At 48.1% G+C, this 144,179-nt stretch overlaps 1 protein-coding gene across 3 annotated transcripts; it reads left to right on the top strand.

The window, feature by feature from the left end:
• The first annotated feature begins 41,073 nt into the window (after positions 1–41,073).
• Positions 41,074–118,305, top strand: ddr2l (discoidin domain receptor family, member 2, like). 3 transcript variants are annotated; one of them, XM_078550417.1, is made up of 17 exons: positions 41,074–41,198; positions 66,597–66,732; positions 68,685–68,787; positions 80,957–81,185; positions 84,294–84,441; positions 84,570–84,675; positions 85,141–85,327; positions 95,915–96,170; positions 96,956–97,162; positions 97,839–97,996; positions 101,994–102,192; positions 107,369–107,613; positions 109,069–109,193; positions 110,030–110,227; positions 111,378–111,612; positions 115,631–115,780; positions 117,079–118,305. In XM_078550417.1, exons 2-17 carry the CDS (start codon positions 66,669–66,671, stop codon positions 117,217–117,219), a joined length of 2,751 nt encoding a protein of 916 aa, XP_078406543.1. In that variant the 5' UTR covers positions 41,074–41,198; positions 66,597–66,668; the 3' UTR covers positions 117,220–118,305. The 3 variants fall into 3 exon arrangements, with proteins under 3 accessions (XP_078406543.1, XP_078406544.1, XP_078406542.1); XM_078550418.1 differs by lacking the exon at positions 41,074–41,198 and adding an exon at positions 62,970–62,993; XM_078550416.1 differs by lacking the exon at positions 41,074–41,198 and adding an exon at positions 65,957–66,466.
• The last annotated feature ends 25,874 nt before the right edge of the window (positions 118,306–144,179 follow it).

Below are 144,179 nucleotides of genomic sequence, written 5' to 3'. Positions count from 1 at the left end.
CCCTTCCTTTCACCTTCCCATTTTCTATCCTTCTCTGATTTAAAAGGGTGACAAAAAAGGTTTAGATCTATGAACTAACTCATAATCATCAGCTATCTCTGCTGCTTGTCTTACCATTTCAACCCTCTGTTCCTCCACATGAGTTCTCTCTATTGAAGGAATTGAATCTTTAAACTCTTCCAAAAGAATTACTTCCCTAAGAGCTGCATATGTTGTCTCTATATTTAATGCCCATATCTATCAGTCAAAATTACTTTGTTTTACTCTTTCAATCTCAATATAAGTTTGCCCAGACTGTTTTCTCATATTCCTAAATTTCTGCCTTTATGCCTCAGGAACCAACTCACATGCACTCAAAATAGCCTTTTTTACCACATCATAGTTCACCGACATTTCTTCTGAAAGTGAAGCATAAACCTCATGTGCTCTACCCACCAGTCGGATTGTAACAACAATGCCCAGTTTTCAAGTGGCCATTTCATCTGTTTAGCTATCTTCTCAAATGACATAAAGAATGCTTCAACATTTCCTTCCCCAAACTTTGGAAGAGCTTGTACAAATTTAAACATTTCCCCACTGGGTTATGATTTGGAAATAAGTCCTTCCTCATCTCCTGGTGCCTCTTTTTAACTGTCTGCATTTTAAGTTGGAGTTCTCTGCCTCTCTCTTTTTCCCTTTCCTGCCTGTCTAGCCTTGCCATTTCTAATTCCCTTTGAAATGTTGTCTCTCTTTCCTTTTCTTTTTCGGCTACCCCTAGCTCAAGATTTTTCATTTGCAAATGAACTTGAACCCATTCCAATGACCCACCCCTTGGAGAACTCAGTTTCTCAGGTGCTCCTTCCAATTTCAAATGCTGTGCTGTACCATCAATTATATCTGATTTCCTTACCCCTGCAGGTAACCCTAATTGTGACTCATCTGCCAATTCCATTAACTTAGCCTCATTTGCCTTTTGTAAACCAGCCAATGTTATAACTTAAAGCCCCAGACAAGTGTTAGCAACTGCCAAAGCCATATTGCAGTCTCAACATTTAAAAAAAACCCCACACTAAGTCCTGAATTCAAGGAGCTTCTTATTCTCGTAACCTTAAGATTCACCAACTCCAAACCGATCCAGTAATTTAAAATAAATCCCAGACGAGCCCCCAATTTTGTTGTGGCACAGCAGGTGGTAAATGCTGCATTGCTCGAATCCCAGAGGAAAACTTGAAACAACTGCCACATCTATTTTACAATTTATATTTATTTCGAGATGGGTGCCTTGAATTCAGTAGTAATAAGACCACTGAGTCTTATAGTTTTCTTACAAAACTAAATCAAATCTTTATTAATCAAAAATGGTTTTAAGCACATACATAGGTTTACAAATTATACTATGATAACTCCTAGCTCCCCTTGTTAATCTAATTTCCTGTTACACCACGTTAAAGCAACAGTAAAACACATAGGGCAGAATTTTATGGCTGACGTACGGGTGGCGGAGCCCGCATGTCAGTGCTTAAAATGTTGAGCGAGCGTCCCGACATCAGCGTGCGGCATTGCAATATTTAGGTGGGCGGGCACTATGAAGTGCGACGCACGCCCACCATAAAGGCCTTGTTAAGGCCTTTAACTCAGCAATTGAAGCTGATTTTGAGGAGTCCGTGCGATCTTTGCCTCAGTGCACAGGCCCAACGGGCAGGCGGGTAACTGATTTTTTTAACAAACCTCATCCACGGGTGGGATATGTGGCCTCAGAGGGGTTGTTCATGTTTTTTCTGAAGTATTTAATGCAGAAAGTGTTTTAAACTTGCCTTGTGATTGTTAGCAGTTCAGATCGATTTCCAATAGCTTTTTCTGTACTTTGAAGCTTCAGCTCACCAGTCTGCAGACAGTAATCTTTATCGGGCCTGCAGCTTTCCGAAGGCCTCCATTTAGCCTGGGTATAGGTTATGACATCTCCACTGGAGGCAGCTCCCCTGAGGAGGAAGGGAGGGATAGAATAAGGAGGAGGCCAGGAGTGGACAATCAGCCTCCAGGGGAACCACCTTTGGGAGGCCAGGTGCAGGCACAAGGGGCACAGGGCCAAGAGGTTGTCCAAGGTGGAAGGGGCCACAGAAGACGCCACTATCCTGCTGCCAGGGTATACAGGCGGCGAAGCAGCTACCTCAATATGACTGAGGTGCAGTGCCGAAGGAGGCTCCGTCTGTCAAGGGAGACAGTCAACTATATCTGTGAGACGATTAGTCCTGAGATCTCCCCTAACTGTGTGGGTGGACACCCCATGCCAGTGGCTCTGAAGCTCACAGTTGCCCTCCACTTCTATGCATCTGGCTCCTTCCAGGGCTCAGTGGGTGATCTTTGCGGTGTCTCCCAATCAGCTGTCCACACTTGTGTCAAGCAGGTTACAGACGCTCTGTTCAGATGGGCATTGACCTTCACCCACTTCCACTGTAACCAGACAAGTCAGACACAGCGAGCCAGAGGCTTTGCAGCCATTGCTGGCTTCCCCCGCGTCCAGGGTGCTATAGACTGCAGACATGTGGCCATCAAGGCGCCAGCAGGTGAGCCTGGTGCCTTCATCAACAGGAAGGGCTTCCAGTCCATGAACGTGCAGATAGTGTGCTGGGTGACAAGGGCTATCCCCTCAGAAGGTGGCTCATGACGCCTCTCCGCCATCCAAGAACAGAAGCTGAGGAGCTCTACAGTAGGAGCCACGCCTCCACAAGGGCTATGGTGGAGAGAGCCATTGGTCTTCTCAAGATGCGCTTCCAATGCCTGGACCGCTCAGGGGGCGCACTCCAGTACCCCCCAGATCGTGTCTCTGTGATAGTGGTAGCATGCTGCACTCTGAACAATCTTATGCTGGAAAGGGGGGATGCAGTTGACGATGAAGACCTTGACGTAGTGGATGAGGCTGCACATGTTGAATCCAGCAGTGGCTCAGAGGATGAGGGAGCACAGGGCAATGATGAGAGGCAGCACGCCGACCCGCTATTACACCAAGGAGGCAGGGGCATCCGGGACACTTTAATCCAAAGAACCTTCAGCTAGCTCTACACACGTGGATCAGCAGGACCAGCATTGCCTGGCGCATCCATACATGGCACATAGGTGCTCCATCTTCCACCTCATCAGCTGCAACTAAGGGCTTAGTACATCAATGTCCACTCAAACACTCATGATATGTCTGTGAGACATATAAATGCACCACAAAGGAAACACCCTCAGCCATGGTCAGAAAAGTGGACTTTACTCCCATCAAAATAAAACACAAATGTCGCTCAGACATACATAATTCTATTTTCCCTAATCTAGGGCCAACACAAAATCACCAGTGACAAACCCATTAAGTGCCTAATGTGCCTTATGCTTACGTTTGTGGGTGCTACGTCTTGGTGCCGCCCCATCGCTCGGAGTGGCTTGTGAGACAGCCTGCTGACTCTGCTGTCCTGTTGGCGTCAATGACCTTGGCGGCCGTCCTCTGGCCCATGGAGCCTGTGATGGCTCCGCCTGGGAGGGAGTGGCCGGTTCCAGAACTGGCACCTCCCCGGTTGTCGCAGCCTCAATGGATGCAACGGTCACTGGCAGAGGGGCGGAGGAGCTGCTGCCCTCATCTGGAGTGCCCTTAGAGGAGCTCGCAGTGACGACAGGCAGCTGCTGCGCCGACATGAGGTCACATTGGACCTCCCTGCTCACCGCAGATGGATGGGCACTGAGCTGGGACACTTGGTGCCCAGAACATCTCCCACATTGTGAATGACCAGCTGTGGCCATTGGCGCTGTGAGGGCTTGCAGGTCAGAGCGTAACCCAATCAGATGATTCTCAATCCGATTGAAGCCCCTCCCCATGAGAGTCACCAATCTCTCAATGGAGGAAGCCTGAAGCTCTGTCCTGAGGTTCATGCCTTCACTGACACTCTATCTGGATTCCTCCACCACAGAGACCAACTGAAGCACACCCTCATGCAACCCTGCCAGATGCTCCCATACACCCTGCCGCTTGTCCCACAGTTGCTACATGACTGACATCTCCAGAGGCACATCATCACTGCCAGACTCAGCATGTGCCTGGTCCCCTGCAGTCCTCTTGCTGTTGGCGCCATCGGCACTCTCTGTCTGTGCCATCTCCTCCAGCGATTGTGAAGTGCCCTCTCCACTGTGCCCCGGGACACTAGCCGACGTTATTGTCGCCACCGAAGTGTTTGTCACTGCGCTGGTGCCTGGCTGGCTGAAAGGATGTGATGCAAGTTGTAAGTCTTGGCCTTCAGATGTGGAGGGAGAGCTCTGGACGTGTTGGGGGCGGCCGTGCAGTGGTGATGCTGAAATTAACAACAAGGATAGTGCATCAGTTAGCATTCAGTCAGTAACATCATTCATCCCTTTCCCCCCCAGGCTCATAAGTCGGTCACCCTTCAAGAACCTAAGGAGACGAACTTTGGTGGGCTGGTAAATAGTCAAGAGGAGGCCCAAACATTACACGCGCATACAGACAGGCTGGTCAGATGGCCTGAGGAATGCTACATGGAATGTTATGTGGATAACTGTTCGCTTAAGCACTTGGGTAAGACAAGCAAGGTACGGGAATACATGAGTAATGGTAGGACCGTGGGAAGTCACGACGATTACAGGGACCTTGCTGGGTAGACCCGTTAAGGTAGCAGAACAGGAACATAAGGCGTTTAACAAGGTCAAAGCCAGACTTGCCTTTATTAGCCGAGGAATAGAATGTAGGAAAAGGGAGGTCATGTTGCAAGTGCAGAAAATGCTGTCGAGGCCCCATCTATACTTCTGCGCTCAGTTGTGACCTGCGCTTCATGGGAGGGATGGCATTGGAGTGGGGAGAGTGCAGAGGTTCCTGACATGGATGCATGCTGGCCTGGAAAGTTGGAATGATGAGGGAACATTGCATACACTTGCGACATTTGCCGTGGAGCACAGGAGATTGACAGGTCACATTATTGACCTTCATACCGTTATGAGGGGTATAGAACGGGTGGATAGAAGGCAACATTTCCCCTTGGCGCATGGATGACTAACGTGGTGGCATTTATTTAAGTTGAGTGCCATGAGGTTGACAGGTGAGGTGCTGAGGACCTTTTGGACAGAGTAATTTGGGACGCACTAGCTGAAAGGGTGGTGGAGGTACTAACCCTCCTAAGATGCAATAAGTCTTTGGATGTGCAGCAGCGATGCCATGGCATGTTAGGCCATGGGGATAGTGGTCACAAATGGGATAAGGTGACTTTGGAAGGTGCTGGAGATGCGCATCCTCAAGGGGCCGAGGGACCTTTGTGTATGACCCACACGTCTGACTGTATCAGTATGTGAATGAGCAGTGTTGCTGCATTAACGATTGCAGCAACCATCAGTGCTTTGGATGGTGGGGAGACAGAGTGGATGGGACTGTGGCCCTCAAATACCTGGCCGCTGCACCCCAGGGTCGCCGACACCTGTCGACCTCGCCGCCTGCCTCCTCCCCAGCTCCATGGCCTGCTCCTCATACGTGGTAAGGCGCTGCAGCACAGCGTGCTCACCACCAGTCCGCTGCCACTCCCGCATATTGCTCTCAGTTTTTGCCTGCAGAACATAGAAGAGCATTTATTGGGGCTGATCGCTCATATACTCTGCACGCGCACGCTGCACCCCAACCACAGTGGCCCAACTGAGGCCTCCAGCGGCTCCTGTCCACACTACTGGTGATCAGTCACCAGAAGATAATACGTCTGGTCCCAACCCCCTCTCCCAACGGACACCTTGGACACATTCGGCGTCCATCATTTTGAATAACACACGGGTCTTAGCGCCCATGGCAAGGAGGCGCAACTAGGTGCGGCAACGAGGCAGCAGATGGCTCTTGGCCACGATACCTTGAGGCTCCCCTTCCACCATCTCATCACCATCAATAAGACATGTGTTGCAGTTCTGAGTATGTTTCTAGCTGCCTCCCCTGCAGGTTGCCCCCAGACTACTCAAATGCGACAAACACCTACATATGCTGCATGGTTAACCCAACTTCTCCTCAACCACTAAGGCTGATGTCAGCATGGTCACTATCTGTTTTCCCACCCAACGTGCGCCAAATGCCCAATGCAGTAACGACACTAAGACGTGGGGGGGCCCTCAAAGGCTAAGGCTACCAAATGGCCAAGGCTGACATGGTACTCATTCTTCCAGAGCGCAGCAAAACATTGAAGCGCTTGCGGCACTGGGTTCCTGTGCACCACACAGCATCATGAGAGCTAACAACCTCCGCCACCTCCTGCCACGCCTGCTTGGTAACGTTGGGGGACCCTTCTCCTCCCATCCTGGTTGATGGTTGGACACCTCTTGAAGGAGGACAGCAAAGCAGGCATCTGAGAACCCAGGGGCACAGTGGCCCCCCCACTAGCCTATCCTGCAGCCTGCCCCTCTCCTCCTCCTCCTCTGCCCTCAAACCAGCATGTCCTTCTCTATGAGTGGCCATGGTGAACAGCCTAAAGGAGGCTGCCTGGCCACTCTTTATACAGACTGCCGGTTCCCCATTGGAGCCAGCGGTCTGAACACGCCCGCCGCCGATTTAATTTTCTCGATGAACACGGGAGTGGGAACCCCGCTGGGCAGGCCTTAATTGGCCCTCCCACACAAAATGGCGGCGCGGCCTGTTTCGGTGGTGGCGATCGACTGCCCGCCCGCCCGTCAAGCGTAAAGTTCAGCCCATAGATTTTAAAAGACCCCAGGCAAAGTAACACAATACCCTGAACAGTCAAATTCAAAGTGAGTTTCCTTCACTTCAGTTCTTGTAGAGAGCAACTTGAGGCTGGAGGCTTTTCACACTTGTTAGATCTTAGAATGCCTTCTTTTACACATAACCTCATCTCCTTTGTACAGGGCCAGCATATTCCGGTCGGCAAGCAGGGGCGGGGCCCGCTTGCCGATGCATAAAATGACGCAGGGTGACGTCGGGCGGCGTCCCAATGTCACCCCGCGTCATTTAGATTGTCAGTTCAGCGGGCACACATCCATGTCGGATGCTCACCCGCCAACCTGTGAACAGCCTATTTAGGCCATTCAAAAACAATTAACCTCATTAGTGGACCTGCCCGTCCAACCTTAAGGTTCGCGGGCAGGTCGGGAGTGCTGGCGGCCGCCTGAAAAAGCATGAAACCTCATCCACGGGCAGGATGAGGTTTCATCGCTGAATCAAAAAATTAGGAGACACTTTTAATTAACGTTATGTCCATGCCCCAACTCATGTGACATTGTCACATGAGGGGACATGGATGGTGATTGAAATTTTCACTGCAGTAACTTTTTTACTGTGGGAACCAGTCTCCCTGAGGCAGCACTTAGTTTCAGGGAGATTGAGCACTCCTTGTACATGCGCGAAGGAGCGCTCTTCCAAATTTAGGAATCTGCCCCGCCCGCACAGGAAGCGTAAAGGGCTTCCCGGCGGACGTCACGCTGGGTAGGCCTTAATTGGCTCGCCCACTAAAAATGGTGGCGCGCCCCCGATTGGGAGCACCAATCGGATGGCCACCCGCCCATGCCTGCCCCCGCACCTCCCCCCAACAGGGGGAAAATTTTTCCCCAGGTTTCTCCCTTTTTAATGTAAATCCCATTGACCCAAAACAAAAACAAAAATACCTGGAAAAACTCAGCAGGTCTGGCAGCATCTGTGGAGAGGGACACAGTTAACGTTTCGAGTCCAAATGACCCTTCAACAGAACAGACAAAATATGTCTTTCCAACTCTACTTTTCGAATAATAAAAATCTTTCATAGTACCAATTTTATCAGTAAGCTTCGGGAAAAATAAACACACTGTTTAGCTTAGCCTCTGCTGGCTAGGTGTAACACCTTACCACCTCTTTGAAATTCACTACTCGGGTTTATTTAAGAACGCAAATTTTCCTTTTGCACCTAAAACTTCAACCACGTTGACTTATTTAGCATTTCAAGCCTAGCTTCTCTTCTGACACATCGAAGCCTTTAGACCAGCTGTCTTCAATTCAATTAAGTCCCACTCACACATACACTCACACATACACACACACACACACACACGCACACGCACACACGCACACACACACATACACACACGTGCACACACGCGCAAACACACACACACGCGCACACACATGCGCGCACACACACACAAACACGCGTGCACCCACACACACACACACACACACACACACATTATTCCTACCTTACAATAAATTCCAATAACATTATGAAAATTATTATGTTTTCCTGACAGGGCTGGAGGGGAAAACTCCACCCACCAACTCTGCTAACAAGCTTGATTTACCAAATGCCAATGGCCTTCGTCTAGCTCTCTTTGAAGTTGGTCTGTGCAGTTCCACGTGGTCTGTTAGAAGCTCCTCAGATATAATGAGGCGTGACATTTTCAAAACTGAGAAGTGAATTCTTTTGTTCTGGTGACTCCCAGACAGAGGGTTTTCCATCTTCATTGTCTGTGTTCAGCAGAAAAGTCCAGTTTAAAAATAAGAAATAGCAATAAGGATAAAGTTTTTTTAAAAATATATACAGTGTTGAGTTCTGTTCCATAACATAATCAATCAGATTGTTTGTAAGACAAGGATACTTTCTGTTGGAGCCAATCTGTTATTTGTACACAAACGCCCGGCTGAATATTCATATTTTGGAGAATCTGCAGTTGTCTAGAACTTCCAAATGGATCGATCCCACCTCCTGCTCACTCCCACTCACTCTCACATTGTCACTCACAATCTCTCACTCACCTATTTAACTCACGCTCTCTCATTCTCAATCACTCTTACCCTTCCTCACTGTGACTCTCACAAACTCTCACTTTCATAACTAATTCTCCCCAGTTTTTGCTGTCATCCTCACTCACATTTATCCACCTCCTGTGTGTGAGAGTCTGATTATGTGCTTTGTTTTATTTATTCTTGGATTGTGAATGTCACTGGCAAGGACAGTATTTTTCACCCCTCCCTCATAGCAGGTGGTGGTGAGCCAGCTGAAAGAAGAAACAAAAGATAGACTTGCATTTTCTAGCACTTTTCATAACCACTGCATGCCTCAAAGTGCTTGATCACCAATGGGGTACTTTTGAAGTGTAGTTATTGTTGTAATGTGGAAACTGATTTGTTCTCAGTGAAACAAAAACAGAAAATGCTGGAAAAACTCAGCAGGCCTGACAGCATCTGTGGAGAGAGAAACAGAAAAACAGAATAACGAATGAGTTCTGAAGAAGAGTCATACGGACTCGAAACGTTAAGTCTGTTTCTTTCTCCACAGATGCTGTGCAGGTCTCTGCTGGACTCCTGGGTTGGGAGCGTTTCACTGTGTTGGTCTCTGCTCAACTCCAGGGCTGGGAGTGTATTATTGTGCTGGTCTCTGCTCAACTCCAGGGCTGGGAGTGTATTATTGTGCTGGTCTCTGCTGGACTTCAGGGCTGGGAGTGTATTATTGTGCTGGTCTCTGCTCAACTCAAGGGCTGGGAGTGTATTATTGTGCTGGTCTCTGCTGGACTTCAGGGATGGGAGTGTATTATTGTACTGGTCTCTGCTGGACTTCAGGGCTGGGAGTGTATTATTGTGCTGGTCTCTGCTGGACTTCAGGGATGGGAGTGTATTATTGTGCTGGTCTCTGCTGGACTTCAGGGATGGGAGTGTATTATTGTACTGGTCTCTGCTGGACTTCAGGGCTGGGAGTGTATTATTGTGCTGGTCTCTGCTGGACTTCAGGGATGGGAGTGTATTATTGTGCTGGTCTCTGCTGGACTTCAGGGATGGGAGTGTATTATTGTGCTGGTCTCTGCTGGACTTCAGGGCTGGGAGTGTATTATTGTGCTGGTCTCTGCTGGACTTCAGGGCTGGGAGTGTATTATTGTGCTGGTCTCTGCTGGACTTCAGGGATGGGAGTGTATTATTGTACTGGTCTCTGCTGGACTTCAGGGCTGGGAGTGTATTATTGTGCTGGTCTCTGCTGGACTTCAGGGATGGGAGTGTATTATTGTGCTGGTCTCTGCTGGACTTCAGGGATGGGAGTGTATTATTGTGCTGGTCTCTGCTGGACTTCAGGGCTGGGAGTGTATTATTGTGCTGGTCTCTGCTGGACTTCAGGGCTGGGAGTGTATTATTGTGCTGGTCTCTGCTGGACTTCAGGGATGGGAGTGTATTATTGTGCTGGTCTCTGCTGGACTTCAGGGCTGGGAGTGTATTATTGTGCTGGTCTCTGCTGGACTTCAGGGATGGGAGTGTATTATTGTGCTGGTCTCTGCTGGACTTCAGGGATGGGAGTGTATTATTGTGCTGGTCTCTGCTGGACTCCAAGGCTGCAAGTGCTTTATTTGTTTCTGCTGGAGAACACAGCTCAGAATTGTATGTTGTTGAAGGACGCGGCTGGGAATGTTACCAAAGAATTCCTGGATGGGTTCCAGCTAGAGAACAATGAGAGACTGATGGGAGCAGGAAGAGTGTGTTCTTGCTGCAGTAAACCATGTAATGTTTGGCGATTTGTTTTTATAGTCAATAAGCTGCTCTCTGTGGACCCTGTGTGTACACTGCCCCAGGACAGAGTGCTTTGGAAGGGGATGCTCTCCTCTGCTCTCAGGCTGCTGGGAGACTAAGATGCAACCTGGCTCAATAACTGCATGGGAATACATTGATGATACAGCATTCAAGCAGGTCATTCAACACAACCAATCTAGAAGGCTATACCTCCATGCAAGAAAATAATCTGAATCACATTTCCTCCTTTGTTCCAATAGTCTTTAGTGCCCTTTTCCTGCAGCCCAGATCTTGGTTTTGGTGAACTGCAGTCTCCACGATAACTGGTGTATGCTACACCCATGAGTGTAATGTGATGAGCTGTGAGTGGGACACAATGGATGAGGTGTTACCTTCATTCAGCCTCCTCGCCTTTGTCCATTGATACATTCTTGCAACTTACTACCAGCCGTAAAACCTTAAGAAATAGGAGCAGGAGTAGGCCCTTCAACCCCTCAAAGCCTGGTCTGCCAGTGACCTTAATTCCACTTGCCCGCCTGCCCCCCACCCCCCAACACATGACCCTCGACTCCCCAGTCAATCAACAATCTGTCTAACTCAGCCTTGAACATACTCAACAACCCAGCCTTCACTGCTCGCTAGGAGAGAGAATTCCAAAGACTAACAACATTCCGAGGGAAGAAATTCCTCAAAAACCAATTGAACCTCAATCTGTCCCTCAGCAGGTTTGGCTGCTGTTTAGTTACTGGGAAACATCAGGTGTGACCCTTGGTGGGTGGAAATTCAGCCTGGGTGGCAAAGCATGAGCTCAAAAACCATTATCATATATCCAGTGAATATTATTTTTTATTTATTCTTTCATGGGACATGGGCATCGCTGGCAAGGCCAACATTTGTTGCCCATCCCTAATTGCCCTTGAATTGAGCGACTTGCTAGGCCATTCCAGAATGCAGTTAAGAGTCAACCACATTGCTGTGGGTCTGGAGTCACATGTAGGCCAGATCGGGTAAGGGCAGCAGGTTTCCTTCCCTAAAGGGCATCAGTGAACTGGATGGGTTTTTACAGCAATCGATGATAGTTTCATGCTCATTATTACTGAGACTAGGGGCAGAATCATCTCAGATTTGCACTGTGTGGTAGCGGGCGGGAAAAACAATGCTTTACCTGCTGGCCACAATGGTGACTTCTCACTCCATATCGTCCCAATCCCGCCCGATTAATTATGCATTCCCAGGACACACGCCGTTTCCATGGCAGGCAGGCACCGATTCGCCCGCCACGCTGTTACCTTGCCACTTCCTCACGCCGGGTGTCACATTTAAAGTACAGCCACACACACACCTCTCAGTTCTTTCAGCCCAGGACTGCTGAAAATAAGACATGGCCCCAAAAGGCAAAAGACTGCAGCCCCCAGGTTTAGTGACACATCCCTCGAGCGCCTTTTGGATGCTGTGGAGGCTCACCGTGATGTCCTCTACCTCCGCTCTGGCCACAGGAGGGACAGCAACATTACCATTCCAGCTTGGTAGGCGATGGCAGTGGTGATCAGTGCCAATGCTGCACAGAAGAGGTTGGCCATCTAATGCAGATAGAGGGTGAATAATCTGCAGCCAGGGTACGGCAGCCATCTCATCACTCTAAATTCACACACTCAAGCCCATCACATATTCACTGACATCTCACTCACTGCCAGCTCAAAGAACATCACCACTCACTCTCTCACACACACACCCTCATATCTCCATCTAGCCTCATCTCCTCTGGAGACTGCCTCCTCAGCCCTCACCATCTTGAAGCCACTTGCAAAGATCAACTTGTGCCCCCCCACACAACCTTGAATACCCCCTTCCCCAGTACAGCCCTCACCCTGCAGCCTCTTCCCTTGCCTGAGGCCACTTCTCCCCCTTCCCCAAGCAAGCCCTAGCCCTGCAGCTGTTGAAAAGCCACCCCCACCTTATGGCTGGTCTGGTAGGTAGTGACCTGCTGTGAGCCCCCCTAAAAGTGATGCAGCCCTCAGGTTTAATGAGGTGTCCCTCGAGTGCCTTTTGGGCGTCGTGCAGGCCCGTCGTTATGTCCTCTACCCCCACTCTGGCCACAGGATGGGCAGCAACATCACTAGTCTGGTTTGGGAGGTGGTGGCAGCGGTGGTCAATGCCAACACCCTGCAAAAGCGGACAGCCACCCAGTGCCGAAAAAGGATGAATGATCTCCCCCGTTCCGCCAGGGTAAGTCACTCTTCTCATCACTCTCAACTCTCACATTCACAAACCCATCACACATCCACAGAGCCCTCACTCGCTCACTGCCAGTTCAAGGGACATCACCATTCACTCTCTCACACTCACCTTCATTGTCCTCAACCCGTTCATGAGACCACTCACCTCCCACATATCATCTGGCCTAGCAGGCATCCTGCTTACACTTTCTCCATCTCTATTCATGCAGGACAAGCTGGCACACAACAACAGGGAGAGGTCACAGTGGAGGAATGCCTGAAATCAAGATCCTCATGGACTTTGAAAACAGAGCCATCCAGCTGGCCAGCGAGGATCTGGACCATTCTTGTGCTGATGTTGAGGTCGGCGGTGATCTACCAAGTGAGGACCCAGCAGTGCAACATCCATCAGACATCCATGCTGTGAGTGATGTGTCCTGTTTCACAGGCTACTGCCATGCACTAATTATCTCCCTTTGCTTCCGCAGGCACATCTGGGAAACAGCCGACAGAGTCCATGACCCAGAGCCTCTTCTCAAGCCCCAAAGAAACCTCTGAAGAGGAATCTGAGGCACCCTCCTTGAAGACCTGTCACAGTGCCCACCCACACCCTACACCAGTGTAGAGACACACACGTCGGTGGGACCTAGCTTTAGAGTAGCCTCAGGATCAGAATCTGGTGAGCACATCACACTTTCTGATCCACAGCAGGCGGCTGCAGGGACTTCCCAGGTCCCCGGCACTCGGAGGACCACTGGAGGCCAGAAATCTGCTGAATCCAAATCAGATGATGAGCTTCTGGATCGGTCATACCTCAGTTGCTGGATCTGCAAAGGCAAGCTCAGGAACATCAGGAAGGGATGTCCGCTGCACTCCTCAGTTTGCAAGGCACGATGGAGGAGTCTGTCCACCTTTAGGCTGAGGTGATAGTGCTGGCATGCCAATGCACCGAGGTCAACACTGGTAGGATGGTGGCTGCCATGGAGACCTTGATCCAGGACATCGGTCCTGCACTGCTGCGCAGGCTGGACCCCATCGCTGACACCGTAGTTGGCCTCCAACAGTGCGTACGCGAGAGGGGTGCGGGGCAGCCCAATCTCACTCCAGCTTCCCCTTCTCCTCAAGGAGTCAGCCAAGGACCCTTGGGCACCCATTGGGAGGAGGATCAGCAGGTGCACACCCCGGGGCCATCCACCTAAGTGACTCCAGGAGAGTCCGGCCCTTCCTGTGACCCCAGCAGCTCCAGCTCCACAGGCTGAGGAGGGTGCCACTGCCACACAGCAGGACCCCAAAAGCAGGCCAGGGCCCTCCAGGCCTTGGTCCTCCAGAGGACGCCTGCCAAGGTCATGACAGACAGGGCTTGGCAGTCAGCAGCCTGCTTCCATCTCCGCTGTGGATGTCCAGGGAGCACCAAGATATAGCGGCAGGGTTAGGAAGGTTAAGAAGATGTGAAGGTGTAGTTGCACAGCCTGGGCATGGGCGCTAATCACTTTTACTTAATGTTCACTATTGTAAATAAACTCCCAACGATGTTTCCCTGTCTATGGTTCCTTGATCTGATGAACAGTGTCTGTGTCACTCAGATGTGAAACCTTGGTTCCTGCACAAGATAGAGGCAGGTATCTCAGTCCAGGGCCTCTTCCCTGTGCAGTGTGTAACCTTCAGACCAAAGTGATGGTCCAGCTTCACACTCACTAGACACAGTAGTGGTGCCTGCACCTCGATGGTGCTTGTCATTGCTGCCAGAATGTCGTGGGCAAGCGTCACAGAGTTCCATCATTCTCTATGGGACCTCAGCACCTTTAAGGTGGGGCTGGCCCCCATCTCTTCAGCATCTGTGACCAGTGATGCTATGCTCCTGAAGGAGTCAGGTGCTGAAGGTTGACAAAGGGTCAGGTGCTTTTAAAGTTTCATGGCTGCAACTCTATGATATGACCCTGACAACAGAGCGCAAGTGAGCTGCCCTCGGCCAGACAGGAGTCAGACATTCTCAGAGGCTGTGTGAAGATCTATGGAGTGTCCTCACTGCATGTCATCATTATCGTCCTGCAATAGAGCGACTTTTAAGATTTCTATTACAGGACCCTTATCACAAAGGGTATGTGCACTGCCATCAGCCAGACTGTGGTCAAACGTTCATAGATGCGATGTGAGGGACTATGGGTCACATCACTGCATGTCGTCATCATCTTCCAAATCTAGCAGCTATGAGGGTCTCCCAAGCGCTGCTGCCTCATGCTGTACATTTCTCAATATCCTCTTTTGAATTTAAACCAGTATGTAAATAGCAATTTAAATTTTCATTATGCCCTAAAGTAGACACAAACTGTGTTGAAGTACCAGGGGCTTGAGAATCTTGGGCCTCATTGAAATAAATGCAAGAAACAAAAAATGGGGAGTTAGTGATGACTCTGTCATCTGTTTCATTACTCTTGCAAAGTCTTTGAATGAAATCCCTACTTGTCACTAAGAGTTTGCTTAAAGAAAAGTTTTACAAATCCCTACTCCATCCTAGCTTCACCCTACACTGCACTTTCCTGTTTAAAATCTAGCAGAAGGTGGTCACACTGTGGGACTAAAATTTATCTGGGGTGAGGATTCCTGTTCACCTATTGTAACTTTGGCAATAAAATATCCATTGAAATCCCAGTGAAACAGCATAAAGGGTTTTTACCATAAAGGGTCTTTATAGAAACCCAATCCTATGACTTAAGTCCTTCTAGAAATGATTTCCCGCTGGATTTTGCTGTCACAATCTTTGTTTGCTGTTGGGAGTTTTTTATTTATTAATTACATTTTCCCACTTAATTTATCTGTTTCTCTCACACCTCAATCAACAACTACACTTTTAAAAAATACTAATTGCACGTTTATTTAGTACAAATATAATGTAACATCATATGGAACCCATGGATAGGCTGTAAATTCACAGTATAAAACACAACTTAAATGACAGCTTATGGGGAAAGGGAAACAATCCAGTTCTTGAGTTAAGGCCATATTGAATTTTTGTACCATGTATCATTTTTCTCTGAAAAATTCAGATCAACAATCCAATTTTTATTTTTCCTGAGCTGATTGACACATCCTGGGGATTGTGTCATTAGCGTAAAAGGGGCAAATGCCATTTATGTTATATTGTGGGTTGGTGCCAGAGAAGTCAGAATGGTAAGGTTGCATTAGCTACAGAGTTGAATTGTTTTGTAAATGTAGTGATTTCTTTGTAGCCACTTTCCTAATATCAGTCGATTGCTTGGTGATTAATTATCCTCAGAGAATCAGCATTGGGCCTCCAACTTCACCACTGCTACAGTCACCCTGCCTGCTGCATGCAGGTGTAATGAATGACAAAAGCTACATTTATACAGCACTTTTCACGATGTCCCAAATTACTTCAGTCAATTAAATACTTTTGAGTTGTAGTCACTGGAATAATGTAGGTAATGTTATCAAATGGTGGAGCAGGCTTAAGAGGCAAAATGGCTTACCCCGCCTCCTAATATGTATGTTTGTGTCATTCTAGACAGATGAGATGAGCTGGGCTAGATGGCCTTTGTCATCCATAATTATCCTGCGAACAGAGGGTGGAATCATGGCTGAAGTTCTATTAATTTTGTTGCTAATGGAAGTTTACCATGTGAGCAGGTTTTGTGGGGTGAAATTGCCAGGATAGGAGTGCATAATAGGCTCATAACGAATCAGTGACCTGTTTTATCCTGCGCAGGATTCTTGAGGGTATTTTCCATTGACTTCATCTTGTTCTTTTGTCTACCTACCTATTATTTCACTCGATCTTGGTGCTTTTATGAGATTTTTGAGGTACTGAAATATCATGAGAAAGTTGAGCTGCATAGTAGATATTGAAAATATAGTGTAATGAGAATCAACAATCAGCAGAGTCTTCAAACTTGATGATTGAGAAAACACAAATGCAGTTGTGAACCATTCAGCCTTAGTCCTATGGCCTCTTTAAAGTTGTGTCGCACAGAGGTGCCTGAGAGGTCCAACGCTTCTCACTGACAGTGAAGACTTAACTTATTCACTGATTCCACTTTGTTGCTCAGGAGTCATTTGATCATTCTACCCTGTGAGATTACTGATAAAATAGAATCCAATTACCTCCCTTCTATGAAATAATTATATTGAATAATATCATGCTCCCAGGCAGGAGAAAGTCTTCTATCTTCTACAGAATGGGAAAGATCTTGTGCAGTTTATCTGTGTTGCAAGTATTGAAGCTTTCCCCCAAATATGAATTTACTGTCACCATGTTCATATGTTAATGAGGCAGTCACCAAAATCAGTGTTATCGTCTGTACTGTGTTATAAATAAGTAATTGGATATTTTCCTGTCAAAGTAACAATATTGCACCATGCTGTTAAAGTAAAGTTTGTACTCTCAGGTTTGTTCAATAGTTATAGTGGGATCATCTATAGGGTGCCACAAACTAACACTGCATTATATTGTTGCTGCTCTTAATATTAATGACCCATTCTGCATATATACTGGACAATATTTGTAACCAAATGCCAGCAATGGGTGTTATTATTTTACAAGGAACTTTCTGTGATTGCTTGGTGAATTGATTGGTGAATCTTGAAAGGGGAGAAAAAACATGCATGATTGAGGGGGATGGCTGGCAGGGGTGGGGTTGGGAGGGGGTGGAATAAGGGTCTAGGAAACAAGAGAAGCCCCAGGGTCCCTGATTTCTCTCCCTGGCCCTGCTGACGATTGCCTGCACCCACTAGAATGATTATATATCTATAATTTGATTTAAAAAATCATTGATCCCTGTGTGCGCCCTGTCAACTTTTTACATGACAAATTTCTATAGCCATGTTTATAATGGTACCAAGGCTGTGGAATTTCACTTAAGCAGGGAAATGAGAAAAGCTGGTGTTGCTCTGATTAGAACAGAGAACATTAAGGGTAGCTTTTACAGAAGTGTTCAAAAACATGATAGGTGAATAATGGGAAAGTATGTCTGGTGGCAGAAAGATCGGTAACTAGACGACACAGATTTAAGGTATAGGCAAAAGAGCCAGAGGGTAGCAGGCTTGTAGACCCAGCAAAACATTGATCTACAATTCTGCTGGTGGACAATTAAAGGATTGGAAAATCGAAGCATACATACTGCTACCTGTTTCTCTTCTCTTTGTGCAAGCATCAAGGCACCAACCACACAGAAGGGATTGGTTAACACAAAGATATGGAGGCTCATTTATTAAGGATTTGAGAAATTGGTTGCAGGATTATAAAGTTGGAGAATGCGTCTGCGTTGGGAGCTGCCTCAGAACAAACCAAGTCTGAATCACATGACACAATGCATTATTCCCCCTCCAGTGATGCATACAGAAAACACAACCATACCCATTTAAAGATGTACCACAACACTGCCTCCAGCAAGCCCCAGGATATGCATGGCTGAAGGTCTGCACAAGCAATCACAGTTTAACATTTTGAGATGGGCATCTCAGTGACTCGTTGTTTGTGCACTTCTGAAAGTAAGAGTTGAAAAGCATCTTCTGTTCCTGCCAGAGGTGTAGCCAGGGTTTAGATTTTTAGAAGAAGGATGATGAATGTAATAGAAAGCGAAAAGTGTATGGGATAGGTGATGGTTTTATGTTTTGAGAAAATTGAAAATTAGGAACTTTCCCTAACAGGTGTAGAACAGATTACAGGTGGACTTGGAAACACCTCTTTTAAAATATGCCGTGAGATTATTAAATCCCAGTTCTAGGAATGAGAGGTAAAGGGGATGCAGATCACTGTACCCCCCACAAGATGTGGGGACTGCCTCTGAGGTGCCTTTTGGTCTCTACACATTTTCTTTTTCTTTTCTTTAGTGTTTTCCCCTTGATGGTTCATGCAAAAACATATTGTAGATCACAGTAAAGCTGCGTTTACATTGGCAAGACAAGAACAAAATACTGTGGACGCTATAAATCTAAAATAAAACAGAAAACTCTGAAAGTACTCAGCAGGCCAGGCAGCATCTATGGAGAGAAAGAAAAGAGTGATACCAGACTCTGATGCCATTGTAAAGAGGGGTGACCAATGACATTTCTCCCCTTAGGCCAAGAGGAGCTGAAAAATAGGTTATGTTTGATTTTGTAATTGTACATGTATCACTATGATGGTATAATTATCAGAATAAAAGTTTCATATCTTTCTGCACCAAAATTTATCTTTATTACGTTATGGCACAGCTGATGGTAAATGCTGAGTTGTTCAAATCCCAAAGGGAAACTTGAAACAAATGCCACAACTTGTTTTGCAATTTGTATACATTTCAAGATGTGTGCCTTGAATTCAGTAGCAAGTTTTATAGGTTTTTACAAAATTAGATTAAACTTAAATTATTAATAAGTGAAATGATTTTAAACACATACATAGATCTACAAATTGCTACTATGATAACTTCTAAATCCCCTAATCAAACTAACTCCCAGTTACACTTTCGTTAAGGCAACAGTAAGACACATAGATTTTAAAAGACCCAGGCAAAGAAACATGTTTCCCCCTGTCGGGTGTGGTGGGGGGGGGAGTTCAGGAGCAGGCGCATGTAGGCGCACCTCCGATCGGCGCCCCCAAATTGGGGGCGTGCTGCCATTTTACATGAGCGGGCCAATTAAGGCCCGCCCAGCATGACGTCCACTAGGAAGCGCTATGCGCTCCCTGAGCGGGCGTGGGGGGGAATTCCCAAAACCGAGAGTGTGTTCTTTCGTGCATGCGTGTGAAAGAGCACACTCGTCTCCCTGAGGCTAAGTGCTGCCTCAGGGAGATTGGCGCCAAATTCAAAAATGTGAAATATAGAAAACTAAAATTTCCCTGACATGTCCCCTCATGTGACACTGTCACATGAGTTGGGACATCTCCATCACTTTTAATTAAGCTTTTATTAAATTTTTAAAAACCTACATGAAACCTTATACCGCCCATGGATGAGGTTTCAGGCTTTTTCTGAAGCCCGCCAGGGCTCCCAGCCTGCCCGCCAACCTTAAGGTTGGATGGGCAGGTCCTTTAACTACTTCAATTAGTTTTTAAATGGCCTCAATTGGCTGTTGACAGGTTGGCGGGTGCACAGCTGATTCGGCTGCGCACCCGGCGACCTGAAAAGTGAAAGGACGCGGGGTGACGTTGGGAGTTCCGCCCAACGTCATCCCGCGTCATTTTACATGTCAGCAAGCGGGCCCTGCACCCCCTGCTCGCCAAACTCAATATCCTGCCCATGATACCCTGAACAAGTCAAATTCAAAGTGAGTTTTATTAACTTCAGTCCTTTGAAGACAGCAGCTTGAGGCATAGATGCTGAAGGCTTTTCGCACTTGTAAGATCTTAAAATGCCTAATCTTACACACAACCTTCACTCCTTTATACGTATTTTCCCCTTTGAATGCAAATACACATAGTTTCACTATGTCTTTTGAACTTTACCTCTCTAATAAAAAATCTATCATAGTATCAATTCCAATAGTAATGGAAAAAATAAATAAAACACTATTTCTTACTAATTCTGCTGGCTATGTATATATTACGTCGGGCGAGCATCCCGATGTCATCGTGCGCTCACGTGACATTTCAGCGGGCAGGCGCGCACTGGAGTTGGCAGTAGCCCACCGACAATTAAAAGGCCTATTAAAGCAATAAAAATGTAATTAAATATTATTTTTTGCTGCCCGTCCAACCTTACAGTTGGCGGGCAGGTGAAAAGGCCAAGCAACCTTTGCATTTTTTAGGAAACCTCATCCACGGGCAGGGTGAGGTTTCCAACAGCAAATAAAAATAAAATTAAAATTTTTAAATTTAATTAGTAACATGTTGCTGCTCATGTGACAACATGAGGGGACATGTTTTATACCATTTTAGAACCCTATTTTTGATGTTTTAAAATGTTCATCTCCCTGAGGCAGCTCTGTGCCTCAGGGAGATTTTCAAATGCACGCTCGCCCTCCTCCCCGCCCTGGGCACATGCAGCGCTGAGAGCTGCTGCTCGCATTTCACGCTGGGTGGGCCTTAATTGGCCTGCCAGCATGAAATCGCAGGCCAGCCCCGATTGCGGTTGGTGGTCGGCTTCCCAACCAACACCCGCCACCACCCCCCGCCCCATCGAGCCCGCCTGGGAAAAATCGTCCCCCTGTATTTTGTGAAATTGCTTCATGTGCATGCCTCTTTAAATGATTCTTCCATCCTAGCCACATACCAAATATAAAACGGGGAGACGATGGCATAGTGGTATGTCATTGGACTAGTAATCCAGAGGCCTTGGCTAATGGTCTGGGGATATGAGTTTTAAATGCCACCATGGCAGCTGGTTCACTGATGTCCTTTAGGGAAGGAAATCTGCTGTCCTTACCTGGTCTGGCCTACACGTGACTCCAGACCCACAGCAATGTGGCTGACCCTTAACTGCCCTCTGCAATGGCCTAGCAAGCCACTCAGTTCAAGGGCAATTAGGGGTGGACAACAAATGCTGGCCTTATCAGCGATGCCCACGTCTCACGGAAGAATATTTTAAAAGAGGCATCTGACACTGCAACCAGACAGTGGGCCAGACAAGCTAAAAATTTAATTGACGGTATAAAACTGAATGAATGACCATCTTTTTCGGCTGGGACTGGCAGAAGGAGAGGTCAATCCAATATCTAGGCCCCAGCTGTTATAGCCAGTCACAATGCCTCAGTCAAAAGACAGGACTGAGTGCATTGGAACAAAAACAGAATTACCTGGAAAAACTCAGCAGGTCTGGCAGCATCAGTGGAGAAGAAAAGAGTTGACGTTTCGAGTCCTCATGACCCTTCAACAGAACTAAGTAAAAATAGGAGAGGGGTGAAATATAAGCCGCTTTAAGGTTGGGGGGGTGGTGGAGAGAAGTTGGGTGGGGGGTGGGGGTGGTTGTAGGGACAAGCAAGCAGTGATAGGAGCAGATAATCAAAAGATGTCACAGATAAAGGAACAAAGAGGTGTTGAAGGTGGTGATATTATCTAAGGGAATGTGCTAATTAAGAATGGATGGCAGGACACTCAAGGTACAGCTCTAGTGGGGGTGGGGTGGAAAGACTGACAGGGCATTACAGGTATAGATTTAAAAATAATGGAAATAAGTGGGAAAAGAAAAATCTATATAAATTATTGGAAAAAACAAAAGGGAGGGGGAAGAAACGGAAAGGGGGTGGGGATGGACGAGGGAGTTCAAGATCTAACGGTGTTGAAATAAATATTTAGTCCGGAAGGCTGTAAAGTGTCTGTCCTTGGCTTGCTGCATTGTTCCAGTGAAGCCCAACGCAAACTGGAGGAACAGCACCTCATCTTCCGACTAGGCACTTTACAGCCTTCTCTCCCCCCACACCTTAAACCAGCTTATATTTCACCCCTCTCCTATTTTTACTTAGTTCTGTTGAAGGGTCATGAGGACTCGAAATGTCAACTCTTTTCTTCTCCGCCGATGCTGCCAGACCTGCTGAGTTTTTCCAGGTAATTCTGTTTTTGTTTTGGATTTCCAGCATCCGCAGTAGTTTTTTGTTTTTATATCTGAGTGCATTGGGGCTGGCTGCTTTTGAATAGAGAGACAATCCTCAACACTTCCCCAGACCTCCCTGCAGTTGTTTACTTGAAGTCTCTGTGTTTGTGCTGTTGTGTTATTGCCTCAGGGCTGTGTGGGATCAACTTACAGCTCAGTGATGACACTGTGTGGCAAAGCTGCCAAACTCACAAGAACAAGAGAGCTCAGCCTGTGGGCAGCTCAAACTGGCAGCCAATCTACACTCGGGGACAGGGCTGCTGTCAATGGTAAAACAAAAACAGAAACAGAAATACCTGGAAAAACTCAGCAGGTCTGGCAGCATCGGCGGAGGAGAGCACAGTTGACGTTTCGAGTCCTCATGACCCTTCAACAGAACTAATTAAAAATAGGAACAAGGCAAAAGAGAGATACGAAAATCCTGACGGAGAGTAGAACAAAACTTCTTCAAGGTAGGCATTTCTTGAAGAGAAGTGGCAGTAAATTAAACACAGAGATAAAAGCAAAAAACTGCGGATGCTTGAAATCCAAAACAAAAACAGAAACAGAAATACTGGCTGTACAGACTGGAAATAGGCAGCGCAACCATCCTGTTCTGTGAGATTGGCAACTTTAGAGGACCTGATGTGGGTATTGATAAGATAGGATGAGTCTGTTTTGGGCAGCTAGTGTAGATGCCTGATCTTAGGGTTTGGTGGGAGAGAGTGGGGCACTAACATCTGGATTTGGGAGAAAATGGGATGCTGATCAAAGGGATTGGCTCCTCCTTTCCTGCTCCTGGACGGTTTAGCACCAGGGTGAAGGCCTGATGGGCACAGGTCAGTCACTGGGGGTGGCAGCTGTTTGAGTGACTGAACTAGAGTTGTTATACCAAACATCCTGGGTTTTGATGTCATTTCTTCCAAACGAATGCATTAAAGCTGCCCAATCACAATGCTAATATGCCAACTAGTTCTTCCCACAGCTCCTACTTGGATTCAATCACAAGCTTGGAAGAAGGAACAATGGCTGACATTTCAAACAGTTCCTGTGATGAGCCTACATGTGGATAGGAATGTAAATTTTGCAAGAACAGGAAGTGCTTGAAGGGGTGTCAGCTCTTCCACCAATCAGGGACTCTCCCTCCAGCTCCACCCCAGGGCCCTTCCAGCTCCACCCTGATCTCCATCTCCAGTTCCACTCCTGATCTCCTCCTCCAGCTCCATCCCTGAGCCCCTTCTCCAGCTCCATCCCTGAGCCCCTCCTCCAGCTCGGCCCCTCTCCTCCTCCAGCTCTGCCATGGAGCACTGAACTCCTCATCCTCCTCCAGCCCCATAACACATTGGGATCAGCATTCCACTCTGAACCAAAATCTGGGATCAGTTTTTCCTATCAGCGTCTCACTCTGTCCCCAATCCTTGGATCAGTGCAGAACTCGGGATCAGCATCCCAATATGTCCCACCAAACAATGGGACCGGTGTCCCACTCTTTTCCAAACCCTCAGTGGGCACCTGTTCCAGAGGGCACAGAGAAAAAGAATTTACTTATTTTATGCTTTTCACAACCTTAGGACATCCCAGAAATTTGATATCCAATGAAGTACTTTTGAAGTGCTGTCATAAAGTCATAGATATTATATTACAGAAGGTGGTCGTTCAGCCTATCGAGTCCATGTTGGGCCTTTGTAGAGCAATCCAGGACACAGCAGCCCTTTTGATTGGCACCCCATTTACCACTTTAAACGCCCACCCTCTCCACCACCGACACAGATTGGCAGCAGTGTGTACCATCCACAAGATGCACTGCAGCAACTCACCAAGGTTCCTTCGATAGTACCTTCCAAATCCGCGACCTCTACCACCTAGAAGGACAAGGGCAGCAGATACATGGGGACACCACCACCTGGAAGTTCCCCTCCAAGCCACTCACCATCCTGACTTGGAAATATATCACCATTCTTTCACTGTTGCTGGGTCAAAACCCTGGAACTCCTTCCCTAACAGCACTATGGATGTACCTACACCACAGGGACTGCAGCAGTTCAAGAAGGCAGCTCACCACCATCTTCTCAAGGGCAATTAGGGATGGGCAATAAATTCTGCCTAGCCAGTGATGCCCACATCCTGTAAATGAATTTTTAAAAATCCAGCCAGTCTCATTTCCCACTCTATTCATATAGACCTGCAAGTTTATTTCCCTCAAATGCCCACCCAATTTTCTTTTGTTGTAATGTAGGAAATGCAGCAGCCAATTTGCACAAAGCAAGATCCCATAAACAGGAGTATGATAAATGACCAGGCAATCTGTCTTTAGTGATGTTGATTATTAGATAAATATTGGCCTGGGCAAAGGGAAGAACTCCCCTGGGCTTCTTCAGGTAGTGCCATAATTGTGCCATGGGATTGTGATTGGACAGGTAGGGCTTGGTTAAAGGCCTCATCCTAAAGATGGTACCTCTGACAGTGCTGCACTCGCTCAGTATGGCACTGGAGTGTTGGCCTTGATTACAGGTTCAATTCTCTGGATTGGGCTTGAACCCACAATCTTCTGACTTAGAGGTGAGATTGCTACCACTGAGATACAGTTGAGACCTCAATGTTGAAATGTGTTGCTTTACAGTTTGATGGGTCAAGTACAAAAGTGTCACACACCCAGCATGAGCTGGTGTCAGTTCACTGTAGAGCCAGATGGGTGGAAATTGGCTGCGGCCTATTTTTGGGTCTGTATCCAGTGGTGTGCTGATAGCACTGGCTGCAAGCAGTAGGCCTGAGGCCTGCCTCATATTGGTCCTCATTCACTGTAGTATTAGTGTGTTCAGAACTGTAAGGGTTAATGTGGGACTGGGGAAACAGTACCACCTACATTATGATATAGAGAGTCACATGAGAGTAGTAGAGCGTAGTGGTGAGTCTGGTAGAAGTTGGCATGAAGGTAGTACCTAGTCAGGACTGTATCCTATATATATGTATATAGTTATGTGTTATTAAAAAACAGTTATTGTTCAACCATACAAGACTCTAAATCTCTTCATGAGGCAACATACAATCTTACAACATGGTGGCAGCAGTTGAAGGGCCTCAAAATCCTTAAGAATGAAGAAGTAAAGAAACTGAAGTCTAACTTGAAAGAAGCGTGCCTAACTTGAAAGGCTCGAATACACAGCTGGAGATCACCTCTGAAGCTCCATTACAGGCATGGAGGCTGAAGGGCAGAAGATCCACTGTTCAGCGTAAAAGGACTTGACCAGAGGTCTGTTGCAAAACTCGATCGAAAGCAGAGTCAAAGAACCTAGCAAAAGGGTGAGCAAACTCCAGAAGAAAAGACTGAAATAAGCTTTAAATTTGGCACAATAATCGGGCAGCACTGGCATACCGGTTGTTTAATGAGCGCAGCTTGATGAATGCTGCAGTCCGGATCCAGAGTTGGTGCCACTGTGCGTGAATGAGAAGAAAAGTTGAATGGAAGTCAGAGCAAGAAAATTGGCTTCAGTTCGATTCTCCAAGCTCAGGAAAGCAACTAGCTGGCCAAAACGATTCATTCAAAATATTTTCTGCAGAATCATTGAATTTAAAATGACTCCACATCCATGACAGGGGCCCACCAAATCCCGGCAAGCACAGGAAGAAAGAAAAAAAATTAAATCTGTACTCCCCTGTGCTGAAAACAGCCATAGATGGTAAATCAACACTGCCAGACCAATTAAAGCAGATGGAAGGGCCAAACAGGAACAAAATTGGGCATTATGGAGAAGATTTTTAAGGTATATGATAGCATCAGGCTTGAATAAGAAAACAGAGGCTGAACAAGTAAATACACTATTATACTCAGAAGGTCCAATAGCCAACAACATAATTGCCAGACAAGGAATAAAATGAATCTTTCAACATCTTTGAAGAGGTCATGAAATCCTTTGACATCCACTTCAACCTAAGAAGCAATAATATTTTGGAGCGTGCAAAATTTAACAAGAGAGTCCAAGTGTCCGTAGACTCTTTCATAAATGAGTTACACAGATTGGCTGAAGGCCGTGAGTATGGTGACCTCAAGTCAGAGTTCATAAGAATGGTGGTGGGAGGGGGCCAATGATACTCTTTCAGATGTACTCCAATCTAAAGCAGATCTGACTTTGGAAACAGCCATTCAAATCATCAGACAAACAGAAGTCCGCCAACAAAACCGATCCATTTTCCGAGGCGAAGTTAAACCGTGATACAGAGCAACCCCAACAGTCCATCTCATAAAGCAACTAAAGGGCAATGGGGACTCCAGGGCAAGGAAAGCAAAAACAAAACAAAACACAAGATGGTGGCAGACCATGTCAGCACTGTGACACCAGAAGATCTCACAGGCATGAGCAGTGTCCAGCAATCACTATCCAGCGCTTTCACTGCAACCACCAGACACACTTTGGAAAGATATGTAAGTCTGAAACCTCGAGGTGTTTGGAGGATCCCCCAAGCAAATCCATGAGATAGATGAGCCACACCAAGAAGAATGCCAACAATTCTTCTTGGGAGAAATCAAGGATCCCAAATTCACATTTTGGAATGCTGATATTTCCGTAAATGGTCACCTCACGAATTTCAAATTAGTCACAGGAGCCAGTGTGACGGTGCTGTTGGATCAGGAACCGTGGCTAAAAGACCCCTGGCTATGCATAGCAGACACACTACTGTATGATCCATGAGGAATCCAGGCATGATTCAAGATCCACTCTGGTGTAGATAATCAAGATTTTGTATGTCATCCACAACCCACCCTTTTCTCTCCTGAGCAGAGATGCCTGTGTTTCCCTCAACCTCCTCAAAACGGCAGAAGGCAACAAAACAACCACTGTAGTCAGCTACACTGAATTGCAGACGCCCAAGAGGTCCATCAGTGCTGATGATCTCGACTGGGACTTCAGATCGGAAATGTTCTCACTCTTGGCAGAGGTGGTTATTCCAGCCCTTGTGCAGACGAAAACATTCTTCAGATAAAAACAAAAAGCTAAAAGCTACTGCGGATGCTGGAAATCCAAAACAAAAACAGAATTACCTGGAAAAACTCAGCAGGTCTGGCAGCATCGGTGGAGAAGAAATCAGTTAACGTTTCGAGTCCTCATGACCCTTCGGCAGAACTGAGTATAGTTAGGAGAAAGGTGAAATATAAGCTGGTCTAAGGTGGGGGGGCGGGGGGAGAGAGAAGTTGAGGGTGGGGTGATTGTGGGGATAAGCAAGCAGTGATAGGAGCAGATAATCAAAAGATGTCACAGACAAAAGGATCAAAGAGGTGTTGAAGGTGGTGATATTATCTAAGAAAAGTGCTAATTAAGAATGGAAGGCAGGATACTCAAGGTACAGCTCTAGTGGGGGTGGGGTGGAAAGACTAACAAAGTTTTAGTTTTAGATTTAAAAATAATGGAAATAGGTGGGAAAAGAAGAATCTATATAAATTATTGAAAAAAAAGGGAGGGGGGAGAAACGGGGTGGGGATGGGGGGAGGGGGAGTTTAAGATCTAAAGTTGTTGAATTCAATATTCAGCCTGGAAGGCTGTAAAGTGCCTAGTCGGAAGATGAGGTGCTGTTCCTCCAGTTTGCGTTGGGCTTCACTGGAACAATGCAGCAAGCCAAGGACAGACATGTGGGCAAGAGAACAGGGTGGAGTGTTAAAATGGCAAGCGACAGGGAGGTTTGGGTCTTTCTTGCGGACAGACCACAGGTATTCTGCAAAGCGGTCGCCCAGTTTGCGTTTGGTCTCTCCAATGTAGAGGAGACCGCATTGGGAGCAACGAATGCAGTAGACTAAGTTAGGGGAAATGCAAGTGAAATGCTGCTTCACTTGAAAGGAGTGTTTGGGCCCTTGGACGGTGAGGAGAGAGGAAGTGAAGGGGCAGGTGTTGCATCTTCTGAGTGGGCATGGGGAGGTGCCATAGGTGGGGGTTGAGGAGTAGGGGGTGATGGAGGAGTGGACCAGGGTGTCCCGGAGGGAACGATCCCTACGGAATGCCGCCAGAAGGGGTGAAGGGAAGATGTGTTTGGTGGTGGCATCATGCTGGAGTTGGCGGAAATGGCGGAGGATGATCCTTTGAATGCGGAGGCTGGTGGGGTGATAAGTGAGGACAAGGGAGACCCTATCATGTTTCTGGGAAGGAGGAGAAGGCGTGAGGGTGGATGCGCGGGATATGGGCCAGACACGGTTGAGGGCCCTGTCAACGACCGTGGGTGGAAAACCTCGGTTAAGGAAGAAGGAGGACATGTCAGAGGAGCTGTTTTTGAAGGTAGCGTCATCAGAACAGATGCGACGGAGGCGAAGGAACTGAGAGAATGGGATGGAGTCCTTACAGGAAGCGGGGTGTGAGGAGCTGTAGTCGAGGTAGCTGTGGGAGTCGGTCGGCTTGTAATGGATATTGGTGGACAGTCTATCATCAGAAATTGAGACAGAGAGGTCAAGGAAGGGAAGAGAAGTGTCAGAGATGGATCATGTGAAAATGATGGAGGGGTGGAGATTGGAAGCAAAATTAATAAATTTTTCCAGGTCCCGACGAGAGCATGAAGCAGCACCGAAGTAATCATCGATGTACTGGAGAAAGAGTTGTGGGAGGGGGCCGGAGTAGGACTGGAACAAGGAATGTTCCACATACCCCATAAAGAGACAGGAATAGCTGGGGCCCATGAGGGTACCCATAGCCACACCTTTTATTTGGAGGAAGTGAGAGGAGTTAAAGGAGAAATTGTTCAGTGTGAGAACAAGTTCAGCCAGACGGAGGAGAGTAGTGGTGGATGGGGATTGTTCGGGCCTCTGTTCAAGGAAGAAGCTAAGGGCCCTCAGACCATCCTGGTGGGGGATGGAGGTGTAGAGGGATTGGACATCCATGGTGAAGAGGAAGCGGTTGGGGCCAGGGAACTGGAAATTGTTGATGTGACGTAAGGTATCAGAGGAATCACGGATGTAGGTGGGAAGGGACTGGACAAGGGGAGAGAGAAGGGAGTCAAGATAATGAGAAATGAGTTCCATGGGGCAGGAACAGGCTGACACGATCGGTCTGCCAGGACAGTTCTGTTTGTGGATTTTGGGTAGGAGGTAGAAGCGGGCCGTCCGAGGTTAGGCGACTATCAAGTTGGAAGCTGTGGGAGGAAGATCTCCAGAGGAGATGAGGTCAGTGACAGTCCTGGAAACAATGGCTTGATGTTCTGTGGTGGGGTCATGGTCCAGGGAGAGGTAGGAGGAAGTGTCTGCGAGTTGACGCTCAGCCTCCGCGAGGTAGAGGTCAATGCGCCAGACAACAACAGTACCACCCTTGTCAGCGGGTTTGATGACAATGTTGGGGTTGGACCTGAGAGAACGGAGTGCAGTGAGTTCAGAGAGAGACAGATTAGAACGGGTGAGAGGAGCAGAGAAATTGAGACGGCTAATGTCACGCCGACAGTTCTCAATGAAAAGATCAAGAGAAGGTAAGAATCCAGAGGGAGGGGTCCAGGTGGAGGGAGAATATTGGAGGTGGGTAAAAGGATCCGTTGAACGGGGAGAGGACTCCTGCCCAAAGAAGTGAGCACGGAGACGAAGACGGCGGAAGAAGAGTTCAGCATCATGCCGAGCCCGAAATTCATTGAGATGAGGGCGTAAGGGTATGAAGCTAAGTCCTTTGCTGAGCACTGAACGTTCAGCATCGGAGAGGGGAAGGTCAGGGGGTATAGTGAATACGCGGCTGGGGCTGGGATTGGAAGATGGGGTGGGGACGGAGGGACAAGCAGGGGTGGAGGGTCCCAGATGGGTGTTGGTGTCGATGAGTTGTTGGAGCATTCTTCTTTGGTCAGACCAGCCAAACCTCCAGATGAGCACCAACTTACTTAAAACAGAAGATACAGCAGAGAAGGAGCAGCAGCAGAACGGCGATCCCGGACTTCAGGGTCAAACAGTTACTGTCACAGAACCAGGAAAAAGAACAGCAATGAAGCTGGAGCTTGAAGTTCACATGCACAATATGAAGCCAATTCTGGAGCAGGAGAGACGCAGTCACCAACTCACCAAGACAAGACTCAGGGAGGCACAAGTGATATGAAGAAACAGAGCGGAGCAATAGAAGCCAAACTGCAGGCTGACGAGGAACGTACAAACGTAAGGGAGGTAAATCTTCAACTTCCAGGAAGATCATGGGGGACTCCATCGAGAAAGAAAACCCCCAAGTCCACTCCATGAACGAACAGAGCGAACATTCCCTCCGGAAGGAGAGGGATAAGCCCCTTGTATCCAACTAAGGAAGACAGATTGTCAATAAAGAAAATTACAACACTAAGGAGCGCAAGAGGCGAACCAGGAGGTGACACTCGAGTATTTGAAACACCAAGTACCACAACTTCGACTACAGCCCAACAAAGTCAGCCCAAAGGAGTTGAGACTGTCACTCCTCCAAACTTGAAAAGAATAAAATCTGGGAGAATGGTAAAGCCTCCAGGCCATCTGAATCTGTAACGTCAGAGGCTTGGGGGAGAAGGGGTAACATGTCAATATTATTGTAAATACATTTAGGTAAAGACTTAGGGGAAGGTATAATATTAGGGTGTTTGGGGCTGTAAGGGTTAATGTGGGACTGGGCAAATAGTACCACCCACATTATAATGTAGAGAGTCACATGGGAATAGTAGAGTGTAGTGGTAGTCTGGTAGAAATCAGCATGAAGATAGCACCTAGTCAGGACTGTATCCTACGTATATGTATATGGAGTATTGTGTATTAATAAACAGCTAATGTTCAACCATACAAGACTCTAGACCTCTTCATGAAATAACATAAAATATTGACATTTCTGTATGAGTCCCGCTGTCACTCCATTTACCGAGACGAATGTCAGATCACTTCCCTCACCTGAAGGTGGATCCCAACATGGGTGTGGGGAGTCGGAGCAACAATGGGAAAGGGGCAATTGCTAGTGCAATTATGGGGGCTAGGGGCACTCCTGCTCCCCCTGTGTTGGCAGCAACCTTTCTGGATTTTACTCTGATAGCATGAACTAGTTGTGTGGTTGGCAACCATAAGGCCCACCCGATCCTGAACAGAGTAGGCTCAGCTCTTGGGCCAAACAACTTCAGCAAGGGACCTAATACCAGTGCTGTCTCAAAGACAGGCCCACCAAATGTAGCAGTGACCCAAATGGTCAAAGTTGTCCCTGGAAACTGGTAACATGTGCCTTTGCCCTTTGTCCACAAAGGTGTAGACCAAGGCCTAACTTCTGAGACTCAGTGCAGCATATGGGATCCATTAGGCACCAGTTTCAATTTTCCTTCAGCTAATCTAAAGCAGGCAGAGAGTGATGGATGTATTTGGATCTGGAGGGGATTGGAGAAGGGGAGGGGAGAGGGAGATGGGAGAGGCAAGGAGTTCCTCAACGCACTCAATGCATGGCTGTATAACTACATATAAATGACCCTGTCTTCAATTGTCATTCTAAACAGATCCAAACATCTGCAGTCCAAATGTGATATCAATTAACAAGACTCCACTTCTGGAAGAGTAATGTATTGACTACCCCTACCCCCACCTTCTCCTCCATTCTGTCTGGATTGTTCTTCAAGCACAACAGAAATAATTCATGTTGGTCACAGCCAAGCAGCAAGATGGGGGTAGGGGGGGGGAATCCTTTGAATGGTCAGTTTGATACAGTACAGACTGGGGTTGCCAGCCGTTTGCACCTCCACGTTGATGCCTGCCAGCACTTAAGTGTTGCCAAGCCTGCCCGGGCATATTCCTGGAGGTTTTATCAAATGACCTGGTATCTCTAATTACCCCATCCTGGTCACTTTACATCTTCATCACCAATATTTTTGTAATGTATGTGTAGTAAGAAAATGAAAAAAAGTACAATTTTTTGATGACCCCATAACCGTTCTCCTGGTTTGCCCCAGGCAGAATCCTGGAGATTAACTTTCAATTCCTGGAGTATCCAGGGTAATCTTGGAGGAGTTGGCAACCAGAAGTGGAATTCCAGAAGGGATCGATTCTGGGACTACTGCTATTCACCATTTAGATCAACGACTTGGATACACAAATCTGAAATACAATGTCAGAATTTTAAGTTGTCACCAAATTGGGGATATTGTTAATACTGAGGAAGGATGTGACAAAGTTGATCTCTCTGTTTTCCCCACTCGCTCAGTTGGCATCACTTTCTGCTCTCCACACCATCTCTCCTTATGCTGTCTCTCTCTCTTGCTCTCTCCGTCTGCTCTCCTCACTCTCTCTCATACTATGCTGCTCGCTCTCTGTCTGCTCTCCTCACTTCCCTCATGTTCTCTCTACCTCTGCTCTGTCAGTCTCTCTTGCCCTCTCTCTCTGTCACTCGCTTTGCTTCACTCTGCTCCCTTCACACTCTTTTCTCCCTCTCTTCTCTCTCTCTCTCTCTCTCATTCTCTTTGCTCTCTATCTCACTCCCTTGCTCATTGCCCATTCCTAGGATTTGTTACGACCAGTCCCCAGGCGAGGTCCCCCAATTTGTTAACTCCCCGAATGGGACCCCAATTTTGTTATGCTCACAAGTGAGGAGGGATGAGCTGGCTCCCCTTCTTTATTCAACCCCCACGGTTGGTCGCAACAAGGTTAATTTAAAAGGGATCCTTCCCACATCGGTACTTTTCCCAATCCAAATGTATTAATTTTTTTAGAAGGAGCCAATTTAACCAGGCTTTCTTGAATCAAAGAAAAAATAAGTTTATTCGTTACTAAAAACCCAAGAAAAATAATAAAAACACAACACACATAAACACACAGATCAGAAATGAAAAGTTAAGAGTCCAAATAAAAGTTAAAAAAGATATATGAATCAGTTTTCGGCTTGTCCGTGAGGCATGGATGGCGAAACATTATGGCCATTTAATTGGGTGATTTCGGTAGATCTGACTTTGGCAGTTTTGCCAAATGGATTTGGAGACACTTGATTCTGCAGGATTGCTGAAGAAGCTGTCTTATTTCCATTTTGATTGTGGCTTCCACTGACCCTTGCTGCCAGCAGCAGAGAGAAAGACTTCGTCTACATCTGCAAGGGTGACTAGTTGGCCTTCTTCTTGCTGTCACACACACAGTACACCAGCACACTAGCACACACTGCACTGCAGCTAGATTTTTAGCCCATTTTCCCCTCTATATTCTGGTAAGGGAAAAAAAAAATGTCTTGCGCCTTGAGTCTGTTTTCTTTGATCTCCGACTATTTTACACATTCTGAGATATGAATCAACAGGAGATGGACTTTAGATGACTGCTAAGACATGAAAATCAGTTTTTTTCTCTCTGTAACTACAGGAAATTAAAGTTCAGTCTTTTGCATCTTTCCTATCCTCCTATTAAGTGTCTCTCCTTGAAGAAGGATGTGACACCTTTTTAGGTGCGACATTCCATGTTCCCTCAGGACAGGTTTGTCAGTGTAATCCACATGGGAATTTTTCCAGAAAGTGGTCACTTTACATTATCAGCCATCTTTTGCGCAGTGTCCTTGCTTATTTCTTAAAAACACACACATCTTCCTTCAATGTGCCTGTAATTAATTCATGGCTGTAATCGGCTTTTCATGACAGAGTGTCTATCACTGCTCTGAAGCTTCCTATAGATGTGACTGTCACTCAGAATCTGCCCTGCCATGTAATTACGGACAAACATCCCCCTCCAATAACAAGAGCAGGAGGAGAGAGCGCTGGAGAAGGGAAACAACGGGACGAGGGTTTGGGTGAGGCCAGTCAAGGAGACTGATTGCCATTGAAAATGTCCAGCTGGCCTCTGGCCCTCAGTGGCTGGCTGTCTCGTGTTTGCTTTTCCAGCATTTCTGATTTATTTCAGCTTAATCTCATTTGAGTTAAAGGTCATAATTCCTGGAAACACGAGTTAAATATTAGGAAATGAGGGGAAAGTGGAATGTCTTCGGACACAGGACAGGATTGAGTTACAGCTCAGGGGACGGACAGATGAAGACTTTAGTTAGAAAAAGTGGCAATTTAAGGTTGATGGAGGGGTGGGAGAGAATCAGCGGGCTGTGCTGACTGGATGGGATTGATTGATGAGACAAAGTCTGGGTGTATGGGGTTTGGTGACTGCTCTTGTCACTATGCGTTTGTTGGTGATTGTTTTCCCCTCCCCCATGCTCTGAGAGTTACTGATTGGTTGTTGGGTGAAGTCTCAGCTCCAGACAGTTAGTGCAGCAGCTCTGCATCTCAACCAATGCCTCCTGCCTTTCATCCCTACATAATCAATAGACACAATGACTTGGGATGTGCCGGGATGCCCTGCATTTGCCTCACTCACCTAGTAACACACACACTCACTCACTAACTCACACACAGACAAACACTACCAAACACAGATACTCACTAACTCACACATACAAACACATACACACTCGCTAACTCACACATATAAACACACACAGGCACATGCGCACACACACATATACAAACATACAAATACAGATACTAACTTACACACTTGTACACACACACAGATACTCACAATCTAACAAACATACAAATGTCGACACTATCATCACACCCCAGGTGTCAACACTATCACCGCATCCCTGATGTCAACACTATCACTGCATCCCAGGTGTTGACACTATCACCGCGCCCCAGGTGTCGACACTATCACCGCACCCCTGATGTCGACACTATCACCGCGTCCCAGGTGTCGGCACTATCACCGCGCCCCAGGTGTAGACACCATCACCGTGCTTCTGGTATCGACACTATCACCGCGTCCCAGGTGTCGACACTAATACCATGTCCCTGTGTCAACACTCTCACCGTGCCCCTGGTGTCGACACAATCACCGTGCCCCTGGTAACAACACTATCCCCGCACCCCTTGTGTCGACACTATCGCCATGTCACAGGTGTCAACACTATCATCGTGTCCCTGTGTCGACACTATCACCGTATTCCTGGTGTGGACACTATCACCGTGCACCTGGTGTCAACACTATCACCATGTGTCTGGTATCAACAGTATCACCATGTCTCCGTTATCGATGCTGTCTCTGGTGCTGACACTATCACAATGTCCCAGGTTTCGAGATTATCATAGCATCCCTGGTGTCCACACTACCACCGTGTCCCTGGTATCGACACTATCACCATGGCCCTGGTGTCAATACTATCACCATGCCACTGGTGTCAACACTATCACCGGGCCCCTGGTGTCGACACTATCACCGGGCCCCTGGTGTCGACACTATCACTGCGCCCCTGGTGTCGACACTATCACCGTGCCCCTGGTGTTGACACTATCAGCGCACCGCTGGTGTCGACACTATCACCGTGTCCCTGATGTTGAAATTATCATCATGCCCTGGTAGCCACAATGTCACTGTGCCCCATACCTGGGCACCATTGCTTCTCCCTGAAGTAGTGCATTCTATGTGAGTTGCATACTCCGTACATGATTAAAGCAAAAAGCTGCGGATGCTGGAAATCTAAAATAAAAACAAAAATACCTGGAAAAGCTCAGCAGGTCTGACAGCATCTGCGGAGAGGAACACAGTTAAAGTTTCGAGTCCGAATGACTCTTCATCAGAACTAAGGAAAAATAGAAAAGAGGTGAAATATAAGCTGGTTTGAGTGGGGGGGCGGGTGGGAAAGGTAGCTGTCCCCAGAGTCCTGGCCAATGCTTATACCTGAACCAACATCACTAAAATAGATGATCTGGTCATCATTTCTTTACTGTTTGTGGGAGCTTGCTGTGCATAAATTGGTTGCTGCATTTCTTACGTTGCAACAATAAGTACACTCCAGATAAAGTTCTTAATTGGCTGTAAAACATATTCAAAAATTCCAAAGGTGTGAAAGGCTCTACAGAAATGCAAATCTTTCTTTTTTTAACATTTGGCTCATTGTGCATGTCCCATTGAGCTGTTCAGTCATCATGACCCCCTCTGCCAGATAACAAAGCCTTTGGTCTGTTTCGCTGTGTTTTCTCTCTCTCTTTGCCCCCTGTGACAGACTGGTTCAGTCTGCATATCTCTCCCTGGTGTGTAACACTGACTGCTGCACCCGCCTCACCCATTCCAGCACCCTGTACTCATTAATGTCCCCGTTAAAACTGCCTCCAATTGCGGAGTTGAACCAGGGTCCCTGCTCCTCACCATGGTGATCACTGTTGAAGAGACTGGCAGTTGGCACTGAATGGGTTAACGGCCAGGCTCTGGTGTTGTGTTGCTCTGTCACTGCTCACAGCCTGTCAGCTGAAAAGATCCAGGCAAGATTCCACTGATCACAGAGAGCTCAGGCCAACAAGAGGGACTATAAATCCGTCCGCATTTTCCCATCACTCCCGTGGAGATTTACAGCAGGAATGTTCTCCGGGTTAATGCTCAGGCACATGATTGGAATCTCTTAAAGGGGCACTCCCTCTTTTCATTTTCTGACTCAAAACCCACCAGTATTGCATTCTTCCCTGCCCTGTGTTAACTGTGGCCTATTGCAGGGTTAGTGACATGCAGTTATCTTTTACCTGGTCAATCACGGGCAGCCCTCGCACCTCCACGAGTTCCCTGACTGTCTTTTCCTGCTCTCTTAAGCCCATGTTGTGATGCAGTATTGATCCTAGTTGGCTTCTGTGCTTTATTATGGAGAGACCCCCTGGCAGAAATACAACAACCAAATGGAGAGAGAATCAAAATGACATGGGGTGTGATAAAGTAAATAAGGAGAAACTGTTGCCACTGCCACCAGGGCCGGGAAACAGAATTCACAGATTGAAAGAAATTGGCAAAAGAAATAGAGGGAGATGAGGCAAAAAGACACAACAATTTGTTGCTGTGATCTGAAATGCACTGCCTGAAAGGATGGTGGAAGCAGATTAAATTCAAAAGGGAATTGGTTAAATGCTTGAAAGGGAACGATTTGGAAAATCCTATGGGGAAAGAAAGGAAATGTGGGACTTTGGGATAACACTGTCAAAGAGCTGGCACCAGCACGATGGGCCAAATGGCCTCCTGCGCTGTGAGTTTCTGAGTCTCTCCTATGATTGGGCACAGCTAGGTTGCTTGGCCCACCTGAGCAAATCCCTCCACCAACCAACCCGAGCCCCGTGCACACCTCATCAAAATCCCAAGCTCCATATGCACACCCCTCAACACCTACCTGCCCCCAACCGCACTGCCCACTGGCCCCTCCTCACACACCACATCCCAACCTTCTGCCTGTCTTTCCTCCGACTGCTGCCCCACCCAAATCACTAGAGTGGGGAGAAGGTTAGGGAGGAAGGGGGAGGGAGAAAGTGCAGAGGGAGGGAGGGAGAGAAGGGGGAGCAGGGAGGGGGAACAGGGAGTGGGGTGGGGGGAAATGGGTGGTGGGAAAGGGAGAGGAAGGAATGGGAAGGCGGGAAGGGGGAGAGGAGAGGGAGGGGGAAGGGAGTAAGTGGTGGGGGGGTAGAGGTGGGGAGGAGGTGGGGGCAAGAGGAGAGAGGGAAAGGGGCAAGCGGAGGGGTGAAGACAGAGAAGGAAAGAGGGGGAAGGGGAGAGAGGGCAGAGGGGAGAGGGAGAGAGGGGGATGGGAGCAGAGAGATTGGGGAGGGGGAGTGGGGTGTGGGAGTGGAGGGGGGAATGGAGGAGGGGGGAATGGAGGAGGGGGTATGGGGCTGGGGAAGAGGCGGAATGGAGGGGAAGAGGGAAGGTGGAGCGCTAGGGGGAAGGGGACATGGGGAGGGGAAAATAGGGAGTGGAGAAGGGACGGGGGATGGGGAGGGGAGGGTAAATGTGGAGGGGGAAGAGGGGAAAGGAGATATGGGGATGGGGAGAGGGAGGTGGCGAGAAGGAGGCGGGGGTAAGGGGGGACGAAAGGGGAGAGAGGAGGGGAGAAGGGAGGGGAAGAGGGGGAAGGCGTGGGGGAAGAGGGGGTAGGTGGCAGGGGAAGCGAGGAGGAAAGGGAGGGGGAGGAGAGGGGGAGGGGAGGAGAGGGGGGAGGGAGAGGGGGAGGAGGGAGGGGAGGGGTGTAGGAGGGGAGGGGATGGGGGCAGAGTTGCGGGGGGGCGGAGGGGAGGGGAGGTGCAGGAGGGGAGGGGGTGGGGTGGAGCGGGAGGTGGAGGCAGGGCGGTAGGAAGGGGGGTGGGGCGGGGGGAGGAGGGGAGCGGAGGGGGCGAGGGGTGCTGAGGGATGGGTGCGAGGGAAGGGCGGAGGGGGCGCGAGAGATGGGGGGAGGAGGTCGAGGGAGGGAGGAGGAGAGGGAGGGGAGGAGGGCGAGGGAAGGGGAAGTGGATGAGGGAGGGGGACGGGGGTGAGTGAGGGGTGCGAGGGAGGGGGGTGAGGGAGGAGGGGGAAGGGGGCGGGGGAGGGTGGCAAAGTAGGGCAGGGCCAAGGGAGTAGGGGAGCGAGGGAGGGAGGAAGGGGCTGAGGGAGGGGGGGAGTGAGGGAGGGGGCAGTGAGGGGGGCACGAGGGAGGAAGGAGATGGGCGAGGGGGCTGAGGGCTGGGGCGAGGGAGGGAGGGAGGAGGGGGCAAGGGAGGGAGGGGGAGGAGGGGGCAAGGGAGGGAGGGGGAGAGGGAGGAGGGGAGGCGAGGGAGGAGGGGGGCGAGGGAGGGGGTGGCGAGGGAGGTGGTGGCAAGGGAGGAGGGGGAGGGGTGGGCGAGAGAGGAGGGGGAGATGAATGGCAGGGCCGAGGGCGGGAGGGAGGAGGGGGGGATCGAACAAGGGAGGGAGGGAGGGGAGGGGATGCGAGGGGTGGGGCGGGTGAGTGGGGGTGAGGGATGGGGCGGAGGAGGGAGAGAGATGGGGGGGTGAGAGAGGGACGGAGCCGATGGGGGGTAAGGGGGGGAGGGGGGGGGTGCGAGAGAGGGAGGAGGAGGATGGGGGGCGAGAGAGGGGGGAGGAGGGGGGGCGAGAGAGGGAGGAGGAGGGGGGGCAAGAGAGGGAGCAGGAGGGGAGGGTGAGAGAGGGAGGGTGGGAGGGGGGTTCGAGAGAGGGAGGGTGGGAGGGGCGATCGAGAGAGGGAGGGTGGGAGGGGGGATAGAGAGGGGGAGGGTGGGAGGGGGGATCGAGAGGGAGACGGTGGGAGGGGGGCATGAGGGAGGGGGGCATGAGGGAGGGAGGAGGGGGCGATGGGGGGAAGGCGTCTCGAGAGGTCGGGCGAGAGTGGCAGGGGGCGAGAGTAGCGGGATGGGGGGGCGAGGGGGGATGCGGGGGGGCAAGGGGGGTGACGAGGTGGGTGAGGGGGACGAGGGAGGCATGAGGGGGACGAGTGGGGCATGAAGGGGTTGGGGGGGACGAGGGGGAGACAAAGGGGGTGGGGGGGATGAGGGGGGTGAAACGGGGTGACGGGGGTGAAAGGGGGGCATGGGGAGACGAGGGGGTGGACAAACGAGGGATGAGGGGGATGGGAGGGGGGAATGAGGGGGGAGAGGGTGGGACGAAGTGGGGAAACGAGGAGGGCGAGGGGGGACGAAGTGGGAGAGAGGGGAACGAGAGTGACGAGTGGGGGGGGCGAGAAGAGGGGGACGGGGGACAAGTGGGGGGGAGGGGGGGGAAGAGGGGGTGAGGGGGGGAAGAGGGGGGCAAGGGGGGGGAAGAGGGGGCGAGGGGGGAAGAGGGGGGTGAGGGGGGAAGAGGGGGGTGAGGGGGGGCGAGGGGGGAAGAGGGGGCGAGGGGGGTGAGAAGTGGGGGGCAGGGGGGGAAGTGGGGGGCGAGGGGGGAAGAGGGGGGCGAGGGGGGTGAAAGGGGGAAGAGGGGGGCGAGGGAAGAGGGGTGCGAGGGGGAGGGAAGAGGGGGGCGAGGGGGGGATGGGTGGAAGAGGGGGGCGGGGGGGGAAGAGGGGGCGACGGGGGGAAGAGGGGGCGACGGGGGAAGAGGGGGCGAGGGGGGGAAGAGGGGGCGTGGGGGAAGAGGGGTGTGAGGGAAGAGGGGGGCGAGGGAAGAGGGGGGCGAGAGGGGGGGAAGAGGGGGGCGAGAGGGGGGGAAGAGGGGGGTGAGAGGGGGGGAAGAGGGGGGCGAGGGAAGAGGGGGGCGAGGGAACAGAGGGGCAAGGGGGGGCAGAGGGGGGCGAGGGGGGGGGAGAGGGGCCGAGGGGGGGAGGGAACAGGGGGGCGAGAGGGGGGAAGAGGGGGGCAAAGGGGGGAAGGGGAGGCGAGGGGGGAAAAGAGGGCGAGAGGGGGAAGAGGGGGGCGTGGGGGAAGAGGGGTGTGAGGGAAGAGGGGGGAAGAGGGAGGCGAGGGGGGGAGGGAAGAGGGGGGCGAGGGGGAGGGAAGAGGGGGGCGAGAGGGGGGTAAGAGCGGGGCGAGAGGGGGGGGGAGAGGGGGGCGAGGGAAGAGGGGGTGAGGGAAGAGGGGGGCGAGGGAACAGAGGAGCAAGGGGGGGCAAGAGGGGGGCGAAAGGTGGGGGGGAGAGGGGCTGAGGGGGGGAGGGAACAGGGGGGCGAGAGGGGGCCGGGGGGGAAGAGGGGGGTGAGGACGGGGGCGAGGGGGGGAAGAGGGGGGCGACGGGGGGAAGAGGGGGCGAGGGGGGGAAGAGGGGGGCGTGGGGGAAGAGGGGTGCGAGGGAAGAGGGGGGAAGAGGGGGGCGGGAAGAGGGGGGCGAGAGGGGGGAGAAGAGGGGGGGCGAGAGGGGGAAGAGGGGGGGCGAGAGGGGGGGAAGAGGGGGGCGAGAGGGGGGGAAGAGGGGGGCGAGGGAAGAGGGGGGCGAGGGGGGGAGGGAACAGAGGGGCAAGGGGGGAAGGGGGGGCGAGGGGGGGAAGAGGGGGGCGAGAGGGGGGGAAGAGGGGGCGAGGGGGGGAAGAGGGGGCGTGGCGGGGAAAGAGGGGGGCGAAGTGGGGGGCGAGGGGGGTGAGGGGGGAAGAAGGGGGCGAGGGGGGTAACAGGGGGACGGGGGGAAGAGGGGGTGAGGCGGGGGAAGAGGGGGGCATGAGGGGGGGGGGGGGGGAGTGGGGAGTGGAGGATGAGGGTCGGGCCGGGTTTTGCTGCGGGCTGGGCCGGGCCGGGCCGGGCCTGGCGGGGGGGGATGTGTCTGTCACGGGGAGGCCGGGCTTCGCCGCTCAGTGTTTCCGGAGCGGGAGAGGAGGCGGCGGGACGGACTCTCAGGTAAAGTGGCCTCGGGGCTGGCGGGAGGTCGGGGCGGCCCAGAGACTCCCCCCGGCCGGGGGGGAAAGTGCCGGAGACCCCGCGGGGTGAGTGACCGAGAGACAGGGGCCGGGCCGGAGTCCGGGACTCGGACACACTCCGGCCATCCCGATCCAGGCGGCCGGGCACAGCAGCGCCAGAGTCAACAACCGGACTGACCCCTACCCGAGAGCCCAGGGTCAGCGCCAGACCTTCAGCCCAGGGTCAGCGCCAGACCTTCAGCCCAGGGTCAGCGCCAGACCTTCAGCCCAGGGTCAGCGCCAGACCTTCAGCCCAGGGTCAGCGCCAGACCTTCAGCCCAGGGTCAGCGCCAGACCTTCAGCCCAGGGTCAGCGCCAGAGATTCAGCCCAGGGTCAGCGCCAGACCTTCAGCCCAGGGTCAGCGCCAGAGATTCAGGCCAGGGTCAGCGCCAGAGATTCAGCCCAGGGTCAGCGCCAGACCTTCAGCCCAGGGTCAGCTCCAGAGATTCAGCCCAGGGTCAGTGCCAGAGCTTCAGCCAAGGGTCAGCGCCAGAGATTCAGCCCAGCGTCAATGCCAGAGCTTCAGCCCAGGGTCAGCGCCAGAGATTCAGCCCAGGGTCAGCGCCAGACCTTCAGCCCAGGGTCAGCGCCAGAGATTCAGCCCAGGGTCAGCTCCAGAGATTCAGGCCAGGGTCAGCTCCAGAGATTCAGGCCAGGGTCAGCTCCAGAGATTCAGCCCAGGGTCAGCGCCAGAGCTTCAGCCCAGGGTCAGCGCTAGTGATTCAGCCCAGGGTCAGCGCCAGAGATTCAGCCCAGGGTCAGCGTCAGAGATTCAGCCCAGGGTCAGCGCCAGAGCTTCAGCCCAGGGTCAGCGCCAGAGATTCAGCCCAGTGTCAATGCCAGAGCTTCAGCCCAGGGTCAGCGCCAGAGCTTCAGCCAAGGGTAAGTGCCAGAGATTCAGCCCAGGGTCAGCGCCAGAGATTCAGCCCAGCGTCAGTGCCAGAGCTTCAGCCCAGGGTCAGCGCCAGAGCTTCAGGCCAGGGTTAGTGCCAGAGCTTCAGCCAAGGGTCATTGCCGGATCTTCAGCCCAGTTCCAGAGCTCCAGATTTAACTCACAGTTAGTGCCAGAGCTTCACCACAGCATCAGTGCCGGAGATACAGCCTAAAGTCTGTGTCAGAGGTTCAGCCCAAGTTCAGTGCCAGAGATTCAGCCCAGGGTCAGCGCCAGAGATTCAGCCCAGGGTCAGCGCCAGAGATTCAGGCCAGGGTCAGCGCCAGACCTTCAGCCCAGGGTCAGCGCCAGAGATTCAGCCCAGGGTCAGCGCCAGAGATTTAGGCCAGGGTCAGCACCAGAGATTCAGGCCAAGGTCAGCGCCAGAGATTCAGCCCAGTGTCAGCGCCAGAGATTCAGGCCAGGGTCAGCGCCAGAGATTCAGCCCACGGTCAGCGCCAGAGATTCAGCCCAGGGTCAGCGCCAGAGATTCAGGCCAGGGTCAGCGCCACAGATTCAGCCCAGGGTCAGCGCCAGAGATTCAGGCCAGGGTCAGCGCCAGAGATTCAGCCCAGGGTCAGCGCCAGAGATTCAGCCCAGGGTCAGCGCCAGAGATTCAGCCCAGGGTCAGCGCCAGAGATTCAGCCCAGGGTCAGCGCCAGAGATTCAGCCCAGGGTCAGCTCCAGACCTTCAGCCCAGGGTCAGCGCCAGACCTTCAGCCCAGGGTCAGCCTCAGACCTTCAGCCCAGGGTCAGCGGCAGAGATTCAGCCCAGGGTCAGCTCCAGAGATTCAGCCCAGGGTCAGCTCCAGAGCTTCAGCCCAGGGTCAGCGCCAGAGATTCAGCCCAGGGTCAGCGCCAGAGCTTCAGCCCGGGGTCAGCGCCAGAGATTCAGCCCGGGGTCAGCGCCAGAGATTCAGCCCAGAGTCAGCGCCAGAGATTCAGCCCAGGGTCAGCGCCAGAGATTCAATCCAGGGTCAGCCCCAGACCTTCAGCCCAGGGTCAGCGCCAGAGATTCAGCCCAGGGTCAGCGGCAGATATTCAGCCCAGTGTCAGCGCCAGAGATTCAGCCCAGGGTCAGCTCCAGAGCTTCAGCCCAGGGTCAGCCCCAGACCTTCAGCCCAGGGTCAGTGCCTGAGATTCAGCCTGAGGTCAGTGTCGGAATTGCAGCCCAAGGTCACTGCTGCGGCTCAGGCCAGATTCAGAACCAAACATCGAGGCCACGGTCAGTGCCTGTGCTTCTGGAGATTCTGCCCAAGGTCAATGCTTCACATTCAGCCCAGGGTCAGTGCTTGACCATCAGCCCAGGGACTGTGCCAGGGATTCAGCCCAGAGTCAGTGACGGAGAATAAGCCAAGGGTCAGTGACGGAGAATAAGCCAAGGGTCAGTGCCGGAGATTCAGCCCAGGTTCGGTGTCAGAGATTCAGGTCAGGCTCACTGCTGAAGATATATCCCAAAGTCGGTGCCCGGGGTTCACTCCAGGTTCAGTGCTGAGATTGAGCCCAGGCTCAGTGCTGGAGAACCAGCCCAGAGCCATTTCGGTACTTCAGCCAGGGTTAGTGCTGCATATTCACCTAGAGTCAGCGTTGGAGGTTCAGATCATGGTCAGTCTCGCACATTCAGCCCAGGTTCCACCCTCGAGGTTTATCTCAGGGTCTGTCATCAAGGGTTCACCCAGTGTCAATGACGGAAGATCCGCCCAAGATCATTGCCTGAGCTTCAACCCGGGGTCAGTGCCAGAGATTCAGCCCAGGGTCAATGCCAGGGAGTCAGCCGAGGGTCAGTGCCAGTGATTCAGCTCAGGCCCATTGCCTCTTGTTTAGACCAGGGTCAGTTCCGAAGATTAAGTCTACATCAGTGTTGGAGATACAGCCCAGGGCTAGTGTCAGCGATTCAGCCCAGGGTCGTTGTCCGAGATTCAGCCCGGGATCAGTGCTGATTGTTCAGCCCAGGGTCAGTGGCGGAGAATAAGCCATGGGTCAGTGCCCGAGATTCCGGCCAGGGCCAGTGCCAGAGATTCAGGTCAGGTTCACTGCTGGAGTTACAGCCCAAGGTTGGTGCCAGAGCTTCAGCCCACATCAGTGTCAAAGATTCAGCCCAATGCCAGTGCTGGAAATTCAGCTCACAGCCAATGCCAGTCTCAAATGGCTGGTGCCTTGCTAAGTTACATGGCTGCATCATCTTTCCACTGGCAAACTGTCCTGCCCTCCTGATTGACAACACAAAGGTGTTTTCCACAGAATCATAAAGCTGCTTATTCCACATCTTCAGTGGGTCAAGTGTCCGAGATTCAGCCCAGGGTCAGTGCCCAAGATTCAACCCAGAGCCAATGCCCGAGATTCAGCCCATGGCCAGCACCCGTGTTTTAGACCAGGATCAGTGCTGGAGACTCAGCCCAGGGTCAGTGCCAGAGATTAAGCCCAGGTTCAGTGCCAGACATTCAACTCAGGGCCAGTGCCAGTGATGCAGCCCAGGGTCAGTGTCAGAGATTCAGCCCAGGTTCATGCTTCAGTTGTGACCATTCAGCTTCAGGGGATAAGGAGGAATTTTAAGTTAGATTGCTTTTTAGCATTTTACCCACAAGTGTGATTCAGTCATGGGACCTGTCGTGTTGTTGCATGAAGTTGCTGGTCCAACTGAAGGACCAAGATCCTGGAGGGCACCAAGCATGAAGAGTGAGAGAAGATGGAATAAATTTGATTTGACAATATTGAGCTTCAATTTTGTGATGGTATGACCCTGGGGAAATGTGAGATTGTACCAATGACAGCTGAACAAAAGGTGATTGTTGGAGGGCCAGGAATACTTGTGATGTGGAATGAGCAGCTTTATGATTCTGTGGAAAACACCATTGTGTTGTCAATCAGGAGGTCAGGGAGGGTGTTTGCCAGTGGAAAGATGATGCAGCCATGTAACTTAGCAAGGCACCAGCCATTTGTGACGTTAATTAAATTCAGGGAGCGACAATGAAGCTATGGGTCTATTGCACAACGGTGGAGTCTTGGGTACAGTGTGCTGTAACTTAGCTGTGGGTACGGGGCGCAGTAATTGGACTGTGGCTACACGGTAAAGTAATCAGACAGTGTGGGGCACAGGATGCAGCAATTGGCCTGCGTGGGGTATAGGGTATGTACTGTGTGGGGTAAAGGGTGCAGTAATCGAACTGTGTCGGGTACAGAGTGTGGTATTCGGACTGTGTAGGGTAAAAGGTGTAGTAATGGAACTCTGTGGGTACAGTGTGTAGTAATCGGACTCTGTTGGGTACAGAGTGTAGTAATTGGACTGTATGGGGTACAGGGTTCAGTAATTGGACTGTGTGGGGTACAAAGTGTAGTAATCTGGTTGTGTGGGTAATCGGACTGTGTTGCGACCAGGGTGCAGTAATCGGATTGTGTTGGGGTCAGTGTGCAGTAATTGGACTGTGTTGGGTACAGGGTGCATTAACGGACTACGTTGGGTACATGATGTAGTAATCGGATTGCATGGGGTGCAGTAATTGAAATGTGTTGGGTCAAAATCCTGGAACTCCCTCCCTAACAGCACTGTGGGTGTACCTACACCGCATGAACTGCAGTGGCTCAAGAAGGCAGCTCACCACCACCACCTCAACGGCAATTAGGGATGGGCATTAAATGCTGGCCCAGAAGTGAAGCCCACATCCCGTGAATGAATAAGAAAAAGGGTGCAGTAATCGGATTGTGTTGGGTACAGGGTGAAGTAATTGGACTGTGCTGGGTACAGGGTGTAGTAATCGGACTTCGTTGGGTACAGGGTGTAGTAATCAGAATGTATTTTGCACAGGGTGTAATAATTGCACAGTGTTGGGTATAGGGTGTAGTAATCGGATTGTGTGGTTACAGGATGCTGTAATTGAATTGGGTTGGGTACATGGTGCAGCAATTGGACTTCGTTGGGTACAGGGTGCATTAACGGACTGCAAGATGTAGTAATTGGATTGTGTGCGTACATGGTGCTGTAATTGGATTGTGTTGGGTGCAGGGTGTAATAATTGGCTTGTGTGGGTACAGAGTGGAGTAATTGGACTTTGTTGGATACAGTAATCGGACAGTGTGAGCTGCAGAGAGTATTAATCGGATTGTGTTGGGTACAGGGTGTATTAATTGGATTGTGTTGAGTATAGGGTATAGTAATCAGATTGTGTGGGGTACAGCGTGTAGTAATCTGATTATGTGCATACAGGGTGCTATATTTGGACTGTGTTGGGTACAAGATGTAGTAATTGGACTGTGTTGGATACAGGGTGTAGTAATTGGACTGTGTTGGGTACAGGGTGTAGTAATTGGACTGTGTTCGGTACAGGGTGTAATAATCGGACTGTTGGGTACAGGGTGTAATAATTGGATAGTGTGGTGTACAGGGTATAGTAATCGGATTATGTGGGGTACAGTGTATAGTAATTGGTTTGTGCGCGTGCAGGGTGCAATAATTGGACTATGTTGGTTAGAGGGTGTAACAATTGGCTTGTGTTGGTACCGGGTGCAATAATCGGACTGTGTTGGGTACAGGATGTCATAATCAGAGTGTGTGGGGTACAGGGTGTAATGACTGGACTGTGTTGTGTACAGGGTGTAGTAATCATACTATGTTAGGCACAGGGTAAAGTAATCGGACTGCTTTGGGTACAGGGTGCAGTAATCAGACTGTGTTGTGTACAGGGTGTAGTAATTGCATTGTGTGGGTTTCTGGGTGTAGTAATCGTACTGTGTTGGGTACAGGGTGTAGTAATTGGTCTGTTGGGTACAGGGTGTAGTAACCAGACTGCGCTGGGTACAGGGTGTTCTTATCGGACTGTGTGGGTACAAGGTGTAGTAATCAGACTGTATTTGGTACAGGTGTAGTAATCGGACCGTATTTGATACAGGGCATCATAATTGGATTGTGTTGGATGCAGGGTGTAGTAATCGACAGTGTTGGCTTTGTGGTGTAGTAATCAGACGGTGTTGGATAGTAGTAATCAGATTGTGTGGGTAGAGGGTGTAGTAATTGGACTGTGCTGGGTACACGATGTAGTAATTGGACTGTGTGATGTACAGAGTGTAGTAATTGGTCTGTTGGGTACAGGGTGTAGTAATCAGACTGCGTTGGGTACAGGGTGTTGTTATCGGACTGGCTTGAGTACATGGTGCAGTAATGGGACTGTGTTGAGTACATGGTTTATTGATCGGACTGTGTTGGCTAAAGGTTGTAGTAATCGGATAGTGTGTGTGCAGGGTGCTATAATTGGACTGTGTTGGGTACAGGATGTAGTAATTGGGCTTTTTTGACTGCAGGGTGCATTAATCGGACTATGTGGGATACAGGGTGCAGCAATCGGGCGGCGTGAGGTGCAGAGAGTATTGATCGGATTGTGTTGGATACAGGGTGTAGTAATTGGACTGTGCTGGGTACAGAGTGTAGTAATTGGACTGTGTTGGTACAGGGTATAGTAATCGGATTGTGTTGCGCACAGGTTGTAATTGTATTGAGTGGTGTACAGGGTTCAGCAATTGTACTTTGTTGGGTAAAGTGTATAGTAATTGGACGGTGTTAGGTACAGGGTTCTGAAATCAGACTGTGTCGGGTTCAGGGTCTAGTTATCGGACTGTGTGGGTACAGGGTGTAGTAATTGGATTCTGTTAGGTTCAGAGTATAGTAATCGGACTCTGTTGGGTACAGGGTGTAGTAATCGGTCTGTATTTGATACATGGTGTAGTAATTGGGTTGTGTTGGTACTGGGTGTAGCAGTTGGACTGTGTTGGGTACAGCCTGTAGTACTCGGACTATATTTGGTACAGGGTGTAGTAATTGGACTGTATTGGGTACAGGGTGTAATAATCAGACTGGGTTGGGTACAGGGTGCTGTAATTGGACTGGGTTTGCTTTCTGATTCAGTAATTGGACTGTGTTGGGTGCATGGTGTAATAATCGGACCATATTTGGTACAGGGTGTAGTAATTGGACTGTGTTGGGTACATGATGTAGTAATTGGACTGTGTACAGGGTGTAGTAATTGGTCTGTTGGGTACAGGGTGTAGTAATCAGACTGCGTTGGGTACAGGGTGTTGTTATCGGACTGTGTGCGTACAAGGTGTAGTAATCGGACTGTATTTGGTACAGGTGTAGTAATTGGACTGTATTTGGTACAGGTGTAGTAATCGGACCGTATTTGATACAGGGTGTCGTAATTGGACTGTGTTGGACGCAGGTTGTAGTAATCGACAGTGTTGGCTTCATGGTGTAATAATCAGACTGTGTTGGATAGTAGTAATCAGATTATGTGGGTTGAGGGTGTAGTAATTGGACTGTGCTGGGTACATGATGTAGTAATTGGACTGTGTGGTGTACAGGGTATAGTAATTGGTCTGTTGGATACAGGGTGTAGTAATCAGACTGCGTTGGGTACAGGGTGTAGTTATCGGACTGTGTGCGTATAAGGTGTAGTAATCGGACTGTATTTGGTACAGGTGTAGTAATTGGACTGTGTTTGGTACAGGTGTAGTAATCGGACCGTATTTGATACAGGGCGTAGTAATTGGACTGTGTTGGGTGGAGGGTGTAGTAATCAACAATGTTGGCTTCATGGTGTAGTAATCAGACTGTGTTGGATAGTAGTAATCAGATTGTGCGGGTCGAGGGTGTAGTAATTGGACTGTGTTGGGTACATGATGTAGTAATTGGACTGCGTGGTGTACAGGGTATAGTAATTGGATTGTGTGTGGTGCAGTGTGTAGTAATCAGATTGTGTGGATAAAGTGTGCTGGAATCGGACTGGCTTGAGTACATGGTGCAGTGATGGGACTGTGTTGAGTACATGGTCTATTGATCGGACTGTGTTGGCTAAAGGTTGTAGTAATCGGATAGTGTGTGGTACAGGGTGCCGTAATTGGATTGTGTTGGGTACAGCGTGTAGTAATTGGACTGTGTGGACGCAGGGTGTAGTAATTGGATTATGTAGGGTACAGGATGTAGTAATTGGGCTGTGTTGACTACAGGGTGCATTAATCGGACTGTGTGGGATACAGGGTGCAGCAATCAGGTGGCGTGAGGTGCAGCGGGTATTGATTGGATTGTGTTGGATACAGGGTGTAGTGATTCGACTGTGCTGGATACAAAGTGTAGTAATTGGACTGTGTTGGGTACAGGATGTAGTAATCGGATTGTGTGGGGTAGAGGGTTTAGTAATTGGACTGTGTTGAATACAGAGTATAGTAATCGGATTGTGTTGCATACAGGTTGTAATCGTACTGAGTGGGGTACAAGGTTCAGCAATTGTACTTTATTGGGTACAGTGTGTAGTAATTGGACGGTGTTGGATATATGGTTCTGAAATCGGACTGTGTCGGGTTCAGGGTCTAGTTATCGGACTGTGTGGCTACAGGGTGTAGTAATCGGATTCTGTTAGGTTCAGGGTATAGTAATCGGATTCTGTTGTGTACAGGGTGTAGTAATTGGTCTGTATTTGGTCCATGGCATAGTAATTGGACTGTGTTGGGTACAGGGTGAAGTAATCGGTCTGTGCTGGGTACATGGTATAGCCATCGGATTGTGTTGGCTTCATGGTGTAGTAATCATACTGTTTTGGGTACAGTGTGTAGTAATCAGGTTGTGTGGGTAGAGGGTGTAGTAATTGGACTGTGCTGGGTACATGATGTAGTAATGGGACTGTGTGGTGTACAGGCTATAATAATCGGATTATGTGGGGTACAGTGTGTAGCAATTGGTTTGTGCGCGTACAGGGTGCAATAATCGGACTGTGTTGGATACAGGGTGTAACAATTGGCTTATGTTGGCACCGGGTGCAATAATCGGACTGTGTTGGGTACAGGATGTCATAATCAGAGTATGTGGGGTACAGGGTGTAATGACTGGACTGTGTTGTGTACAGGGTGTAGTGATCATACTATGTTAGGCACAGGGTGTAGTAATCGGACTGCTTTGGGTACAGGGTGCACTGTGTTGTGTACAGGGTGTAGTAATTGCATTGTGTGGGTTTCTGGGTGTAGTAATCATACTGTGGTGGGTACAGGGTGTAGTAATTGGTCTGTTGGGTACAGGGTGTAGTAATCAGACTGCGCTGGGTACAGGGTGTTATCGGACTGTGTGGGTACAAGGTGTAGTAATCGGACTGTATTTGGTACAGGTGTAGTAATCGGACTGTGTTTGATACAGGGCGTCGTAATTGGATTGTGTTGGATGCAGGGTGTAGTAATCAACAGTGTTGGCTTCATGGTGTAGGAATCAGACTGTGTTGGATAGTAGTAATCAGATTGTGTGGGTAGAGGGTGTAGTAATTGGACTGTGCTGGGTACTTGATGTAGTAATTGGACAGTGTGGTGTACAGGGTGTAGTAATTGGTCTGTTGGGTACAGGGTGTAGTAATCAGACTGCGTTGGGTACAGGGTGTTGTTATCGGACTGTGTGGGTACAAGGTGTAGTAATCGGACTGTATTTGGTACAGGTGTAGTAATCGGACCGTATTTGATACAGGGCGTAATAATTGGACTGTGTTGGGTGCAGGGTGTAGTAATCGACAATGTTGGCTTCATGGTGTAGTAATCAGACTGTGTTGGATAGTAGTAATCAGATTGTTTGGGTAGAGGGTGTAGTAATTGGACTGTGCTGGGTACATGATGTAGTAATTGGACTGTGTGGTGTACAGGGTATAGTAATTGGATTGTGTGTGGTGCAGTGTGTAGTAATCGGATTGTTTGGATAAAGGGTGCTGGAATCGGACTGGCTTGAGTACATGGTGCAGTAATGGGACTGTGTTGAGTACATGGTCTATTGATCGGACTGTGTTGGCTAAAGGTTGTAGTAATCGGATAGTGTGTGTACAGGGTGCCATAATTGGATTGTGTTGGGCACAGCGTGTAGTAATTGGACTGTGTGGGTGCAGGGTGTAGTAATTGGATTGTGTTGGGTACAGGGTGCATTAATCGGACTGTGTGGGATACAGGGTACAGCAATTGTACTTTGTTCGGTACAGTGTATAGTAATTGGATGGTATTAGGTACAGGGTTCTGAAATCAGACTGTGTTGGGTTCAGGGTCTAGTTATTGGACTGTGTGGGTACATGGTGTAGTAATTGGATTGTGTTGGGTACTGGGTGTAGCAGTTGGACTGTGTTGGGTACAGCCTGTAGTACTCGGACTATATTTGGTACAGGGTGTAGTAATTGGACTGTATTGGGTACAGGGTGTAATAATCAGACTGGGTTGGGTACAGGGTGCTGTAATTGGACTGGGTTTGCTTTCTGGTTCAGTAATTGGACTGTGTTGGGTGCATGGCGTAGTAATCGGACCATATTTGGTACAGGGTGTAGTAATTGGACTGTGTTGGGTACAGCGTGTTGCAATGGGCTGTGCTGAGCATTGAATGTAGTAATCGAATTGTGTGCGTACAGGGTGTTATCAGACTGCGTTGGGTACAGTGTGTAGTAATTGGACTGTGTGGGGCTTTGGGTGCACTAAACGGACTGTGTTGGGTACAGTGTGTAGTAATGGGACTGTGTTGGGTACACAATGTAATAATCAGAATGTGTGGGGTGCAATGTGTTGCAAATGGATTGTGTGGACACAGGTTGCTGTAATCGGACTGTGTTCGGTACTTGATGCAGAAATTGGACTGTGTTGGGTACAGTGTGCAGTAATCGGGCTGTGCTGGGTGGAGGGTGTAGTATTTGGACGGCGTTGACTGCAGGGTGCAGTAATTGTACACAGTGAGATACAGAGAGTCTTAATCTAACAGTGTTGTGTACAGGGCTCTGTAATCAGACTGTGTAATATTTGGACTGTGTTTGGTACAGGGTGTAATAATTGGACTGTGTTTGGTAAGGTTGTAGTAATCAGATTGTGTGGGGTGCAGTGTGTAGTAATTGGATTGTGTGGGTACAGGGAGCTGTAAACAGGCTGGTTTGAGTAGATGGTGCAGTATTGGGACTGTGTTGAGTATGTGGTGTATTGATCGGACTGTGTTCGGTACAGGGTGTATAATTTGGCTGTGCTGGGTACAGGTTTAGTAATCGGACTGTGTTGGGTAAAGGTTGTAGTAATCGGATTCTGTGCAGTACAGGGTGCCATAATTGGACTGTGTTGAGTACAGGGTGTAGTAATCGGGCTGTGTTGACTACAGGGTTAGTTAATCGGATTGTGTTGAATACAGGGTGCAGCAATCGGGCGGCGTGAGGTGCAGAGAGTATCAATCGGATTGTGGTGGGTACAGGGTGTAGTAACCGGACTATTTTGGGTACTGTGTGTAGTAATTGGACAGTGTTAGGTACAGGGTCCTGATATCGGACTGTGTCGGGTTCAGGGTCTAGTTATCAGACTGTGTGGGTACAGGGTGTAGTAATCGGATTCTTTTAGGTTCAAGGTATAGTAATAAGATTCTGTTGTGTACAGGGTGTAGTAATCGGTCTGTATTTGGTACATGGTGTAGTAATCGGACTGTGGGTACAGGATGTAGTAATTGGATTGTGTTGGGTACTGGGCGTAGTAGTTGGACTATGTTGGGTACAGCCTGTAGTACTTGGACTATATTTGGTACAGCATGTAGTAATTGAACTGTATTGGGTACAGGGTGTAATAATCGGTCTGGGTTGGGTACAGAGTGCTGTAATCGGACTGGGTTTGCTATGTGGTTCAGTAATTGGACTGTGTTGGGTGCATGGTGTAGTAATCGGACCGTATTCAGTACAGGGTGTAATAATTGGACCGTGTTGGATACAGTGTGTTGCAATGGGCTGTGTTGAGCATTTGGTGTAGTAATCAAATTGTGTGTGTATAGGGTGTTGTTATCGGACAGTGTTGGGTACAGGGTGTAGTAATCGGATTGTGTGGGGTAGAGGGTTTAGTACTTGGGTTGTGTTGGGTACAGGGTATAGTAATCGGACTGTGTTGGGTACTGATTGTAGTAATCAGACTGTATTTGGTACAGGATGTAGTTATTGGACTGTGTTGGGTACAGGGTGTAGTAATCGGACTGTGTTGGGTACAGAGTGTAGTTATCAGACTGCGTTGGTTCTAGGGTGTAGTAATCGGACTGTATTGAGTACAGTGTAGTAATTATACTGTGCTGGGAACAGGGTGTAGTAATCGGACTGTTTTTGGTATAGGGTATAGTAATCGGATTGTGTGCGTACAGGGTGCTGTAATCGGACTGCCTGTGTACAGGCTGCTGTAATCAGACTTGGGTACAGGATGTAGTAATTGGCCTGAATGGGTATAGGGTGCAATAATCGGACTGTGTTGGGTACAGGATGTAGTAATCTGACGGCGTGAGGTGCAGAGAATATTAAGCAGACTGTGTTGGGTACTGGGTGCAACAATTGGATTGTGTGCCTGCAGGCTGCAGTAATCGGCTGTGTTGAGTACATAGTGTAGTAGTCGGACTGTGTGGGGTTTCGGGTGCAGTAATGGGACTGTGTTAGGTACAGAGTGTATTAATTGGACTGTGTTGGGTGAAGTGTGTCGTAATTGGATTGTGTGGATGCAGGGTGCTGTAATCGGACTGTGTTGGGTACATGGAGTAATCAGATTGTGTGGTGTACAGGGTGCAGTAATTGGACTGTATTGATTACAGGGTGCAGTAATCGGACTGTGTTACATACAGGTTGTATTTATTAGCTTGTGTGGACATCGTGTAGTTATCAGACTATGTGGGTACAGGGTGTAGCAATTGGACTCTGTTGGGTACAGGATGTCATAATCGGACTGTGTTGGTTACAGGGTAAAGTAATCAGTATGTGATTGGTACAGGGTGTAGTAATAGGACTGTGTTGAGTACAGGGTGTAGTAATCAGATCGTGTGGGTACAGGGTGGTGCAATCGACTGGGGTTGGTACATGGTGCAGTAATTGAACTGTGTTGGGTACATGGTTCAGTAATCGGACTGTGTGAACCAGGGTTGATCCCCTGGCTTGATGGTAATGGTAGAGTGGGTGATATGTTGGGCCATGAGGTTCGAGTGCAATTCTGCTGCTGCTGATGGCCCACAGCGCCTCATGGATGCCCAGTCTTGAGTTGCTAGATCTGTTCGGTGGTAGTGCCACACAACACGATGAAGGGTTGGGTTCAGTGTGAAGGCGGGACGTCATCTCCACAATGACTGTGCGGTGGTCACTCCTACCGATACTGTCATGGACAGATGCATCTGCGATAGGCAGATTGGTGAGGATGAGCTCAAGTATGTTTTTCCCTCTTGTTGGTTCCCTTGCAGATCCAGGCTAGCAGTTACGTGCTTTAGGACTTGGCCAGCTCAGTCAGTAGTGGTGCTACCGAGCCACTGTTGGTGATGGACATTGAAGTCCCCTGCCCAGAGTACATTCTGTGCCCTTGCCACCCTCAGTACTTCCTCCAAGTGATGTTCAACATGGAAGGGCACTGATTCATCAGCTGTGGGAGGGTGGTACGTGGTAATCAGCAGGAGGTTTCCATGCCCATGTTTGACCTGATGCCATGAGACTTCATGGGACCTGGAGTCGACGTTGAGGATGCCCAGGGCAATTCCTTCCCGACTGTATACCACTGTGCCACCAGCTTTGCTAGGTCCGGTGGGACATGACATACCCAGGGATAGCGATGGTGGTGTCTGGGACATTATCTGTAAGGAATGATTCTGTGAGGATGACTATGTTAGACTGTTTCTTGACTAGTCTTTGAGACAGCTCTCCCAATTTTAGCTTTAGCTCCCAGATGTTAGTAAGGAGGGCTTTGCAGGGTCAACAAGGCTGCGTTTGCCCTTGTCTTTTCCGGTGCCTAGGTCGATGCCCGGTGGTCCGTCCGATTTCTTTTTTTTTGTGACATTGTAGAGGCTTGTTACAAATGAGTGGCTTGCTAGGCCATTTCAGAGGCATTTAAGAGTCAACCACATTGCTGTGGGTCTGGAGTCACATGTAGGCCAGACCAGGTAAGAATGACAGATTTCCTTCCCTAAAGGGCATTAGCGAACCAGATGGGTTTTTACAACAATTGACAATGGTTTCATGGTCATCATCAGACTTTTAATTCCAGATTTTTATTGAATTTAAATTCCACCATCTGCTGTGGTGGGATTCGAACCCGGTCCCCAGTGCATTACCCTGGCTCTCTGGATTATTAGTCCAGCAATCGTACTGTGTTGCGTACAGTGTGTAGTAATTGGACGGCTTTGGGTACAGGGTTCTGTGATCAGAGTGTGTCGGATACAGGGTGTAGCTATCGGACTGTGTGGGTACAGGGCGTAGTAAGTGGACTCTGTTGGGCCCAGGGTGTAGTAATCCGCCTGTATTTGGTACAGGGTGTAGTAATTGGACTGTATTTGGTACAGGGTGTAGTAATTGGATTGTGTGGATACAGGGTGCTGTAATCGTACTGTGTTGGATACAGAGTGTAGTAATTGGCTTGTGTGGATTTAGGGTGCAGTAATCAGACTGTCTTGAGTACAGCGTGCAGTAATCACACAGCGTGAGGTACAGAGAGTATTAATCGGACTGTGTTGGGTACAGGGTGTAGTAATCAGACAGTGTTCAGTACAGGGTGTAGTAATTGGATGGTGCTGGGTACAGGGTGTAGTAATCGGACCGTGTTGGGTACAGGCTATAGTGATTGTATTGTGTGGGGTACAGTGAGCTGTAATTGGACTGTGTGGGGTACAAGGTCCCATAATTTGACTGTATTGGGTGCAGGTTGTAGTAATCGGTCTGTGTGGGTATAGGGTGTAGTAATTGGACTGTGTGGGTTACAGGGTGTAGTAATCGGGCAGTGTGAGGTGCAGAGAGTACTAATCGGACTGTGTTGGGTACAAGGTGTAGTAATTGGACTGTGTCGGGTACAGGGTGTAGTAATCGGACTGTATTGGGTAGAGGGTGCGGTAATCGGACGGTGTAGGTGCAGGGTGTAGTAATCGGACTGTGTCGGGTACAGGGTGTAGTAATCGGACTGTGTTGAGTTTGGTTTGTGATCCAGCGTGGATTCCGTGCGTTGCCTGTCCACCATGTTCTTAGAACCTTTCGTGCAGAGGAGAAGGAACAAAGAAAATTTGAAGGTTGGGAGGATTTTGGACAATAGGAGAAGTGGCAGTTTGCAGGAGAGGGGCAGGCAGTGGCCAGACAAGAGGGAGCGAGATCCCAGAGGGGAGAGTAGCAAGGGGAGCCTTGCGTGAGAGGGCTAGACGAGAGGCTTGAGGGAGGCAGTGGAGTAAATGAGAGCCAGGATGGGAGAGCGGGAGGGGAGATGAGGATAGGAGTGCCCGGGGAGAGGCACTGGTGAGGGGTGTGTGCAGCTGAGTTGGGATCGGAGGAGGTTTGGGGCCTAGTGGGAGTGTGATCTCAAATTGGAGGTGGGAGAGAGAGAGCATTGGAAGATTTTTAGGAGGACATTGTATGTCTGAGAGAGGTAATGAGGCAGGTTCACTCTCGAAGAGAATTTGAGAAGACAGGTTATTGACTGGAAGATTGTCCTTTTGAAGGTGGAGTGCTTGTGGAGGGGAGGAGGTAGCAGCCCTCAGTCCAGGATGAGGGGAACGGAGAGGGTGCCCTGGCTGCTGTGGCAATGCAACACTTTTCCAGCAGAATGGAGCAAGCCATTGAGGGATTTTCCCAGGAAGACAGCGTCCACACGTGGGGCTGGCTGATGGGTCTGGGGAGCCTGACGTGAGTTAGCAATCAGAGCATGGATTTTTGGATTACAGAATCGAGAGTAGGAAAGGGGCAGTGAGAGCTTTCGTGAACTGGACGCCATGGTCAATGTGAGATAAGTGAGAGACTTGGAGAGGGTAGAAAAGAGGAGCATGTGAATCAGCGGTGTCTCGGGGTGGAATAAAATAGTGGTGTTGCTGATAGATTGGATAGGATGTAAAAGATTCCACTCAAGGTCCAACAGAATAACAAGGCTGCACCTCCCACACATCAATGTGAACTGGCTGGCAGGGAGATTTAGGAAGTCAGAACAAGTTGTACTCCCTGCTTTATGTGTCAGTGTGAATGGGTGCCAGTGGAGAGGGAGTTAGGGACACAGTTCTCCCAGCATTCAAGGATGAAAGGGTTGAAGGTGGACGGGGGATATGAACAAGTGAAGCAGATACTGGAAATGGAAAAGGCTCGTGGCGTTGAGGTGGTAGGGGGATGGAGATGATGAACGGTACTTGGTGCGAGTTAAGAGGTGGGCAGCAGAGTTTTGAATAAGTTCAAGTGTACGGAGGTTAGAATATGGGAGAACAGCCCAGTACCTCTTTGCAGAGGTAACAAAGGCATGGATAAAATTGAGGACCAAGTTGAGGATGCAGATTGAAAACCTTGAACATGTTTGGCTCTGAGCCTGTTTGCAACCTGAGATCCTATTCTCAGCCTTTCTTTGTCGGAATTTGCTGGCAATATTCTTGTTTGGCACTACATTGATTCAATTCCTGAAAGCTTCTAAATGAGTCTGAAGCTGAGCAAGGTTTATATTGTATTTGCACAGTGTGGGCACTGACAGCTGGCATTATACCCAGAATCCAGGGTGGGCACTGAGCATTGTTGATGTTGCACTCAGAGGCCCACTAACTGTGCTGAGCGTAGATTGTATGTTTTTTTTATTCATTCATAGGATGTGAGTGTAACTAGCTAGGCCAGCATTTATTACCCATCCCTATTTGCCCTTGAGAAGGTGATGGTGAGTTGCCTTCTTGAACCGCTGTAGTCCATGTGGTGTAGGTACACCCACAGTGCTGTTCGGGAGGGAGGTCCTGGATTTTGACCCAGCGGCAGTGAAGGAACCATGATATATTTCCAAGTCAGGGTGGTTTCGCTTTGCTGCTTCTGCTGCTTGGCGTTCAGTCCTGTATTACAGCTTCACCAGGTTGGCACCTCATGTTAAGGTATGCCTGGTGCTGCTCCTGGCATGCCCTCCTGCACTCTTCCCCGGCTTGATGGTAATGGTAGAGTGGGGAATATGCCGGATTGTGAGGTCACATATTGTGGCTGTATACAGTTCTGCTGCTGCTGATGATCCACATTGCCTCATGGATGCTCAGTTTTGAGTTGCTGGATCTGAATTGTACTGGTATAGCTATAACTTTGTATCTGGGTTGCATTGGGGGCTGTTCATTGTGTAGGTGTGATTTAGGTACATGGATGTTCTGATGTTGCTTCTACTCCTGTGTGCCCAGTACTCCTGTTGCTATTTGGCTCAGTGATTTTGCGATGAGATGTGTGGACGGCACTATGTTGGCTTGTGTTCTAGCAAGTGATGCAGGCTGTTGTATTGACTTCTCTGGCTTGAGTCCAGGACAGGCACTCGGCACACTGCCGTGTTTACCTGGGAGAAAGGGCTCGTCTACTGCGTCTGATTCTCAGCATGTTAAGTGTATTTATGTTTAAAATGTTGTGGTATTTGTTTCAGAGGCTGGAGCTGTTTGTGAGATACTGCTCAGGTACTGCTCACTAAGGTGAGAAGCAGAGATTGCCTCTGTGTACTGATGGTGCTCTAACAACCCCCACCCATCTCCTATTCCTCTGTTTACCCCAGCCCCAATCTTTTCTTCCTTGGGAGGAGGATCACACAAGATGGTATGACAGACACTGATAGAAAATGGCTAGATTTTTATGAATTGTGTAAGGTTGTCCTGGCAGGCATGTGATTACAGTGAAACGGCCCAGAACCAGCCTGCCCACATCTAGGACAGTAAACCCTGACCTAGCCCAGAAATACCTCGGTTTCCATTTGAAGGGGGATCAGAACTAGGGGCCATGAACAAAAGATAGTCACTGTTAAATCAGAAAAGGAATTCAGGAGAAACTTCCTTACCCTGGGAGTAGTCAGCATGTGGAATGCTCTAACACATTGATTGTTGAGATGAATAGCATAGATTCATTTAAGGAGAAGCTAGATATTACATGAGGGAGAAAGGAATTAAAGGCTATGCTAATGTAGAGGAGACCAAACGCAGACTAGGTGACCTCTTTGCAGAGCACCTTCGGTCTGTCCGCAAGCATGACCCAGACCATCCTGTCGCTTGCCATTTCAACACCATCCTGCTCTCATGCCCACATGTCTGTTCTTGGCCTGCTGCAATGTTCCAGTGAAGCTCAACGCAAACTGGAGGAACAGCACCTCATCTTCCGATTAGGCACTTTACAGCCTTCCGGACTTGACATTGAATTCAACAACTTCAGATCATGAACTCTCTCCTCCATCCTCATCCCTTTTTGGTCCCCTTTTTTCAAATATTTATTTTAAAATTTTTATATATATATTTTTTTTTCCCACCTATTTTTATTATTATTTTTAAAATTTATTTCCATTCTTTGTTTTACTCCCAACTTTTAGCGCATTTCGGTCTTTTTTCCCCACACCGTCCCCTCCCCCCACCCCAGCCCCACTAGGACCATCTGTCACTTGCTCATAGCGCTTTCTACTCTTAATGTCACCATTAGCACCTCCTTTAGCCAGTATCACCACCATCAACAACCCTTCGAACCTTTTGTTTATGACATCTTTTGCAATCTCTCCTTTGCCTCCAACTATCACTGGTCTTCTCTCCAGCTTCACCTGTCCCACCCCCCTTAAACAGTATATATTTCATCACATTTTTACTTTTCTTTAGTTCTAAAGAAGAGTCATATGGACTCGAAACATTAACTCTGTCTTTCTCTCCACAGATACTGTCAGACCTGCTGAGTTTTTCCAGCAATTTTTGTTTTTGTTTCAGATTTCCAGCATCCGCAGTATTTTTCTTTTATCTCATAGTCCTGTTGTGTCTCACCCACTGGGTACAGAATACAGTGCCCTTGCACCACCCCCCACCCCCCCAATGGTGTTCAATCTTCCACTTGGCCTGTCCAGTGAAGATCTAGCCCGTGTGTTACAGACAGGAGGGGGTTTAATTTAAGCAACCCCAGGTTTGTCCCCTCACCGCCCGTCTGTAAACAGAAAGGTGTTTTGATTTTTATTTTCCCCCTTTATATGTGGTGGCATCTTTCCCCAACCTCTCAGTTTTGTTGTGATCCAATTTTGATTAATATCCCCATAGCAAACACGAGATGGAATAAAATCAGTGGGTTAATTTATTTGCACACACTGAAACTTGGGAGCAGGTGGGTGTTGCTACATAGCCCCCCAGCACATTCATACAATAAAAGAGGGATAGAAAAAGAGGTACAGGTCAAAGACCACAGAATAAATAAATATTCTTTTACGTGAGTGCAGAATCCAGAATCAAAAGTCCAATAGTGTATTCTTTCACAGAGTCAGCAGGTTGAAGACTGATGCTGGGTATTTCACTTTTCCAGTGGATGAAGTGGGCACATAGAGATGAATTAGTCTGGTAGGCGCTGGTGCAGAAGTTCCAGTAGAAACAGTGGAGACAGAGGCCAGGCATTCAACTGGACCGAGTCCTTGTTCTGAGCTGCTGCTTGGTTGATAGAAGATGGTAGCCTGCTTTGCAGCTCCACAAGGCAGGGTAACTGGTTCTTTCAGCTTGGGTGAGGGCGAGGGGTCATGTGATATGACTCCCACTTCTCCACTTTAGTTTGGACAAAGGATGTATATTCCTTTGTCTGGAATCTTCAGGTGGTTAATATTTCAACCATTAATAATTTCAAAAGAGGTTTCAGGGTCCTTTGTCCTATCAGACTGGCCGTCGCCTTTGGCCAAGCCTTGGCCTTAGAAATGTAAATAGTCTTTGTACAATTCCCTTGGATTTGATCTCTGTAGTCACAGGGGGCATTAGCATCTCTTCAGGGATAATGAGGTGGCAGCTGTCCTGAATGCCAGGAAGTTCCTTCTGTTTCATAGCCAGCAATGGCTTCAGTCATTTTAAAGCCTTTGTCCAGTTTTTTTTAAAAAAGTTTATAAATTGGCCATGATATATATATAATTTTTATAAAAATATAGAGCGAGGTCTTAGCTCCGGGATACCGTGAATTCAAGCTGTGCTGAAGGCAGCAAGCAATTGGAGCTTTAAGATAGAGGATGTAGCTGCTTGAGTGTCCACATGGTCCAGAGGCAGCCCAGTAGCCTTGAGCTCCATTGTGTCTCACATCCATAGAGGGCAGCTGCATGCATGCAAAGAATAAACAGACTTATTCCACACACATGGTAATGGTTGTCATGGCAGCCATTTTGACCATTTGTTATGTGTCTTGTTAAGATGGTTAGTAGTAGTGATGTGGTGGCGTGAGTCACATTTCAAAGGCATCACGGGGGGATGGGATGGGGAGGAGATGAAGGAAGGGGCGGAATGATGTGCTTTTAAGTAACAAAGCCCCTGAAGAGGAGAATCATCATGAAAATGCACATAATTTTTCACATATTGACGGAAATCTGGAACTCTCCTTCAAAAGGCTGCAGATTTTGGGGGTTAATTGTAGTTTTCAAGGTTTGAGAATTTTTTTGGTTAAGGGTATCGAGCGATTTGGAGCAAAGGTAGGCAAATGGAGTTCAGTCACAGATCAGCCTGAGGGGACGGGCCTAACTCAGGCCCGAGGGGCTGAATGGCCTCAGGTTTAATCTTACTAAGATACAAGGCAAGCGCTAGGAGCTGTGGGCTCTCCGTGCTCTATCTGTGTTATGGCCTTATGCTAGCACTAAACGAAAGTTTCTACTCCCTCTGTTTTCCTGCTGAAAAAAGTAAGAGTTCTGCTGAGATCCCAGCCTGTTAAATTGTACAGATTCTGCTTGGGGTGGGGGTGGGGAGGGGAAGAGGGACTGACAGTGGAATTTGTGATGAACTTGCAGCAGAGGGAACCAATTCCATGACCTTAACCATCTGTTCCATCTTCTGGGCCCTGTTTTTTTGGCTCCTCTAAGTGAATCCTGCCTGAGTTCCCCAGGCAGCTCCAGTCTGATTGTGTTCAGGGTTTCAGCTGCAATCAATTAGCCTGCGTCTCTTCCCCTTTCCCCTCCCCCCCCTCCCCCCACCCACTCCATGCAAAGCTAACCATTAACACTTTGAGGCCTGAATGGCTGCAGCCCGGCTTGTCCTGACCATCACACCAAATTCAGAATGGTACCAGAGATGGTGGGAGACTTCAGTACTATGGAGAGACTGAAGCTGGAGCTGTTCCCCTCAGAGCAGAGAAGGTTAAGGGGAGTTTTGATCAAGGCGTTTAAAATGATGAAGGGCTTTTGATGAAGTAGATGAGGAGAATCTGTTTCCACAGACAAAAAGGTCAGTAACCAGGGGTCACAGATTTAATATGACACAAAACACGGAAGGAATGACGAGGAGAATGTTTTTTATGCAGAGAGTTGTTGTGGTAAGCTATGCGCTGCCTAAAAGTAGGGTTGCTAACTGCGGTTAAATGCATTCCTGGAGGTTTCATCACATGACTTGCCCCCACACTCCAGCCATTATTTGGCCAACACATGCATCTTTGTGACGTACTGCCTTCCTACACCAATTGGAAAGCAAAAAGATCCATTATCCAATTGGATGATGCTTGACTGTCAGCCAAGCAGCCTTTTTTTGCCTCATTTTCGTATCTAGTAAAGAGAAATGCTCAAAGAAAATGACAAAAAAACAATCTTTTTTTTTTATTATCCCAATGATTTTTCTCCAGGGTTGCCAACAAGTGTTCTAGAGATTGATCTTCAATTCCTGGAGATTCCAGGCCAGTCCTGGAGGGTTAAACGGATGGTGGAAGCAGATTCAATGGTAACTTTCAGAAGGGAATTGGAATAATACTTGAAAAGGAGAAAGACACTATCTTGAACTAGAGGAGTGGAACTAATTGCATAGTTCTTTCAAAGAACCAACGTAGGCATGGTGGGCTGACTGGCCTCCTGCACCGTACGATTCTAAGATAGGACCCTGAGATGGCCTTTTTGTTGACACTGGGATACAGGTAAAGCTGATAACTACATACGTCCTCTCTCTCTCTTTATCAGGGTCTCAGTCACTCCCTGTTAGGCCTCGTGTTCTGGTCTGTGTTCATTTCACCCGTCGTTTTAGGACACAGATAAGTCTCACTCCTAATGCTGTGGCTGCACAAGATAATGGCAGTGGGGGTAATATATTAGCATGCGCCGAGGATTGGTTAAAGGACAAAAACGGAGCTGGAATAAACGGGTCATTTTCAGGTTAGCAGACAATTGCGATTGGAGTGCCGTAAGGATCAGTGCTGGGGCTCCAGCTATTTACAACCTTTATTAATGACTTAAGTGAAGGGACTGGGTGTAATGTATCCAAGTATACACAAGTAAGCTGTGAGGAGGATGCTGAGTCTGCAAAGGAATATAAATGTGGGGAAATGTGCGATTGTTCACTTTGGTAGGAAGATTATAAAAGCAGAATATTTTTGAAAAGGTGACAAAGTGTGAAATGTTGGTTTTCAAAGGAATTTGGGTGACCTTGTTCTCAAAAATGAAGTTATTTTGCAGGTATAGCCGACAGTTAGAAGACACATAGCATGTTGGCCTTTATTACAGTGGTGTTGGAGTACAGGAGTAAGGAAATCTTACTGCAATTGTACAGGGTTTTTGATAAGGGGATAAGGAGGCAAGTACTGAGATGAGAAATGTCTTCACTCAGAGGGTTGTGAATGTTTGGAATTCTCTACCCCAGAGAGCTGTGGTTGCTCAGTCCATGGGTATATTCAAAGTTAAGGTTGATAGATCTTTGGACTTTTAAGGAAATCAAGGGATGTAGGAATTTGGTGCATAAGTGGAATTGAAATTGAAGTTTAGCCTCATTGAATGATGGAGCAGGCTCGAGGAACCATATTGTCTACTCCTGACCCTCTTTCTTATGTTGTTATGAGTGAATGGAGTGCTCAGAGCTGTGACAATTCCAGGAGTGTCTCAATGGGGGAATGTGCTGGCCTGTGGAGTTCTGATTGCCACAAGGAGTCAAGCACTGGGATTTGCCTCTTTTGGATGGGCTGATGCATTCATGCCGATTGTTTCTGGAGAGGTCGTTGTGGGTGACAAAGATGATACTTATCTTTGTGGACCATAGTTACTCTACCCCCCCCCTTCCCCTACACCTACTGAACAAGATTAGGACCCCTCTCTCCTCAATATTACATCTGCATTAATGGTGGGCCTTGCGGGTGCTGTGTGGTGTGGACAGGAATTGTCAGAGAGCAGGAATTCTGGCCTGCATTATAGAGAAGCCAGGATCACGGCCATTAAATTCTTCAAGCAATCCTGAGCCCTAGACTGGGACGTTGACAGCTGGCTTAGATCACATGCAACTGGGGAACAGTGACAGCAATAGAGGGGAAGGGAAATGGGGCAATAAAAGGGGAAAGGAATGGGGGCAAGATCTGGAAGTGATGTTTTCAGATGGGTGTGCAAGGGTTAACTGATGTGAAATGGAAAATTAGAATGTGAGCATTTCCTGGGGGAGGGGACAAAACAGTCCGACCTGAACTGAGAGTGCTGGAGGGGGGGTGCAGGGAGGAGTGTCAGGTTGAGCTGGATTGACATGGGGTGAAGACTGCCAGGTTTAGTCTGCAAGAATTCTTACTTGCCTCTCAATTATCTCTCCAATCTGCCCTGAAATCTTTTCACACCCTCTGTTTCCGTGCCGACCTGCATAATTCATTCCACATGTTCACTCCCTGTGTAGAAATCAGTTAACCCTACACTTCCCGAGGACCTTCTTTGAAGCTTCAGCACATGCCCACAATAGGAATTGAAAACCTTTGTATTTATATAGCGCCTTTTACAACCTCAAGATGCCGCAAAACACCTGATAGCCAATGGAGCACCTTTTGAAGTGTAGTCACTGTTGTAATGTAGGAAATCTGGCAGCCAGTTTGTGCACAGCAAGCTCCCACGAAGCCATGTGATAATGACCAGATAATCTGTTTTAGTGATAAATTATTGGAAGGACACTAGGGAAAACTGCCCTCTTCTTCTTTCAAATATTGCGTTGGGAATGTCCACCTGAGCGAGCTGATGCTGTCTCACTTTAACATCTCCACCTTTGCCCATGCAGCTTCCGAAGCTTCCTCAGTACTGCACTGAAGTGAGACTTGTCCCATGACTACCCAACACTGAGGCTAGAGCGCTACCAACTGAGGCACTCATGTTATCAGGGTCCAATTCCTTTATTCCCTTAGAGTTTTAAACAGAGTAAATAACCACAGGCTCCTCCTGTTTCCTTGTAAATCAGTGGTATATAGCGATAATTGTACAGGGCCTAATCAGGAAGCTGTGGCTTAATACAAGCCTGGCATAACGGATGTTTTCAGGAGAAGCTCCACACTTGTCATCCAGTGCAGTACCTATTGATGAATTGCCTGACATTCAGAGTTAGTTATGCTGCAACCCTGTTTAATGTTCTGTCACCTGCAGAAAAGATTGGATAGATATCATGGGGAATGATGAGGCATCAGTGAGCTCATGGTTAACTATGGCCCTTGGAGTTCTGTTGCAATTCTGGTTCAAATTGTGATAAAATTGGTGAAGAGTGGAGTGGGAGGACTTTAGAAAATGATTAGGCACACGGGGCTAGGGAGTAGGTACTGGGCATGGTGCAGTCTATTCACATGTTCTTGGCACCCCCAGCACAATCATATGTCAAATAAACTGCCTTGATGTTAATACTGACTCATGATGGACACTGTTAACATAAGTTAACATATCTGCAGTGTGGTGGATGGCAAACTCATTTCAACTATTGTATTGTCTTTACTTTCCACTAAACCAGCTGACATGTTTAAACTGAAAGGAAGGGAATGTCTATCTTTAACGAGCTGGTGGGTAGTTAGTGAGTCAGCAGCTGTCATGCTCATAACAGGCTGTGTGTTTATCGAGGAGGAGGCACTGGGATTAATGAAAAGTTTATTTGTCCGCAAACTGACCTAAGTGCAGCTTGCTGATAGCAAAACATAAAAACAATGGCATAGCCCATGGTGTAGTCTCATTACTCTCCTTTGTGCCGCTACTCGTCTGTTCAGGATTCATTGCCAAGGGAACGGTTTGAGCAGCTTTCTCAGCCTCATTTCCAAGGCTGAATGAGGCCGGAATGGGTCTCATCCTCTGACCCGAGCATGACATTGACAAATTGTTCAGGGGCTTTTCGCTTCTGATGTGACTGCAACCTGGTTGGAAGGAGTCAGAGAGGGAGGGAGAGAGAGAGAGAGAGAAGCTGGAAGGGATTTCATAGAGGAATTTGCTGAGTGCTGCCAAGCCTATGTTTGCACAGTATTGACCAGAGCTATTACATCCATCACTGAGTCAGGGGAGACTCAGTACTTGGACAACACTAACGCCAGCAAGGATGGAAACAAAGCTTGTTATTGTACAGCTGTGTGGGCACAGACACAGAGACACCCTCCAGCTTCATACTCAATGCTTGATATTCCTGGTGACTATTCCTTTTATTCCCCGGCTATTGTTCCCGATTATCATTTGTTTATTCCCTGCTTGCTATTCCTGGTCATTATGCCCTGATTCCTGTTGCCGGTGATTATTCCATTTATTTTCCTTTCTTACAGAGATGTAGTCCAGAACCTCCTTTGCTGCTAAGTCAACTCTCTCATGGTCTGAGCGGTGCCTTCCTACCAATAATGCTTTGGTGCTTCCTGCTGATGCTTCACTATCCTGGGAATTCTAAAGCTCAAGTCAATCCTGGTAAGAAATTCTGGCAATCTCCAGTGTTCAGTAATCCCAGTTCGGGTGATTGCCCTTTCTGTTTATCAAGGGGGTTCCACTGATCCAGTGAGCGGCTGAATCACGCAGAACACAATGGTCCATCCTGTCCCTTCTCTGAGCCAAGTCAGCCGGTCTCAACTGGGGCAGTGCGGTCACTGCACTGAGGGTTAATGCAGGGGAGGTTTCTTCTCCTGGAATGATGCAGGGATTCCTGCTGGAAACCCTGTGAAGGTTTGATGAAGTTTAATTGGGATGCTGCCTCCTGCTGGCATGCACTTGTTTATTACTGAAGGTGATGGCTGTGGTTTAAGGATCTGGCACATATAGGGTTAATGTGGGACTGAGTACAGTACCACTCACACGTGACTTACAGTGTGGTATTGTACAGAGACATGTATAGACCTAAGCATCATGACAGCTCCTAGCTTGTACTCTTTACTGTGCGTGTGTAAATAGTTCTAGTAGTTGATAAAGACTACAGAGACTTCTTTAAGACATACCGATCTGCGACCAACACCCCACAAATTTGGTGGGCCTTCCTGAACCACTGGCAGTTTCTTGTTACAGCTGAGAGGTTAGGTAGACAGTTAAATGTCAGCCATGTTTCTTTTTATTCTTTCATGGGATATGGGCATCACTGGCAGTGCCAGCATTTGTTGCCCCCCCCCCCCCCCCCCCCCAACCCTAACTGCCCTTGAACTGAGTGACTTGCTAGGCCACTGCATAGGACAATTAGGAGTCAACCACATTTCTGGCTTTGGAGTTACATGTATGCCAGACTGGGTAAAGGCAGCAGATTTCTTTTTCTAAAGACCCTTAGTGAACCAGATGGGTTTCTGACAACAATTGATAGTTAGTTGTCATGGTCAGCATTACTGAGACCTTTATTTATCAAATTTAAATTCCACCAGCTGCCATGGGGGATTTGAACCCATGTTCCCAGAGCATTAGCCTGGGTTTCTGGATTACTAGTCCAGTGACATCACTGCTACCCCTAATGTTAGAGTGAGATTGGTGTCACATAGGCCAGAGTGGGTAAGGTATCCTTCCCTAAGGCATGTTAGTGAACTTGGTGAGTTTTACTGACAATCCAACAGCTTCATGGTCATTGTTACTGATACCAGGGCTGATACCACTGGGTTACACTGGTTTTTCCAGGGCAATTTGCTCTAAATCGAGGGAGCTAGGTCCAGGGCGGGGTTTCTGCAACCTTTAACTCTGCTTTAAATGCATCATGCTGGATTTGTATAACTTTTTAAAAGTCATTTTCAGTCATTTAAAATATGGTCGCTCTCAGTTGATGGACTAGACAACGATTAAAAATGCATATTTTTTGTGTAAGCCCATATCCAGCTGTATTGATAAAACTGCATCAGGTTTAACACTCTTAAATATATTAAGTAATAAATTTTTAATGCAAAAAATAACCAATTATGTTCAAAAACGCCACCCAATTGTGCTGGGTTATGAAAGATTGCACATCTGTGATTATACAAACAAGTTTGAGTGGAACTGTAATTTCACTGTGGAAAACTAGAACAATTCTCAATACAATTTGCACTTGGATTGCTGATTGCACCCAAAGCGGAAACTCTATCCCAAGATATTCATCTCCAGCATTCTTTTAAACATCATTCAAATTTACATTCTGTCTTGGTGGGATATGAATGTTCTCAGGATTACTAATCTAGTAACATAAACCCGCACTGCAGAAGGACTATTGAGAATGTTGTTATAGCCTGGAGTGCACTGCCTGAAAAGGGTTAATTGGATTAATTCTACAACCATTGCCACCTCTTCTTCCTCTTGATAGAGCACACACATTGGCCATATTTGATTCAATGGGATTTTTCTGTGTGAGATGTGAAGTGTAATTTTGCAATTACCCAGGAGACAGTTAACCTGTTACTGAGGTGCCCTTTGTTCCACAGGCCTGTGCCGTTACGCGTTGGGAATGCAGGATGGCACGATCCCAGATGAAGACATCACTGCTTCCAGTGAGTGGTATGGATCAACCGCTGCTCGGTTTGGCAGGTAAGGATATAGTTGAGGATATAGTACCCAGCAACCCTTTAAAACTTGGTTTGTGAGTGCATGCATCAGTCCTCCATCTCAACAGGTATTGCTGTCATTAGGCAGCCCTCTGGGCCTTCTCCTAGGCAGAGATTACTGTTAGGAGAGTCCCAGGTCCTCTCCCTCCTTAGGGATGTCTCTCTCTCTCTCTCTCTCTCTCTCTCTCCCCTCTGTTGCACGACTGTTTCAGTCTCCATTCTTCACTCTATCCTAGTCTCGCTTTCTGAGGCTGTGCATTGAATGTACATATCAGACCTTTATTGTGATGGTGTTAACTCTTAAGGTCTTCAGCTCCCTCGTACAAGCTCTTGATGTTCCAGTTAAAATTCCTGTGAACTTCCCCGCCTGCCCTTTCACTGCTCTGTTACACCCATTCTCAAGACTGCATTTTACAGATTGCTTCTCAGAGTATTTAGGTTCAGCAGTGTTGGATCAGCCTTTAATGGGACTCAACAAACTGTCCCCTTCCTTCACTGAGGTCATTCAACACCAGCCTCACCTTATGTTCCGTTGGACTGAGATTCCAGCAGCCTGGTTTAGCCCAAGCTTGGAACCAGGTGAAAAACTGTGGGTTGGATGTCTGATAGAGAAATGCTGTCCTTGATTCCACAGACGTCCAAGAACACTGAGAGCAATCCCACCCTTTCGTGCCTCATCCCAAACCACCCCGTCCCAACCCTGTGGGCTTTTGCCGAGGCACTGTCCCATTCTGTGGCGCTTTGCCCAAGGTTTACCGACCTGGTGATTCCCAAGAGTCAGCAGGTTTCCAGGCTATTTCCCTTAGCTTCTTCCAGTAAAACCTCAGGTGAATAAAACAGGTAACACCTAAATAAAATTGGACAACAGGAAGTGAGTTTGATCAGAGGCAAGGCAGGGGAGAGGTGTGGGAGATTACTTCACCTCCTCAGGACCACCCCCCTTTTTTGTAACAAACAGATGAGCATGAATGATATAAAATTACAACCATCTGTCAGTCAGCTTGCCAACCATTGAGAAAGAAAGACTTGACTTTAGATGGTGCCATTCACAGCTTCAGGATGTTCCAAAGTGCTTTACAGCCCATGAAATACCTCTGATGTGTAGGAATCAATTCACCAAAGTACCTTCGACAGCACCCTCCACACCCGCAACATCTACCATCTAGAAGGACAAGGGCAGCAGACACATGGGAACACCACCACCTGGATGTTCCCCTCCAAGCCACTCACCATCTGACTTGGAAATATATTGCCGTTCCTTCACTGTCACTAGGTCAAAATCCTGGAACTCCCTCCCTAACAGCACTGTGGGTGTACCTACACCACATGGACAGCAGCAGTTCAAGAAGACAGCTCACCACCACCACCATCTCAAGGGCAGCTAGGGATGGGCAATAAATGCTGGCCTAGCCAGCAACACTCACCCCCCGTGAAAGAATTTTTAAAAATTGAAGCTGCAAATTATATGCAGAGCAAGATTCCACAGACGGCAAGCTGGTAATGACCAAACAATCTGCCTTAGTGATGCTGGTTGAGGGGTAAATATGGGCCGGATAGACTGAAAAAAGTAAATGAATAAAACAAGAATAAAGTGTAAATTGTGTGAAGCTACATGCTGAGCTATTATTCCAGAGCTAATTGTCCTTTGCACATAAGGGGAAGATTTCCTTCCTCTAGTCTGCTGACTGTGGGATCTAATCTGATCAATCCTTCCTCATTCAAACAGTGTTCCAACTCATTCAAAACAATTTAATTTGTTTAATTAATGCTGCAGCTTGTTAAATGTCCTGACACAGATCCCTGGACTTCCTGCATTTAGAAACATTTACTGTGCAAACAGAGTCCATTCAGTCCACCATGTCTGTAATGGACAAGAAAAGAGATATTCAGCCTAAACCCACTTTCCAGCTTCTGGTCTATAGCCCTGTAGGTTACAATGCTTCAAATGCACATCTAAGTGTATTTTAAAAATGATTAAGGGTTTCTGCCTCTACCATCCTTTCAAACTGAGTTCCTGACCTCCATCACCCTCAGGTGCAAAAAAAAACTCCTCAACTCCCCCTTAATCTTTTTTCCATCAATTACTTTAAATCTATGTTCCCTGGTTATTGACCTCTCTGTTAACAAAAATAGATCCTTTCTATCCACTCTATCTAGGTCCCTAGTGTTTTTACACTCCTCAATTAAATTTCCCCTCAGCCTGTCCTGTTCCAGAGAAAACAATCCTAGCCTGTTCAATCTTTCCTGACAGTCCAAATTCTCCTGTCCTGGCAACAACCTCATAAATCACCTCTGTATCCTCTCGGATGTCAGAACATCCTTCGTGGTGATCAGAACTGTATGCAGCGCTCTCGCTGTGGTCACTTCAAGCAAAACATCCAGCTCTTATATTTTAGACCTCAGTCAATAAAGAAAGTATCTCGGACGACTTCCTAACCACTTCACCTACCATCAGGGATCTGTGGACATGCACACCAAGATCTTTCTGTTCTTCTACTCTGTGTCCCCTTGCTATGTTTGCCCATCCAAATGCATTATCTCATGTTTCTCCGGATTGAGTTCCATTTGCCACTTCTCTGTCTTGACCAGTTCGTTGAAATCTTCCTGCACTCTACGGATTTCTTTCTCACTATCAACCACACAACCAAATAAAGACTTAAAACTAATAAGATGGTGGGTGAGGGATCTACAAGAAACATAAGCAGCCTAAATGTAAAAAAAAAGGCAGGAGAACATAGGCGAGAATACAGTAACCGAGGACACTGGTGGCAAGTGAATCAATAGTTATAGAACAGGAGTCCAAAAAGGTGTTTGAAGATAAGGTGAGAGGAAATCTTGTCAAAAATGAGTTAAAATGCCTACAGTAATGCAGAGTCCATAATAAAGCAGGGTTGCTGGAGGCAAGCATTCATAGGAAGGATCCAGACATAGAAGGGATTACTGAGACATGGCTACAGAAAAATCAGGCCTGGGAATTAAGCATCACTGGGTATGATGTATTTGGAAAAGGTAGTGAGGGAAAAGGAGGAGGTGCAATAGCTATAATTATTCAGGATAATATAATGGCAATGGAAAAAAGGAATGCAGTTATCAGCAAGACAAAAATGGAATTCATACAGATAGAGATAAAAGATAGAAATAGATCAATCAAACTGATAGGTGTGGTCTACAGACCTTTTATTAGTGTTTAGGAGGTGGAGGAAAAAATATGTAGACAAATTCAGAGATGAGAAATTTCCATCTTTTGGTGGAATTCCAACTTCTCGATTATGGGATTCTTCCCTTTGAAATGTTTTCTGCCTCCTCTCTGCAGTCCTTTGCTTTGCTTTGCATGCACATGATCCATCAAGGCCTTGTTCTCGTGTTCATATTTACTTCATCCTGTGTTACATGTACTAACTGCATTAAACATTGAAATGTCGAGATCACATTGGTGCTTTGATACAAATACATTGCTCCACAGTCTTGATGGTAATAGAAGGCAAACAAAGGGAAAATGAATGTTTCTGCCCACTTGAAGTCTAATAATTCCAGTCAATTGAAGTGACCAAAAAGCATTTGCATTTCACTACACATAGTAAAAAGTGCTAGAATTTTCCGGCCGCTCATGCTGCAATCACTTTGTCTCTTTGCGCTGTAACATTTACATAATTCCTTGTCACAAAAAATTTTCTGACCTTTTTGTCTTCACCCACTCTCGTCCCTGCAAATTAGGGATTTCAGTAAAAAATATAGAATAAGAATTGTAGGTGATTTCAACTACACTGATAAGGGAATGGAGTTCCTACAACATGTAAAGGACTCCTTTCTAACCCAATATTTAAAAGCTCATGAAGAGTAGAATTTTTTTATTCGTTCATGGGATATGGACTTCGTTGGTTAGGCCACTTTGAGAAGGTGGTGGTGAGCTGCCTTCTTGAACTGCAGCAGTCCCCGTGGTGTAGGTACACCCACAGTGCTGTTAGGGAGGGAGTTCAGGATTTTGACCCAGCAACAATGAAGGAACAGTGATATATTTCCAAGTCAGGATGGTGAGTGGCTTGGAGGGGAACTTCCAGGTGGTGGTGTTCCCATGTATCTGTTGCCATTGTCCTTCTAGATGGTAGTGGTTGTGGGTTTGGAAGGTGCTGTCTACGGAGGCTTGGTGAGTTTCTGGAGTGCATCTTGTAGATGGTACACACTGCTGCTACTGTGCGTCAGTGGTGAAGGGAGTGAATGTTTTTGGATGTGGTGCCAATCAAGTGGGCTGATTTGTCCTGGATGGTGTCAAGCTTCTTGAGTGTTGTTGGAGCTGCACTCATCCAGGCAAGTGGGGAGTATTCCATCACACTGCTGACTTGTGCCTTGTAGATGATGGACAGGCTTTGGGGAGCCAGGGGGTGGGTTACTTGCTGCAGGATTCCTAGTCTCTGACCTGCTCATGTAGCCACAATATTTATATGGCTTAGTCCAGTTCAGTTTCTGGTCAGTGATAACCCCCAGGAAGTTGATAGTGGGGGATTCATTTATGGTAATACCATTGAATGTCAAGGGGCGATGGTTAGATTCTCTCTTGTTGGGGATGGTCGTTGCCTGACACTTGTGTGGCACGAATGTTACTTGCCACTTCAGCCCAAGCCTGAATGTTGTCCAGGTCTTGCTGCATTTGGACATGGACTGCTTCAATGTCTGAGGAGTCTTGAATGGTGTTGAACATTGTGCAATCATCAGCGAACATCCCCACTTCTGACCTTATGATGGAAGGAAGGTCAATGATGAAGCAGCTGAAGATGGTTGGGCCGAGATCACAACCCTGGGAAACTCCTGCAGTGATGCCCTGGAGCTGAGATGACTGACCTCCAACAGCCACAACCATTTTCCTTTGTGCTAGGTATGACTCCAACTAGCGGAGAGTTTTCCCCCCAATTCCCAATGACTCCAGTTTTACTAGGGCTCCTTGATGCCACACTCAGGGCGGGATTTTCCGCACCTGCCCGCCACCAGCATCTTCCGGTCCCACCGCAAGTCAATGGAGGTCTGGATGGGGCGCCGCCCTTGGCGGGGCTGGAAAATCCCGGCCTCAGTCAAATGTGCTCTTGATTTCAAAAGCAGTCACTCTCACTTCACGTCGGGAGTTCAGCTCTTTTGTCCATTTCGTCGGCTGTGACGAGGTCAGGTGCTGAGTGACCCCGGCAGAACCCAAACTGGGTGTCAGTGAGCAGATTACTGCTGAGTAAGTGCCGCTGGATAGCACTGTTGATGACCCCTTCCATCACTTTACTGATGATTGAGAGTAGACTGATGGGTGGTATTTGGCCGGGTTGTATTTGTCCTTTTTGTGTACAGGGCATACCTGGGCAATTTTCCATGTAGCCGGGTAGATGCCAGTGTTGTAGTTGTATTGGAACAGCTTGGCTAGGGTTGAGGCAAGTTCTGGAGTGCAAGTCTTCAGTATTATTGCTGGAATGTTATCAGGGCCCGTAGCCTTTGCAGTATCCAGTGCCTTCAGCCGTTTCTTTATATCGCGTGGAGTGAATTGAAGAGGAGGCCAAGATGGATCATCCACTCGCCACTTTTGGCTGAAGATTGTTGTGAATGCTACAGCCTTATCTTTTGCACTTATGTGCTGGGTTCCCCCATCATTTGAGGATGGGATATTTGTGGAGTCTGTTCCTCCAGTGAGTTGTTTAATTATCCACCACCATTCACGATTAGATGTGGCAGGACTACAGAGCTTAGATCTGATCTGTCAGTTGTGGAATCGCTTAGGTCTGTCTATCACTTGCTGCTTACGCTGTTTGTTACACAGGTAGACCTGTGTTGTAGCTTCACCAGGTTGATACCTCATTTTTAGGTATGCCTGGTGCTGCTCCTGGCATGCCCTCCTGCACTTTTCATTGAACCAGGGTTTATCACTGGCCTGGTGGTAATGGTAGAGTGAGGGATATGCCAGGGCATGCAGTTACAGATTCTGGTTGAGTACTATTCTGCTGCTGCTGATGGCCCACAGCGCCACATGGTTGCCCAGTTTTGTGTTGCTAGATCTGTTACAAATCTGTCCCATTTAGCACAGTGGTAATGAAGACGGGATTTTGTCTCCACAAGGACTGTGCGGTGGTCACTCCTACCGATACTGTCATGGACAGATGCATCTGCGGCAGGCAGGTTGGTGAGGATGAGGTCAAGTATGTTTTTCCTTCTTGTTGGTTCCCTCACCACCTGCCGCAGACCCAGTCTAGCAGCTGTGTACTTTAGGACTCGGCCAGCTTGGTCAGTAGTGGTGCTATCGAGCCACTCTTGGTCATCTCAGTCCCCCACCCAGAGTACATTCTGTGCCCTTGCCACCCTCCGTGCTTCTTCCAAGTGATGTTCAACATGGAGGGGCACTGATTCGTCAGTACATGGTAATCAGCAGGAAATTTCCTTGCCTATGTTTGACCTGATGCCATGAGTCGATGCTGAGTGCTCCCAGGGCAACTCCCTCCCGACTGTACATCAATGTGCTGCCACCTCTGCTGGGTCTGTCCTGCCGGTGGGACAGGACATACCCAGGGGTGGTGATGGTGGTGTCTGGGACATGGTCTGTAAGGTATGATTCTGAGTTGGACATATGTCAGGCTGTTGCTTGACTAGTCTATGAGACAGTTCTCCAAATTTTGACACAAGCCCCCAGATGTTAGTAAGGAGGACACTGCAGGGTCGACAAGGCTGAGTTTGCCACTTCCAGTGCCTAGGCTGATGCCAGGTGATCTGTCCAGTTTCATTCCTTTGAGATTTTTTTAGCAGTTTTGATACAACTGAATGGCTTGCTAACCCATTTGAGAGGGCGTTTAACAGTCGAGCACATTGCTGTGGGTCCGGAGTCACATGTAGGCCAGTTCAAGTATGGACGGCAGATTTCCTTCCCTAAAGGGCATTAGTGAACAAGATGGGTTTTTATGATTATCATTTCATCATTAGACTTTTAATTCCAGATTTTTATTGAATTCAAATTTCACCATCTGCCATGGTGGGATTCTAAGCCAGGTCCCCGGAGCATTACCCTGGGTCTCTGGATTACTAGTACAGTGACACTATCCCTACGCCACTGCCTCCCCCTAATTGGATCTAGTAATGGGGAATGAGCCAGAGTAGATAAGAAAAGTAAAAGTAAGGGATCATCTAGGCAATAATGAGCATAATAGAATACCCGTTAAGATGATTGTAGAGAAGGACCTATGAACAATGGAAGCCAGGTTAATTACTTGGAGAAAAGCTGATTTTAAGGGGTTGAGATTAGAAATTAAGAAGAAAACGTAAGAAGCTCAACACCATCCAGGACAAAGCAGCACGCTTGATTAGCACCCGATCCTTCACCTTAAACATTCACTCCCTCCAGCACTGACGCACAGTGGCAGCAGTGTGTGCCATCTACAAGATGCACTTCAGGAACTCACCAGCAGCCTTCCAAACCCGCGACCTCTACCATCTAGAAGGACAAGGGCAACAGATGCATGGGAACACCACCACCTGCAAGTTCCCCTCCAAACCACTCACCACCATCCTGACTTGGAAATATGTCGCCGTTCCTTCACTGTTGCTGGGTAAATTTCTGGAACTCCCTCCCTAACAGCACTGTGGGTGTACTTACACCACAGGGACTGCAGGGGTTCAAGAAGGCAGCTCACTGCCACCTTCTCAAGGGTAATTAGGGATGGGCAACAAATGCTGGCCTAGCCACATCCCACAAAATGATTTTAAAAAGTGGAGGAAAGATATATTCCCCTAAAAGGGAAGAACAAACTAAACCCTAGAGAGACTCCATGGATGAATAAAGGCCTAAGGGTAAAATTGCAGGTTAGGAAAGAGACATACATTTAGTTACACAGACAGTAGATGAGTGCAAGATAAGAGAGAATATAATAAGATCAGGAGAGAAGTCAAAAAAAGAATTTGCCATCTGTCATTAGGAACTATGAAATTAGTTTATCGAGGAACATTAAACAAAATAGTAAATTATTTTACGGTCAGATCAGTAAAAGGAAGGCTGTGATGGGAATAGGACCATTAAGGGGTAGTCAAGATAATACCATAGATAATGACAGATGGCAAGAATATTAAATAATTATCTCACTTCAGTATTCGCTAAGAAGATAGAACAGGTAGACATGACACTGAATTATGAGCAATGAGATCAATGCATTTAAAATAAAAAAAAGTTGTATTTAATACTAATCACTAAAAGTTGTACCAAAGGTTAGAAATGTGAAGTGATTCATTTTGGTAGGAAGAATGCAGAGAGACAAAATAAAATGGTACAGTTCTAAAGGGGTTGCAGGAGCAGAAGGACCTAGGTGTATATCTAAATAAGTCATTGAAGGACAGGCTGAGCACACGGTTAATAAAGCATACAGCATCCTAGGCTTTATTAATAGGGCCATAGCGTGCAAGAGGAAGGAAGTTATGTTAAACCTGTATAAAACATTGGTTTGGCCTCAGCTCAAGTATTGTGCCCAGTTCTCGGCGCCGCACTTTAGAAAGGATGTGAAGGCATTAGAGAGACTGCAGAAAAGATTCACGAGAACGGTTCCAGGGATGAGGAACTTCAGTTATGTGGATTGATTGGAAAAGTTAGGACTGTTCTGCTTGGAGAAGAGAAGATTGAGAGGTGATTTGAGTCTGGACAGACTCCGGTGTTCCCGCCGGTGGAAGGGAGAGCAGAGAATTAAGGAAATTGGCAAAAGAAGCAATGGAAACATGAGGGAGAGCTTTTTCACACAGTGAGTGGCTAGGATCTGGAGCGTGCTGCCTGAGAGCGTGGTGGAGGCAGGTTCAATCGAGGCTTTCAAGAAGGAATTGGATTTTTATCAGAAAAGGAAGAATGTGCAGGAGAAGGCGGGGAGTGGCACTAGGTGAATTGCTCCTTTGGAGGGCCAGCACAGACATGTGGGGCCGAATGGCCTCCTGTTTTGTAACCATTCTATAATTTTGAGGTTGGCAAGCTTAGAGAAAAAGAAACCAAGCACTAGGCTTTATTTCTCAAGCGAATGAATTGAAAATGAGGGAAGTTATGGTCAACCTGTATCGAACCCTGGTTAGGTGAGACTTCAGAATACTGCGTGCAATTCTGGTCGCCATATTATAGGAAGAACATAGAGGCACTGGAGAGGTTGCAGAGCAGATTTACAAGGATGATTGCAGAAATGTGTGGGCATACATATCAGGAAAGGACTGACAGGCTGGGTCTCTTCTCTCTCGAAAAAAGAAGGCTGACCTAAGAAGGGTGACCTAATTCATTAAAATTCTGAAAGGTTTTGAAAGAGTGGATACAGAGAGAATGTATTGTCTTGTGGGGAAGAGCAGAACTAGAGGCCGTCAATATGAGAGTCCACCCAGAAATCCAATAGGGAATTCAGAAAGAACTTCTTTATCCAAAGAGTGGTGTGAATGTGGAACTTGCTACCACAGGGAGTGGTTGAAGTGAATTGTATAGATGCATTTAAGAGGAAACGAGACAATCATGTGAGGGAGAAGGGGATAGAAGGTTACGATGGAAGATTTAGATGAGAAAAGATGGGAGGAGGCTCAAGTGGAGCAGAAACACCAACATGAACTGGTTGGGCCAAATGGCCTGTTTCTGTGCCATATATCCCATGTATACTCCTTATATTTAAGTCTAAATAAACTACTATTTGAAAAACTGTCAGCTACGTTCAGTGATAAGTGCTGTCCTGCCCATAACCACACTTTTTGCAACTGTTAAATGTGGCTTGGCTCCTCCCTGAAGCTTTGAGGACTGGGAGCATTTGGGTTGAGTTAATCTGGAGACAGAGTTCTGACTGCATCTTATTCCTTAAACCCCAGCCAGGATTTCCCTTCTTCCCAGCCTGGCATTTTCCTCCACTCCAATCATTGGGGGGGTAGCAAGCACAGAAAGGAAATATTGCCAACACATGAGCCTTATGATTGAGTTGATGGGACCTCTAACAGATTAAGACTGGGCAAATGGTTTCGCTTTTAGTTATAGGAGTCTTCCAGCTGTTCTCAATGACACTGGACATTCCTGGTATTGGTCCTAGCCAGTGACCCTCTAAACTTAATGTAAGTGTGTATGTTTATGTATGTGTGTCTATAAATTTGTTTGTGTGTGTAAGTTTGTGAGTATCAGTGAGTTTGTGTTTGTGTGTCAGTGAGTACGTGTGTGTGTGTCAATGGGTTTGTGGCCGGAATTTTCCAGCCCCTTTGGCGTTGGGCATCGTGACAGGTGGGGGGGAGGAATAACATGACGGGACGGCCAAAAATCGGTTTCAAGCTGCCGTGAAACCAATTTGCAATCGTCCGCTCCACCCGTCAATGGTGGGCCGCGTTTCCCACTGCCGCATGTCGGGAATCTAATTTCAATACTTTAGCACCTCATTATAAGCCCTGCTCGCTGGAATCATCCCCCCCCCCCCCCCCCCCCCAACGCTGGATCATCCACACCGACATGTTTCACAACTGTACATAAGCGATGTGCACCTGACGAGCTGCACTTTGCTTGGGACTTCGAGGTTTGTTTGCCTACCTTGTTTTGGGCAGCACTCATGGTCATCAATGCCAGGCTTTGCAGGCAGCACCACATCACTTTTAGGGGGGATCACAGGCAGATCTCTACCTACCAGATTGGCCATAAGGTGGGGGTGGCTTTTCACCGACTGCAGGGCTAGGGTTTGCTTGGGGAAGGGGTAGAAATGGCCTCATGCAAGGGAAGAGGCTGCAGGACAAGGGCTGCACTGGGGAAGAGGTGTATCCCAGGGTGGGGGCAAAGTTGATCTGTGCAAGTTGACCTGTGGCCTTAAGATGTTGAGGGCTGAGGAGGCAGTCTCCAGAGGAGATAAGGCCAGATGGAGATGTGGGGGTGTGTGTGTGAGAGAGTGAGTGGTGATGTCCCTTGAGATGCCAGTGAACGTGTGATGGGCTTGTGAGTGTGTGAATTTAGAGTGACCAGATGGTTGCTTTACTCTGGCGGCATGGGTGAGATCATTCATCCGTTTTCTGCACTGGATGGCCAACCTCTAGTGTGCAGATAAAAGCAAAAAACTGCGGATGCTGGAAATCCTAAACAAAAACAAAAATACCTGGAAAATCTCAGCAGGTCCGGCAGCATCTGAGGAGAGGAACACAGTTAACGTTTCGAGTCCATATGACTCTTCAACAGAACTAAGTAAAAATAGAAGAGAGGTGAAATATAAGCTGGTTTAAGGGGGGGTGGGACAGGTAGAGCTCTTGTGTGCAGCATTGGCACTGACCACCACTGCCACCGCCTCCCAAGTCGGAATGTTGAGATTGATGGGCCTCCTTCAGCCGCAGCAGGGGTAGAGGACATCACGGAGGCCTCCACAGCACCCAGAAGGCGTCCTAAGGATGTGTCACTGAACCTGGGGGCTGCACTCTTCTTGGCTTTTGGGGCCATGTTTTCACTGGAGCAGTCCTGGACTGCAGACATTGAGAAGTGTATGTGTGGCTGCAATATAAATATAGTGAGGAAGCGGCGGGATAACAGCGTGGAGCGCAAATCGGAGGCCGCCTGCCAGCGAGACGGTGTGTTCCCTGTGGCTGCATAATTGATGAGGTGGGAATGGAATGATATGGTGTGAAAACCCGCCATTGAGACTGGCAGGTAAAACAACTTTTTTCCTGCCTGCTGTTGTACCTGGTTGTACAAATCTGCGAGATTCCTGTGTGTGTGTGTGTGTGTGTGTGTGTTTGTGAGTGAGTGAGTTGGGATGCCAGTGTGTGTGAGTCAGTGTGCCATTTTGTGTGTGTTAGCTTGCCTGTCTGTGTGAGTTAGCATGCCAGTTTGTTTGTGTTAGTGTGCCAGTGTATGTGTCTGTGTGTGTGAGTTAGCCTGCCAGTGTGTGTGTCAGTTAGCATGCATGTGTGTATGTGTGTGAGAGTTAGCACGCCAACATGTTTGTGAGTTAGCATCCCAGTGAGTGTGTGAGTTAGCATGCCAGTGTGTGTGTTAGTGTGCCAATGTGTGTGTGTTAGCATGCCAGTGTGTGTGTGTTAGCATGCCAATGTGTGTGTGTGTTAGCGTGCCAATGAAAACTGTCAGAGCCTGTTAATCCTTGCTGCTGGTGGGTTAATACAGTGTCTTACTGACCCCTCCTGGTACTGTAGCGGAAATGCATGTGCTCGGTATTTTCTTTCAGACTGGAGAAGGAGCGAGGTGATGGAGCCTGGTGTCCAGTCGATCTACTGTACCCTGACAGTGTTGAGTACCTGCAGATTGACCTGCACGCTCTCAACTTCATCACGCTGCTCGGTACACAGGGGCGACATGCCTATGGTAGCGGCAATGAGTTTGCTCGTGCTTACCAACTGGATTACAGCCGGGATGGGAGGCGTTGGATAACCTGGAAGGACCGTCAGGGGAAACGGGTGAGGAATCTGCCTTGCTAATCCACCCATCCGCTTGCTTCCTTGTGAAGTCGTAGAAACCATAAGGGAGTAAACCAGCGCTGGGTTAGGGGATCAGGTTAATAGACTTTGATCAGATCCTGGGGTAAGTGATCTGGTTAATAGACTTTGATCAGACGCTGGGATAGGGGATCAGGCTAATAGACTTTGATCAGACGCTGGGATAGGGGATCAGGCTAATAGACTTTGATCAGATACTGGGAAAGGGGATCAGGTTAATAGACTTTGATCAGACGCAGGGATAGGAGATCAGGTTAATAGATTTTATCAGCTGATGCGAAAGGGGATCTGGTTAATAGACTTTAATCAGATGCTGGGAAAGGGGATCTAGTTAATGGACTTTGATTAGCCGCTGGGAAAGGGGATCTGGTTAATAAACTTTAATCAGATGCTGGGAAACAGGATCTGGTTAATAGATTTTGATTAGCTGCTGGGAAAGGGGATCTAGTTAATGGACTTTGATTAGCCGCTGGGAAAGGGGATCTGGTTAATAAACTTTAATCAGATGCTGGGAAACAGGATCTGGTTAATAGATTTTGATTAGCTGCTGGGAAAGGGGATCTAGTTAATGGACTTTAATCAGAAGATGGAATAGGGGATCAGGTTAATAGACTTTAATCAGAAGATGGAATAGGGGATCAGGTTAATAGACTTTAATCAGACACTGGGATCGGAGATCAAGTTAATAGACTTTAATCAGACGCTGGGAAAGGGGATCTGGTTAATAGACTTTAATCAGATGCTGGGATAAGGGATCAGGTTAATAGACTTTATTCAGACACTGGGATCGGAGATCAAGTTAATAGACTTTAATCAGACGCTGGGAAAGGGGATCTGGTTAATAGACTTTAATCAGATGCTGGGATAAGGGATCAGGTTAATAGACTTTATTCAGACACTGGGATCGGAGATCAAGTTAATAGACTTTAATCAGACGCTGGGAAAGGGGATCTGGTTAATAGACTTTGATCAGAGGCTGGGTAAGGGATCAGGTTAATAAACTTTAATCAGATGCTGGGATAAGGGATCAGGTTAGACTTTAATCAGAAGCTGGGATAAGGGATCAGGTTAGACTTTAATCAGAAGCTGGGATAAGGGATCAGGTTAGACTTTAATCAGAAGCTGGGATAAGGGATCAGGTTAATAGACTTTGATCAGATGCTGGGATAAGGGATCAGGTTAATAGATTTTGATCAGATGCTGGGATAAGGGATCAGGTTAATAGATTTTGATCAGATGCTGGGATAAGGGATCAGGTTAATAGACTTTGATCAGATGCTGGGATAGGGAATCAGGTTAATAGATTTTGATCAGATGCTGGGATAAGGGATCAGGTTAATAAACTTTAATCAGACGCTGGGATAACGGATCAGGTTAATAGACTTAATCAGATGCTGGAATAGGGGATCTGGTTAATAGACTTTGATTAGCCACTGGGAAAGGGGATCTGGTTAATAAACTTTAATCAGACGCTGGAATAGGGGATCAGGTTAATAGACTTTAATCAGACGCTGGAATAGGGGATCAGGTTAATAGACTTTAATCAGACGCTGGAATAGGGGATCAGGTTAATAGACTTTAATCAGACGGTGGAATAGGGGATCAGGTTAATAGACTTTAATCAGACGCTGGAATAGGGGATCAGGTTAATAGACTTTAATCAGACGGTGGGATAATGGATCAGGTTAATAGACTTTAATCAGACGCTGGAATAGGGGATCAAGTTAATAGACTGATCAGAGGCTGGGATAAGGGATCAGGTTAATAGACTTTGATCAGACGTTGGAATAGGGGATCAGGTTAATAGACTTTAATCAGACGCTGGAATAGGGGATCAGGTTAATAGACTTTAATCAGACGCTGGAATAGGGGATCAAGTTAATAGACTGATCAGAGGCTGGGATAAGGGATCAGGTTAATAGACTTTGATCAGATGCTGGGATAAGGGATCAGGTTAATAGACTTTGATCAGATGCTGGGATAGGGAATCAGGTTAATAGATTTTGATCAGATGCTGGGATAAGGGATCAGGTTAATAAACTTTAATCAGACGCTGGGATAACGGATCAGGTTAATAGACTTAATCAGATGCTGGAATAGGGGATCTGGTTAATAGACTTTGATTAGCCACTGGGAAAGGGGATCAGGTTAATAGACTTTAATCAGACGCTGGAATAGGGGATCAGGTTAATAGACTTTAATCAGACGCTGGAATAGGGGATCAGGTTAATAGACTTTAATCAGACGGTGGGATAAGGGATCAGGTTAATAGACTTTAATCAGACACTGGGATAATGGATCAGGTTAATAGACTTTAATCAGACGCTGGAATAGGGGATCAGGTTAATAGACTTTAATCAGACGCTGGAATAGGGGATCAAGTTAATAGACTGATCAGACGCTGGGATAAGGGATCAGGTTAATAGACTTTATTTAGACACTGGGATCGGAGATCAAGTTAATAGACTTTGATCAGATGCTGGGTTAGGGAATCAAGTTAATAGACTTTGATTAGCCGCTGGGAAAGGGGATCTGATTAATAGATTTTTATGAGACGCTGGGATAGGGGATCAGGTTAATAAACTTCAATCAGATACTGGGAAATTGGATCTGGTTCATAGACTTTGATCAGATGCTGGCAAAGGGGATCTGGTTAATGGATTTTGATTAGCCGCTGTGAAAGAGCATCTGGTTAATAAACTTTGATCAGACCCTGGGATAGGGGATCAGGTTAATAGACTTTGATCAGATGCTGGGATAAGGGAATCAGGTTAATAGACTTTGATCAGAGGCTGGGATAAGGGATCAGGTTAATAGACTTTAATCAGAGGCTGGGATAAGGGATCAGGTTAATAGACTTTAATCAGACGTTGGGATGGAGGATCAGATTACTAGACTTTGGTGAGACGCTGGGATAGGGGACGGGTTTATAAACTTGGATGAAACTCTGAGTGAAATGGGTTTGCTCAATTCCGTAGCTTCATGCGCTTTTATTTACCCCTTTTCCACACAGGTCCTTGTCCCGACTTGTGGCTCTTCTAATCTCTGGCACGCCCTTTTGTCCTGCAGATTATTTCTGGAAATGTCAACACTTACGATATTGTTCTGAAGGACCTGCGGCCTCCGATCATTGCCCGCTTTGTGCGGGTGATCCCAGTGACTGAGCAGCCATCGAGTGTGTGTATGCGGGTCGAGCTGTATGGCTGTGTCTGGATTGGTGAGTGTCTCCTCTTTCATGTTCCCAGCCTGTAGTTTAAAGTTCTGAGACAGGGAGGTTCTTTTTGTCAAAAATTGTGGGATTATTTTGTGTGTGTATCTAATTTACTCATTGATATCTGTGTCTAGATGGCCTCTACTCCTATAGTGGGCCTGCGGGACAGACCATCGGAAAGCCAGGGGCAGCAGTCGTCTACCTCAATGATTCCACATATGATGGTATCCAGGACTCCAGGTGAGGCTGTGTGTTACGATACTGAAGAAGTGATAATGGAGCATTTTTAACCAATGCTGATCAGATTACTCAGGATTGGATGGTCAGTCCCTGCTGGCTATCTCTGCAAGCTCCAGACATTAGATATAGTCTGGTACGCCACAGGTACTGGATGCACTTGCTTGTTCCTGTCAACCACAAGAGGATTTACTATGCTAATGTCTGCTTCATGCAGAGTGAGCATTCCCCTCTATAAAGCAGATTGGAAAGTGTTGGTTCTGGGTACAGCATGATCAATTTATTTCTTATCTCTGACATCAGCAATAGGAGCCTTGATAAGCACCCGTCACCCACACGGTGAGTGTGAACATGGCTCCCAGCCTGTGTGTGATGCTCTCCAAGAGTTGGATGGGTGGGTGGGCGCTGTAGTTTTCCCTCACCAGAATGATCTTGTGTAAAGCCTCACAGATGTCGCTCTCTGCCTAGGCGCAGTCACGACGGTCTGGGTCAGCTGACGGATGGGGTACTGGGGCTGGACGATTTCACCCAGAGCCACGAGTACCGGGTGTGGCCCGGGTATGACTATGTCGGCTGGAGCAACGACACCTTCATGGGCCAATACGTGGAGCTGGAGTTTGAGTTCGATCAACGCAGGAACTTCTCCATCATGAAGGTCAGTGCGCAAGAAACTGGTGGCTTGGAGACTGTCAGTTTGTTACCCAACCCCGCAAACACTCTGCTTCTCACCACCTCAGCAACCCCCACCACCCCTTCCGTGCATCTGCACCCCTGAAACCCAAGCCTCCTCCTGTATCCTTGGATTTTTCCTGAAGCCACCTTCCCTGGGCGGAGCACTCAGCAGCATCAGCAGGAGTTCCTTACCCTCAGAATCATGCCTCGCCACTTGGAAGCGCTGCCTTCCTCGCACCCTCAGAACCTGCTGCCTCCTCAGAACTCATTGCCTCCCCTGGAACCCGCTGCCTCCCTCACTCCAACAAAACCCGCTGCCTCCCTCACTCCAACAAAACCCGCTGCCTCCCTCACTCCCTCAAAACCCGCTGCCTCCCTCACTCCCTCAAACCCGCTGCCTCCCTCACTCCCTCAAAACCCGCTGCCTCCCTCACTCCCTCAAACCCGCTGCCTGCCTCACTCCCTCAAAACCCGCTGCCTCCCTCACTCCCTCAAAACCCGCTGCCTCCCTCACTCCCTCAAAACCCGCTGCCTCCCTCGCTCCCTCGGAACCGCTGCCTCCCTCGCTCCCTTGGAAACGCTGCCTCCCTCCCTCCTTTGGAACCGCTGCCTCCCTCGCTCCCTCGGAACCGCTGCCTCCCTCGCTCCCCCGGAACTGCTGTATCCCTCACTCCCTCAGAACTGCTGCCTCCCTCGCTCCCTCGGAACTGCTGCATCCCTCGCTCCCCCGGAACCGCTGCATCCCTTGCTCCCTCAGAACTGCTGCCTCCCTCGCTCCCCCGGAATAGCTGTATCCCTCACTCCCTCGGAACCGCTGCATCCCTCGCTCCCCCGGAACTGCTGCATCTCTCATTCCCTCGGAACTGCTGCGTCCCTCGCTCCCTCGGAACCGCTGCATCCCTCGCTCCCTCGGAACCGCTGCATCCCTCGCTCCCTCGGAACCGCTGCATCCCTCGCTCCCTCGGAACCGCTGCATCCCTCGCTCCCTCGGAACCGCTGCATCCCTCGCTCCCTCGGAACCGCTGCATCCCTCGCTCCCTCGGAACTGCTGCATCCCTCGCTCCCTTGGAACTGCTGCATCCCTCGCTCCTTCGGAACTGCTGCATCCCTCGCTCCCTCGGAACCGCTGCATCCCTCGCTCCCTCGGAACCGCTGCATCCCTCGCTCCCTCGGAACTGCTGCATCCCTCGCTCCCTTGGAACCGCTGCATCCCTCGCTCCTTTGGAACTGCTGCATCCCTCGCTCCCTTGGAACTGCTGCATCCCTCGCTCCCTTGGAACCGCTGCATCCCTCGCTCCTTTGGAACTGCTGCATCCCTCGCTCCTTCGGAACTGCTGCATCCCTCGCTCCCTCGGAACTGCTGCACCCCTCGCTCCCTCGGAACCACTACATCCCTTGCTCCCTCAGAACCGCTGCATCCCTCACTCCTTCGGAACTGCTGCCTCCCTCGCTCCCTCGGAAACATGCTGCCTCTTTTGCTCCTTTGGAACCCACTGCCTCTCTCGCTCCGTCAGAACTCCTGCCTCTCTCGCTCCCTCGGAACCGTTGCCTCCCTGCTACCTCGGAACCATTGCCTCCCTCACTCCCTCAGAACTGCTGTATCCCTCGCTCCCTCGGAACTGCTCCCTCCCTTGCTCCCTCGGAAACATGCTGCCTCTTTCGCTCCCTCGGAACCCACTGCCTCTCTCGCTCCATCAGAAGTGCTGCCTCTCTCGATCCCTCGGAACCATTGCCTCCCTGCTACCTTGGAACCATTGCTTCCCTCGCTCCCTCAGAAATCTGTTGCCTCTCTCGCTCCCTCAGAAATCTGCTGCCTCCCTTGCTCCCAAGGAACCCAATGCCTCCCTCACTCCCTCGGAGCCTGCTGCCTCTCTTGGTCCCTCGGAACCTGTGCCTCTCTTGCTCCCTTGCTGCTGTGTTTCCTACATCACAACGGTGACTACACTTCAGAAGCTCATTAATTCCATCCTGAGGTGGTAGACAGCTAGAGAGATGCGAGTCTTTCTTTTTCCATTTGCACTGAGTGTTAGTCCTGGCCTGGCTTGGGGCTCAGGGACTGTTCTACCAACTGAGCCAAGCTACCACCTTCATAGACATACAGTTTTGCTGATGACATCGCTCTCCGTGTCTCTGCCTCAACCTTGACTCCAGATAACTTCTATTTGTCCAGCTGCCTGTCCAGCATCAAGTTGTTGGATGAATCAGAACATTCTCCAGCTCACTATTAGAATCAAAGTCATCTGCTCAGCCGTAACATGCAGCCATCCCACTTCCAATTGTTTGAACTCTCTGAGCCTGAACTTGGCTGTGTTTGACTGAGCTGAGTTTCAAAATCTATATGTTTTGCATCAGCACCGCACCGCCCCCCCACCTCATCATGACTGTCACAAAAACCCTTAACCTGCACCTCCAGGCCCGATCTCTACATTATCCTCGCAAGCTGCACCTTACAGAAACTCCAATTAGTGGACCATTTGTTTACTTCCCTGTGTTCATCCACCTGACCCAACACTTTTGCCTTCACCCCTCTCACTCTCATTGGCTCCTTGTCCCTCAGTTCATGAATTCAATATTGCTCCCTCTACCCTTTCCTCTCTCTCTCTACCTCTCCCCTTTCCTCTTTCACTATCTCTTTCTCCCTCTCTCCCCCTCCCCTTTCCTCTCTCTCTTTCTCTCTCTTTCTCTGGAGCTGCAACAGAGAATGTGCAAAGTACTCACAACCATTCCAATCGCACTGCATAGGCTGGTAGAGAGATTGGCGGAGTCTGTCTCAAACATGGGTGCCATGACGATGTCCCAGGTGTTTGTATTGATGTCTACATCAATGGAAGGAATGGCCACCTGCATTGGGGATCAGGCGTGGTAAGTAACTGAGTACATGCTGGCCCAAACCAGTGACTTGTACACTCTGAATGATACCTGAAACAGTATCAATGAAAACCTAGCCTGTCCTTCAGCACTGTGCAGCAGCAAAGCATTCTTCAGCTCATTGCGAGCATACATTGTATGTTTTTTTAATTCATTCATGGGATGTGAGTGTAACAGGCTAGGCCAGCATTTATTGCCCATCTCTAATTGCTCTTGAGAAGGTGGTGCTTTCTTGAACCACTGCAGTCCATGTGGTGTAGGTACACCCACAGTGCTTTTAGGGAGGGAGGTCCTGGATTTTGACCCAACGACAGTGAAGGAACGGCAATATAGTTCCAAGCCAGGATGGTGAGTGGCTTGGAGTGGAACTTCCAGGTGGTGGTGTTCCCATGTGTCTGCTGCCCTTGTCCTTCTAGATATTAGAGGTTGCAGGTTTGGAAGGGGCTCTCAAAGGAGCCTTGGTGAATTCCTGCAGTGCATCTTGTAGATGGTACACACTGCTGCTACTGTGCATCGGTGGTGGAGGGAGTGAATGTTAATAGATGGGATGCCAATCAAGCGGGCTGCTTTGTCCTGGATGGTGTCAAGCTTCTTGAGTGTTGTTGGAGCTGCACTCATCCAGGCAATTGGAGAGTATTCCATCACACCCCTGACTTGTGCCTTGCAGATGGTGGACAGGCTTTGGGGAGTCAGGAGGTGAGTTACTTACTGCAGGATTCCTAGCCTCTGATCTGCTCTTGTAGCCACAGTATTTATATGGCTAGTCCAGTTCAGTTTCTGGTCAATGGTAACCCCCAGGATGTTGATAGTGGGGGATCAGCGATGGTAATGCCATTGAATGTCAAGGGGAAATGGTTAGATTCTCTCTTGTTGGAGAGGGTCATAGCCAGGCACTTATATGGGGCAAATGTTACTTACCACTTGTCAGCCCAAGCCTGAATGTTGTCCAGATCTTGCTGCATTTGGACATGTACTGCTTCAGTATCAGAGGAGTCGAGAATGGAGCTGAAAATTGTGCAATCATCAGCGACCATCCCCACTTCTGCCCTTATGATGTAGCAGCTGAAGATGGTTGGACTGAGGACACTACCCTGAGGAACTTCTGCAGCGATGTCTGGAACTGAGATAATTGACCTCCAACAACCACAACCATCTTCCTTTCTGCTAGGTATGACTCCAAGCAGCAGAGAGTTTCCCCCTGATTCCCATTGACTCCAGTTTTGCTAGGGCTCCTTGATGCCACACTTGGTCAAATGCTGCCTTGATGTCAAGGGCAGTCACTCTCACTTCACCTCTGGACTTCAGGTCTTTTGTCCATGTTTGAATCAAGGCTGTAATGAGGTCAGGTGCTGAGTGGCCCTGGCGGAACCCAACCTGAATGTCAGTGAGTAAGTTATTGCTATGCTTGATAGCACCATTAATCACCCCTTCCTTCACTTTACTGGTGATGGAGAGTAGACTGATGGGGCGGTAATTGGCTGGATTGGATTTCTTTTGCTTTTTGTGTACAGGACATGCCTGGGCAATCCTCTACATTGCTGGGTAGATGTCAGTGTTGTAGTTGTACTGGAACAATTTAGCTAGGGGTGCAGTGAGTTCTGGAGCACAAGTCTTCAGTACAATTGCCGAAATATTGTCAGGGCCCATAGCCTTTACAGTATCCAGTGCCTTCAGGCATTTCTTGATATCATATCGAATGAATCAAATTGGCTGAAGACTGGCATCTGTGATGCTGAGGTTCCAGAGGAGGCTGAGATGGATCATCCACTCGGCACTTCATTCTGAAGAATGTTGCAAACACCTCATCTATTGCACTGAAGTGCTGGGCTCCCCTATCATTGAGGATGGGGATATTTTGGAGCCTCCTCCTCCAGTGAGTTGTTTAATTGTCCACCACCATTCACGACTGGATGTGGCAGGACTGCAGAGCTTAGATCTGATCTGTTGGTTATGGAATCGCTTAGCTCTGTCTACCAATTGCTGCTTATGCTGTTTGGCACGCAAGTAGTCCTGTGTTGTAACTTCACCAGGTTGACACCATATTTTTAGGTATGCCTGGTGCTGCTCCTGGCATACCCTCCTGCACTCTTCATTGAATCAAGATTGATCCCCAGGCTTGGTGGTAATGGGAGAGTGAGGGATATGTTGGGCCATGAGGTTACAGATTATGGTTGAGTACAGTTCTGCTGCTGCAGATGGCCCACAGCGCCTCATGGATGCCCAGCCTTATGTTGCTAGATCTATTCTAAATCTATCCCATTTAGCACGGCGGTAACGTCACACAATACGATGGAGGGTATCCTCACTGTGAAGGTGGGACTTCGTCTCCACAAGGACTGTGCAGTGGTCACTCCCACCGATACTGTCATGGACAGATGCATCTGCGGCAGGCAGGTTGGTGAGGATGAGGTCAAGTATGTTTTTCCTTCTTATTGGTTTCCTCAACACCTGCCGCAGACCCAGTTTAGCAGCTATGTCATGTAGGACTCGGCCAGCTCGGTCAGTAGTGATGCTACCGAGCCACTTTTGGTGATGGACATTGAAGTACCCCCCCCAGAATACCCTCTGCACTCTTGCTACCCTCCGTGCTTCCTCCAAATGGTGTTCAACATGGAGGGGCACTGATTCATCATCTGAGGGAGGGCGGTACATGGTAATCAGCAGGAGGTTTTCTTGCCCATGTTTGACCTAATGCATGAGACTTCATGGGGTCTGGAGTCGATGTTGAGACTTCCAGGGCAACTCCCTCCTGACTGTATACCACTGTACCGCCACCTCTGCTGGGTCTGTCCTGCCGGTGGGACTGGACATACCCAGGGATGGTGATGGTGATGGTGGTGCCTGGGGCATTATCTGTAAGGTATGATTCTGTGAGGATGACTATGTCAGGCTGTTGCTTGACTAGCTTGCGAGACAGCTCTCCCAATTTGGTACTTGTTCAGGATGTTAATGAGGAGGATTTTGCAGGGTCGACAGAGCTGAGTTTGCTGTCGTTGTTTCTGGTGCCCAGGTCGATGCCAGGTGGTCCTTGTAGTTTAATTCCTTTTAGTTTTTTTGGGGTTTGATACAACTGAGTGGCTTGCTAGGCCGTTTCAGAGGGCAGTTAGGAGTCAACCATATTGCAGGATGTCGTCTTCCAGGCGGCTGAAGATGTTAGTGAGTACCTGACACAAAACTCATACCCCTGAGGCAATGGTGTCGGGTCATGTTCAGGAAGCTGATTCTCTGCCTGTAAACCCTGTGTTTGGCATATCACTTCCTTTGAGCTGTACACCTCTGCTCATCCTCTCTCGTGTGGAGCAGCAGGTGCTGAGGATAAGGCAGCTGCTAATCCTGCTGTTGGTGATGTTACTGCTCATCTTGATCCATGTCTGAACTGCATAAGTGGCTGCATGATGTGTTTGGAACATGGGAAATGTTAATCAGACACACAAAGCTACGTTTAGAAATCGCCACCAAAGCAATGAACATACACTCTCGCCACAAGGCATGTGACAAGGACAAGGAAGTAGTTGTGAGTCTCAGTAATTCGAGGATTTTTTTTTTTGCTGGCCATTTATTCAGCCCCCTCAATTCCCACTGTCCTCCCTCGCAAGTTCCAGGAAGTCTGGATACCCATGTGATCAGAGTGAAATTCCAAAATCCCAATTAAAACAGCTGCTGATTCTCTTTTTGCATTTTGGCAACACTGCCCTTTCTCACACAACTGAACCCACTCCAATTAAAGGTGGAAAAAGATGGGTCACTTCAGGCTTCCCAATACTCATCTATGTCAGCTCCTTATACAAGTCCCCACTCTCAAACCCACTCAATTTAAATTCAAATTCCTCCCTCTGACTATCTGATTGTCTCTCACTCTGATTTGTCTCTGTCTATCTCACTCTCTCCGACTGTCTCTCTTCATCTGACTGTTTGCCTCTCTCTGTCTCTTTCTCTCTGTCACTCTCTCTTTGTCACTTTCTTTCTGTCACTCTCTCTCTGTCACTCTCTCTCTCTCTCTCACTGTCCATCACACTCTCTCTGTCACTCTCTCTTTGTCACACTCTCTCTGTCACTTTCTCTCTGTCACTCTCTTTGTCACTCTCTTTGTCACTCTCTTTGTCACTTTCTTTGTCACTCTCTCGCTGTCTCTCTCTCTCTGTCACTCTCTCTCTGTCACTCTCTCTCTGTCACTCTCTCTCTCTCACTCTCTCTCTCTGTCACTCTCTCTGTCACTCTCTCTGTCACTCTGTCCGTCACACTCTCTCTGTCACTCTCTCTCTGTCACTCTCTCTCTGTCTCTCTCTCTCTCTGTCTCTCTCTCTGTCACTCTCTCTCTCTGTCACTCTGTCCGTCACATTCTCTCTTTCACTCTCTCTTTATCACTCTCTCTCTCTGTCTCTCTCTCTCTGTCACACTCTCTGTCACTCTCTCTTTGTCACTGTCCATCACACTCTCTCTGTCACTCTCTCTTTGTCACTCTCTCTGTGTCTCACTCTCTCTTTGTCACTCTCTCTCTCTGTCTCCGTCTCTCTCTGTCACTCTATCTGTCAAACTCTCGCTCTATCACACTCTCGCTCTGTCACTCACTCTATCGCTCTCTCTCTGTCACTCACTCTCTCTCTCTGTCCCTCTATCCTTCTCTTCCTGTCTCTCTCTCTCTATCACTATCTGACTGTCCCTATAAATCTGTCACTCACACTCTTTCTGTCTCTTTTCCTATATGACAATGTTCTGGCCCCCTCAGTTTCTCTGACTGTCTCACACTAACTCTGATTTTGTTTCTACGACTGACTGATGCACCCCCTGATTTTGGGGACCTCCAGGGCAACTCTCTCCCGACTGTATACCACTGTGCCACCACCTCTGCTGGGTCTGTCCTGCCGGTGGGACTCGATATACCCAGGGATGGTGGTGTCTGGGGCATTATCTGTAAGTTATAATTCCATGAGGATGACTATGCCAGGCTGTTGCTTGACTAGCCTGCGAGACAGCTCTCCCAATTTTGATACTAGCCCCAGGATGTTAGTAAGGAGGATTTTGCAGGTTCGACAGGGCTGAGTTTGCCCTGACCCCCTCATTCAACCCCTCGCTCCCCTACTCTTTCCCCCTTTCTCCCCTTCTATCTCCCCATGCTCCCCTTCAGTCACCCCTCGCTCCCCTTCCCCTTCCCCACTCCCCTCCTCTCTCTTAGTCCCTTTCTTTCTCCCCCTCGTTCCTCTTTCCTCTCCCCCATTCCATTAGTCCCGCATCCCTGCTCCCCTTCTCACTCCACTCACACCCCTTCCCTCTCCCCCTCACTACTCTTCTCTCTCCCTTTTTCCCTTTTTCTCTCATCTCTCGCTCCCCTTCTCACTCCCCTGCTCTCTCCTTGCTCAGCTTCCCTCTCCCCCACACCCCTATCCCCCTCACTCCCTTTCTCTCTTCCCTATTCTCACATCCCTCGTTCCCCTTCTCTCTCCTTTCACTCCCCTTCGCTCTCCCCCACTTCGCTTCTCTTTCTCCTCTTTCCCCTTCTCTCTCTTCCTCACTCTCCTCTCTCCCGCTTGCTCCCCTTCTCGCCCTCCTACTCCCCTCCTCCCCAATCCATTTTCTCTTTCCCCCTCGCTCCCCTTCTCTCTATCCCCAAACCCCTTCTCTCTTCCCCTCACTCCCCTTTGGTCTCCCCCTCGCTCCCCTTTTCCCTCCCATTTTCCCTTTTTTCTCTTATCCCTCACTCTCCCCCTCTCTTCCCTCACTCTGCTTCTCTCCCTCTTTCCCCTCCTCTCTCCTCCTCACTCCCCCTCCCTCTTCCCCGCTCCCCTTCTCCATCATCCCCGCTCCCCTTCTCACCCTGCCTGCACCCCATCCCTCTCCCCCTCGTTCCCTTCCCTCTCCCCCTCGTTTCCTTCCCTCTTCCCCTCGTTCCCCTTCCCTCTCCCCCTCGTTCCCTTCCCTCTCCGCCTCGTTCCTTTCCCTCTCCCCCTCGTTCCCCTTCTCTCTCCCCCTCGTTCCCTTTCCCTCTCCCCCTCGTTCCTCTCCCCCTCATTCCCCTTCCCTCTCCCCCTCGTTCCCCTTCTCTCTCCCCCTCGTTCCCCTTCCCTCTCCCCCTCGTTCTCTTTCCCTCTCCCCCTCGTTTCCTTTCCCTCTCCCCCTCGTTCCCTTCCCTCTCCCCCTCGCTCCCTTTCCCTCTCCCCCTCGTTCCCCTTCCCTCTCCCCCTCGTTCCCCTTCCCTCTCCCCCTCGTTCCCCTTCCCTCTCCTCCTCGCTCCCCTTCCCTCTCCTCCTCGCTCCCTTCCCTCTCCCCCTCGTTCCCCTTCCCTCTCCCCCTCATTCCCCTTCCCTCTCCCCCTCGTTCCCCTTCCCTCTCCCCCTCGTTCCCCTTCCCTCTCCCCCTCGCTCCCCTTCCCTCTCCCCTTCGCTCCCCTTCCCTCTCCCCCTCGCTCCCTTCCCTCTCCCCCTCGTTCCCCTTCTCTCTCCTCCTCGCTCCCCTTCCCACTCCCCCTCACTCCCCCCTTTTCTCTCACCCCTCTCGCCATATCTCTCCTCGCTCCCCTTCTCTCTCTCCCCATCACTCCCTTCTCCCTCCCCCCTCGCCGCTTCTCCCAACCTCCCTGCTCCCCTTCTGTTTCCCTCACTCCTGTTCTCTCTCCTCCTTGTTCCGCTTCTCTCTCCCTCTCGCTTTCCTCCTGTCTCCCCCGCGCTTCCCTCCTTTCCCCGTTGCTCCCCTACTCTCTCCCTCACTCCCCTTCTGCCTCCTCATACTCCCCTTTTGTCTCCCCCTCGCTCCTCTTCCCTCTCCCTTACTCCTTTTGTCCCATATCCCTGCTCCCCTTCTCACCCCGCCCACTCCCCTTAGCTCTCTTCCTCGCTCCTCTTCTCTCTCCCTTTTTCCCTTTTTCTCTCATCCCTCACTCTCCTTCTCACTTCCCTCACTCCCTTTCTCTCTCCTTGCTCACCTTCCCTCTCCCCCACTCCCCTTCCCTCTCCCCCCTCACTCCCTTTCTCTCTTCCCTACTCTCGCATCCCTCGTTTTCTTTCTCTCCTTTCACTCCCTTTCTCTCCACCCCACTCTGCTTCTCTCTCTCCTCCTGTTTCCCCTTTTCTCTCCTCCTCTTTGCCCTTCTCTCTCCTCCTCGCTCCCCTTCTCATCCTCCTACTCCCCTCCTTCTCCCCAATCCGTTTTCTCTTTCCCCCTTGCTCCCCTTCTCTCTATTCCCAAGCCCCTTCTTTCTGCCTCGCTCCCCTTCCCCCCTTCCCCTCGCTCCCCTTCCCTCTCTTCCCTGCTCACCCCTCACTGTCATCCCCGCTCCCCCTCCTTCCCTCTCCCCCTTGCTCCCCTTCTCTTTCCCCTTTACTCCCCCTCTCCCTCATTCCAGTTCCTCTTCTCTCTCCCCCTGCTCCTCTTTTCTCTCCCCCCACTCCTCTTCCCTCTCCCCCACTTCTCTTGCCCCTCTTCCCCACTCCCCATCTCACCCTGCCCACTCCCCTTCCCTCTATCCCTCACTCCCCTTCTCTCTCCTCTTTGCTCCTCCTCGCTCTCCTTCCCCCTGTGCCCCTTCTCCCTACCTCTCTACTCCCTTTCTGTCTCCCTCGCTCCCTTTCTCTCTCTCCCCCTCGTGCCCCTTCTTTCTCATCCCTGCTCCCCCTCTCTCTCATCCTCTACCCTTCTCTCTCCTTTTTGTCCCTTCTTTCCCCCCACTTCTCTATCTCTCTGTTCCTGACTGACTCTGTCTCTCTCGCAGGTGCACTGTAACAATCTGTACACAAAGTCGGTGAAAATTTTCCACCGGGTTGAGTGTTCCTTCAAGCAGCAGCTGGTGGCGAACTGGGAGCGGGAGTTAGTGGGCGTAACGATGGTGATGGACGACAAGAACCCGAGTGCGCGGTTTGTCATTGTGCCCCTGGGGCAGCGGCTGGGCAAGGCAATCCGCTGCCGGTTCTACTTTGCGGATCGTTGGATGTTGTTCAGTGAGATCTCTTTCCAGTCAACAGTTGCAGGTAAATACCCGACCCCATCCGATCAGGATCCCTGATTGTACCTCATGTGGGAAAGTTAATGTGAGGCCAGTCATTTAGGTCTAATTCCACTCTCACAAGAAGGTAGCGAGGTCCCTTTAAATATGCAGATAAGTGTCCAGTGATGTAATTGGGACTTGATTGCAATTTAAATCAAATGGGGGTCAGGGGGACATGAGGAGGGGGAACTGGGGGGGTGGGGGCGGGGTTGTGAAGTTCAGACAGTAACATTTATATATTCAGCCAGAGACATTTAAAACTGCATATTCTGTCAAAAATGGACCCTTTATTTTCTACCATTCTACCGGATTCCCTCTGCTGGTACATGTATACATGCTGATAGCCTCAAGTGGACAAAATGCACAGTGCAGTTTTCAATACACTACAGGGATCTCAGGGAGAGGGTGCTGGGGAGGGCAGTCTCAGTGATGGGGTCCTGGGGAGGGAGATCCCAGGGGCTGTGGAGTGCTGGGGAAGTGGGCATGGCAGGGCCCAGGAGTTGACTGTGGCAGTACGGAGGAGTCGGAAGGTGCTGGGGGCCAGGGGGAGGGGGGGAAGGTGCTGGAAGGCCAGGAGCAGGGGTGGCGGGGGAGGGGCTGAGAGGCTGGGTGTGCCAGTGCTGGGGAGTCAGGGGGGTTGTGGGGTGGGGTGGAGGATGGCAAAGTGATGCTACAGAGGTTGTCCCTTCCCCTGCCCTTACCTCATGACTAGTTTGCTGAAAACACTGAAGTGATGGAATTTTAATTTGATCTTTCACCCTTTGGCAGATGCTGAGGGAACAAATCCTTTGGAACACCTTCAGCCATCCCGGAGAGAGGACACTTCCCAAATCCCAGAAGCTTGGAGTACTCCCAGGCTGAATGCCGGCCTAGGCCTGGGTTTGGGACCCAGCCCTGCACCAAAACTGACGCTGACCAACACTCCGAGCCCCACATTGATCAACACTGCCAGCAGCCTTGTCACTCTCATCGTCGGTAAAGAGCTTCTGACGTTTGCAGTATTGCTCTCAGAATTGCTGTCTGTCTCCGCATCCACTTGCCCACTCATGCTGCTCTCTCTGCACCCCTTCCCCCAGACCCTCTCCCACTCACTCTGCTCTCTCCGCATCCCCACTCCACTTACGCTGCCCACCGCTGCATCCCCTCCCCCACTCACTCTGCTCTTTCTGCACCCCTTCCCCCAGACTCTCCCCCACTCACTGTGCTCCCTTTGCATCCCCTCCCCCACTCACTCTGCTCTCTCTGCACTCCTTCCCCCACACCCTCTCCCACTCACTCTGCTCTCTCCGCATCCCTACTCCACTCACGCTGCTCTCTGCATCCCCCCCCTCACTCACTCTGCTCTCTCTGCTTCCCTTCCCCCAGACCCTCCTCCACTCACTCTGCTCTCTCTGCACCCCTTCCCCCAGACCCTCCCCCACTCACTCTGCTCTGTCCGCATCCCCTCCCCTGCTCTGCTCTCTCCGTATCCCCTCCCCCAGTCACTCTGCTCTCTCCGCACCATCCCCTCCCTCACTGACTGTATTTGAGTGGGTGTGTGTGGGAGTCTCTCTCTCTCTCTCTGTAGATAGTACTGGGATGGGAATTGTGTCCTTCACTCTGCTCATGGCTGTGCCTGTCTCTATCTCTCTCTCTCTCTCTCTCTCTACAGGCAGCTCCCCTCCTCCCACCATCAGCAGGCCCATGAACAAGGCTGAGGACAGTAACACCTCCATTCTGATTGGCTGTTTGGTGACCATCATACTCCTCCTCATCATCATCATCGTCGTCATCCTGTGGAGGCAACATTGGAAAAGGATCCTAGAGAAGGTGCGTATGTCCCCTTTAACAGGGTTTCCGCTACTGCATGGTGTCCCCTTTAACAAAACCCCCACCACTGCATTGTGTCCTGTTTAACAACACCCTCGACAATGCACTGTGACCCCTTCCACAGGACCCTGCAACTGCACCGTGTCCCTTTTAACAGGACCCCGCCACTGAACTGTGTCCCTTTTAACAGGACCCTGCCACTGAACTGTGTCCTCTTTAACAGGACCCTGCCACCGCACCATGTCCCCTTCAACAGGACCCTGCCACTGCACTGTGTCTCTTTTAACAACACCTCCACCACTGCACTATGTCCCTTTAAAAGGACCCCGCCACTGCACTGTGAACCTGTTAACAACACCCATGCCGTCCATTTAACATCGGCTCCACTACTGCATTGTGACCCCTTTAAAAGGCACCCACTGCTACACTGTGTCCCCTTTAACAACACCCCCACCACTGCACTGTGTCCTGTTTAACAACACCCCTGGCACTGCACTGTGTCCCCTTTAACAGGATCCTGCCACTGCACTGTGTTCCCTTCAACAAGACCCTGCCAGTGTACCATGTTCCCTTTAACAGGATCCTGCTATTGCACCATTGTCCCTTCAACAGGACCCTGCCACTGCATTGTGTCCCCTTCAACAGGACCCTGCCACTGCACCATGCCCCCTTTAACAGGACCCTGCCACTGTATATACTGGGATCTCATCTTAGCTCGCCCATCTCCATTTCAAAATGCCTGCTTTTACACCTATCCCTTTGATGATTTATACCTTGCAGTCTGACTGTCTAATTAAATTAGTCACACACACACAACATACACACACAGCCCCCATAAGCCTGCTTTAGTATCCCACAGTAATATTAGGAAAAATGATATTTCCTTTACACAAGTAATTAAGAAGGTTAATGGAATGCTATTCTTTATTACGAGAGAAATTGAACATGAAAGTAAGGCTGAAAATATAGACACGTCTAAGCTTTTCGTCTTGTACCCATCAGGACACGTCACAAAAATAATCGTGGCGATCTATACCCGCCACCATTGCATGAATCAGTATTCATTGAACTTGTGAACTTGGCAACTTGCACAGTTGAGTTCAGCTTTAATGACAGCATGTATGCTCAAGTAGATTGTGTTGCCATGCCTCAAGGTCCAGCTCTCGCAAACATCTTTGTTGGGTTCCATGAGAAACGTGTCTTCGATGGAATGACACCTAACCTCCTATCCCTTGCATATTTCCAAGATGTGGATGATACATTTCCCATATTTAAATCCACAGCTGCATGTAACAATTTCCTTTCATGTCTTAACGGGCTCCATCCTGCACTCAAATTCACCTTTGAAATGGAGCAGGCAAATGAACTCCCTTTCTTTGATGTACTTGTTGAGAAATCTGCCGGGGGTTCTCTACCACGGTCTGCTGCAAGCCTACCTTCACTGGTCAATATACACATTGGGATTCTTACAGTTCCACTCGCTGTAAGATTGGTCTTATCAGCAACCTTGTACATAGGGCCCAAGCCATTTACTCACCCTACAAGCTTGATGCTGAAATAGGGCGTATCAAAGACATCCTGTGGGATACTGGCTACCCTGATCTTATCATTTTGCACTGTATATCACACAAACTCATGAACGGGCCTAAAGCTGTCACTTTCGGCCCTGAAAAGTGCCCAGTCTACCTCAGATTACCCCGGAAGGACAAGCTATCTCAAAAATTTGAACAACAGGTGAAGCCAGCTGTTTCACACTGCTATTATGCAGTAGCAACGTGAGTCGTATTTGCCACTAACAGGATGCTGCCATCAAGTCAAAAAGATGTTCTGCTATCACACAAATGAGTAATATGGTATATGAATTTCAGTGCCAGTGTGCTAGGTATGTAGGCCGTACGTCCCAAAGACCGGTGGATAATATCAAACAGCATGTCCATTCCGCTGTTCGCAATGGACAGGGTACAGACTGTACCCAATCAGCCTGTGCTTGCAAAACTCAAAACACAGTGTCCAACATTAGATGTGATTCCGCGATTGGACAAGATTTGCTGAATAATCATCAGTGTGCTAATAATTACACTGACAACTAGTTTGGGATTGTCAGTCAGGCTCACAGTGTGGTGCATTTGCGTGTATTGGAGGTTACATGTATTGCTGCACAGGGCCCTGTTCTTTGCAGACAGGGAGAACATGTGCACACATTGTGCCTGTTTCAGCTAAACAAAGTAAGTGACAGCCATTCGCTGACTCATTCCTCAGGCCAATGCTTGACCCATCAGGGTCAAGTTGCCTGGTTTAATTTCGAACAATGCTTGGCAATTAACTGTCAGTCACCATCAGTGGTGCATTCTCCAATGCAACGCCACTTGCCAACCAATCAGCACGCTTCACATAAAGTATAAATTGTTGTTTTCCCCTTATATTGGTATTCTTGTGAAGTGTCCTGATGAGTGCAAAACGAAAAGCTTCGACGTGTCTCTTTCTTCAGCAATACTCAAGCTCTGTACTACCAGATAACTATAAAAGTAAGGATGTTATGCTCCAGCTATACAGGGTATTGGTGAGACCACATCTCGAATCCTGTGTGCAGTTTTGGTCTCCTTATTTAAAGAAGGATGTAAATGCGTTGGAGGCGGTTCAGATTGATACCTGAAATGAGTGGTTTGTCTTATGAGGAAAGGTTGAACAGAATGGGCTTGACTCCACTGGAGTTTAGAAGAGTGAGGGGTCGATTGAAGTCTATAAGATCCTGAACAGTTTTGACAAGGTGGATGTGGGAAGGGTGTTTCCTCTTGTGGGTGAGTCCTGAACTAGGGGGCATTGTTTTAAAATTAGGGGTCACCCTTTTAGGACAGAGATGAGGAGAAATTTTTCTCTGAAGGTTGTGCGACTTTGGAACTCTCTGCCTCAGAAGGTGGTGGAGGCGGAGTCACTGAATATTTTTAAGGCAGAGGTAGATTTTGCCTTGCCTTGTTAGGTAAGGGAATCGTAGGTTATTGGGGGTAGATGGGAATGTGGATTTGAAACACAAACAGATCAGCCATGATCTTGTTGAACGGCGGGGCAGGCTCGAGGGGCCGAATGGCCTACTTCTGTTCCTATTTCATGTGTTCATGCGTTAACAACACCCCGCCGCTGCACTGTGTCTCCTTTAACAACACCCCTCCATTGCAGGGTCCCCTTTAACAGAACCATTCCAATGCACTGTGTCCCCTTTAACAACCCCCAGCCGCTACACGGTGTCCCCTTTAATAACACCTCACTACTGCACTGTGCCCTCTTTAACAACACCCCTCCATTGCACTGTATCTCCTTTAAAACCCTGCCACTGCACTGTCCCCTTTAACAACACCCCGCCATTGCACTGTCCCCTTTAACAACAACCCACCTTGCAGTGTCCTCTTTAAAACGCCTGCCACTGCAGTGTGTCACCTTTAACATGACTGCACTATGTTCCCTTTAACAGGACCCTGCCACTGCATTATGTCCCCTGTAACAGGACCCCCGCCACTGCTCTGTGTCCCCTTTAACAACACCCCCACCACTGCACTGTATCTCCTTTAAAACCCTGCCACTGCACTATGTCCCCTTTAACAGGACCCCACCACTACTGTGTGTCCCCTTTAACAGGACCCCCTCCACTGCACTGAGCCCTGTCCTCACAACTTCAGCCATTTGGCACTGCTCGTACCCGTCATTATTTCCCTCATGCTCTCTTTCCTTTCCATGTGCCTCTTACATCAACCTGCTCTGTGCCCACTGTCCCCTGAACTCATGTTCCCACAGTAATACTCCCTTGCGCCCTTCTCACCTGCATCGTGGCTGCTGTTCAATGGAACTTTGTGGTAGCAGCATCCATCCCCACTCTTTGCCCATAACAGTTGGCCTCAGTGTCTCTAAACTGCAGAGCTTCCTGCTCCCCATCTCAGTAATCTGAGTGGGGGTTGAGTGGATGATTGTTATGGTCTGTGCTGTAATCGCTCTGCTTGTTTCCCAGGCTCCGCGGAGAATTCTGGAGGAGGATGCTACTGTGCGCCCGTCCCTGTACAATGACACCATCGTCATTGGCAACCAGACGCAGATATTCCAGACCAACCCCACTTATGAGCGTGTCTTTCCATTTGATCTGGAGTACCAGGAACCTGCCAGGCTACTGCGCAAACTTCCAGAACTTTCTCAGAGTGCCGAGGACTCAGGTTAGTACTGTAGAAATTTGGGGCGGGGGGGTGCAAGAGTTGCTGAGCAGGTACAGGGAGGCTTCAGTTTTTGAGCAGGGATCAGGGAGTTTCCCCATCTCCCTCCTTCATTCCCCCATCTCCCCATCAAGGGGGACGTTGATGAAAAGCCAGGGTTTCTACAAACAAATGAACACCTACATATTCACAGGCTCTTTTTAGCAGCAGCAACCGGGCCTCAGAGAATAGTCCATTAGACCATTCTCACCAACAGAAAAAAAGTGGATTTAAAGGGTCCTCGCAGCTGTCAGGAATCACGTTAGCCTTTGCTGCCTCGGAGCTCACGACCAACAGTTTGGGAAACCCTGCTGTAGATGTTCTGGGCCGTTAGAGGTGGGGATGTGGGGTAAATCACACTGGGATGGCCCAAGTCTCTGCAACTGTATTCTGTTCAGCTCAGGAGGAACAGTGTCCATTCCATCTAGGGAATGTTTGGAGTTTAGTCTGGAACGAGGAAGGCCCCAAAGGGTCTCCCATGTGAGGAAACGCCTCAGATTCAGTTAGCACATCGTCACTGGCCATAATCCTAAAACCCCTTAACAGCACTGTGAACTGCACAAATGACTCACCACCACCATCTCCAGGGCAATTAGGGATGGTCAATAAATGCTGGCCTTGCAAACAATACCCACGTCCCAAGTATTTGCAACATTCTGTGGCCTGGCCTAAGATATATGTGTTTTTTTCAAGTATTGCTGATAAAAGAGACATTTTTTGTTGAAACTTTTCATCTAGCACTCATCAGGACAATTCACAAGAAAATACCAATGTCGAGGTAAAATCATATTTATACTGTATAAGAAGAGAGTGCTGATTGGTTGGCAAGTGGACTCTGATTGGTAGAGGCATTGCCATGGAGAATGCACCACTGGATGGTGACTGACAGTTGTCCACCAAGCATTGTTTGAAATTTAAACCAGGCAACTTGACTCTGATTGGTCAAGATGTTGCCCTGAGGAATGAACCAGCGAATGACTGTCACTTATTTTGTTTAGCTGAAACAGGCAGTATATGTTCTTTCTGTCTGCAAAGGATAAGGCCCTGTGTATTAATATATGTAGCTTCCAGTATACACAAATGCACCACACTGTGAGCCTGACTGACAATCTTAAATTGGTTGTCAGCGTAATTTTTAGCTCATTGAGGATTATTTAGCAAATGTCCAATCGCAGAATCACATCTAATGTTGGACACTGGTTTGAGTTTTGCAAGCATGGGCTGGTTGGGTATGGTCCGTACCTTGCCCATTGCAAACAATGGAAGGAACGTGCTGTTTGATACAATCCACCAGTCTTTTGGACGTACGGCCTACATATCCAGCATCACACTGGCACCCAAATTCGTATGCCACATTACTCATTTGTGTGATAGACAGAACGTCTTTTTGGCTTGATGGCAGCATTGTTAGTGACGAATACCACTCGTGTTGCTACTGCATTGTAGCAGGTGAAGGATTCATTCACATTTGCAAAGGCCATACAGGACTTACATATCGATAGCAATGCTTTGTCCATGTGCTCATTTGACATTGCTAGCCTACTCACCAATGTTCCACTTAAGCAAGCCGTAGATATTTGAGCTGCAGCACTATATCATGGCAATCTAGACCCGCCACCATTGCGTGAACCAGTTTTCATTGAGCTTATGAACTCGGCAACTCGCGCAGTTGAGTTCAGCTTTAATGATACCATGTATGCCTAAATAGATGGTGTTGCCATGGGATCCCCTCTAGGCCCAGCTTTCACAAACATCTTTGTTGGGTTCCATGAGAAATGTGTCTTCGATGGAATGACACCTAACCTCCTACCCCTTGCATATCTCTGATATGTGGATGATACATTTGCTATATTTAAATCCGCAGCTGCATGTAACAATTTCCTTACATGTCTTAATGGGCTCCATCCTGCACTCAAATTCACCTTTGAAATGGAGCAGGCAAATGAACTCCCCTTCCTTGACGTACCAGTTGAGAAATCTGCCAGGAGGTTCTATACCATGGTCTACCGCAAGCCTACCTTCATTGGTCAATACACGTGTTGGGACTCTTACAGTTCCACGCATTATAAGATGGGCCTTATTGGCAACCTTGCAAATAGGGGCCGAGCCATTTTCTTGATGCTGAAACAGGGCGCATCAAGACATCCTGCGGGATAATGGCTACCCTGATCAGATCATTTCACTCTGCATATCGCGCAACCTCATGAACAGGCCGAAGGCCATCACTTTTGGCCCTGAATAGTGCCCAGTCTACCTCAGATTACCCTGGAAGGCCAAGGTATCTCAAACATTTTAGCAACAGGTGAAGCTAGCTGATGGGTGAATTGAACTTGGTGTGAGTTAGGATATAGGCAGCATAGATTTGGATGAGCTGAATTGACATAGAGGATGGAAGGTGAGAGGCCAACCAGGAGTCATCAAATCATTTAAGGTGAATGGTGAAGGTAGGGTAACCTGTCCCACAAATAAATTCAAAATACAAATATAAATTGAGACAGGATTAATTAGTAACCTCATAGTAAAGAATCCTCAAGGCAAGAGTGATCATAACATGATAGAATGTCACATTCAGCTTGAGGTGAGAAATGAGGGTCTAAAACTAGCCATAAACTTAAATTAATGTAATTGTAAGGGCATGAAGGCAGAGTTGTCTAAAGCGGTCTGGGAAAATAGATTAATAGGTGAGACTAGATAAGCAATGGCAGACATTTAAGGAGATATTTTATAATTCTAACCAAAGATATATTCCATTGAGAAAGAAAGAGTCTACAAGAAGGATGCACCACTCATGGATAACTAAGGAAGTTAAGGATGGCATCAAATTGAAAAAAAAAGCTTACGATGTTGCAAAGATTAGTGGTAGGCCTGAAAATTGGGAAAATTTTAGAAACCAGCAAAGGATGAGTAAAAAAAAGAGAGAAATTAGAGTATGAGAGAAAACTAGCAAGAAATATAAAAAAAGACAGTAAAAGTTTCGATAAGGATATAAAGTGAAAAAGTGTAGCTAAAATGAGTGTTGGTCCTTAGAGTGTAAGACTGGGGAATTAATAATGGGAAACAAGGAAATGGCAGAGACTTTGAACAAGTATTTTGCATCTGTGTTCACAGTAGAAGACACAGAAAGCCTCCAAAGTAGAGTAGAAAATCAAGAGGCAAAAGGAAGGAAGAAACTTAAAAACAATCACAATCACTAGAGAAAAAGTACTGGGAAAACTAATGGGACTAAAGGCTGACAAGCATGTTGGACCTGTTGACCTGCATCCGAAGGTCATAAAAAAAGTGGCTGCAGAGATAGTGGATGCATTTTTTGCTATCTTCCAAAATTCCCTAGATTCTGGAAAGGTCCCAGTGGATTGGAAAATCACAAATGTAACACCCTATTCAAGAAAGCGGGAAACTATAGGCCAGTTAGTCTAACACCTGTTATTGGGAAAATGCGAGAATCCATTGTTAAGGAAGTAATAGCAGGACATTTAGAAAATCATAATACAATCAGGCAGAGTCAACATGGTTTTGTGAAAGGGAAATTGTGTTTGACAAATTTATTGGACTTCTATGAGGAATGTAACAAGCAGTGTGGATAAAGGAGAACCAGTCGATGTGGTGTATTTGGAATTCCAAAAGGCATTTGATAAGGTGTCAATAAAAGGTTATCACACGATGTTGAGGGTGATACATTAATGTAAATAGAGGATTGGCTAACTAACAGGAAACGAAGAGTCGGAATAAATGGGTCATTTTTAGGTTGCCAAACTGTGACCAGTGGAATGCTACAAGGACCTGGGTCCCCAACTATTTGTGATCTATATAAATGTCTTGGATGAAGGCACTCACTGTATTGCAGTCAAATTTGCTGATATGAAGACAGGTAGGAGAGCAAGTTGTGAGGAGGATACAAATAGCCTGCAAAGGCATATAGATAGATTAAGTGAGTGGTCAAAAGTCTGGCAGATGTAGTATAATGTGGGAAAGTGTGAGGTTCTCCACTTTGGCAGGAAGAATAGAAAAGCAGAATAGTATTTAAATAGAGAGAGACTGCAGAATGCTGCAGTACAGAGGGACCTGGGTGTCCTCGTACATGAATCATGAAAAGTTAGCATACAGGTAGAGCAAGTAATTAGAAAGGCAATTGGAATGCTGGCCTTTATTGCAAGGGGGTGGAGTATAAATATAGGGAAATCTTGCTACAACTGTACAGGGCATTAGTGAGACCTCACTTGGAGTACAGTGTACAGTTTTGGGTCTCTTTACATTGGATGCAATTCAGAGAAGGGTCTTTAGACTGATTCCTGGGATGAAGGGGTTGTCTCATGCGGAAAGGTTGAGCAGGTTGGGCCTGTACTCATTGGAGTTTAGAAGAATGAGAAGTGATCTTATTGAAACATATAGGATTCTGAGGCGGCTTGATGCTGAGAGGATGTTTCCCCTCATGGGAGAATCTAGAACTAGGAGGCACATTTAAAGTTAAGACAGAGATGAGGAGAATGTTTTTCTCTCAGAGGGTTGTTTGTCTTTGGAATTCTCTATCCCAGAGAGCAGTGGAGTCTGGATCATTGTATATATTCAAGGCTGAGTTGGCCAGATTTTTGAACTACATGGGAGTTAAGCATTATGCGGGGCAGGCAGGAAAGTGGAGTCAAGGCCACAATCATATCAGCCATGGTCTTATTGAATGGTGGAGTCAGCTTGAGAGGCTGAATAGCCTACTCCTGCTCCTCTTTCTTATTTCCTTCTGTTTCCCAAGGTGAGAAAGAAGAAAAGGCCATTTAGTGACACAAGTCCCATCCCCTGACCCTAACTCTCCCATCACAGTCCATCCCCAACCCTAACTCTCTCATCATAGTCCGTTCCCGACCCGAACTCTCCCATTTCAGCCCATTCCCGAACCTAACTCGCCCATCATAGCCCATTTACCGACCCTAACTCTCTCATCACAGCCCATACCCTGACCCTAACTCATCCATCCCCTAACACCCTAACTCTCATGTTGAGAGGCTCCATAGGGGAGTGTTGGCTATGGTTAACTGGAAGGGAAGATGAGTGAGCTGAGAACGATAGAGGAGCAAACTGGTGAACTTGGCATCTTTCATCGTAGCTTATCCGCCTGGAATGCTAACTTTCCCATGTGTCCTTTTCCCAGTATGCAGTGGGGACTATGCAGAACCTGATCTCACAAAAGCTACTCCACACCAGGGTTTCCAGAGCAATGTCCCACATTATGCAGAGGCTGATATCGTCAGTCTGCAGGGTGTGACTGGAAATAACACATACGCAGTTCCTGCACTCACTGTGGACTCCCTCATCAAGATGGAGCTGGCCGTGGAAGAGATCTCCCGACAACAGTTGCACTTCAAGGAGAAGCTGGGGGAGGGGCAGTTTGGGGAGGTGAGTGACTTTTTAACACAGCCCAAAGGCCTAGTTCCGACCATCGTGTAACTGTGGCACGTGCCCACATCCCTCTCCTGGTCCTAACAAGCCATTACGAGAGTCTGAAAGGCATTTTGATTGCACAAGGCAGTGTCACTGGGAGTGAGTGTATGATGGTTATTTGGCGAGAGGGTGGGTGATTTGGTGCGAGGGAGGTTCATTTGGTGCGAGGGAGGGTGATTTGGCGCGAGGGAGGGTGATTTGGCGCGAGGGGGGGGTGATTTGGCGCGAGGGAGGGTGATTTGGCGAGAGGGTGGGTGATTTGGCGCGAGGGTGGTTGATTTGGCGCGAGGGAGGGTGATTTGGCGAAGGGAGGGTTAATTGGGAACAGTGAGAAAGGGAGGATAGTCGGTGGTGAGTGGGTGTCAATTAGGAGTAAATAGGGGTCAGGGTGAGTAGGGGATCAGTTGAGGGGTTGTGGGAGTCAGTCAGGGGTGAGTGGGGGCCAGGTGAGTGGTCGGTCAGGGGTGAGTGGGGGTCAGTCAGGACTTATTTAAAATTCTTTCCTGGGACACGGGCATCACTTGCAAGGTCAACATTTGTTGCCCATCCCTAATTGGCCTTGAACTGAGTGGCTTGCTCGGCCATTTCAGAGGGCACTTAGAGTCAGCCATGTTGCTGTGGGTCTGGAGTCACATGTAGGCCAGACCAGGTAAGGATGGTAGATTTCCTTCCCTAAAGCACATTAATGAACCAGATGGGTTTTTCTGACAATCAATGATAGTTTCATGGTCACCATCACTGAGACTAGCTTTCAATTCCAGATTTTAACTGAAGTTAAATTCCACCAGCTGCCTTGGTGGGCTTTGAACCCATGTTCCAAAGCATTAACCTAGGTCTCTGGACCAGTGACAATACCACCATCTCCCCTAAATCACGAGATTCAGGGGAGACCCCTAATTCAGAGGTCAGTCAGGAGTGAATGAGGTTTGGAGTAAGGGGGTATCAGTCAGGGGTGAGTGGGGGTCAATCAGGAGTGAATGGGAGTCAGGTGAGGGGGGGTTCAGTTGGGACTGGGGGAGTATCAGTCAGGGAGGATTAGTCACGGGGGTCTAGGAGAGGGCCAGTCGGGGCGACTGGGGGAGGGTCAGTTGGGGGGAGTGGGCAAGGGTCAGTTGGGGGGAGTGGGCAAGGGTCAGTCGGGGAGAATGGGCGAGGGTCGGTTGGGGGTGTCAGTCGTGGGGGAGTGGGGGAAGGTCAATCGGGGATGTGTGGGGGAGGGTCAGTTGGGGAGGGAGGGTCCGTCGGGGGTGTGTGGGGGAGGGTCATTTGAGGGGGAGTGGGGGAGGGTCAGTCGGTGGGGTGTGGGGGAGGGTCAGTGTGTGGGGAGTGGGGGCAGGTCATTCAGGGAAACGCAGTGTTTATGTATCATTGGGTCTGACAGTGAGTGATGAAGCTGTGCTTCCTCTCCAGGTCCACTTGTGTGAGGCAGTCAGTCTGCATGAGCTTCTGCAACCTGAGTTCCTCTTCAACATGGGACTCCGGCCGATCCTCGTGGCTGTGAAAATGCTGAGGTCGGATGCCACAACAAACGCCAGGTAGGCGCTCCAGGGCGTTGCTGCACAACTCACGATGTTTCAGGATTGGTGAGTTAATGGTGGTGGGGAGGGGGCAGGAGCCTGCACAGTCGGCTGATTGCTGTGCAGTCAGGAGTCTGGGGCTGAGGTACAGATGGCAGCTGCCAGTTTGGGAGATGTAAAATGGTTCCAGATGGAGACGTTTGTGCTGTGGGAGTTCTCCTAGACTTCAGACATCATGACTGTCAGGAAAGCACTGATTAGCTAGATCTCTTCTCTTGAAAAAAGAAGACTGAGGGGGTACCTAATGGAGATCTTTAAAATTCTGAAAGGTTTTGACAGGTTGGATACTGAGAGAATGTTTCCTCTTGTGGGGAAGAGCATAACTAGAGGGCATCAATATGAGAGTCCACCAAGAAATCCAATAGGGAATTCGGAAGAAAAACCTCTTTACCCAAAGAGTGGTGAGAATGTGGAGCTCACTACCAAAGTAAATCGTATAGATGTATTTAAGGGGAAGTTAGACAAGCATGTGAGGGAGAAGGGAATAAAACGTTGCGACAGTAGATTTAGATGAGGAAAGATGGGATGAGGCTTAAGTGGAGCAGAAACACCAACATGGACTGGTTGGGCCGAATGGCCTGTTTCAATTCCATATATCCTATGTAATCCTACATAATGACTGTGAATGGCCACCATGTGATCAGTATGGTTGGCATACTGCAACACTCGCAGCCGGAATATCCACGGTAATGGAGGGGGTGCTGGGAGGGCATGATGGATGATGTCCTCTTGTATCAGAGAGGTATGGATACAAGAGCTCCCGGTTATAACTAACCTTTGTGCATCCCTTCCAGGAATAACTTCCTCAAAGAGATGAAGATCATGTCACGGCTGAAGGACCCAAATATTATTCGGCTTCTCGGAGTCTGTACACGTGACGACCCGCTCTGCATGGTCACTGAATACATGGAGAATGGGGACCTCAACCAGTTCCTGTGCCAGCGAGAGCTGGAGAACCACTTCACCTTGACAAAGAACATCCCCAGTGTCAGGTAGGAGTAAGAAACCAGGGAAAGAACAATATTGCAGCTATTGGGAGGAGGGTGATGGTGGGAGAGACAATGAAATAATGCAGAAGTGTATTTCTACAGCGTCCTCAAGATATCCCTAACCCGTTTCACAGCCAATTAAGCATTTTTAAATGTAGGAAATGAAAGAACCAATTTGTGCACAGCAAGATTCCACAATAGTATGAGCGATGCCCAATTAATCTGCCTTTTGATGATGTTGGTTGAGGGTTAAATATTGTCCAGACATCCCTACTTTTCTTCAAAATAGTGCCATGAGATCCAGCCAAGAGGGAAAATGAGACCTCGATTTAATGTCTCATCCAAAAGGTAGTGAGGCATCACCCCTCATTCCTGCACTGGAGTGTCATCCTGGATTATATGTTCCAAAATCTGCAGTGGGACTTGAGCACATTGGGAGACAAGAGAGTTACCTAATGGGCTGGTGAGGTGAGAGCAGAAAACCTGTCACTGGTGCCTTGCACTGAACAGTGATATCACTGGCCCAGGATAGGCATGTATAGTTTAGTAAACAGGGTTATACAGAATTATTTCATCTATATTAACGAGTTAAAAAATTCTGCAGAAGAACATGCAGATATACCAGCCAGGTGTCTAGCCCAGCAAGTGGTGGGAGAGTGTGTGGTTGGCTGAATGGATTCCAGGATGTACTGTTCATTTCTGACTGGAAAGGGAGGAGGCATCAAAAGCACAGGCAACAAGTACTAACAGCTAATAGCAGCTGTATCAAGCGTAAAGGGAAGCAGTAATGTCATATTGTACCTACATTTAAACATGTAAAATGACAACACACTGGAGATCCTGGTCATTTCCTTCCACTGTGCTTCTGAGATTAGTGTAAGTAATCAAGATGTTTTGTGATCAACTGATGAAGATCCTTTTGTGTATGTGATAAGAAAAATCATTAACTAGATGTATTCAGTTTTTTCCTAGTAATGGAGGCAAAGTGTTTCTGATACTATTTTGTAATCCCCAGGTAAGGGCAGTGGGATATATGACAGTATAAAGCTAACAGTGAGGCTCTGCTATCCCCTGGCAGCTCTGTGCTTCTTGCCTAGCCGTGTACCCTGCCAGTGGCTCAGCCTGTTCACTTTCTCCTTATCCCCTCACTCAGCTACCGGTGCCTCCTGCACATGATGACCCAGGTTGCCTCTGGCATGAGATATCTCTCTTCGCTCAATGTCGTACACCGGGACCTCGCAACGCGCAACTGCCTGGTGGGGAACCACTACACCATCAAGATAGCTGACTTCGGCATGAGCCGCAACCTGTACAGTGGTGACTACTACCGGATCCAGGGCCGCGCTGTGCTGCCCATCCGCTGGATGGCGTGGGAAAGTATTCTGCTGGTGAGTGCCAGCACTGTAATCAGCTGCAACACACTCTCCATCCTGAATCAACAACAACCTGCATTTATACAATGCCTTTAGCACAATGTCAACTTTTGTCTGAATATTGTCCTGGCAGGTTTTCCTGTGCTAAAGGCAGGAATATGAGTAAACTGGTCATACGAACATACGAACAAGGAGCAGGAGTAGGCCATTCAGTCCCCCGAGCCTGCACTGCCATTTAATAAGGTCATGGCTGATCTGATAGTAACCTGAAATCTGCATCCCACCTACCCCCAATAACCTGCCCCACCTTGCTTACCAAGAATCTACCCACCTCTGCCTTAAAAATATTCAAAGACTCTGCTTCCACCACCTTTTCAGGAAGAGAGTTCCAAAGACTCACGAGCCTCTGAGTGAAAAAATTTCGTTTCATCTCTGTTTTAAATGGGTGACCCCTTATTTTTAAATAGTGACCCCTAGTTCTAGATTCTCCCACAAGAGGAAACATCCTCTCCACATCCACCATGTCAAGAGCACTCGGGATCTTATGTGTTTCAAACAAGTCGCCTCTTACTCTTCTAAATTCCAGCAGATACAAGCCTAGTCTGTCCAATCTCTCCTCATAAGACAACCCACCCATTCCAGTTATTGGCCATGATAAACCTTCTCTGAACTGCTTCCAACGCATTTACATCCTTCCTTAAATAAGGTGACCAATACTGTGCTCATTACTCCAAATATGGTCTCACCAGTGCTCTGTACAACTGAAGCATAACCTCCCTGCTTTTGTATTCAATTCCCCTCACAATAAATGATAACAATCTATTAGCTTTCCTAATTACTTGCTTTACCTGCATCCTTGCCTTTTGTGATTCATGTACTAGGACACCCAGATCCCTCTGCACCTCAGAGCCCTGCAATCTCTCACCATTTAGATAACATGCTTCTCTTTAATTCTTTCTGCCGAAATGGGCAATTTCATATTTTCCCACATTATATTCCATTTGCCAGATCTTTGTCCACTCACTTAACCTATCTATATCTTTTTGTAGCCTCCTTATGTCCTCTTCACAACTTACTTTCCTATCTATCTTTGTGTCATCTGCAAATTTGGCAACCATCCCATCCATCCCTTCATCTAAGTCATTTATATAAATTGTAAACAGTTGAGGTCCCAGCACTGATCCCTGTGGCGCACCACTCGTTACATCTTGCCAACCTGAAAAAGACCCATTTATGCCTACTCTCTGCTTCCTGTAGCCAGCTAATCTTCTATCCATGCCAATATGTTACCTGCTATGAGCTTTTATTTTCTGCAATAACTTTTGATGTGGCACTTTATCAAATGCCTTCTGGAAATCTAAGTACACTACATCCACTGGTTCCCCTTTATCCACAGCACATGTTACTTCCTCAAAGAACTCCAATAACTTGGTTAAACACAATTTCCCTTTCACAAAACCATGTTGACTCTGCCTGATGACCTTGAGCTTATCCAAGTGCCCTGCTCTAACTTCTTTAATTATAGCTTCTAACATTTTCCCTATGACAAATGGTAAGCTAACTGGCCTGTAGTTTCCCACTTTCTGTCACCCTTCCTTTTTGAATAATGGAGTTACATTTGCTTTCTTCCTATCTAATCGGACCTTCCCCGAATCTAGGGAGTTTTGGAAAATTAAAACCAATGCAGCAACTATCTCACCAAACACTTCTTTTAAGACCCTAGGATGAAGTCCATCAGGACCTGGGCTCTTGTCAACCCCCAGCTCCAACAATTTACTCAGTACCACTTCTCTGGTGTCTATAATTTTCCTGACATCCTCCCCCACTTCTATTTCTTGGTTTATAGCTGCTTCTGGGACATTACTTGTATCCTCTATAGTGAAAACTGATGCAAAATACCTGTTCAATTCATCTGCCATCTCCTTGTTTTTCATTATCAATTCTCCAGACTCACTTTCTATAGGACCAATGCTCACTTTGTTAACTTGTTTCTTTTTAAAATATTTATAAAAATTCTTAGTATCTGTTTTTATATTTCTGGCTAGCTTTCTCTCATACTCTAATTTTTCCCTCTTTACTTGTCTTTTAGTCATTCTTTGATGTTCCTTATATTCTGTCCAATCTTCTGATCTGCCACCTGTCTTTGCACAATTATATGCTTTTTCTTTAAGTTTGATACTGTAACCTTTCTAGTTAACCATGGATAGTATGTCCGTCCCTTGGACTTTTTCTTACTCATTGGAATCTATCTATTCTGTGTATTCTGAAATATCCCCTTAAATATTAGCCACTGTATCTCTATTGACTTATCCCTTAACCTAATTTGCCAATTCACTTTAGCCAGCTCAGTTTTTATGCCCTCCAAATTGCCCTTATTTAAGTTTAAAAACACAGTCTCAGACCCACTCCTCTCTCCCTCAAACTGAATGTAAAATTCAATCATATTGTGGTAACTGTGCCATCTCATTGCACAATACCAGGACTAGTATAGCCTGCTCCCAGGTTGGCTCCAAAACGTTCTGGTCTAAGAAACTATCCTGAAAACATTCAATGTACTCCTCATCTAGGCTATCTTTGTCCATCTGACTTTTCCAGTTTATATGTAAATTAAAATCTCCAATGATTATCACCGTACCTTTCTGACAAGCTCCAATTATTTCTTCCTTTATGTTCTACCCCACCATGAGGTTACTGTTAGGGGGCCTGTATACAACTCCCACAAGTGACTTCTTGGCTTTACCATTTCTCATCTCTACCCAAACCGTTTCCACATCCTGGTTTCCTGAACTTAGGTCATCCATCTCTATTGTGCTAATACCATCACTAACTAACAGAGCCACCCCTCCACCTTTTCCTCGCTTCCTGTCCTTCCAAATATCCTGTACCCTTCAATATTCAGGTCCTAATCCGTGTCCCCCTACAGCCATGTCGCCATAATGGCTATGAAATGGTAATTATTTATTTCTATGTGCACTCTCAGTTCATCTGTTTTGTTTCAAATGCATTCAGATACAGAGCTTTTAGTTTTATCCTTTTATTCTTTTTATAACCTCTAGTTTCATCTGTTGATTTACTGTTAGATTTGTACTCTCTATCCCTTCCTGTCACAGTCTTTTTTCATTTCCCATAATACCTTTTACTTGTGACTTGTCTCTGCTCTTTGATATACCAGATCTTCTCAAATTTGATCCCTTGCCCCCACTATTTAGTTTAAAACCCTCTCTACTTCCCTAGTTATGCGGCTCGCAAGAACACTGGTCCCAGCACGGTTCAGTTGTAGACCATCCCAACGGTACAGATCCCACTTTCCCCAGTACTGGTGCCAGTACTGGTCCTCACAAACCGGAACCCACTTCTCCCACATGAGTCTTTGAGCCACACATTCATCTCCCTAATCTGATTTGTCCCATGCCAAATGGTCGAAAGCTTGGTCAAAGAGGTAGCTTTTAAGGAGAAGAAAGAGGTACAAAGAGAGGTAGAGGGGAAAGGAGATTTCGAGAGGGAATTCCAGAGCTTGGGGCCCAGTCAATTGAAGGCATGGCTGCCAATAGTGGAGCGATGGAAATTGGGGGATGCGCAGGAGGCTAGAATTGGAGGAGCGCAGAGATCCTGGGGCTTTGTTGGGTTTGAGAAGGCTGCAGAGATAGGAAGAGATGAGGCCGTGGAGGGATTTGAAAACGGATAATTATTTTAAGTTTGAGGCGTTGCCTGACTGGGAGCCAATGTAGGTCAGCAAGCACAGGATTGGTGGTTGAATGGGTTTTGATGCAAGATAGTATATGGGCAGCAGAGTTTTGGATGAGTTGAAGTTTATGGAGGGTGGAAGATGAGAAGCTGGACTGGAGAGCATGGGCATAGTTAAGTACAGAGGTAAAGAAAAGAATGAATAAGGGTTTCAGCTGCAGGTGTGTGTGAGTGTGTATGTGTTTGAGGGCGTGTATGTGTGTGGTGACAAGAGGATGGAGGTTTGTATGGGAAATAATGTCTTGCACATTGGTGGGACTGACTCTGAGCTAACTGCATGTCATTGCAGGGAAAATTCACCACAGCCAGCGATGTCTGGGCCTTTGGAGTAACAATGTGGGAGATGTTCACCTTCTGTAAGGAACAGCCTTACTCTCAGCAGTCTGACGAGCAGATTATTGAGAATACAGGAGAATTTTTCCGAAATCAGGGGCGGCAGGTAAGGAAAACTAGGGACAGTGTTGGATACTGGGGCACTCTTTGAATTTGCCTGTCTTTGAAAAAAGAAAAAAAGCTTTGATTTCCTTCGAGCCTTTCACACTCTCAGGTCATCCTGAGTGCTTTGTAGCCAATGAAGTACTTTTAAAATGTAGTGAACATTGTCAAAAACCAATGGGGCAACTTATTTACACAGCATAGATAAAAGCAAAAAACTGCGGATGCTGGAAATCGAAAACAAAAACAAAAATACCTGGCAAAACTCAGCAAGTCTGGCAGCATCTGTGGAAGGGAGCACAGTTAACGTTTCGAGTCCGCATGACTCTTCAACAGAACGAAGGAAAAATAGAAAAGGGGTGAAATATAAACTGGTTTAAGGGCGGGGGGTTGGGACAAGAGAGCTGGATAGAGGGCCAGTGATAGGTGGAGATAACCAAAAGATGTCACAGACAAAAGGTCAAAGAGGTGTTGAAGGTGGTGATATTATCTAAAGGAATGTGCTAATTAAGGGTAAAAAGCAGGACAAGCAAGGTACACATAGCCCTAGTGGGGGTGGGGTGGGGTGAAGGAATCGAAAAAGGCTAAAAGGTAGAGATAAAACAATGGATGGAAATACATTTAAAAATAATGGAAATAGGTGGGAAAAGAAAAATCTATATAAATTATTGGAAAAAACAAAAAGGAGGGGGAAAAATCAGAAAGGGGGTGGGGATGGAGGAGAGAGTTCATGATCTAAAATTGTTGAACTCAATATTCAGTCCGGAAGGCTGTAAAGTGCCTAGTCGGAAGATGAGGTGCTGTTCCTCCAGTTTGCGTTGAGCTTCTCTGGAACAATACAGCAAGCCAAGGACGGACATGTGGGCATGAGAGCAGGGTGGAGTGTTGAAATGGCAAAATTATTTACACAGCAACCTCCCACAAACAGTAGTGTGATAAAGACCAGATTATCTGATTTAGTAATGTTGGTCGAGGGATAAAAATTGGCCAGGACACGGGGAGAATTCATTGGCTCTTGAAAGAGTGCCATGGGATCTTATACACCCAGTTGAGTGGGCAGACAGGGCCTCGGTTTAAACTTCTCAGCCAATAACCAGCACCTCTGACAGTGCAGCACTGCCTCAGTGCTACACCGGTCACCTGATATGCACCCCCCTCCCCCCCACCACTTCCCCCTCACAGTTGTAACCGCAATTGATACAAACTTAGAGTGGGTGGTCACTGTGTCAGGTGCTGTGAGGCAGGGAATCTTGAGCCACTATGCATTTCTTATGATTCTGTTGCCCCTTTCTCTCTCTACAGGTCTATCTGTCACAGCCAACTGTGTGTCCGAAACAGATCTTTGATGTAATGGTCGGCTGCTGGAGTAGAGACATCAAGGACAGACCTAGCTTTGAGCAGATCCACCACTTCCTCCAGCAGCAGTTAGTCAATGCGGCCTAGCGTTTACACATTGGGATGGACCTTTGTCTTCTTGCTGATGTGATGGTTGCTGCCATCATGCCATGCTTCTGTACGCCAATGAACGACTCAGCCTCTTGGCCTTCCCACCATCTCTGTTGCAGGATTGGCCCGTGGTGACTGCTCATGTGATGAGTGCATTTTTCTGCACACTCCCGCCTCACGCCTCTCCAGTGACATCACTTCCTGGCGATCAGGTTGTCCACTGACCTGTGATAACCCTCTGTGGGGAACAAGTGTCAGGGACAGCAAGCAACTGCACAATGGGGCGGTTTCCAATGCTCTGAGAATGCAGGAGAGGCTTAGGCTGGGAGAGCCTATGGTAGGCCGAGACTTGAATTCCCAGAGACGTGCACAAGGCCAAAGCTTGAATACACAAGACTACTTTACTCTATCATTCCTTGTGGCGATTACAAGCACTGCTTTCTTTGTTTTGTCGTTGCTTCCTCACACTGGAGTTACAATCAAGCTCAACACTAACAACTGGGTAGAGAAGCCCATAGGGGAGGGGGGTGACTTAGCTGTTGCTGGTAACCTATACCTCAGAATGTAGACACTACCCCAGTAACTCTGAGGAGATTTCGGTCAGCAGAAAGGAGAGCAACACTGTGCTGTGGTCACTGTGGTTTTTTAAAAAGTTAGAATGGTTTGTACTTTAAATGCGATGGACTGCTTTGCAATGAATAGTGAGCTAGTCCCCCAGGAGCTGAGTGCTGCCGAACTATCTCCCTGACTGACCAACGCTCTGCCCTAACATTTGATGCATATTGCATCTGCACTGATGTCACATTCTATCAGCGCTGGTGGGTTAAGGTGAGGGGTTGTCACAGGCTCCTGCGCACACCAGAATTCCTCTGTGTTTGGAAGCTCATCAGGGAGCTGCACAGAGAGAATTTTATTATGGGGGTAGGTGGTTAGGAGCTCATCATTTCATTAAGTCCTGTTCCCCAAAGAACATCCAACAGTCCTATACATGGGTGGGGGCAAACACTTGAGTGTGGGTCTGGTGGGAGCATTCATTACTTGGATAGGGGGAGAGGGGTGTCTGTTATGAGGCAAAGGGGAGGGGGCCAGGTGTCCGGTACAGTGGGGAGGATGGGGGCCAGGTGTTTATGGGGGGGGAGGGGGGGTGCCCAGATGTCTGATATGGGGTGTGGGGTGGTTTGAGGAGGGGATTGGGTGTTTGGCTTGGGGGCCAGGTGCTTACGGAGAGGAGGGTGCCGGGTCTTTGTACAAGGGGAGGGAGCCGGATGTTTGTATGGGGCGGGGTAGCCGGGTGTTTTTATAAGGTGAGGGGGCCAGGGGTTAGGGGCTGGGTGTTTACGGGGGGAGGGGGCCGGGTATTTTCTGCGGGGTGGGGGCTGGGTGTTTGTACGGGGATATGGGTGGAGAATTGGTCAGGCCTGGGGGGTGTAATAGGGGGCCCGGGTGAGCACAGGCTGGTGAAAGACCATGTGTGGCTGTAGGGAGGGGGATGGGCCCAATGGTGTGGGACAGATGGAGCAGTGAAGCACTGAGGGCAGTTTGGGGTTTAGCATGGAGGGGGTTGGGATTCAGTGGGGAGGGTTAGGGTTCAGTGGAGGCGTGTTCAGGTCCAGTGTTGGGGGGGTGTTGAAAGTTTAGTGTGTTGGGGATCAGTGTGGCGGGTGTGGTTGGGTTCTGTAAGAGGCGTATTTGGAGGTTCACTGCAATTTTCGGGGAGACTAGCTCAGAATGTAATCTTGTTAGTAAAATGGGGTACAGGGGAGCGGCACGATACTGGGTAAGGGTGAGCTCTGGGGAAGAGACTGCAATGAACAGAACATTTATGTTTATTGCCTGAGAAACAAGCTCACCTTTTCATTGAATTTAATTTTAATCCTTTCTGAATTTTAATCGTCTCTGAATTTCTCTCAGTATGTGGGCCTATTTTAACTGTTGTCTCACGGACTGGGGTGGGCTCTCACCCCTCCCAGTTCTCAGTGAAACACCATGCGAATGTGGACCCGGTGAGTTTCTATGGAGGAGTCGGTGACTGTGGGAACCAACCGCAGAGTTTGAACTGTGGGTTCCAATTTGTCCAGTAATATTTGGGGACATTGTTTTTGGCATTGGCATTGTTGGGGACAATTCCTACAGAATTCTCATTGCCTCTGATCTCTGAATCAAATAAAATAAAATTTAGTTTTCATCAAATCTGTGCAAGCAGTGACTTTGTTCTCCATATTCAGGAATACACAAAGGGGTTATCTGAAAACTTGGCTTGCCCATGGGCTAGGTTAGCCAAGAATTAAAAAAATAATCTCCAGGAAACTGCTGTGAGCAACCCAGGAGGAAAGTCATATAGGCAATTAAAAATTGTTTTTCTAAAAACACAATATTTGAATACTTTCGTTTGGTAGGTTATTGGATATAAAGGAAATGTTTGACAGTCAGGTGTCATTTTTGGAGTGGCTGAGAGAAGGCTGGGGGGGGTGGACTGTGAAGATGGACATGTCAGATGGCCAAAGACAGGAAAGTTGGAGGCAGAGGTCAAGCTATAACATTTCCAGGAATATGTCCAACCAAAGTTGGTAACTCTACTGAGGCCATGCCTGCCTGTAATACTGAAACACGTACCATCGTCCTGCCTGAGGTCAGTGATCCCATCTGGATGGTACAGTGCTACGGCAGCTAGTATCCCAAGATGGGATGATAGAGAAGCTGGTTGGAGGTGTGGGCATGATCCTCATGGGAGACAGGAGTGGGTCTGTGGTGTGGTACAGGCACTGTGTGAGAGAGGGCCCCATTCCTTGTGACCTCTGGTCAGCACAAATAGGCATAGACTCATCAAATCTTACAACACAGAAGGAGGTCATGTGGCCCATTGTGCTTCTTTGATAGAATCATTCAATTAATCCCACTGCCCTGTTCTTTCCCCATAGCTCAGCAAAATTTTCCCTCACATGTATTTCCCCTGACACCCATTTCTGTCCCTCCTCCGTCCCCCGCAACCCCCCTTTCCACCGGCAGCTGGTGGAATTTAAATCGAATTAATAAATATTGGAATTGAAAAGCTCGTCTCAGTACTGATGACCATGACAACTGTCAAAGATTGTTGTAAATCTACCATCCTTACCTGGTCTGGCCTACGTGTGATTCCACACTCTCAGCAATGTGGCTGACTATTAACTGCCCTCCACAATGACCTGGAAAGTCATCCAGTTGAAGGACATTTCCAGCGACACCCAACTCCCATTAAGGAATAAAAGAAAACCCAGAGTAGAAAATTCTGAAGTGATCTCGCTGTTAATTGCTGCAGAATTGCCAGCAACGCCTGGAATTCCCAGTCACCAACAGTTGCCCCTTCCCACGCCTCTGAAGATGTTGTGAGGGGTATTGTAAATGTGTGTGTGTGTGGCACACCCTACTCCTGCTGTGGTAACAGTGCAGGGAGGTCATACAGTGAGGTACTGACCTGGTTTAACAGTACAGGGGGTGATCCAGATGCTAGTTGGCACTGGTCTTGTTGATGTTGAGGAGGGGACAGTGAGAGTGATAATGACCCAGGCCGATAGTGACGAGGGGGCAGCGATAGTGACGAGCCAGATGACCATGAGTTCAGGACGGAGACGATAGTCACCCGCCCGGAGGCCGGACATTGGTACTCTGAATCAGCGGGAAGCCTTGGGAATAGAGGGGCCGCTAATACCGAGGTAAGAGAAACCTGAGATAGGACACACGCTGGGGAAATCATAAACACCCGGGAGAATAACTATCCGGGGAAATAAACTCCGGCGTTAGAAATCAACCGGATAACAGGGGCCGGGGTTATAAACACCCGGGGAACAGAGGGTCAGGAATAAATACCCGCGAAATAGGGCCTGGGATTATAAATACCCGGGAAATAGGGCCTGGGATTATAAATACCCGGGAAATAGGGCCTGGGAATATAAATACCCGGGAAATAGGGCCTGGGAATATACCTGGGAAATAGGGCCTGAGATTATAATTACCCGGGAAATAGGGCCTGAGATTATAAATACCCGGGAAGTAGGGCCTGAGATTATAAATACCCGGGAAGTAGGGCCTGAGATTATAAATACCCGGGAAGTAGGGCCTGAGATTATAAATACCCGGGAAGTAGGGCCTGAGATTATAAATACCCGGGAAGTAGGGCCTGAGATTATAAATACCTGGGAAATAGGGCCTGGGATTATACCTGGGAAATAGTGCCTGGGATTATAAATACCCGGGAAATAGGGCCTGGGATTATACCTGGGAAATAGTGCCTGGGATTATAAATACCTGGGAAATAGGGCCTGGGATTATACCTGGGAAATAGTGCCTGGGATTATAAATACCCGGGAAATAGGGCCTGGGATTATACCTGGGAAATAGTGCCTGGGATTATAAATACCTGGGAAATAGGGCCTGGGATTATACTTGGGAAATAGGGCCTGAGATTATAAGTACCTGGGAAATAGGGCCTGAGATTATAAATACCTGGGAAATAGGGCCTGGGATTATAAATACCTGGGAAATAGGGCCTGAGATTATAAATACCTGGGAAATAGGGCCTGAGATTATAAATACCTGGGAAATAGGGCCTGGGATTATACCTGGGAAATAGTGCCTGGGATTATAAATACCTGGGAAATAGGGCCTGGGATTATAAATACCTGGGAAATAGGGCCTGGGATTATACCTGGGAAATAGTGCCTGGGATTATAAATACCCGGGAGGATATGAGACAATATGATATCTGGGATTATAATTGTCTGGGACAACAGGCTCCGTGGTTATAAAGACCCAGGTGAATATGAATTTGAGGGATTATAATCCCTGAGAGTCTAGGGACCTGAATGGTTATAAATGCCCAAGCTAAAAATGAGCAGAATATTTCTAATGTCTGAGTGAGCAGGGATTTGACTGAGTATCCAACAGGAAAGCGAGAAAGTCAACAGGAGGTTGAGAGATGAGGGCAGATTTCAGAAAGATGGAGCGAGTGCTGAGATGTGGTGGGAGGAGAATTGGACATACAATAAAAAGGGTAGGATATTTTCCACCAAAAACTTGGAAAATAACAAAAAGATACTTAAAAAATGGCAGCTAATTACTGAAAAATTACCTTAAATACCAACGACTAAAAATTTATTTAAAAATTTGTACATTCCAATCCCAGGAAAACACCAGGAATGTCACCGCAGCAACCCCCTCCAACCCTACCAAAAAAGAACTGTGTAATGTTATAGAACAAGGGCATGCTAATAATAACAATTACTTGTAGCTTTCGGACGTAACTGATAAATAAATGAATTTAGAGACCAATAAAAATCAGGAAGCGTGCCCTTGAGGAGTGGAGAAATAATAATGGTGCAAAAAGCCAAGTTCCGCTAATATTTGAAGAAGGTATGAGGAAAACATCAGCCTGTTTCTGTGCAGTAAAATTATTTTTAATCCATGAGGGTGTGAGGAGACCTTGGTGAACAGAGCACAGTTTCAAAATTTGCAAGTGATCTGCAACTTGGAATTATTGTGAACCATGAGGAGCATAGTGTAGAACTTTAACAGCACATTGATTGGTAGAATGGGTGGACAAGTGGCAGATGGAATTTAATGCAGAGAAGTGTGAAGTGGTTCAATTTGATAGGAAGAACGAGGAGAGTCAGTAGTCAATATAAAGGATACAGTTCCAAAGGGGGTCCAGGAGCAGAGGGACCTAGGCGTATAGGTGCACAAATAATTGAAGGTGGCAGGACAGGTTGAGAGTCCAGCTAATAAAGTAAACAACAACCTGGACTTTATCTATTGGGGAATAGAGCAAAAAGCAAGGCGGTTATATTAACCCTGTACCTAACACTGGTACCACCTCAGCTGGATTATTCCATCCAGTTCTGGGCACCAAACTTTAGGGAAGATGTACAGCAAGTGACTAGATAGGGTGCACAAAAGATTCACAAGAATGTTTCCAGGGATGAGGAACTTCAGTTATGTAGATAGATTGGAGAAGTTGGGACTGTTTTCCTTGGGGAAGAGAAGGTTGAGAGGAAATTTGATAGAGGTTTCAAAATCATGAGGTGCCCAGAGAGAATAGGTAGGGAGAAACTGTTCAATACAAGAGGGCCCAGATTTAAGGTAATTGGGAAAAGAAGCAATGGAGACATGAGGAAAAACTTTTTCACACAGTGAGTAATCGGGGCCTGGAATGCACTGTCTGAGGTTGTGGTGGAGGGAGGTTCAATGGAGGCTATCAAAAGGGAATTGGATTGATATCTGAAAAGGAAACATTTGCAGGGCTATGGGGAAAAGGAAAAGGCAGGGGTGTGACATTAATTGAATTGAAGTGGAGATGATCAATGATTTCAAAAGGAAATTGGATGGGCAAATGAAGGAAATAAACTTGCACGGCTCTGGGGATCGAGTGGAGGACTGACTGGATTGCTGTGCGTAGAATGGTATGGACTAGATGGACTGAATGGTCTCCCCTGCCATTATAATTCTATGAGGAAATAAGTTAAAAGATAAATATAACTAAGTGGGGGCATGAAGATAATATTCCACAAACACTGAAAGGAACCAAGGAATTTAACAGATACAATAGTTGTATACAACAGAGTTGTATAAAGCAATGTAGAATCTGTGAGAGGAACAGATTGTCAAGTTTTAAAATATAATGAAGAAATTGACAGAGAACTTATTAAATACTTTACTAAATAGAATGATATCAGAGAGGAGGTTGATCCAGAAGTGGGTGAGAGCAAGATGAGGAATATTATTGTGGAGACAAGGGCATCTTAAATGTTAGTTAGGCTAAGGGACCACAAGATTAGTCCTTCAGACGTAGAGGCACAGTTAAGTGGTGCACCGTCACAGAATGGGGAGTGGGAATGAGTGACCATAGGAGTCCTCAAAGTTGAATTCAGACCCCATAAAGCCTCACACTTCAAGTCAACATATAATCACCTTCTGCTGATTACCACCTCCCTCAGCTGATGAATCAGTACACCTCCAAGTTAAGTACCACTTGGAGGAAACAATTAGGTGAGCAAGGGCACAAAATGTACTCTGGCATTAAAATTGGAAAATTGCCCTGGTATCTCCTGTGGACAAAAAGCAGGACAAATTGAGCCCAGCCAATTAGCGTCCTATCAGCCGGCTCTTAATCATCAACAAAGTGATGGAAGGTTTCATCAACAGTGCTATCAAGTGCCACTTACACAACAATAACAGAGGTGTCAGCTGTGGCTCAGTTCATAGCACCCTCGCCTTTGAATCAGAAGGTTGTGGGTTCATGTCCCACTCCCGGAAACCAAGAACTGTGAATGTACTCGAAAGAATTACATGCGATCTGTTGATAACTCGAAAGAGTTACACAACAATAACCTGCTTACCATTGCTCAGTTTGAGTTTTTCCAGGACCACTCAGCTCCTGACCTCATTACAGCCTTGGTCCAAACATAGACAAAAGAGCTGAACTCAGGAGGTGAGGTGAGAGTGACTTCCTTGACATCAAGACAGCATTTGACTGAGTGTCACATCAAGGAGCCCTAGCAAAACTGGAGTCAATGGGAATCGGGAAAAACTCTCCACTGGTTGGAGTCATACCTAGGACAAAGGAAGATGGTTGTGGTTGTTGGAGGTCAGTCATCTCAGCTGCAGGACATCACTGCAGGAGTTCCTCACGATCGTGTGCTAGGCCCAACCATTGTCAACTGATTCATCAGTGACCTTCTCTCCATCATAAGGTCAAAAGTGGAGATGTTCACTGATGATTACACAATGTTTAGCACCATTTGCAACTCCTCACATACTGATACTGCCCACATGCAGGAAGATCAGCACACATTCAAGCTTGGGCTGATAAGTGGCAAGGAACATTAGTGGCTCACAAGTGCCAGGCAGTGACTGAGAGACTAACTACCTCACCAGTCATTCAATAGCATTGTCATTGCTGAATCCTCAACCATCAGCATCCTGGATATCATCATGGACCAGAAATTCAATTAGACTCGTCACTTAAATACAAGGTATCACTGCAGTACAGGAATGTGGTGATGACAACTGTTCTGTACGTGTCAGAGATTAATCACACCAAGGCATCATTTCGTACGTAGAAACCCCATTTATTACTTGTGCACAAGGGAGACAATACATTGAGAGCTACTGTACCGTCTCGTAGCAGAATACATGCAGACCTGTTAAAAGCATTTTTACAGCCAATCAGTAAATTTTGCACAAACCTATCCGCTTATTTGCATAAGTTAACTGACCAATCCATGTTCCAGTAAATTTCCATTCCCTTCACAACAGATGTTGTGCTTACGCACATGCTTATCACAACCCCTGATTACATTCGATCTGGGAAAGAACAAAATGGAATGTCTCAGGGCTCGTCCTACAACTGTGGTCAGACAAGATGGTATTGTTCTCAAGGCTGCAGTATTTTTCTCTTAGGCCTAGGCATAAAATTCAACTTCTCCATTAACCCTTTTAGCACTAAATGGGTTCCCTGCAGTTGCCTAGGCCACCATACTTCTCCCCTTTTGTCCTGCAAGGACAATCCACCACCCTTAACCAAGTTCTATGCATCCTAGCCACCGGCTTCATCCTCAGTGAGGTCCTGATTCCTGAGGAGAGGGAAGGAATAGATAGCTGGCTTGCCACCAGGACTCTGGAGGTTCTGTAGCCGGCAGATAGAGCGGATGCAACAGAGGACGAGCTGGATAACAACATACAAAACAATGAGTAGGGCAAGACCTATGACAAGGTATTTGAGGAGGGTTTTAAAAAGGTCCCCAAACCACCCACCGATATTAGGGAGCCACCCCCACCAGTCAAAGGAATTTTCCTGGGCAACAGCATGGAGGAGGCGCACTTGGTCCTGAATGAAATGTACATCAGTCTCAATCCCCTGGCCCTTGTTAACGTAGAAACAACATGTTTCATTAATAGCCGCACAGACTCCCCCTTGCGCTGCTAGCAGGAAATCCAGGGCCATACGGTTCTGGAGGACAACCTTGGAAAGGGATTTAGCTTTCAACTGCAGACTCTGAATGGCGTCAACAGTCTTATTCTCAATAAGTTCCATTGTAGCGGAAATATTAATAACGGCCTTTTCCAGCTCTGAGACCCCTAGACTTGGGATGAGGGCCCAGACAAATTTGTGGAATCCAGTGTTACGGGTAACAAGCGGGTTCCAGGTCGATCGTTTATGACGCTTCACAGGCCCTAGATGGTTTTGGAGAGAGTGGATGGTAAGGCGCTTGACCCCAAAGGCCTCAGGGACAATATAGACAATGGTGCAGGTGCCCGCCCAATCGACAGGGAGGGTTTTGTACGCCCTGTTTCCACAAAGCCAGAATGAGAAAATTGCAGTCAAGAGTAGGGTACCAAGAAGTGGAATTTTGGCAAAAGTTAAGCCGCTTCCAGACAAAAGAAGAATTCGTCTGGGCATACCAGCAGATGCAACGCTCGCAATGCCAGCAAGTCGGGGCAACCAGACTGATTTTTGTAATTGCAAGGCCCAAATCCTTCAGTGTAGTAGCCCTTAGAGGTTCAAATGGAGGTGGAATTATTTGTGGTGAGATTGTATGATCGTTGGCAATCACACCCACCCACATTAAAGTATGTGAGACTATCCTCAGATCTCGGGACCTGCGAAAGACACATCATGTCATTGGCCTTGCACTCCCAAAAGGTGGTCATAGGACCAGACTGGCTGTGGAACCGAAATCGGCCCTCCTGGTAGTCATAATCAGCAAGGTAGGCACAGGAACCCAATGGCAATTTGCCCACCCGAGTACTACCCTTGGTATAATTTCTCCTGACGCATAGCCAGGCCGGCCCCTTAACAACCACATAGGTGGGCTCCTGTCTCTAAATGGGCGTTCGATGAATGAGGGCCCCTGTATTACCTAGGGACCATGTAGAATCTGAGGGGAAAGTCAGAAAATGCATCTCTGAGGAGGAGGGGTTAACAGGAAAATGAGTACAAATCCAACATTTAGTTCGATTAACTTGCGAGGCTACGGCCTGCATTCGTTGAACAGCAGAATTGGTAGTCCATGCCCCTGCAAGGACCACACAGGACAGGATCCAAATCAGAGTCAGCATTCTGACGGCTCAGTTAAAGTTCCTGCACAAGCACTTCTGTCCGAGGTCAGCGTCCGCTTGACGTAGGAGGCGTGGATCCACAAGGGTCGTCCTTCAACCTTCACGGCCGTATGGGTGGTGAGCAGGACTTGGAAAGGTCCCTCCCATCGAGGTTCCAAACAGTTCTTTCTCCTGAAGGTCTTTACCAGGACTAGGTCCCTGGGTTATGTCGTTGACAAAGCAGACATTGTGAAGCTATTTTAGCTGCCATGGCGAAAAACCCAGGTGCAAACCACATCTGCTGTGCCATTCTGTTCATCCCCCCTTTGCCCGCATGGGTAAATGAATGTAACATGCGGGCAATCCAGGGCAGGAGTGAAGCAAGGGCAACAGCACGGCCATCAGAAGAAACCCAGAGGCCGTCAGAGCATTGTGTGCACGATGCTTGAGTCCAACTGTTTTGTTCACGGGTAGATACCTGTAACTGCAAGTGAATAAGATCAGTTAGACTAGCTACAGGAGAAGGGGTTGCAGCCTGATAACAAAGGGGAACCACAGACCCAGTGAGACCGGCCGCGGCTGCACGGGCGGCACGGTCAGCCCTATCATTACCTTGAGAAACGAAATCATTGCCCTGTGTATGGGCAGAGCATTTAGTAACAGCAAGGGAGGAGGGGAGCTGGATAGCCGTTAAAAGATTAGTGATGAGCTGCCCATGGCGGACAGAGGTTCCTGCTGACGTGAGAAATCCCCGGAGCTTCCAAAGTTGCCCAAAGTCATGTGTCACGCTGAAAGCACATCAAGAGTCAGTATAGATATTGGCCGATTGGCAGCAAATATGCAGGCTCGTATAAGGGCAAAAGGTTCAGCGGCTTGGGAAGAGCAGGACGGCAGAGGGGCGTGATGCTTCAATAACAGAGTAAGAGTCACAAATAGCATAGCCGCTAAGTAAATCGCCACTTGGTGATCGAGTAGAGGAGCCATCGACAAAAAGAATGAGGTCAGGATTTAACAGAGGATGATCCTGCAGATCTGGGCGAGGTAGAGTGGAGTGCTGGACAATAGTGGAGCAATCATGAGGCTCGCCGTCTTCCTCCGTGGGTAACAGGGTAGCGGGGTTGAGAGTGGTGCATCGTACAATAGTTAATGAGGGATCCCCTAAAAGGGCTGTCTCATAGCGGGTGACACGGCAGCGGTGAGGTGTTGGGTAGCCAAACGGTTAAAGAGAGCCACGACTGCGTGGGTAACATGTAGAACAACAGGGTTCCCAAGGGTAAGGGACTGGGCGGCGACGACGGCAAGGTAGGCTGCCGCAACGGATCGAATACAGGAGAGATAACTGCGCACAACAGGATCTAAGGGAGTACTGTAATAAGCAACCGGTCGCTGGGCATCCCCATGGGACTGGGTAAGCACCCCCAGCGAAAAACCACAACGTTCGTGAACATAAAGGCGAAAAGGTTTAGTATAATCTGGAAGGCCCGGGGTGGGGGCAGAAATAAGGGCCGTCTTGAGAGCCGCAAAAGCGGCTTGGGAGTCCGACTCCCAAGCGAGGTCCTCAGGGGCAGAAGGGAGGGCGAGATCCTGCAAGGGCCTAGTGAGTTCTGCATAATTAGGGATCCACTGCCGACAATACCCCATCATGCCGAGAAAATAAGTCAGATCCTTTTTAGCACCGGGGAGGGGAAGGGAGATAATGCTGTCGATACGGTGTTTGGAAAGGAGTCGAACGGGGCCGTCAAGAACATGGTCCAAATATTCAACATGGGTTCGGCAAAACTGTACCTTTTCATGGGAGGCCTTATGGCCCTGATGGGCTAAGGCTTTCAAAAAGGTGAGGGAGTCATCGTGACAAGTCTGCTCAGACAGAGAGCAAAGAAGCAAGTCATCGACATACTGGAGGAGAGTAGAACCCCCTGGGAAGGAGACATCGGCGAGATCAGCCTGCAGGGCACGGAAGAAAATGGTCGGGCTTTCCGTGTATCCCTGGAGCAACCGAGTCCATGTATACTGAGTACTGTAAAAGGAGAAGGTGAAGGTGAAGAGAAACTGAGAGTCAGGGTGTATGAATATGGAGAAAAAGGCTCCACAGAGATCAACAACAGTATAACAAGTGGAGTTAGGGGAACCCAGGTAAGTATGGTAGCCGGGTTGGCCACTATTGGATAGGCTGGGATCAGACAAGCATTTACCGCCCGCAAGTCCTGGACAAAACGCCAGGTATTCTTGCCTGGCTTCCGCACAGGGAGTATAGGAGTGTTGCAGGGGCTAACAGTGGGAACAACAACACCGGAGTTTAAAAGGTCTTGGAGGACAGGCTTTATGCCTTCCATCGCTTCGGGATTCAGAGGGTATCGAGTTTTCTGAGGGAGGGGTTTAGAGGGATCCAGATGCACCCGAAAAGGTTCTGCCAATAATATTCGACCAACATCATTAGGACCCTTTGCCCACAAGGTATCGGGGATAGTTACCAAGGCATTGAGGGAATCAGCGATTACACTGCCTAGAGCATGGTGCTGAAAATAGGCAGGATACTCAAAGGGCATAGAGGGAAAAAATTGGTTAGCCTGATCATAGATATTCAGGGAACCGTCCATCAATTCCACAGATGATTGGGGATCTGTGCACTGAAGGCAGTACACCATAGGACCAAGGTCCCTGGCCTGATATTCAACGGAGACACAGAGGGTAACATGAGGCGCAACATCCCGGGCATGAAAATGCAGTAGGGCAGCTGGAGGAAGGGACACGGAGCCAGCAACTCCTTCAGGTCTGACGCAAAGGGAAGATATAGAAAGAACATACCGACGCAAAGGGAAGATATAGAAAGAACATAGCACTCACCCAGATGGCCTGTTACCTCACGGGCATACTGGTGATCTGAGCACGCAGAGTAGTGCGCTGTACAGTGAAGATCCCGAAGCCAGTGTTGCAGGGGCGAGTGGATGGCTATCGCAGCGGAAACACGGCAGTCGGTCAGAAGCCGGAGTAACACAGTCTTGAGTTTATTGGATAAATCGCAATGTCCGAAAAACCACCACCAAACATGAGGATGACACGAAGTTTCTTCTTGTAGAAGGCCGATGACTGTGGAATAAGTAGACTCGGGAACTTGAAGAGTGATAGTGTTGTTAGAACAGTCTAAAGTGCAACCGAGTTTGCAGAGGAGATCACGACCCAAAAGATTGACCGGGACGTCGGCCCCGAGGAGGAATCGATGGGATCCTTTTCTTCCGTTCAGGTCAAAGAGCACTTCTTTGGAAACTGGCAACGAAAGCGGTTGTCCTGAGACCCCAACAACGGAAATGGAATCGCTACAGGGGGTGACATCAGGAGTCTCGACAGGCCGAAGGGTAGAATAAGTCGCTCCAGTATCAATAAGGAAATTCAAGAGACGGCCATTTATAGACAAAGGGATAGTGGGTTCCTCAATGGTAATGAGAGGTAAAAAGGTGTGGCAACTCTGTGTCGTACCCCCAAATGGATTAGCTACCGAGTAGGGGATCGTTTGAGGGGCAGGGGCCGGCGCCTGCTGAGGTGCCGCCTGCAGCAGAACTGCAGGTGGCCAAGGTCAGGTACAGGCCCAATGACCCTCCTGGCCGCAGTTAAAACAATTTAAGCGGCCACCCCCTTTTGGTCCCGCCTGGCGGCCTCTTCCTCTCCCTCGCCGTTGATTCCCCTGGGCACCCTGTTGCCAATTAGGCTGCCACATATTCTGAGGCCACATAACAGGCAATTATAAAAGTTGGGCAGCTGAGAGGCTAATTGAGGGGTAGCGTAAAATACAGGGGCTGGTACAAGTGCAGGCACTGCGAGTGGAGCTGTGGGTGGAGGCGCAATGGGCGGAGTGGTTGCTGCTGTGGGTGGAGGGGTTGCTGCTGGTGCCGCTGAATTGTCTTAACACCGGTGCCATTATTCCTTTCTTTGAGGGTTTCTGGCATCGGTTCAATTGGCGCTCACAATGTTGGAGGGTGCTAATGATTTCTTGAAGATTTTCCTTACCTTCCCACCCAATACAAATAAGGGTAAAGGCTTTCTTAAGATCAGGCTGCAATCCCTGTACAAGAGCATTAACAAGAGCCAGAACAGAATCCTGAGGATTAACACCAGAACATTTTACAAAAATAGAACGGAATTGTTCAACATAATCACAAACATCCTCGTTGGGTTTTTGCACTGTACTATGGATTTTGTGCCAATCAACTATGTCAGGGAAAGCCTTCCGCACGGCAGCACAAATGCGCTGCCAGAGTTGTGCCTCCTGATTCGCAGCAAGAGGGTCAGGGCCGGGTGGTGGCCACTCACAGTTTTCCCGAATTGGTCGCCAATGCTGGGTACCCAGACAAGTATCAAGAACCATATCTATATCATTACAATTCTAGTGGATGGTGGACACCCAATGCCAGGAACCCTGAAGATCACTGTGGCTCTCAACCTCTACACCTCTGTCTCCTTCCAGGGATCCACTGGGGACATGGTAAAATCTTCCAGACTGCGATCCATTGGTGTGTTAAGGAGGTGACCAATGCCATGTTCAAGAAAGCCAGTGACTCTGTGTGATACAGAGTCAGACGGAGTGGTCTATTGGGCTCAGAGCCTTTGCTGGATTCCTCCAAGTGCAAGATGTCATCAACTGCATGTGTGTGGCCATCAAGGGTCCCCCAGACCAACCAGCAGCCTTCATCAACTGGAAGAAATTCAATTCCATCAATATCCAACTGGCCCGTGACCACCACAGACAAATCCTTCAGGTGTGTGCATGTTTCCCATGAAGCAGCCAAAGTGTCTACATACTAAGGCAGCCCCAGGTGCCTCAGCTTTGCAGGACCCCATGCACTTTCAAGGTGGATACTGGGAGACTAGGGCTACCCATTGAAGACACGTCTACTCATGCCTGTGAGGATCCCTCACACTCCAGCAAAGGTGAGGTACAACACCTGCCACGGATCCACATGAGCGACCATCGAGCATGCCATTGGGAAACTGAAGATGCGATTTCAACCCAGTGGAGCTCCAGCGAGAGTCTCACGGTTCGTGACGGTCTGTGCTCTGCACAACCCGGCGTTGCCAAGGGAAGAGGCCTTACTGAGGACATTATGGGTCATCACTCCTCCTCCAACAAGGAGGATGTGGTGAAGACTGCTGAGCAGGTGGGGCAGGATGAGGAAGCCCTTGTACCAGAGGCAGGGCATTGAGAAATGTAACAGGAAAGCTCGGAACAATCTCGTGTGCCCTCTTCCTGTGACCCTGATGCCCTTTCACAATCTGTACAATCAAAATTCACCTTTATGTGGACCTGCTGTCACCTCCTTCATCTTTCACTCCATCGCCCAGGGTTACCATACACACTAACAAAGCTGAGGAGCTGACCAGATACGTCCTACACCAACACAAGCAACCCATTGAGGGTGAAAGGCTGGAGGTGACATCTGACAAGACAGCAAGAATTGAAATGATGACCAACAGCAGTGAGTCAAATATTTATTGAGTGGCATAACATTCTCAAGCCTTAACATGTACAAAATCCCTCTTAGGCAGGATTGAGGATGATTTGCTTCCACTCCGGTTTGATGGGTTCTGAGATGGCTGATTGCACACTGTTCGCATCTCTGACATCCACTGAATGGTTTGCTGGACCTGGCTGTCCATTCTCTCAATGGAGGAAGCCAAGTGTACACCCGTCAGAGACATGGTAGCCTTAAAAACCTGGATAGGCACCTCCATCGTCCACTTTTGGCTGTGCTTAGCCTCTAGAAGCTGTGGAAGATGTTCTCCCTTACCTCATACGGCAACACCAGCAATTGAGTTGCCAACAGCCCCAGAGGCGTGTCACCAGCCTGGGACTCAGTGTTGCCGTGACCTCCAACAGTCTTCCAACCGACAATAGCCTTTGTTGCCACATCCTCTGTCAACTACCCAGAGGCTACTATGCTGTTTTCATCAGCTTGTGACCCTGAACCTAATCGTGAATGGGCACCCACCAACCTGAGAGTATCTGCATTGGTGGAGAGCGCAGGGAATGATGTGATGGTGCATTCTCTGAGAATCCCTCTTTCTCAGAGTTGGACAGCTGTCACCCACTTCCTCCAGTTGCACGTCCTTTGAGATTACTGAGACCTACATGAGTGGTTAAGGGCTTCACATCTCTTTATCCCAACCATGTCTGATCTGGAACTCCACATGCACAGTTGTGGACAAAGGAACTCGATGCTTCATGTGTCACCCAGATGACCTTTGTGCCTCTGTACTCATTCACTCGCTCTTTTGGGTTCACTCTCCTGGTTCGCCATCAGCTAATGGCTTGGCCACCTGAGACTCAACTAGTTTTAAAACCTCCTCCTTTGCCAGGGGCAGGACACAAGGTCTAGAAGGCTCCCACCATCCTTAGCCCTGTCTTTATTACTGTATGCCTGTTTCTCCTACAAGCAGAAGGTTGAACACTGTTAGTTTCCCCATGAAGACTAACATAATACTTATGCTGGTGGCAGCCCTTTGGTCCATGATGTAGGCTCACAAAGGCCCCCTCCATGTGTCCATACTCCAGGGACCTTGTGGGAGTCAGCAAACATGGACAGGTGCCTCTTTTGGAGATGCAGCCATGCCACTGGCAGGATACGATGCTGCTTCACTCCCTTGACACCAATGATAAGCCCCAAAGAGGAAATTGGTTTGAAATTGGTGGAGTGAAGGAGGTCATTGAGTCGTTTCCGGCACTGCACTCTGATTCGGGGAGGGGGTGTTTGTGGGTACGGGGGGTGGCGGGGGGTGTGACCCCACATCTGATGACCTCCTCTACAATCTCTGTCCAGGCTTCTTATTTGGTCAGGAGGGTTTGTCTTTTCTTGCTGTCCTTTGAGAAGAGGACCTGCTGCCTTGCTCTTACGGCCTGGAGGGGAACCTGCAGGAAGGCATCACCAAACCTTTGGGCCACCCATTGTCTTCCTGCTGCCGTGGTTGCAGTAGGCTCTGGGTCAGTTCCTTAGCTCTTCTGTACTATGGTCAGGTGGATAGGCCATTCTGCAATGTTGTTCAGACAAGTGATTCAAAGGTGGAAGCAGTGCATTGCAGGGCCAGCAACCTTTATACATGGTGGCAGCACCTGCCATTGAGTCAGCTGATGGTGTCATCGATGCCTCTTCGCCTGCCTGTGATCTATAATTGGACGGGTCCCACTTCTCCATTTATTTAATTGGCCGACCACCATGTGTTTGTAGAGTGGAGGTGGCACCTGTTTCCAGTACCATCACTGGGACCTGCAACCTCTGAACAAAACTCAACCTTGGGTGTGGAATTAGTGTGGGTCTGGGTGGGAGTGCTAGATAATGTGAGCAAGATAGAATTATAGAATCATAGAATGTTTACGGCACAGAAAGAGGCCACTTGGCCCATCGTGTCTGCGTCGGCTGATAAACGAGCCACCCAGCCTAATCCCACTTTCCAGTATTTGGTCCGTAGCCCTGCAGGTTACGGCACTTGAGGTCCATATCCAGACGCCTTTTAAATGAGCTGAGGGTTTCTGCCTCTACTACCCTTTCAGGCAGTGAGTTCCAGACCCCCACAACCCTCTGGGTGAAAAAATGTTTCTTCATCTCCCCTCTAATCTTTCTACCAATCACTTTAGATCTATGCCCTCTAGTCACTGACCTCTCTGTTAAAGTAAATAGGTCCCTCCCATCCAGTCTATCCAGGCCCCTCACAATTTTGTATGTCTCAATCAAATCTTCTCTCAGCCTCCTCTGTTCCAAGGAGAACAACCTCAGCCTATCCAATCTTTCCTCATAGCTGCAATTTTCCAGTCCTGGCAACATCCTTGTAAATCTCCTCTGTGCCCTCTCTCGTGTAATAACATCCTTTTTGTAATGAGGTGAGCAGAACTGCACACAGTACTCAAGTTGTGGCCTAACTAATGTTTTATGTAGTTCCAGCATAACCTCCTTGTTCTTATATTCTATGCCTCGGCTAATAAATTAAAGGATTCCATATGCCTTCTTAACCACCTTATCAACCTGTCCTGCTACCTTCAAGGATCTGCGGACATTCGCTCCAAGGTCTCTCATTTCTTCTACACCTCTCAGTATCCTCCTATTTATTGTGTAATCCTTTACTTTGTTTGACGTCCCTAAATGCATTACCTCACAATACCCTGGGTTGAATTCCATTTGCAATGGAATTGAGGTGGATGAGGGATCAATGTAGATTATCTTGGATGACATAAAGGTTTATGGAAAGTTGCAGGAGGGAATTTGAGTAGTCTGATCTTGATATGAAGGTGGTCTGGTGCAAGGTTTCATGAGACTGGTAGTGGCCTGGCTGCTAGATTGGAAATGGAGAGGAGCTGAGTCCCAGAATTCTACATGTTCAGGCTCAAATTGACATGGCAGTCAGGGCAGTTGATGCACTCAAGACCAGAATCAAGGAATTGCTGGTGGGAGCCAAAGAGGCTTGATAGCGTTGGCTTTGTTGATGGTCAAACGGAGAAACTTCAAATCTTAATAGTGGACAAGTAATTTGAGAGTGTGACAATGAGGGACAGTGGGATAAACCTGGGAGCCATAGACTTGCGAATGGAAGCTATCCCATATTTGTGGAGGTTGCAAGATGTTTATGCTGTAATATTCTTTTCAAGGGATTTCAACATGACATCACTAGAAAGGAAGTATGTCATCTAATCAGTTTTAGTTTCACTTTTGTTTTTACCAGAGCACAAACATAGACAGCTCAGCTGATGTGCCTTCAGCGTTATGCTTCTGTATAAATGTTCCCATGTGCCTAGACTCAATAAATGAACCCTCAATGTGTTTGCACAATCCCTTATGAGTGATTGGTGCCTTTATATCATTATAACAGCACAACATGGTGTGCAGCAGTGGTTCCTTCTAAACAACACACTGCTCAGCCTGGCAGGGAGATTAAGTACAGGTATGACATGGTGAACAGTCTTAGATTGTGCTACATGGCATAAGTGCCACATCAAAGGTTATTGTGGAAAATAAAAGTTCATGGTGTAGGGTGGTAACATATTAGTATGGATAGAAGATTGGCTAGCTAACAAGATACAGAGAGTAGGCATAAATGGGTCTTTTTCTGGTTGGCAGGATGTGACGCGTGGTGTGCCACAGGGATCATTGCTGGGGCCTCAACTTTTTACAATTTAGATAAATGATTTGGATGAAGGGACCGAAGGAATGGTGACTAAATTTGCTGATGTCATAAAGATAGGTAGGAAGACATAAGGAGGCTACAAAGCGACATAGATAGGTTAAATGAGTGGACAAAGAACTGGCAAATGGAGTATAATGTGGGCAAATGTGAAATTATTCAGTTTGGCTGGAAGAATAAAAAAGCTTATTATCTAAATGGTGAGAGATTGCAGAGCTCTGAGATTCAGAGGGATCTGGATGTCCTAGTGCATGAATCACAAAAGGCTAGTATGCAGGTACAGCAAGTTATTAGGAAAGCTAATAGAATGTAATCATTTATTGTGAGGGGAATTGATTTCAAAAGTAGGGAGGTTGTGCTTCAGTTGTACAGGGCACTGGTTGAGACCACATCTGGAGTATTGTGTACAGTACTGGTCTCCTTATCTAAGGAAAATGTAAATTCGTTGAAAGCAGTTCAGAGAAGATTACTAAACTAATACCAGGAATGGGCAGGTTGTCTTATGAGGAAAGGCTGGACAGGTTAGGCTTGTATCCACTGGAGTTTAAAAGAGTAAGAGGTGACTTGATTGAAACCTTTAAGATCCTGAGAGATCTTGACAGGGTGGATGTGGAGAGGATGTTTCCTCTTGTGGGAGAATCTAGAGCTAGGGGTCACTGTTAAAAAATAAGGAGTTGCTCATTTAAGTCAGAGATGAGGAGAAATGTTTTCTCTCAGAGGGTAGTGAGTCTTTGGAACTCTCTTCCTGAAAAGGTTGTGGAAGCAGAGTCTTTGAAAATTTTTAAGGCAGACATAGATAGATTCTTGATTAACAAGGGGGCAAAAGGTTCTTGGGGATAGGCAGGAATGTGGGGTTGACATTACAATCAGATTAGCCATGATCTTATTGAATGGCGGAGCAGGCTCAAGGGACCCAGTGGCCTTCTCCTGCTCCTAATTCGTATGTTCGTATGTAAGACAACTCTCAACATTCTGGTCAGACTGCAATGGAGTCACAGCGTCAGAGAGTGTTGAAATCGCAGTATGGTGACTGCACAGAAAAGCTTTGAAGACACAGTGCAGAGATAGTGCTCAAATAAAGAAGCTGGTAAGCAGACAGATCCCTAGTGGTGAGATTGCAGCGCATTGCCTGTCAGTTCAGTCACTGGGGTAGTGCATTGAGAGGACCAGCACCAGGTTAGTTCAGTCAGGAAAGGTGAGTGACCAAGGTGTGGGCTGGATGGATAGTGAGCGAGGGAAAGTCAAGCAAAAAAAAACAAAGCTATCATAAAAATCGTGCCAGAGAAGGTTACGATTATAATGGGTGGAGCTTTGCAAAGTGCGCAAAAGTGGCACAGTGACACTCATCCCAGGTACTATAGGATATTGTCAAAATGTCTACAAAATTCTTTACCCAACTCAAACTCTTAACACTTAGAATAATGGGTCTGTGCTGGTGTTCATGCTCCACATGAAAATGAAAGCTCCATCCAGGTTACTCCATCTAACCTTATCAATATAACCTTCCATTCCTCTCTCCCTCTTGTGTTTATCTAGCTTACCTATAAATACATCTTTGCTATATCTCAATTCCTTCCTGTGGTACTGCGTTCCACATTCTAACCGCTGACTGAGTAAAGAAGGTTCTCCTGAATTGGATTTATCTTATAGTTATTCAGTAGTTTTTATTGAGTATTCTCAGATTGTGACCTTTTCCAGTGATTGCATTCCTGTTTTACAGAAGTTTGACTTCCTGGAAGCAGTGTTGAATCAGCAGAACACTGAGCACCAGACATGGCTGATGAGGCAGGTAGGTGCCAATTGACCTATTTCCGTTAGATCACAGCAGACCCTTTGGCCGCAATGTGTGGTTTCGGAGAGTGCTTCGCTGCTCCTTTAGTGCTGCTGTTTTGGATCACAGGGAAAAGTCAGCATAAAAGAGAAGTGGGCTGAAGATCCCTTAGGGCAGTCATAGGAACATAGGACTTAGGAGCAGGAGTAGGCCTTTCGGCCCTCCGAGCCTGCTCCGCAATTCAATAAGATCATGGCGGATCTGGTTGTGGTCTCAACCCCACTTCCCTGACTGGCCTTAAAACCCTTGACTTCTTGAGTCCCTTGTCTATCAAATGATCCAAGTGATATTGGGGTCAGGGGTCAGGGAAAATGCAGCATGACTTGGACAGGCCACAACACTGCTGATTGCAGTGGAAGTGTGTCAGGTCTGAGCAGGGGGGTTTGGCAGTGTCAGAGCCACCCCCATCCCCAGCCCTATCACCCAGGCCACTTTTTGCGTGTGCCAGAGAAGACACTGAGCTGCATGGTACCCTCTAAGATAAGGAGTGAGGCGACAGGAACGTGTGTGAGGCCAGGAGTGGAGTACATAGAGGAGGACAGGAAAGAGATACATTGGAAAAACTCATCTGCTCTTCTTCAAAATAGTGGCATGTGGTCTGGAAGCAGGCTTGACTTAACATTTCATCAGAAAGAGTGCACCTCTGACAGTGCAGCATTTCCTTAGTACGTCATTGGGAGAGTTGGTCTGGATCATGTGCTCAAATCACTGGAGTGGAAGATGAATCTGTGGTAGAAGAGTCTGGTGCACATAAGGTTAATGTGGGATTGAGACAGTACTGCCCAAACAGTGATGTAAGAAGGCACATGACCCAGAACTGGGGTCAACCTCGTGATGGACAGAGATGGGTAAAGACCTAGAATGGAGACATCTCCATACCTGTACCCTTTACTGTATATGTGCATATAGAGGTGAGGTGAGAGTGGCTGCCATTGACATCAAGGCAGCATTTGACCGAGTATGGCATCAAGGAGCCCTAGCAAAACTGGAGACAATGGGAATAAGGGGGAAAACTCTCCACTGGTTGGAGTCATACCTAGCACAAAGAAAGATGGTTGTGGTTGTTGGAGGTCAATCATCTCAGTTCCAGGAAGTCACTGCAGGAATTCCTCAGGGTAGTGTCCTCAGCCCAACCATCTTCAGCTGCTTCATCAATGACCTTCCTTCCATCATAAGGCTAGAAGTGGGGATGTTCGCTGATGATTGCACAATGTTCAGCACCATTTGCAACTTCTCAGATACTGAAGCAGTCGATGTCCAAATGCAGCCAGACCTCAACAATATCCAGGCTTGGGCTGACAAGTGGCAAGTAACATTTGTGCCACACAAGTGCCAGGCAACGACCATCTCCAAGAAGAGAGTATCTAACCATCACCCCTTGATACTCAGTAGCGTTACCATCACTGAATCCTCCACTATCAACATCCTGGGGGTTACCATTGACCAGAAACTGAACTGGACTAGCCATATAAATACTGTGGCTGCAAGAGCAGGTCAGAGGCTAGGAATCCTGCGGCGAGTAATTCACTTCCTGACTCCCCAAAGCCTGTCCACCATCTACAAGGCACAAATCAGGAGTGTGACGGAATACTGTCCCCTTGCCTGGATGAGTACAGCTCTAATAGCACTCAGGAAACTTGACACCATCCAGGACAAAGCAGCCCGCTTGATTGGCACTCCATCCACAAACATTCACTCCCTTCACCACTGACGCACAATAGCAGCAGTGTCTACCATCTAGAAGATGCATTGCAGGGTCCACCAAGGCTTCTTAGACAGCATCTTCCAAACCCTCAACCACTACCACCTAGAAGGACGAGGACAGCAAATAGATGGGAATACCACCACCTGCAAGATCCCCTGTAAGCCACACACTATCCTGACTTGGAAATATTTCGCCGTTCCTTCACTGTCGCTGGGTCAAAATCCTGGAACTCCTTCCCTAACAACACTCTAAGTATACCTATACCAAATGGACTGCAGCGGTTCAAGAAGTTAGCTCACCACCACCTTCTCAAGGGCAATTCGGGATGGGAAATAAATGCTGGCCTAGCCAGTGACACCCACAATCCATGAATGAATAAAAATAAATATAGATATGAGTTGTTAATAAAGACTTACTGTTGACATACACAAGAGTACAAAAACTCCTTCCTGATGTTAGTAGTAGGATTCTTTGTGGTGGCAGCTCAGGACTAGAAACCCCCATCCTCACAAGAATGCTGAAAAACTAAGGAAAAGGACATCTCCAATTGATTTTGAACTGAAACAAACACCCAACTGAATCTACAGACGCTGAGAAAATTCACCAGATAAAAGCTCCAGAGACAAGAGTGAGGAAGCAAAAGAGTAGAAGTTTTACTACAGCACAATGCACCTCCTTGGAAGTGCAGCTTCAGCAAGCAGAGTTCATAGCCTACAAGGGTGAGAAAAATTATTTTAATTTCTAGAACAGCCAGTCTTGAAAAGCCATCTTTATTAATTCAGTCAGAAGCGCCATTTGAATGAAACCTGTCATTAACCCCGATCCCTGACACTCATCACATGAGTTGGAAAAGAAAAAAATTAATAATTAACTTACTCAGCCTCTCAGGAACCTCACGACTGTCCAAATTCTTAAACAGCAAGCCTGCAGTTCATCTGAATGCCCCACAAGGCTATATCGCTAAGTAAATCAAATTGGCAGCCAGTTGACCCACACAGCCATTATGTAATCTTCTTCCTCCCAAAGCGTGCTGCCGCCATTTTGCGAAACTCTGCAAGAATCAGCAAGCGTGGAAAATCCATTCTTCTTCAGTGAGCGGCGACACCATCTTGGAAGCCTGTAATCTCTTAAAACTGTACCCATACTTTTAAAATCTTCAACATGGATCTCAATTCTACACTTCCAACTGCACTGGGACTCAGTCATGGCCCAGACCAGTCACGACATTGAAGTCTTTGGAGGTAAAGATTATTGAGATACAGTATTGGCTCAGGTTTTAATTAAAAAACAGAAGCCGAACAAATAAACATACTTCTTTACTCAGTTGGGCCAATTGCATATGGGTATAATTGCATCACAAGCCACAAGTCACCCGCCAAATTTGAAGATGTTTTAAAATCATTTGATGTTTATTTCAACTTAAGATCCCACAAAATAATGGAAAGAGCGAAATTTAATAAGGAGTCCAAAAGCCCAGGGAACCTGTCGATGCCTTCTTAAACTATCGCTACAGGCGGGCAGTGGGATGTGAATACGGAGATTTAAAGCCTGAACTCATCGGAGACAGAATCATGGTGGGTGCTGCAGACAATTCACTCCCTGGCCTCCTACAAACTAAAGATGATCCTACCCAAGACAAGGTAATCCAGCTGATTAGATTGTCAGAGCCACATGAACAACACAGGACTGTCCTAAGGGCAGAGAACACTTCATGAGGCAGAAACCAACCCTCAGTACAGGTTATCAAGTCACAAAGATGGACAGACAATTCCTGACCGTCCAGCAGAGCGACCTTGTTAGTGCTGTGGTGTGAAACGCCCTCACAGGAAAGATCAGTGTTCTGCAAGCGCTGCCCAATGTTTCTACTGCAACAAACAGGGACACTTGGTAAACTATACAAGTCAAAACCCCAGCACCGCAGAGATAGCCAAGAGGTAATCCACTAGGTCGAGACCGAAAACCCAGGAGACACACAGCCATGATTCTTGGGTGACTTCAAAGATTATGGTTCTTCATTTTGGAATGATGACATCCTGGTAAATGGTCACCTAACAAATTTTAAATTTGACTCAGGAGCCAGTGTGACAGTCCTGTCAGACGAGGAATTATGGCTGCAAGGCCTCTGGATTCGAATGACGGACAATCCACTTTATGGAGAAGGGGGAGTCGGACTCTTGGGGCAGCATTTTCCTCCCGTCCGGGGGAGTTGTGCGGGAGCGGGCGCTAGCGGGCGGGTTCCCGATCGGCGCCCTCGGTCGTGGGCGTGCCACCATTTTACGTGGGCGGGCCAATTAAGGCCTGCCCAGCATGATGTGCACCCGGAAGCGCTGTGCGCTCCCTGTGCGGGCGGGGGTTGGGGGGAGATTCCCTGAGCTGGGAGTGCGCTCTTTCGCACATGCGAAGTGCTGCCTTAGAGAGACTGGCTCAGATGTGAAAAACAGATTAAAGAGTAGAAAAAATTTTACTGACATGTCCCCTCATGTGACATTGTCACATGAGCTGGCATATGTCCATAACTGTTAGTTGAAGAGTATGTTAAGATTTTAAAACCCTCATGAAACCTCATCCCACCCGTGGATGAAGTTTCATGCTTTTTCTGAAGGTTGCCTGGGCTCTTTGCCTGCCCGCCAACCTTAAGGTTGGACGTGCAGGTCCAATAAGTGTTTTAAGTACCTCACTAATGGCCTTAAGTGGCCGTTGACAGGTCGGCGGGTGCGCAGCCGAGTCAGCTGAAGATCTAAATGACACAGGGTGACATCGGGACACATGTCCGACGTCATCCCGTGTCATTTTACGCGTCGGCGAGCGGGTCCTGCCCCCTCTCGCCAACAGGAGAATGCTGCCCCTGGTCATTGGCATGATCCTTGAACCACATATGGCAACAAACAGATCTTTGAGCTGATGTACGTCATCCATGATCAACCTTTCTCTCTTCTGAGCAGGGATGCCTGCGTAGCCCTAAGTCTCCACCAGACAGCAGAGGATGTCAACACTACCACAGTCATTAGCCAGCCAGAATGGCACAGTCCTGAGTGCTCAAACATTACAGAGTATTCAGACTCCGGTTTCATCTGTGACCTCTCTTTTCTCTTTGTGGAGCAGGTTTGTCCATTATCATTCCAGGTCCCGGAAAGTTCCCAGTGGCCAGACCAACCTATTGCCCATGAGATTACCACGGCACCCTGGTAGAAGTGGTACCAGCCTATGAAACCTCTACCTCTAACTACAATGATGATACAGTAGGTAGACACACCAAACACTGTGTGTGTGTGCAGCAACTCCCAGCCAGCATACTGGAACCACAAGGGATGCTGTAACCTCGTAGCAGACTCGCACCATCAACAACAGATGACAGAGGTGCGCATGCTGCTCAATCTTATTCCTGCCACAAGAATGCCCTTCCTCAGCCTCAGAGAGCTTCCCGATAGCCCACACAGAGAAAGAAGAAGAAAAGACACCGCCAAGCAGATGAATACCATTTTCGTCCACCCCGCAAGAAGCGATCAAGAATAACAACAACCATGCATCGCCAACCCGGCCAGACCAACCAGGGATGGTTTAACATCAAACAATGGAAGAAACGAATGAAACCATACCCAAAGCCAGTCAAACCTCCTTGCCAACAACAAGAACCAGAACCACCAGAGCCTACCACTCTCCTGACAGAACGGCGAATGAGATGAGGAAGGGTTATAAAGCCTCCAGACCGCCTGGACCTCTAATTTCAAGGACTTGAAGGGTGGAGATGGGGTAGCAAGAATGTTGTTAATGTTAATACTGTAATAGCAATAATACTGGAATTGCATTAAGGTTATAAGAGTAAGTTAATTGCACAAGACTTCTAACAATGTAAGACTTGAAGCAAACTAAAGTAACCCTTTCTCCAAGGGATAAAGGCTGTGGGGAGATGTAGTAGTGGGGTTTGGTACATATAGGGTTAATGTGGGACTGAGTACAGTACTGCCCACACAGTGAAGAAAGCACATGACCCAGAGCTGGGTCAGTCTAGCAATGGACAGAGATGTGCAAAGACCTAGGATGGAGTCAGCTCCATACCAGTACCATCTATTGTATATATGTATACAGTTATGAGTTGTCAATAAAGACTTGCTGTTGACATACAGAAGAGTACGATGACTCCTTCCTGATGTTAGGAGTAGGACTCTTCAGAACTCACAGCCTTATGACACAGAA

This window comes from Cetorhinus maximus, chromosome 10 (assembly GCF_964194155.1).
Source record: "Cetorhinus maximus chromosome 10, sCetMax3.hap1.1, whole genome shotgun sequence".
Taxonomy (NCBI): Eukaryota; Metazoa; Chordata; class Chondrichthyes; order Lamniformes; family Cetorhinidae; genus Cetorhinus; species Cetorhinus maximus.
This window is presented reverse-complemented; position numbering and strand designations above follow the sequence as displayed.

Coding starts and splice junctions, on each gene's coding strand:
- ddr2l (XM_078550416.1), top strand. CDS start 66,380: ATGGAAACAAAGCTTGTTATTGTACAGCTGTGTGGGCACAGACACAGA. Junction 84,676..85,140: donor GATGGTATCCAGGACTCCAG/GTGAGGCTGTGT, acceptor CTCTCTGCCTAG/GCGCAGTCACGACGGTCTGG. Junction 96,171..96,955: donor TTTCCAGTCAACAGTTGCAG/GTAAATACCCGA, acceptor ACCCTTTGGCAG/ATGCTGAGGGAACAAATCCT.